This window comes from Diplotaxodon limnothrissa, linkage group LG7, assembly GCF_057381915.1.
Source record: "Diplotaxodon limnothrissa isolate DT_005_m linkage group LG7, D_limnothrissa_male_GT1.1, whole genome shotgun sequence".
Lineage (NCBI taxonomy): Eukaryota > Metazoa > Chordata > Actinopteri > Cichliformes > Cichlidae > Diplotaxodon > Diplotaxodon limnothrissa.
In genome coordinates this window covers 61,662,099-61,806,277 of record NC_140602.1, presented here as the reverse complement: position 1 = coordinate 61,806,277, position 144,179 = coordinate 61,662,099, and the positions used below count along the sequence as shown (strand labels likewise).

General features: G+C 40.4%; 5 protein-coding genes and 1 long non-coding RNA gene across 6 annotated transcripts in view; 3 read left to right on the top strand and 3 right to left on the bottom strand.

Moving 5' to 3' along the window:
* LOC146629461 (uncharacterized) overlaps window positions 1-34,327 on the top strand; it is a 44,079-nt gene extending 9,752 nt beyond the window's left edge. Inside the window, exon 3 of the long non-coding RNA XR_014906353.1 lies at window positions 33,776-34,327. This is a non-coding gene — a long non-coding RNA (uncharacterized LOC146629461). The remainder of the gene's footprint in view (window positions 1-33,775) is intronic.
* Window positions 34,328-35,731: 1,404 nt separating this feature from the next.
* st3gal2 (ST3 beta-galactoside alpha-2,3-sialyltransferase 2) lies at window positions 35,732-48,681 on the top strand. Its single transcript, XM_085358614.1, has 7 exons — window positions 35,732-36,130; window positions 42,500-42,559; window positions 42,995-43,128; window positions 44,794-44,973; window positions 45,287-45,332; window positions 45,811-45,930; window positions 46,017-48,681. The coding sequence occupies exons 1-7, from the start codon at window positions 35,732-35,734 to the stop codon at window positions 46,188-46,190; spliced, it is 1,113 nt and encodes a 370-aa protein (XP_085214740.1). The 3' UTR covers window positions 46,191-48,681.
* A 6,183-nt stretch (window positions 48,682-54,864) lies between these two features.
* Window positions 54,865-78,572, bottom strand: aars1 (alanyl-tRNA synthetase 1). Its single transcript, XM_085358613.1, has 20 exons — window positions 78,508-78,572; window positions 75,983-76,138; window positions 75,621-75,809; window positions 74,846-74,991; window positions 71,321-71,512; window positions 66,596-66,740; window positions 66,175-66,320; window positions 65,936-66,044; window positions 65,217-65,367; window positions 64,370-64,494; window positions 62,780-62,924; window positions 62,517-62,695; window positions 61,712-61,825; window positions 61,369-61,575; window positions 61,081-61,265; window positions 57,462-57,570; window positions 56,899-57,012; window positions 56,590-56,796; window positions 56,068-56,181; window positions 54,865-55,973 (listed from the first exon to the last, which is right to left on the bottom strand). The coding sequence occupies exons 2-20, from the start codon at window positions 76,124-76,126 to the stop codon at window positions 55,794-55,796; spliced, it is 2,901 nt and encodes a 966-aa protein (XP_085214739.1). The 5' UTR covers window positions 76,127-76,138; window positions 78,508-78,572; the 3' UTR covers window positions 54,865-55,793.
* Window positions 78,573-79,105: 533 nt separating this feature from the next.
* exosc6 (exosome component 6) lies at window positions 79,106-81,024 on the top strand. Its single transcript, XM_085358612.1, has 2 exons — window positions 79,106-79,419; window positions 80,403-81,024. Exons 1-2 carry the CDS (start codon window positions 79,142-79,144, stop codon window positions 80,935-80,937), a joined length of 813 nt encoding a protein of 270 aa, XP_085214738.1. The 5' UTR covers window positions 79,106-79,141; the 3' UTR covers window positions 80,938-81,024.
* A 1,226-nt stretch (window positions 81,025-82,250) lies between these two features.
* Window positions 82,251-88,007, bottom strand: psme3ip1 (proteasome activator subunit 3 interacting protein 1). Its single transcript, XM_085358611.1, has 7 exons — window positions 87,949-88,007; window positions 86,077-86,208; window positions 85,887-85,985; window positions 84,741-84,862; window positions 84,273-84,406; window positions 83,505-83,590; window positions 82,251-83,310 (listed from the first exon to the last, which is right to left on the bottom strand). The coding sequence occupies exons 2-7, from the start codon at window positions 86,201-86,203 to the stop codon at window positions 83,063-83,065; spliced, it is 816 nt and encodes a 271-aa protein (XP_085214737.1). The 5' UTR covers window positions 86,204-86,208; window positions 87,949-88,007; the 3' UTR covers window positions 82,251-83,062.
* Window positions 88,008-97,647: 9,640 nt separating this feature from the next.
* On the bottom strand, window positions 97,648-143,929 carry cpne2 (copine II). Its single transcript, XM_085358610.1, has 15 exons — window positions 143,753-143,929; window positions 135,011-135,190; window positions 134,749-134,823; window positions 133,996-134,067; window positions 132,570-132,653; window positions 132,306-132,395; window positions 131,907-132,005; window positions 129,995-130,081; window positions 127,776-127,835; window positions 112,810-112,943; window positions 111,588-111,642; window positions 111,116-111,167; window positions 107,666-107,799; window positions 99,328-99,564; window positions 97,648-97,755 (listed from the first exon to the last, which is right to left on the bottom strand). Exons 1-15 carry the CDS (start codon window positions 143,927-143,929, stop codon window positions 97,648-97,650), a joined length of 1,644 nt encoding a protein of 547 aa, XP_085214736.1.
* Window positions 143,930-144,179: the final 250 nt, after the last annotated feature.

The following is a 144,179-nucleotide window of genomic DNA, read 5'->3' as shown; positions in this document are numbered from 1 at the left end:
GTCCAGGTGTTGAAATGGCCTGTTTGAAGTCCTCACCTCTCACCATTTGAAATTTCAACATTCCTCTCCTAAAAGTCTAGCAGCTGGTCTCCTCCATTGCCAAACTATTGTAAAAAGAAGAGGGGATGTTAAACAGTGGTAAACATAGCTCTCTCCCAACTTCTTTGAGACATGTTGCTACCATCAAATTGACAGCAAAATGTCTCAATTGTCACCAACTATTTATCATTGGAAATAAGCTGTGACTATGTACACATAGAGTAGAGCTACGCCTTTGGCATCATTTTTTTTTTTTTTTGCTGCACTTGTCCTGCACAAATAAAGAATTAATCAAGTTAACAATAATAAAAATGAATCAATAAAGTTGTTAAAAGATTTTTCTGCTACATCTCACAGTATTTACTTGTGCTTAAAGCCACATAGAATATAATTATAAAAATTTAGATAGACGTAGATCACATTACGTGTTCATAATATAAGGGACCAGAGCTGACATCAAACTCTGTGCTTCAAGTAAGTGAAGGTTGACGGCATGTCACACTGTGTGAGACGGGTCTAATAAAATCTAGGTCTCAATCTGTGTCATGCTGTACGCCATTAAGGTATGTCATACTGTGAGAGTGTGTGGTGTATGATGTTGCGACGGTGAAGGGAATAAAGCACATGATGGCAGAGATGCATCATCAGCTTGTGTCATCCTTGCATCTGTTCCACTCTTAGGCTTTAAAAAGTACAGCTTCATAAGATTGGCAGATTCTTACAATCTCTCAAGTGTCCCCTCTCATCCTCTACATCTCTCTCTCATTCTCCCTCTTTCTTGGCTTTTTAAAAGTAGACTGGAGCCAACTGAAATGGTTACCCTCTGATGGATTTTATGAAGGTTTCAAGGAAAGATGTAGACTAAAAGCATCATTATATACCATTAAAATGTGGACAGTTTTCAGCTGCCAAGACCAGACTACGAAAGCACGATGAGGAGAAAACAACGCAAAAAGCATACTGCCGTCTTGATGAAATCACTGCCCAAACAGTAGATTATCTTTCACAGCAGTCAAAAGCTTTGCTTTGCTTTGAGCCGAGGGTACTTTAGAACTTGGGCTCAGCCAAATAATATAATTATAGATCACTCCTCTGCTCACACACCCTATTCTAAGGCTGCAGCCGATGATCTTCATCATATCATTAAAAATCTGCAGTGGCAGGACTCAGAAGCCTTTTCCAATCATGTCTAATTAACTCATCAGGAAAAGCTTCAAATAGGTTAATCTATATACCTAGGGAGCAGACATAGTTTTAACACAGCATCACAAACCTAACTGGGTTCTCTTCTCTTCTCCTCTCTACATCATACCTTTAGCATGAAAACAGTTTATTATTGGATGAAATTCTTTTCTTTTTTCATTTTCTGCATGGGTTCCGTACTCTTCTTAAATCCTATCCACGTATTTTAATGAATCAGTCTCTTGTATCTTGTTTTTTCCACAGGGACTTCGAACTGGGTTAGCACAGAGGTTATGCTGTTGATATAGCCTCAAATAAGGTTACTCTTCGTTCTCATTCTGCCCCTCTCCAAATGCATTACTCACAAACGGGGATTGCTCAATTGCACAAGACACTCACAGGCCGTGTTCACAGAATAAATAAGTAGACACACGGCATTGAGGTGTCAGACTGCTGTTTTGTTTTCCTGGGAGGAAAGCTTTGGTGACAGTCCTGGTAGATAGAGAACAGATGGGATTGGTAACAAATGCACTAGTTTCCAATGAAGAATAATGTGTTCAGAAGCACTATTATACAGCTTAAATATTTGATTTGCAGATGACCAAGGTGTAGCCTACCAAGTGTATGCTTGCCTATGTGAGAGAAAATCTCTTAAATTGGTTCAGTAAAGGAACCAGGTTAAGATTTGATGTACATAATAAAATGGGGTTGGCAAATCATTGGACAGCAATTGGCTTGGAGTGATTTGACTTTTATCTGCATTCATGAACAAATCCTGAAAGATCAAAACAGATTAAAACTGAAATCTTAAAATCTTAACCCAGTATTTGCATTTTGTTGCCAACACAAAACAAAAGAGCATTACAAGTTGAGTTGATGGTAAGTTAGAGGTATTGATCAAATCTCCAGTAAGACTTTTAATTGTGATTAAAGCTTTTTATTTAAACTTTTTATTGGTCAACAAAAGTCATTGCTAGCCTTAATAGTGCATTGCTTATGTTGCAAACAAAGCCATTGCATAGTTTGCTAATAAAAGACTTTTTAATAAGAACCAGCATCAGTAGGAAATGAAGGAAGATGTCATGTAAAACAACCTAGATATGGCTGGAGGAAAGTATTAAAACCCGATTCTTTTATCCCCATGATAGAACAGAGAAAACCCGACTCATAGTGGTCAAAACATTTATATTGTGTGTGTCACGTCGTGACACTCCTCCTTGAATCGCAACCTTATCGTGGTGGAGGGGTTTGTGTGTCCCAGGGATCCCAGGGGCTATGTTGTCTGGGGGCTTTTGCCCCCTGGTAGGGTCTCCCATGGCAAATTGGTCCTGGGTGAGGGACCAGACAAAGAGCGATTCAGAAGACCCTTATGAAAAGAATATCAAGGGAACAGTTTACCCTGCCCGGGATAGGGTTACCGGGGCCCCGCCCTGGAGCCAGGCCCAGGGAGGGTGCCCGAGGGCGAGCGTCTGGTGGCCGGGCCTTAGTCCATGGGGCCCGGCCGGGCACAGCCCGGAGAGGAGACATGGGCTCATCCTCCTGCAGGCCCACCACCCGCAGGAGGCACCATAGGGGTCGGGTGCATTGTGTGCCGGGTGGCAGCCAGGAGCGGAAGCCCTGGCGGACTGACCCCCGGCTGCCAAGACTGGCAGTAGGGACATGGAATGTCACCTCTCTGGTGGGGAAGGAGCCTGAGTTAGTGCGTGAGGTTGAGAGGTACCGGCTAGATATAGTCGGGCTCACCTCTACGCATGGCTTGGGCTCTGGAACCAGTCTCCTGGAGAGGGGCTGGACTCTGTCTCAGTCTGGAGTTGCCCCTGGTGAGAGGTGGCGGGCTGGGGTGGGTATTCTAATATCTCCTCGGCTTGCTGCCAGTACGTTGGGGTTTTTCCCGGTGGACGAGAGGGTTTGTTCCCTGCGCCTTAGGTTCGGGGAACGGGTCCTGACTGTCATCTGCGCTTATGCGCCGAGTGGCAGTTCGGAGTACCCAGCCTTCTTAGAGTCCCTGGGGGAGGGGGGGGGGGTGCTGGAAGGTGCTCCACCTGGAGACTCTGTTGTCCTGCTGGGAGACTTCAATGGTCACGACAGCGAGACCTGGAGGGGCGTGATTGGGAGGAACGGCCTCCCTGATCTGAACCCGAGCGGTGCTTTGTTTTTGGACTTCTGTGCTAATCACAGTTTGGCCATAACGAACACCCTGTTTGAACATAAGAGTGTCCATAAGTGCACGTGGCACCAGGACACTCTAGGCCGTAGGTCGATGATCGATTTTGTAATCGTATCACCAGACCTGCGACCATATGTTCTGGACACTCGGGTAAAGAGAGGGGCTGAGCTGTCAACTGATCACCACGTGGTGGTGAGTTGGATCAGGTGGCGGGGGAGGACGCTGGACAGACCTCGTGCACCTAAACGCGTAGTGAGGGTGTGCTGGGAACGTCTAGCAGAGGCCCCAGTCCGCGAGATCTTCAACGCACGCCTCCGGCAGAGCTTCAACAGCATTCCGAGGGAGACTGGGGACATTGAGTCCGAATGGACCATGTTCAGCGTCTCCATTGCCGAAGCTGCTGCATTGAGCTGCGGCCGCAAGGTGGTTGGTGCCTGCCGTGGTGGTAATCCCCGAACCAAATGGTGGACACCAGAGGTGAAGGGAGCCACCAGGCTGAAGGAGTCCTATCGGGCTTGGTTAGCCTGTGGGACTCCGGAGGCAGCCGACAGGTATCGACAGGCCAAGCGGAATGCGGCTCGGGCAGTGGCTGAAGCAAAAACTCGGGTGTGGGAGGAGTTCGGAGAGGCCATGGAAAAAGACTTTCGGACTGCCTCGAAGAGATTCTGGCAAACCGTCAGGCGTCTCAGGAGGGGAAAGCGGTGCTCTACCTGCACTGTGTATAGTGCCGGCGGAGCGCTGCTGACGTCGACTGAGAAAATTGTCAGGCGGTGGAAGGAATACTTTGAGGACCTCCTTAATCCCACTGACACGTCTTCCGAGGAGGAAGCAGAGTCTGCGGATGAGGGGAATGACCCGCCAATTTCCGGGGGCGAGGTCACTGAGGCAGTTAAACAACTCCATCCATCCATCCATCTTCATCCGCTTTATCCGAGGCCGGGTCGCGGGGGCAGCAGCCTAACCACTTCAGCTAAATACTTCTAATTTATTTTCCCAAACCACCCGGAGCCGCAAAATAAAGACTAAAGAGCCGCGGGTTGCCGACCCCTGGCCTAGGGTATAACATAAGTAATTATGCTAAACAGAACGAAACCTTTCAATTGCCCAACCCTATCTGTCCCCTCAACGGGTTGTATGTTTTCAATGTTTCCTTATTATTTTGTCATAATTACTTCTATCCACAACAAATAAATCAAACTCTAAGACAGCACCTGTGAAATGTACTAAATCTACTTCCTACACCCCCTTTTCACCCAGTTAAATTTTCTTTCAATCCCAGTTTAAAACCTGACTTCCCTCAGTGCTCACTGTAAACTCCAAACAGATACAATTAGCTTTTCTGGTAGAAGGTCCTAGATTATTTTGTCAATCTTTGGAAACATCCTCTATAGAGTTAACCTGTTTCATCTTTAAAACCTAGTCCTGGTTTCTTCGCCCCATATTGGGCATTTTCATAGGCTAGAAATCCTTCAAACTATTGCTAAAGTCCCTCTCATCACACTTAGAATCACCCAAAACATACTTGTGATAGACTATTTTCATCAAACCTGCTGTTTAGAATCAGAAAGAGGCAGTAGACCGCACCCTGTTAAGTGCGCATACGACCTCAAACTGAAAGAAAAACAATTAAAACCTCTAATAAATTTTCACATTACACACCAACAGGTTCAGCGATGTTCACAACAATATATTTATAGAATCACCAATGATTAAAGGATTTCACAACATGCACACTTTCATTTCAACACACACTCTCAGCATTCTTTCAGCCTTTAAATCACTGTTAAATTGCAAAGTTCTTTTAAATGCCAAAAATACTTATTTTATATTACAAAGACGTCTTACAATTTTACAACAAACAGATGGATCCCTGACAAACTCAACACAAGAACCTAACCAATTTTGACAAATTTAATAAGCGTCCAGCCCTAAGGTCCAACCTTTTTGTGATCAGTTAACCAGTATCATTTCCAAACTGTGCCTGGCCCGATTTCTAAACACCGTATTTGAATTTTTAAAAGTGTCCAACGCCCGAGGTCCAACCTCTGCTGCCCAAAAAAGTGCAGATACCATTCCAAATGGCAAAGTGATCCAATCACTGGCGATTTTAAACCAAGGCCCCAAGTCTTGGCAGGTGCCACCTGGAGTAATCCTCCTAGAGGGTCTTTTTACACGTCTGTAAAAAGCAAGAGGTCTCCACCTCTGAGCTTGTGCACTTCTTAGAAGTCCCAGACTTCTGTTCTACAGTAATTTTATTATAATTTGAAACAACCAAAAGTCCACCAGAACTATTTGACCGATGCAGGTCCAACCTTATGATCAATAGGGACTCAAACCCATAAAAATGATCAATTACCTAATATCCTAAACACACATTACTTCTTTTTCTCTTTTACCATGAAATACCATAGTCCTTTTAACTCAGTACTGTCATTCTCAACGTGTCATTATTTCAAAGCTTTACTTTATTCTCAAGAATTTAGTTTTACCACTAATGAGCCAATTTAATAGTTAAGATTGTCAACTCAGCGAACAGATAATTTAGAATTCATCCAATATGCATAGATTTGCTTTTTCTTTGAACAGGTTTGTACCTACCTTTAAATCTTTTTAGACCGGTCTCCTGTTCGCCTCATATCAGATCCAACCTTTGGCCACATTTGTTATCTCTGTTGCAAAGGGAACCGGACAGAAACACCAAATATTAAAACCCAATTCTTTTATCCCCATGATAGAACAGAGAAAACCTGACTCCAAGCTATGACAACAAACTTAGATTAGATCAGATTTAATGCCAGAGAATGTGGTTCAAAATATTAAACATATCAGTTTATCAGCATTTTCCTGCGAACCTGATACGTCGAAGGTTCTGCATTGGTGTCTTTTGAGAATCATCCCTTTAGCTTTACTAGCAGATGTTGGTATACTGTTCAATAAGAAAAAAGAAATCATCAGTTTCAGAAATCCTAGAATTTCCATAGCCGTCAGAGGTAGTGGTCCCAACTTTGGACTCGGTCTTTTTGCTGGTGCCAGATTTTGAGCGTTTGTTTGATGAAACTCAGTGGAACTGGCTCGGCTCTGGCCTTTTTGCTGAAAAAGGAGGAATTCATGAGCATATATCTTGGTTTTTAGTTGATAAAGAACTTGATAAAGACTTGCAAGGCCACAAATCTGTATTGGTTTATGTGTCATGTATTTTCTGTTACTCTATTACCATATTTGTGTAAAGCCATACATCAAAGAAAGAGGAAAACTTCTCTTGTCAGCATGAAGACTGTCTATATCTAGCCACTTAAATCTTGTATTTCCTGCCTTCCCTCCAGGTACCCCCTGAGCAAGAGCAGCTACCAATAGTATAGTAACATCTAGCTTTTTTATTTAATATAGTGCCATATGCCACTGCAATTATATTTAAAAAAAAAAAAAAGCAATTCTAGAGTTAGTCTTGGTGATGAATTATGACAGACACTGTTTAGTCTGTCCAATATAAGAAGCTGTGCCTCAAGTAATTTATGACTGGTTTGGAAAAGTCCTTGTGAAATGCAGCTCATTGATTGCTGTAGTGTATTTCCTTGCTTATCTATATTATGTCTGTGATTGAATGAACTGATAATTTTTCAATTTGCACATCAGTTCATCAGTGGCCTGTTCTATGTGAAATTACATGGCACTCTTGGGATCTACATTTTTTTCAAGTGTGTGTGTGTGTGTGTGCTTGTGTGTAACCAATGAGTCAAGCAGCTTTTGTGTTCATATGTCACACTTACTATGTCTCCAATCCCTACCCCACACCTGTTCCAAATAGGAAGGTAGACAGAACCATCGGTCAAAGCAGCTCATTTGCCATCTGAAGGTTTTGTTCTCTGAGGATTATTGAACCTTCTTTAAATGTCCCGTCTTTACCTGTGAGCCCACGACAGCCTGTGTCTCACCGTGTTAATGATCTCGTTTTGAGCTTTGAAGTTCCTGGATCTTCATCATGGAGTACTAGCTTGTATGCAGGTTAACATTTCCATACTGTTTTGGCGATAGCTCCATATCCATAATAAATACTGGTAAAATTAAACTGATCTTAGTCAGCTTGAACACCACCACCAGAAATGCTCATGTCACAGATTATCACGCCTCCCTCTCCAGCATTTTCCAGTTAATGTGACTTGAAAAGAATAAGCTGCCGGCTGTGTTCCTCAAGTTTAGAGAAAGCAAGTTTCTTTTCTTTCTGCCTGTCTTTCTTTTGTATGGCAGCACAGACGGGAGGAGTTCCCAGGGCTGATGTCTGTCAAGCGTTCACTTCATCTCATCTGTCTCCCAGAAATCTTCTCATCTTCTTTGTCTCTCCTCATCCTCACATCTCTCTATGCAGTGTGAAAGAAGCACCCAAGGGAGAGAGTGAGCAGGAGCAAAGGAATCCCTTCAGCTCTCTTTTCAAGAAATTTGTAGGTCTGTGGCCCAGTTAATCGACTTCCCCCTAAAACTGTAGACTGATCCCTCCAAACTGCTACCTGACTTGAATTTAAGATGTGCATATTATTTCCCTGTGGTTTTGTAAGCAGGACATGAAAGCTGTTGTTATTTAAACAATGTTTTATGTAAGCGGCGTCATATGAGATCAGTCAAACCCCACCTTTGGATTTCAAAAAATTCTTTTAAAGAAATTTTGCAAATCAAGATCAAAACTGTGATTGATTCACATAACTGATTTTAAGATTATTGTCATGGCAACAGATTCTCTCACAGTAAGGTTTTAATGAACTCCAGTATTGTGTCATTAGAGGCCTTAGGGGATATGTGTTTACTATTGTCAGCATTTCCTAGACACAGATTTTTCATGTCCACCCAGGTATATTTATACCTGCCGGCTCTTTTTTGATATTTTTTATTTTTATTCCCTTTAAGAGAATGACACCAACTGCAGTTACATTACTACTGGACAAACCTCTGTCTTATTTTGACAGTTCATTTGCAGCTAAATAGCTCATGTTCCTGTCTTAAGTTTGCTTATAGTTGGTTCTCAATATTATTCAGCTCCTTCTTCTAAGGGTCTTTCACCCAGACTGCTCATTGCTTTGTATCCTGCAATTGGTTGTGTGTTTTGGCTACCCACTCATCCCTTTAAAGTGCGAACCATGAAATAATTGCCAGAAAATCGTAGTTAGTTTTTTTTTTTTGAAGGTGTTTATTGAACCATCTGACCAAAAAAAAGTTTATTTGCATATATTTGTGCATATATTTGTGTTAATTTGAATCATATTTGCTACATCTGACATTTTTCTTTTGTAATTTATTGTTTAAAATGTTCTGTGCAGTTTATTTTACAGAGTCTCAAAAACTCTGAAAAAGTCATGAATCAAACATGAAACACTTGGCTTTAAAGGGTTTTTTGTGTATTCACAACATCATGTCAGTGAATTGTAATCTTTGAGATAAGATGAGTTTAACTAGCTATGGTTATTTCTGTCATTGCTGAGTTTTATTAACATCCCATAGTCTTTGGTCAACACATTGCTCCTAGTCTTTTCTTGTGTGGACATCTGTTGGGAATGATGAGTCTAAGGAGTTTGGCTGCAAAAAAGGAGCAGGTCAAGAGGTGATCATGTGCTGCAGCTGAATATGGAGCATTGGTGCTTACTGGTTTCAAAGATAGCACAGCTGAAGTCTGACCACGGACAAAATATATTGTGGTGTGCGTGTGTGTGTATTTGCTTTTACTTAAACTTTTATCTGATAACATTTAATATTTCGTTAACAAAGTATGTCTCCTTTTGCACAAAGATACCCCTCCTCCCCCAGCCCATCTCCCCAACACTGTTATCTTTTTTAAAGCTTGTTGCTTTCAGTCTTTATCTTTGCAACAGTGACATAAATGGAATGTTTGTTGTGGTGGGTTTTTTTTCCTCTGATGAAGCTTTTGCAAAATGACGCCAGACGCGTGTCTCAGTATTTTACTTCAGTTGTTGCTGAGGCTAAAATTGCTATAGACTAATTCTGTTCCATGGACACGGGCCTTTGAAAACAAAACAAACACTGTTCAGTCTGTTCATCCAAACCACAAATGATTAACTATGCTCTCCAAATTTATGTTGGAATGCATTTTCCCACAGGCTGACACTGCTTCTGGCACAGAGCTCATTCTTTGTAATTACTACTGCTAATCTAAAGCTTCTTTTCTCGTCTCACATCTGTTTAGTTTTGATTGAACTGACATGACACTGTGTTGGTTCAGTTTCTGTTAAAGAATGCAACTTTTACTTTGTGCTTTGTCTAAAGGTGATTAATAAACTATAATTTATGGAAGATCATCCAAGTTACTTAAACATTTTAGGGGGGGGGGTGTCTTTTCAGCCCTTATTGCGAGAAGACAGTGAAGAAAAACAGGGAGAAAGACACTCGGTAAATGGTCCTATGGTGGATTCAAACTTGGGCCTCTGCATTATAGGTCACCTGCTCAACCCAGTGAGCAAAACCAGTTCCCAATTTAGGTCTTTTTAATTAAAGGAAGTCATTGTTTCATTAATGTTTAGTTGTCTCCTTGTTAGTCATAATTATACACCCAGGTTTTTGGTAGTATATGCATCATGATAAACCAGACACAAACAACAGTCAGGCTGCTGTTTATCTTGTCATTGTCATAGATGAATGATAATTGCTGAGGCCTCATTTACTCCTAAAGTTGTGGTTCTCAATATTGTTGGAGCCAGCTCTCCCCACATCTATTCAACATGTCCTAAGCTACCCTGTCTAGTAAAATGCAGACTAATTGACCTCCCTGAATTTTAATGTTAATTTGGGTGAGGTTTTTTATATGTTCATGAGTGTATTTCTTCTTCTTCTTGGTATTATTTTGTATTATTCTTTAAATATTTTTATTTGGCAATTTTAAGAATATTGTATCAGTGGTCAGAAGCAACAGCCAGTCAATGAGAGAAGCCATCCAAGAAAAGAAATCTAAATCTTCTAGAGTGGAAGAAAAGGAGAAGGTTTTTTCTTAACTTTCAAAGATATAAAGTTAAACTGGTTAGTATAAACCTGCACTTGTGCAGAGCTGCTGTCAGGTGTATTGCGCCCAAGGATCAGAAATTCCAAGTGATAGGAGTGCTATAACTTGTCTAACATTTATTTACATTGCTAAAGCATGTATTTTGTCATTTATATTCCACAGAGAATGGGAAAAGAACCTCCTTCTCAGCTGGAATCACTGCATTGTTGCTGTGACTCCAGCAGTATCCCAGGTGGCAGATGCCCAGTTTTAAAGCAGTGCCTAATTTGTAAATCAGCATGGTTCCAAACACAGGGAGGATGCTGTTTTAGCTCCATAACAGAAGTATGAGGATTAAAGTGTGTCTAATAACTTCCCGAGACTATGAAGGTGACAAGGAGCTGCCTCAGAGCACACTTCAAGAGCTGTTGTTTGGAAATCTTTTTTTTTTTTCTTTTTGTACAGTTGCATTCTTCTAGAAGGATGGTGCAGGCCACCGTCTTTTCACCTGAACATCTCAAAGCTTCTATCTCATCCTTCAACTTTCTTTGGCCTCCACTTGCTAAAATCAAGCCAGCACTGGCTGTCTAGAATATTCCTCTACTGTTACACAGCTTGACAATGCTGCTGTCCCACCCATAGCATTGATTGGATATTGTTTGTCTTCCCTGTTGCTCAGTAGATGGGTTATTTAAGTGAGAAACTGTTTATTTCGCTTTGCACGATCAGATAGCTCAATGGAGTGAACATATTAAACTCTATGGACCCAGAAAAAAGTGCTACAGATCTGCCTGCTAGACACTATAAGTGCATTGGTGCAGTGTCCCTTTTATTTGCATATACTTACACTGAAGGGTAACATTGTATTAGGTGCCCACATGTTTTAATCTCCAATGTGTTGTGCTTTACAGGTGGCCTAGATTCATGTCTTGGTTTAACGGACTCTGATACACTAACTTTATGAAGTATACTGCAGGAGAAGTTTAGTGTGCTGAAGTTTTATGTGGTTGAATGTAGCTTTAAATTATTGCCTCTGAAGTTGAAATCTCGGCCTCTCTTACACCATTATCACTTTTTAAGTAACTGTTATGTTTCATCTTATATTGTCGTCGTAATTGTAGTCTACAGTCCATATAGTAATGTGTCATTAAATGGAGGGAAGATAAGAAGACTGCCTGCCATCTGTGTACATACCAGATAAGAGATGGCTATGCTTGTAATGGTAACATTGTTCACAGAGCGTAGGCTTGGGTGACTTTATGTTATCACTACTGGGACAGAGCTTCATATAGCACACAGGCAGCCCAGGGGTCTTCTGAGGCAGCCTTGCCGACAGAGTTTGTATCAAGGGCTGAATTCCAAAACAGTGTCATCCCCGCCTTCCTGTGTTTGGATGGATAGTCTCTGCAGCAGTAGCAGCTGGCACCGGGCCTCGGGACGGAGGACTATCCTCCTCGTCTTCCCTTTATTATTCCTCTCGCCTCTCTGAAGACTCAAGACTAATGGAAAGAAAAGGAAGGCAGGGGAGTGGAGGAAAAGCCCAGAGACACAGAGGTACCAGAGACATGAGAGGGGGAGAGAAAAATGGTGCGTTACATTTAGAGGTGTTTCTAATGTCTCCCTTACATACACAAAGAGAAAAAAGATTACACTAGACTTTTTGCAGTGCACAGTACACTGACCTCAGTATTAAAGCATAAAATATTATTAGGCTATTTCTCAGTACTGAGTATTATAAGCATCAATGTAGACACAAAAAAGGCTCTCCAACAGCCGGGTGAACCGGGTGAAGGGTGTATCTAACAGTTTAGCCACAGCATGTATTTTAAAACGGTGTGTTTTACAGGTAATAGTACAAGTAAACATTCAGCAAATGTAAACTATCTCACCAGGCTTGAATGAGACTTCTGGAGTGTAAGTTGCATAGCTGGGCAAAGACGTGTTCTTGACCTTAAAAGTAAAAGCGGCTACTATACATATACATTTAAAACAAGACTTAAACCTTTTTTCGTTTTTTTTAAGTGGCCTATGACTTCAGCAGCTTCCCCTTTATCTCAATGTTTAACCCTTTATTAAACCATTTTCGTCTTTTTAAACTGATTTGTTTTCATAAAAAGCAATTTTCTATTTTAAATTGTTTTTGCAATTCTAAGGGGTTTTTTCCCCCCCTAATGTCACATGTTTTAATTTATCTTGATAATAATTTTTTTTGTGCCATCTGTTCTTGTTAAGTGGGGTTAGAGTCCTCAGAATTCAATTTTCTTGAATTCTTGGGAGGCTTGATGAGATCGGAACGAGGTTTGTAATGCATTTTTTTTCTTTTCTTTTCTATGCACTCTGAATTGCTTTTTGTCTCAGTAGTGCTAAACAAATAAGCTTGCCTTGTCTTACCTCGGCTGTTGCAGATAATCACATTTTAATCAGTACCTTGAGTTTGGTAAGGCACACCATGTACAACATTCATAATTTAGTTAGAAAGATGACTAACAACTGAATTGGAAAAGAGAAATCTTTGGAACAGCTAAAGATTAATAATAAATAATTTAAAAATTACAGAATTTATTTAAGAATTAAAATGAGTGGGGGATTAGCCAGTGGTTTAAATACAGTAGTATATAGCCAACTGATGTGTTTGGCACAACAAAGAACAGATTCAGATAGCTGCATGTAAGCATAAAGTACATAAAGTCCCCATGTTTTCTAGCTTTACATGATGCCCCGAGCAAAATAATCTTTATTTATCTTATATTGAGCTCCTTAGTTCATCCACTGTCTGAAAAAAGTTGTTTTTTTTCCTTCTTTCTCATTAAAACCAACTTCCCTTTAAACCAGTTTTTTTCTGATTGGCTGTTGCTCGCAAACAGACTATTTTAACAGCAGGGGGTTGGTCCTTTGTGCTCCTGTGCCTGAGATGATCATATTAAGCATATCACCTCACTTTCACACCATACAGCTACAAGGGTAGAAAAAATGTCTGAAACTGAGCATTTAGAGCTGCCTCAAGGAGGAAATTCTGACTCATGTGGATTGATTGTACATAAAGGACAGAAAATAAGAAAAGGCACAGTAGGTTCACTGTAAAGTTGTCCCATAACCTTTCATCTTAAAAAGGGTTTTTTTCAGCTGAGCAGCATATCATCTTGGACTTTAGGGATGTTTACTAGAGATGTTGATGTACCAAATGCTTAACAGTCACCTAATATCACCAGATGGGAGTTCACACAGTGAAGTATAGTCTCTGCCAATATAGCAGAACTTGTCTTTGACAGATGAAAGCTGTGAACAACAGGTGACTTTGAAAGGAAGAGCAGTGCTCAGTGTTGTTGGAAGGTGCATCTAGGTCGAGGAGCACTCACCTAAATGCAAATTACAGAGCAATGCAGCATGGTGCAAAGATTAAAACCACAGAGGCAGTGTTAGAGCATCTCTGCATGGCAGCAGGAGTTTTGATTGATAGAAGACTAAAAAAAAAAGTTTTTCTGATGCAGGGAGAAATTTAGACTTTTATCTGAGGAAGAATGCCAGACATGATTTGAGCTTTTGACTGTGTGTTGGCACAACAAAAAGCATGTGTGACAGGGTGATAGAAGATTGTGAAGTTGAACAGTGTTGTAACAAATAATCAAGATCCAAAGAAACTTGTGACACAGAAGTGAAATTGAAAGCAGCAAGAGGTGAAACCGGAGGTGATAAAAGTTTGAAAGAATGATAGGAGAGGGAAGCTATAGATTTTTAAGAGTCACACTGTTGAATAGGAACTCTGCAGGAAACCGTTTGAAAGAAATTACTCATTTTAAACTTCTGGTGGCATGACTGAATAGAATTTACCTTTTCTTAAAAGAGAATTTAATATCAAACCCTTCCTCGTAGAGTGTCTTCAGAGTAAAAGACAGTAAAAATAGTGGGATTATAAGGAGCCAGAAAGAAATGCAAGGAAAATGGTTTGGTGGGGTCGGGGGGTAGGGGGGTTGAGCTGGGAGATGAAAACAAGAAAAAAAGAGATTCTTTTTAGCGATAGACCTCTTCGCCGCTACCTAGCTATTCAGCTGTCAGAGAAGAATTATTGTTAAGTGCTCTTTAAGTGTGCCTATTTTTTCCAGTGATTGGACAAATGCGATGCTATCCAATACAGAAACAATGTGTAACGACTCATAAATCCGAAAGGAGAAGGTGGAGGGAAAAGGGAAGGCCATGTTCTTTGACTTGAGAGCGATGACTCAGTGGTCAAGTATGTCTGTGCTATCAGATTTAAGATCGTAAAGTAGTAGTTGTCCAATGGAGGGAAAGATAAAAATGAATTATAGGACAAATACAAAATGGAAGGTGGTGGTGGGAAAGAGGAGAAGAGGCAGTCAGACAAATTGCAGTTTTGTGGAAACTTTTAGGACAGAGTGAGGGATTAGTATTGATCACTGGTTACAGGAGAAGCTGACCATTGCATAAGACGGGAAGAGATGGATGTGTATGAAGCAGAAGATGCATAGAAATAAGGTTTGATGTAAAATGAATCAAGCATTTTTAAATCCATTCGTTTAAGCCACATGGCTTTTTCAGATTGCCATGTTTCATTTTGGGGTGTGAAAACAAAGCTATTAATGCTTCTGGATCAAAATCCAAATTCTTTATTACTTCTTTTAGTTATTGATTTCAGAGAAAATTAGATCTAAACAGGTTTTTCTGCATTAACTCATCTGCCCCGAGGACAGTGTTGAAATAGTAAATAAAAGACTTCCATTCATTGTAGTGATGAACACAAAACTATGCCACAACCCCTAGAATGTATATAAAAGATGCGCAATGCCTATCTGGCATCACCTATTGGTTAAAGAAGATCCGATGTGAAGCCTCAAGCTGAGCGTTTTGGCTATCGCCATCAAGTTTAGGTGTTTTAAAACTGAATCTGACAAGCGCGCATGCCTGAGAAACCAAGTGACTGCACATTCACGGGCTAGTGACTTTCATCCATCACAAGCACCTGCTTTAGTATTCTTTTTCACTTTAATGGGAGCCATATTTTACAAAATCAACATCGGATTGTATAAATAACAAAATAAAACTGGCATTTCATTCCATAATCTGACTCAGAAAGGGTTTCAGAAGGCTAGAGAGCATTTTTTTTAAACAAATGCTTTTAAAGTGCTTTTGTTATGGCTTTATGTTTCAGACAGGTGCACATCTGCTACAAAGTACCTTTAAAAGAATTTCTGTTCCTGTAGTTTTGGCAAAAACAATCGTTAGCATGACTGTTTACTAATAGTAGAAAATCAGATTATAATTTTTTGATTGTGTTGAGCAGTTTTCCGAAATTGTTTCCATTCACAGAAATAAAGAACTTGCGACATGCGGTGATACCTTAAATGAACAGTCAGAGGTGGTTTGTTGCAGCATGTTGTGTGTACGTTAAAGAATTCTTTAGAAAACAGTCAAATTAAAGCACAATTAGAACCGTCATGGCATGATTTTGAATATACATCCCTAAATAAAACCTAGGAGTCCACCAAAGAGGATTGCTAGTTAAATATTTGGATTTTTACTTGTACTTGAAATATTTTTGGTTCCAGGGACAAAACCTATTAATACACGCATTTTCAGTGACGTATATAGCAGTTCAGCTGTATATTGTATCCTCAACATGTCGAATAAGCTAGTAACACACTTACAGAATCAGAGGTTGTAAGAAAAGTGATGTATTTAAGTATTACTGAGTCTGGTTTGTTATCTTTTCTGGGTTGAATGAGATGCTCCATTAGTTCTGCTGCTTTTTACCCTAACTCATTATCATTTTAATAACTAATGTAACTCAACTGTACAACATTCTCTTAATAACAGAAACTGATCAATTGCACAACAGGGAAAAGAGCATTAGTTTAACTTATTAAGTAAATTTGTTGTTTGTGTTTTGTTGCATTTGATGAGGCGTGCAGGAGGAGTCATGATGCAGTTGTTTATAAATTCCCAGCAACAATTTATTTGAAAGCATTACTTCACTTAGTAAACTATGAATATTTTAGCATCCTACTTACTTAAATCAGCGGTGTATAATTAGACCTGATTCAGTAAAAATTGCAAAGGGGAGATTGGTACAGTGGGACCTAAGAACCTGCAGTTGTTGTCACATAGACCAACAGATTGAATATCCGTGATAAAATTACCCACACTAGATAATACAAGGGTTTCACAGGATGCTGACAGAAACGGACACATGAAAAGGAAAATTGCCATGCCATTGCCGGTGGAAAAGGGTTCACGTCATGCTGATGGTCAGTGTGAGCTGAAAGAATGTGAGTTTGGCAGAGTCTCAACACAGCTGTGGTGTGACAGGGTCAGCCGGTGGAGTTGCAGCTTTGCAGTATGCTTTGTATCTGGGATAAGAAGTAAAACATTTCCCCTGTTTTAAATGAACATCTTCTCTTGCGAACAAAGGATGTCTTGTCAGGTGCTACCTCGTGATAATAACTCATTTTACAGAGTGGCCATTGTTCTGGCATTAAGTTGTAAATTAGGTCCAGGAAATGGGACGTGTATCTCACAGTTTTGTGGCATAAATGAACAGAGAATTAACATCTTACTGGCCTTTCTGTGGTTGTGTGTCTGCAGTTGTATTACGCATGTTTTGGGAATGCAAATCTATTCATCCAATGTGTGGGTGCTCATTTAGCTTTTGGGTAATCTCACGGCATGGTGGCACATGGTGTGGAGTTTGCATGCTCTCCCCATGTTTGCGTGGGTTCCCCTGGGTACCCCGGCTTCCTTCCACAGTCCAAAGACATCCAGTTAGTGGGGATAGGTTAATTGGAAACACTAAATTGCCCATAGGTGTGAATGCGGGAGTGAATGTGAGTGCCATTGGTTGTCTCTGTCTATGTGTTAGCCCTGCTGCAGACTGGCGACCCCCCCCCCCCCATGGCCCTGAAAAAGGGAAGCGGAAGCTAAAGGATGGACTTTAATTTAGGCTAAGACTTACCCTGTGCATTATTTTAACTCAGGGGTGGTTTAGCAATTGTCCGTTTTTTATGCTACATCTCATTAACTTGAGTCTTCGGAGGTGATAGTAACACAACTGCGATAGTCACAGTTCTAAAACTAAGATGCAATCCAGAAACGTTTATGGTTTTGTGTCAGGGTTCTGGTTTCCAGTTGTCTTTCAGGAGCTGTAGCTGTTAAAACCTGTCATTCTTATTTGTATTAAAATAATATCCAAGACTATATTTCCTGTGCATTAAGAATGATTTTTCATGCATATTTAGGCAGACACCTCACCCATCCCTAACACAACACATTCCTGTTAATAATAAAAAGGCTAACAGAGGTGATTGAACCATCTTTTCTAATGTCTTCTTGGAGTTAAGATGTTTAGCATAGTTCATGAGTTGGTTCAGGAATTAGGCCCTTAGAAGAAAAATATATATTTGTATATTTGTATTTGGCACCCTCTAGCAGAACAGTATTGGAGTGAACATTCATCACTACATCCAGTCACTTCAATCCTTCAATATTTAGATGACACGTTTATTCTCACTTGCCTTGTTTTTTTCTGCCTGTCTCACACAAACAAAATGACACAATATCAGAGTCACACACATTAAGAGTTGAACATTACTCATTTGATTTCCTCCAGCAGCTCTCTCTCTCTCTCCTTCCCTGTGTCGTTTTTTTCTCTCTGTCTCTGTTTCATCCTCCATCCCCACACATCTACATTCCTTTAGCCCCCCTTTGCTGCTGCCTGACAGCTGATTAAACTTGCTGAAAACAATGATTGATAGCCCAGACTCACTAGGACTGTCATGTACAGCGAATCCAAAGAGGCAGAATTATTTTCTGGGGTTATTTTTACATCACACTTTCCTTTTCAAATATTTGACCTTTAATAGTTGTTTTTAGAAAAACTGAAATATTGCATTTGCATTTATTTTCTTTGTTGTGGTCCAAGGTGTAGTCCCGCTGGAACACGTTCTGCTCTAAGTGAAGAAAATTGGTTTTTAGCATTATGCTGCTGAATTTGAATCATCATTAAAGTATATTTCGTGTGAGAAAGCAAGGAAAGGCAAACTCAAAGCTGGTCAAAGCTGCCATAATGAATGAAATAAAATATTTAAATGAAGATAAAACATCAAATTTACTGTGTTTTCTCTAGTTATGTTAATTAGCTAAGATTAAATACTGGTCATAGCTTTGTGATTTGTACTCCTACATTACTAAAAGTTTAAAGTGCCTTTAGGCAGCAGTTGTTTTAGTTCACGGCTATACAAAAGAAATTGATTTGAAATGAATTAAAAAGCATAAATTGTACAGGTGCAATGCACAGACAAATGTCAGCTAATTAAAGGGGTAATTAAACACCAGACTTTTAGTCACCAACACTCAAGCACACATATCTTGGATGGTTTGTACTACACAGCAATCAATACTAGTCACATAAAATTAAAAATACTCCAAAAGGAACTAACAGCAAACACACAGGTAAACCCTTACAAGGAATAAGTCCCGATGAGCAGACACTTTGCAGTGGTAGGGAGGAAAAACTTCCTTTTAACAGGATCTGGGATCGAACCATTGACCTTCTGATTAGTGGCTGACCTGCTCTGCCACCTGAGCTACAGCCACCCCAGAAAGTCCCCTCCTCTGAGTTGTTATGAAGTGGGAAACTATCTCTAGAGCTTTTTGTACCAGGCTATGCTTTTCAAACCTTTAATTTTGTACATTTTATCATGGGGTATGTGCGAATTGTCCTTCTTAGAGACAGCCTCAAGTGGCTTCTAGAAGAACTGCAGTCTTTGCCACGTGCATTTGGCTTCGTTTTTCAGCTCTGGAGGTCACTCCTTGGTGTTTGCTTACCCTTAGAATTGAGCCACAACTCAAAGCCTAATCTACTCAGCACAGGATACACAACACTTCAGCCCTGCCAAGCTGCCTGCCTCTTTGAATAAAGGTCAGGTTTGTTCTTGAGAGATTTTATGCAGCTTTGCTCAACAATGTCTGGGAATTGTACATATAAAACCAACCATGTTCCTGCATGTGAAGGTGTCATGTCCTGTGTGGGAGGATACGCATAATTCACATTTATTATGCTTTTAGCAACAAGGTAATAACAGTAATTAATTAATATCAATGGTTCAGTGGGCAACACAAACAAAAACACATTTTAACCACCCACAGTGAATGTTCTTTTGACCTCTGTTATAAAATGTCGTTGACAGTCTCGTTACCATATGTCCTCAACATCCTTCAGTTTGCCTTCCCTGCTGAATCCGTGAACTTTGTGTTGTTCCTTAGGATGCAAATTCCCATCTGGCGTGATTATCTCTGTGACTCGTTGTCAGGTTCTGAGTCCTCTGGGGAGACTAGAGCTGCTGCATTTATTTCCAGAGCAAAAAACTTTTAGCCTACCTCGTTAACCTCAGTGTCTGTAATTGCACACTCATACTTAGTAGCTCAGCTTAATTGTAAATTGTAATTTAAAGTATCAGCATATGTCTCTGCTTCAATATGTATGTGTAAAATGATACCAGAGATGTCAGAATATTTATGTGAGTCATTAAATTTAGCATTGCTCAAAAAGTAGCATCTATAGTTCATTAATATAAGCAGAAATATATGATGATGTGATACTTAAAGAGTTTTTTGTGACATTGTTGGAAATGTAAAAACCATCCAGTGACAAACATTAGGTTGTAGTTATAGGTGTTTTTGAATTTGACAGCATTATTTTGGCAGCTGCTGGCCATTTTTTATCATCCCTATTTATATGTATGTGATTGGCCAAATTATAGAACCAGCTCTCAGCATAAAACAATCTGTACCACAGCAAAAAGCACAGTTTTATCTGCATCTTCTACCACTTGCTTTATCATAAAAACTGTATCAGAATAGCCGTATTTGTTCACATTACACTATACAGGTTTTTCTAAGGTGATATTGAACATGTAGCAAAACTAACTGTCCAAGGATTGTAAATCCAGTCGCGCTGTCTACATTTTTTACAGGTCAGGAGACTTTATTCTGAAATTATCCTTTGCCACAGGAGCCAGGCTCATCTAATTATAGACATGCTGACAGTACTAAAGCAAGAAATTGCACTCAGCAAAAGCAGAGCTTGGAATTATTCAAAATGTTGCTGGTGTGGTCTTGGCAAAGACAAAAATAAGAATCTACATACTGCACACAGTACTCTATTTGATTTATACTGACTTCTTGTGTCTCCTCGACATTATTCAACATAATTTTCTGTAAAGATTTAAAAAGAATAAGTTCCTTTAAAGTTTTCTGACTGCTAGGGACTTTAGCTCTACTTCTGGTTGTATCACACTTTGAATGCAAAACTTGGAGCGATCTCTCTTTTAGGCATTAAAGTACAAAGTAGAGACTAAGAAAGGTGGTACATGGGGATCATATTGTGTTTATTTATAGATGTCATTTGAGAGGTTCTGTTGGAAAGCACTTTCTTTGAGAAAAAAGAAAAGTGTCAAGTATTGACATCACAAAAAACTTATGATTAAAGGGCGACCATACCCTGTCAGAAACACTCAGATGGTTAGGTGGATTCAGAGCCCCCTATCCCCCACCACTTTACTCATGTCTAAACTAAAAGCACTGCATCAAACATTCCTGTAACTTTTAGAAACCAACAGTCTGATATCATCTTTCTAGTCTGTTTTTTATCATTTGTTCCAACTCTGTTTGTGGCACTTTTCATTTAAAAGATGCCAGCGAAACACTATGAATGTGTTACAGAGGCTGTCAAAGAATTTGTAGTGTGGCCTGTCTAATGTCTGTCATAGCTCTCCTCTTTTTTTAACGCCTGGGTAACTTTAGTTTTAAGGTTTGTGCTTTTTAAACTCAGATATAACCACTTTTGGTACATTTGTCTGCTTCCAAGAGAATGTTACGTTATAGCTCGAACTACTAAAGTACAAAACTGCATTTTCCATAATAAGATAAATAACAGTCAAAAATCATGCCTCCTTGCAAAGTCATCTATGTGCACAGGAAATATACACATTTCAACAAGAACTGTATTACAAAAGTCAGTATGATTGGTGAAAAATAAATCCTGAGTTTCAGTCCTGATAAATTAATGATTTGAGATGGGTCACATCAGTCTGCACTAAATGTTATAGCCAACATGACATTTATAAAAAATACTTTTGCAATTTTAAAATGTACCAACTGCATTTTAAAGAGCAGGTCTTTGGTCATTTTGTGTAATCAGAATGGTTCAGTGACACAATTAACTGAAGGCAGGAGTGAAAAAATAATCTCTTTTCAAAGGATATAGATAGTGGGTTTCCATGGCTACAGCCCAGTTGCAGAGCAGGGCTTTCTGCTTGCATTTATCAAAATGGAGAGAATTTTGAATTTTGCGATAAATAACCCTTTATCTTCTTTTCAGATTAGCCAATCCTTGACTGTGTATGAGATTTTCTTTTCCCATTGTTATTTCAGTTATTCTGTGTTTTCACTTTGTTTCTTTTTGCTTAAGGCTGGTCATGATTTCTTCTATTTCCAGATTGGCAGTGCTGTCGCAGTGTTAGATGTGGAGACACAAAAATAGTCACAAAGATCTAGGTTGTTGCTAAAGGTTTTTTGTGTTCTTTAGGACAAAATATGAAAGGTGTGTATGTTAAGAAGATGGAAAGAGGAGCTCACAAATGAGAGAGAGAGGAGGACATATAGGGGAAAGTTATGAGAATGAATTTTGAAGTTATGAGAATGATTATTACGGAGCAAAGGACAGCTGTGAAGATGATGAAGAGTAGAAATACCTGTGGAAGTATAGAGATGTCTAGGAGAGATGCAGCAGACTGTTTAACCAGATTGCTTAACACGATCCTGGAGAATGAGAGGATGCCTTAAGAATCGAGAAGTATAATAGTACAAGTATGCAAGAACAATGGTGATGTGCAGAGCTATAGCAACTGCAGAGGGATAAAGTTGACTAACCATACCATGAAGCTATAGGAAAGAATTGTTCACGTTAGGGTGAGAAAAGTGGTGATGATCGGCAAGCAGCGTGTTTAACTAACTGAGGTCAACCATGCAAAAGATAAAAGACTGAGCACAAGAGAGTTGAAGCAGTAGTGCAGGGAGGGTAGAGTGGGATAGACAAGATTAGAAATGAGTATGTAAGAGGGACAGCTCAGGCTGAAGACACAAGAGACACAAAAGGTTGAGATGGTTTGGACATGTGCACATAAAAAGGTAGATGATCCACTGTAGCAATCCCTAAAGAGATTAGGTGAAAGAAGAGGAGCATATCCAGGAAGATATTCAATGCAGATGCAAAAACAAAAAATGTGCAAAAGTAAAAGAAAAACAAAAAGAGAATTAAGCGGCACAGCTGTGCAAGTGGATGAAGGATTTTGTAACAGAAGTATGCATTAGGTTCTTCTAAATTTGTCAGCTGAAATCTAAATATAATGAAGAAATGTATTTCTTTTAGATTTTATGTTGATGGTGGCCTCTTGTAATGAAATTGCAGTGAAGCATTATTATTGGAAACAAAGGGGAGAGACAAAAGGTGAGGGAAGGGGGTCATACAGAGAGACAAAAGGGGAAAGAATGGTCCGTGACCATGAGAGGCAGGGGAGGTATATGAGACACCTGTAATAAACAGAATGGCTGATTTTTATTGTTTCTGACTCATGCCATTTGCGGCTGTGATTGAAACCGAAAGACAGAGTGAGGTTGATGGAGGGTAACGGTAAAAAACAATGACAAATGAGACATCCAGCAAGGGTGAGAGAGACAAAAAAGGGAAAAAAAACTGTGATGGAAAATTATTAAAACCTTTTGGACCCCAATCACGTGAACTGCTAATGACAGCTGCCTCCAATGGGAGGATGGAAAGTGGAGTAGAACCATGATGGAGATGAAGATAATGACAGCATCAATCTTTCATTGTCATAAACACAGTCAAACTGCAGACATAATTGCAGAAGATAGAGATGAATGAGCGGGCTGGATAATAATAAGAAACTAATGGTAAAAGATGAGGAGACAGACTAAAAGTGGGTGGTTGGAGAGCCTATTATGAGAAGATGATTGGCAAAGATAATTGAAAATGGTTGGATAACAGCTGCTAATAACATGTTTTTGCTAAGGGATATTTTCCTCTTTTCCTCGCGAGGATTGATTGACCAAGAACAGATATCCAGATAGGTTAATGGCAGGCAGGCAACAACAGTCCTAGTGACAGCACCAGTTAAGGCAAGTAATTAAAGATGGTAATTAAACCTGGAAGGGGACTCATCCAGATGAAGTCGTATAATACACGCTGGCTAACACAGCAAGTTGTTTTGTTGGACACTGAACAGCACCAGACAATTAAAAGCAGCATCGACATAGGCAAGGTGATGTTGTTACTAGATGTGAAGTTAGCTGTAAATGGTTCCTCAGTTCATGCAGCATTATATTTGTCGCGAAATCGATCAATGCAGAGCAGTGTCACAAACCACGGAGGCCCCAGAAAAGTGCAATCAAACGTTGCGTTTATTAACAGCCTGGAGAAAACATCAACATGTGTCTTCTGACCAAAATACATGTTGTGGACACTTATAAAGCAGTGGGGTACACGCCCCCCCATGGCGTCAATGACAGATTAAAATAGGTTCCAGACCTTAGTCACAGTTAATCGTACATCTTGTACATCTTTAATAGCTATAAACAGACATAGAACTTCTCATTTTGATAACACCTTCCATACAAGGTAATAATCTTAAGCCCTCGGGGTCTCTGAGGCTAATTCTTGACTCTGCTCATCTGTTACCAAGTAGAATAAAATGCAACAGGTTTGCAACAAGAAGCTGGAAACATTTGGGCCTCTGCTGAGGCCTATTCCTAGATTATATGTATTATATGTACTATAAGCATGCATTGCAGTTATCCTTCTATGTTCTAGTTTCCCTCAGCATGTATCACCTGGACAGTCATGCCAGTGAAGCTTAAAACCCTTAATGAACTGAACATCAACTCAAAATAGGCACAGATATGCAATATGTATAAAATACTCCTAACCGTACTTGTAATAAAAGTTAACATAATGGAAGGATCCTCAAATGGACATCTTCAATAAACAACTGTAATGCAGTATCAATACTGTGAGAAATATTATTAGATGAAATAATGCTGTAAAGAATGTTATTAATGCAGGTATAATGATGCAGATTATATGGCAGCAATAAAAGAATTTCTGTATCTCCACATATTATATACATGATTTCATCTATGCAGTGTCATGAGGTGAAGAGTCACTAGTTTACATGTCGAAAGCTTCAAGTGGCTGCTGTTATGCTCAGCCAATACTTTATGACATCGGGATGATGATATTTGTGCAAAATGTACAGCTTCAGTTTACTTCAACATTAAATCTCCCACTCTCAGCCGGAGGAATAAATCTATTTCTTGCTAAAGATATCTCCTCATTTGGTCTTTGGATCAAGGTGGTGGAGAGCACTGTCTGACACATCAGTCTAAAATCTCCTATCATTGAACTCTGCTGGAGTACTAATGCATATGATTCACATCATTTCCGTCTTGTCAAACAGTTCAGTGATTCTCGTGCCTTATGAAAAGAGCTCCTCCTATTAGGACAGAAAATGTTTCTATATTATAAAGGTGATTAACCAGAATAACATGCACTGATCAGAAGTAATTTTTCTCTATTAAGGGACCAGTGCACTTAAACAATGCCATGAAAAATGCCCCCACAGCATAACAAAGCCACCAGATCACCTCTCTGCAGGGGTTCATGTTTTGATTTAATGTGTCGCACATCTGTGCCTACCTTTAAATTTTCAAGAGGGAGTGTTCAGCATATCAATTAAAGAATAAAGCTGGGGATATTTAACATTTTCCCATGGCTAATACAAAATTGATAATATTTTAGTCCACACACCAACATTTTCTGATATTCCTAACAGTCTGTGGCCCATTTATTTCCTGTCAAGATGCAAACCTCTGAAAATTGCATCAGAGCTCTGTAATTTCAAACAGGACTAAATAATGAATTTGGTGAGTAGTTGCCATGGATGCACACTTAGTTTGGTATTCATAAAAAATTTGATGAGGCTGAATTTTCATCTCTCGCTGCCAAGTTCTTAAGTTTATAACATTCTTCCCCTTCAGACACAGACATACCTTTAGTGTGAATTAACAATTGTTAACTGTGTGCCGTTTGGCTGCTCCTTCTGTGCCTGCATGCCTTAAGTAGACATGCATGTTAGATTATGGTGGTGATCTAAATGGGCCATAGCTGTGAGATAAAAAGCTTAAAGTGTGTAGAATAAAACTTGTTTTGCATGTGTGGTTCAAGTGCAAATACATTATAGAAGTTTGTGCTTCATTTATGGTGCATGAAATTCTAGTATTGTATTTGTCGGTTACTGAGCACTATTAAGCTGATGTGTGTGTCTATGCATTGCGGTCATACAGTTTATGAATACAGCTTGCTAACAAAACTTGCTAGTATTAGTTGACAAATGAGCCCTCCACAGTCTATAAAAGATAACTTCAACTGCCAAAATCTTGATGTCGAAACTCCAAAACAAAGAGTCCCAAACTAATGTGTCACGTCACAGTGGCTATCCCTGTGTTAAGTATGTAAATTTCATTTGCGCACATAAGCAGCAGTGCTGTGATTGCAGGTTACCTTAAGTCAAAAGGGTCTGCGGGTCAGATTTAAGCCTTCAGGTTCTGTTTTGTTAGATGTAGGGCATACATTACTATTCAAAAGTCTTGAGCTACCTCTCTTCTTTGTACTTTATCTTCAAGAAATGACTTTCTTGAGACTTTATAAAAGTAATAATAGAGACAATAGTTTCCAGGCTTTCTGAAGATCTTTCAAAGTTTGTCTTTGGACATTTGCATTCATTTTCAGTCCCATCCTTGCAATTAATTATTTCTGGAGGAATTATTTGTTTCCTAAACCACTTGGTACTGACAGTCATTCAAACATAAAAAGGCTCTTAAGTGAAAAGATTAATCAGTGTTGCGTCTAGACATAACAGACCAAGTAGCAAATAACCTATTTTAAATTATATCTTTAGGAACCTTTATTACTAGCAGTCTGTTGCAAAAAGAAAGAAAAAAATAAATATTTGTCTGTTTGTTTTCCATGTGAATCTATGAAAATTGCCAAAGACAGTTTGACAGGCATAAAATTCATTTTTTGCTCAAACAAGGTGATTCCCAAAGAGCTATTAGCTACAAATGTGGCATATCTTGTAATTCATTTGAAAGCCTGATGCTTAACCTTGTCCACCCCAGCTGTGAAACTCAGAAACCAGTCTTACTTGTTATCATCTATCGTCCACCTGGGCCTTACACAGAGTTCTGTCTGATTTCTCAGACTTTTTATCTGATTTGGTTCTCAGCTCAGATAAAATAATTATTGTGGGTGATTTTAACATCCATGTAGATGCTAAAAATGACATCCTCAACATGGCATTTAATCTGTTATTAGACTCAATTGGCTTCACTCAAAATATAAAAGAACCCACCCACCACTTTAATCACACTCTAGATCTTGTTTTAACATATGGCATAGAAACTGAACATTTAACAGTGTTTCCTGAAAACCCTCTCCTGTCTGATCATTTCCCGATAACATTTACATTTACAATAATTGATTACACAGCAGTGGAGAGTCGACTTTATCACAGTAGATGTCTTTTTGAAAGCGCTGTAACTAAGTTTCATGAAGAAGGGAAACAGGAAGAAAAGGTTGAGGTACATTAAATTACACAACAGTGTAATTTTAACAGTTCCTTCATTTTCAGCACGACAATGATCCCAAATATGCTGACAGCACAGTAAAAGCACAACTGGATATAAAAAACACACAGTGGAACAGTACCGAGCATGAATCTCATGGTCTTCAGTATTATTGAAGCAGTGTGGGATCATCATGACAGAGAATAGTACAAAAAGGCAGCCGACGTTCAAAGAAGAGCTTTGATTGGTCTTCAAGAAGTCTGGAGAAGTATATCTGAAGACTGCGTAAAAAAAATTACAAGAAAGCTTGACTAAGAGAGTTCAGGCTGTGCTAAAGAATCAAGGACTCAGAACTGACTTTCAAGTTTATTAGAATTGTATAAACTGTGTTTGTGCACCACATACTCTAGTTGCATTATGTTTGCATCAAGAACAATGCAAGAACTATGGTGATGTGCAGAGCTATAGCAACTACAGAGGGATAAATAAAGAATAAAAGAATTGTTGAAGTTAGGGTGATGATCAGCGAGCAGCATGTTTAATTACCTGGGGTCAACCATGCAAAAGATAAAAGACTGAGCACAAGAGAGTTGAAGCAGTAGTGCAGGGAGGGTAGAGTGGGATAGACACGATTAGAAATGAGTATGTAAGAGGGACAGCTCAGGCTGAAGACACAAGAGACACAAAAGGTTGAGATGGTTTGGACATGTGCACATAAAAAGGTAGATGATCCACTGTAGCAATCCCTAAAGAGATTAGGTGAAAGAAGAGGAGCATATCCAGGAAGATATTCAATGCAGATGCAAAAACAAAAAATGTGCAAAAGTAAAAGAAAAACAAAAAGAGAATTAAGCGGCACAGCTGTGCAAGTGGATGAAGGATTTTGTAACAGAAGTATGCATTAGGTTCTTCTAAATTTGTCAGCTGAAATCTAAATATAATGAAGAAATGTATTTCTTTTAGATTTTATGTTGATGGTGGCCTCTTGTAATGAAATTGCAGTGACGCATTATCAAATCAAATCAAAATCAAATCACTTTTATTGTCACATCACATGTGCAGGTACATTGGTACAGCACATGTGAGTGAAATTCTTGTGTGCGAGCTTCACAAGCAACAGAGTTGTGCAAAATACAATAATGTAAACAAGCAAAATACAAGAATGGCTACATCTGAAACTAATAAATATATGTACAATATATAATAGTATATGCATTTCTGGATGTGTATACTAAATATTTTTCTGTGTGTGTGTGTGTGTGTGTGTGTGTGTGTGTGTGTGTGTGTGTGTGTACACATATTTTACAAATTAAATAGAGTAAACAATAAGTAGAATATTTAAAATAAATTAAATAAAATATACAGAGTGAGACATGTGCAAAACAGTGGCATTACTGTACAGTATGGAGTGCATAATGTTAAAGTTCCAGTAGTGAAGCTGAGGTGTCTATGAAGTGTTCAGCAGTCTGATGGCCTGATGGAAAAAGCTGTCTCTCAGTCTGCTGGTACGGGACCGGATGGTGCAGAACCTCCTTCCTGATGGAAGCAGTCTGAACAGTTTATGGCTGGGGTGACTGGAGTCCTTGATGATCCTCCCCACTTTCCTCAGGCACCGCTTCCTGTAGATGTCTTGGAGGGAGGGAAGCTCACCTCCAATTATCCGTTCAGAGCACCGCACTACTTGCTGGAGAGCTTTGCAGTTGTAGGCGGTGCTGTTGCCATACCAGGTGGTGATGCATCCAGTGAGGATGCTCTCAATGGCACAGTGATAGAAGGTCCTGAGGATGCGGGGGCTCATGCCGAATCTTTTCAGTCTCCTGAGAAAGAAGAGGCGCTGCTGCGCCTTCTTCACTGTTTTGTTTATGTGTACTGACCACGTAAGATCCTCAGCCAGGTGTACGCCAAGGAACCGGAAGCTGCTCACTCTCTCCACAGCAGCGCCGCTGATGGTGATGGGGGTGTGTACTTCTCTGCACCTCCGGAAGTCCACTATCAACTCCTTTGTCTTTGCGACGTTGAGGGTGAGATGGTTGTCTTGACACCAGTGGGTCAGGGCGCTGACCTCCTCCCTGTAAGCCGTCTCATCACTGTTGGTGATAAGACCCACCACTGTAGTGTCGTCCGCAAACTTCACAATGATGTTGGTATTTGTTAGTGGCTGTGCAGTCATAGGTGTAGAGTGAGTACAGGAGAGGGCTCAGTACACACCCCTGTGGAGCACCAGTGTTCAGTGTGACGGGGGATGAGGTGATGCTGCCCAGTCTGACCACTTGGCGTCTGTCAGACAGGAAGCTAAGGATCCAGCTGCAGAGGGAGCTGCTCAGTCCTAGATCCTGCAGTTTCCTGTCCAGCTTCGAGGGAACGATGGTATTGAATGCTGAGCTGTAATCTACAAACAGCATTCTCACATACTCTTCTCCAGGTGTGACAGGGCAGTGTGTAGTGTCAGGGCTATGGCATCATCAGTGGACCTGTTGTGGAGGTATGCGAGCTGTAGAGGGTCCAGTGAGTCGGGTAGTGCAGAGCAGATGAAGTCCCTGACCAGCTTCTCGAAGCATTTGCTTACGATGGGGGTCAGGGCTACAGGTCGCCAGTCGTTCAATGAGGAGATGGTGGAGGATTTGGGTACAGGGACGATGGTGGCCATTTTGAAGCAGGCTGGGACTACAGACAGAGAGACTACAGACATTATTATTGGCAAGAAAGGAGAGATGCAAAAGGTGAGGGAAGGGGGTCATACAGAGAGACAAAAGGGGAAAGAATGGTCCGTGACCATGAGAAGCAGGGGAGGTATATGAATTCAATTCAATTTTATTTATATAGTGCCAAATCACAACAACAGCCGTCTCAAGGCACTTTGTGAGATAAGGTAGACCCTACAATAATACATACAGAGAAAAATCCAACAATCAAATGGCCCCCTATGACCAAGCACTTTGGCGACAGTGGGAAGGAAAAAGTCCCTTTTAACAGGAAGAAACCTCCAGCAGAACCAGGCTCAGGGCGGGGCAGGGCCATCTGCTATGACTGGTTGGGGTGACAGAAAGAAGACAGGATAGAAGGCATGCTGTAGAAGAGAGACCGAGATTAATAACAAGTATGATTCACTGAAAATATGAGACACCTGTAATAAACAAAATGGAGAACGGAGAAGTATTTCTGAAGACTACTTAAAAAAATTACAAGAAAGCTTGACTAAGAGAGTTCAGGCTGTGCTGAAGAATCAAGGACTTGGAATTGACTTTCAAGCTTATTAGAATTGTACAAACTCTGTTTTTGCACCGCATACTGTAGTTGCATATATGTTTGCATCAATTTTCCATTTTCCATGATTGGTGATTCAAGACTTTTGCACATCACCATAATCTGCATTAATATATACCTAAAGAATTTGTGAATGAAGCAACTTTTAAAAAAAATTGTCACATTTTCAGTTAATACAGATCTTGAACAGAGCTGTCAGTTTCTTGGGGCACATATTCAGTGTTAATACTAATGATTATGCTCATATTCACTGTTCTTAAGTAGTCCACTGAAATGTGACATGAAGCTGCTGCCAGGACATAGAGAACTGTCTGCCACTTACATGGACTGTGGAGCATCTGTGCTCAGCTTTGAACAATAAATCTCTAAAATCTATTTGCAAGGGCGTAGATTTGTTTTTGTGTTAGTCATTATTTTCTTCAATCTTTGGACAACTTCACCTAGGAAATAAACAAGATTGACTAGACCCAGGGTATCATAGGTTAGCGTGCTGAACAGGAGGCAGTGTAAGAGAAAAACACTGAAATTTTCTGACACCTGTTCACAGCCTTTGCTACAGAAAGAAGGGTGACTGGAGGTATCGGGTGATAATTGCTAGCTGTAAAACTGAGATGGCATCAGACTTGCAGGAATTTGACAGGGAAATTGCTGTGCCAAAAGCAGAAAATAGAGAGAACGAAGGTGGGGGACGTGGGAGAGGTGATTGACAGTTGAAAGTGGTGTGCTCTTATTAAAGCTGGACTGAAATCAATGCAACAGAAGTGTTAGCATTCAGAAAGCAGGGCAGTGTACAAAAACTGGACAGCATACAAATCACAGAAGTCAAGTTCACATCCTGAAAGCTGCTCCTCAGGTGTATAAATGTATTAACACTCAGACAGGTGATGTGTCTGTGCACATAAAAACGTAACATTTGAGCTGCAGCATGAGCAGGACTCTGTGGCATCAATGTTTCATACATTAACCGTGTTGTCTTGCGTAGCGATAAGCAGCGATAACTGAGGAGAAACATGCATTTGTTTAGTGAAAACTGGATGCAGTGAATCATTTAACAGGCGATTTCATTGACAGCTGTGTGGACTCTAAAGGACAGTATAGATAACCGTGGGAAATCCAGTGGAAAATCCTGACAGCTGTTTCACTAACAGCTGCCACGGTGGAGCTCTTTCTGCATTTGTCCTTCCCTCTCTCTCCGAAATGAGTAATAGATACAATAAAGAATGCTCTTGGTTGCATTGGCAGAATTTCCCATTAAAGCCAAAGGGGCAGAGGCGAGCTTCATGCTCAAATTAATTGTTTCCCTTGGCTTTCAGTGACAAATGGAAGGAATTCTAACAAGAATTTATAGGGGAACCTGAAAAATGAATTCGAACAAGTGTGGAAAAGCCGACCAGCTACACCATACTGTAAACGTGCAGCTTGTTGGGATGTTAGAACCTGTGCCAGCTCTATACAGCTGCATATGTGTGTTGTTTATTAATGCACTTTTCCAACAAGTGGGTGTGCAGTTAAAATAAAAAGACCAAGTTATAAAATAAGATGAAAAAGTTCTAGCACAGAAGCATGTGGACGTATACAGCAAATATAGAAATGCAACTTAACAAGAAAGAAAAATTATGTCAACTGGAACCAAAGTCTGCCCTAGTTCTCTTGCACTGATTAGACTGGTCAAGGTTGGGGACTGGTTTGTGTTGCTGTAACAACTCTGCATCACTTGCTGGCTGCCATGGCAATGCATCAAAAATAGAGTAGTGGAAAATGATCGTTGGCTGCTCGGTGGGTGTGTTGGTAGGTTGATGGCACAAAAGAGAAGCAGACACACATCACATCATATAATTACTTCAGTCAGACTGCTCATAACCTCAAATGATTCAGTTATTACAGCAGAAGTAGTCAGATATCGGTGTCTAGGCTCCGAGCTCATCTCTCCTCGCACATGTTACACATAAGATTGGGGAGAGATGAGTAAATGTCCCCCCTGAAGCCGACAAATGGATGCTGGGGCAGTGGAGGGGTTGAAACAGCAGGCAGAGATGAAGGGAGAGGTGGGAAGTGTGCAGCTTAAATAGACAGCCAAATTGGGAGGTTGTGTTTGGTATATTATGTGACTAGAGTGAGCAGGTTAAATGTGTTGCTTACTTCACTCTGGCTAGCAAGCTTTGCTCCATTTATCACATCCTTATAATTAAAGGTGACAAAGAGGAGAGCATTCCACTACACAACTACATATTGGGATATGCAATAAGAATTTGCAGCCCTTCGTTTCCCAAATGATGTCCCTCCTTATTTATAATGAACCGCTATAAGGTTTGGCTTTGAGAAAATGCAAGAGAGGGGCTTCAGCTACCACTTGCCGATTACACTGCTGATTATTTTAGATTTTTTAATCCACTGAAGGCTTAGCGTGTGAAATGGCAGAAAATGAACACGACAACAATACGACAGATGTGATGTGGCTTCCGTTCTGATTTCCTTCTTAAATTGCATTCTTGCCTTAATTTAAAGTACTCATCTGGAAGTCCAGTCCAGTGTCTTTTAATTATCATTTTCAATATTATTATCATTGTTGTTTACAGCAAGAATCAACTCAAGAGTTTAAAAGCTTAACCAAAATCCCCCACAGTGATTATTCAGTTGCTAATCTTTCTGTAGAGCCAATGACGTTAGGCAGTTTAACTCACATTTCCTCATGCAGCCGCCTTCTTACAGGACGAATAAACATTGCAGTTCTAAAAATATTTTTGTTTAACCAATCCGCCAGCAAGAAACACTTTCTATTGTGCTTTTTTTGTGTCATTTCCCAGACACGGGCGAAATGTGTCCAAACACCCCACTGAGTTTAAACCTTAATGAGCAGGACTTAATTAGTCTGTAGCCTCAGTTGTCTCTCTCTCAGTCATCTACACTGAAATATTGCTGTGATGCAAAATTGTGCAACCTGACATTTTATATTGAGCTTAGTAAATGTGCCACAGATGCGCGATCATCCAGTACAGCAGCAATAAACACAGAAGACAGCCGATATGACAGGAGTTTGTTTATATGAGGGGCCTGTTTCTCTGCTTAGTATTCTGCCCCCGCTCTTTCAATCTGTATGCTGTCAGTCTGTTTCAGCATTTCCAGTTCAGCATAGTGACATTTTGAAATGTATTCACTTCCAATCAAGACACTCAGAAACAGGGGACACCAAGTCTTTCGTCCCCCCCTTCCCCAAATGTTCGCCCTTGTCTGTAGTGAGTGAATGTCTGAAAGACAAATTACGAAAGAAGAGCAGAATCAAAGTAAGAATGAAAAGAAAGGGAGAAGAGAAAGCAGAAATAAGGAAGAGGTTAAATGAGATGGCTTGAAGTGAGTGGATCAAAGAGGAAGATTAAAGATATCGATGCGGTTAATGAGACTAATGGCGTTCTTTTATCCCTATTTCTCTGTTTCTCCAGGTCTTCCAGCTGAAGAGGAAGTGAAACTTCTTGTTGGACCTTAGATTACAGTTTAACAGATTAGAGCTAAGCAGCAACCACCTTAAGCTCACCAGCCCCATGAAACTCACGCTTCTAGCCAACAGAGCATGCACAAAAACATCTGCACACAAACACACACTCACTGGCACAGCTGTAGAACACAATTAAATTAGTGCATTTGGCAGACGGTGTGCAAACCTAGCTTTGCACCATACACACATTAAATCACAGGCATAAAGATGTGCACATACACACATAGTCTGGGGTAGAGGACAGATGCTACGCCCTCCCCTCCTCCCGTCATCCTCTCAAAGCCAGCTGGAGAGAAGATGAGATTTGGGGCTGATTGGTTTTGTCTATTTTTCCATCACGCCCTGTGCGCCTCACTCCATCCACCACTTTCGCCTTTCCACGGCGCAGCCTTATCCATGGACAAATAGTCATCATAAAAATCTGACATCTGTACCAGTTTGAAATGAACAGTGACAGGACTTCTTGACTGATTTTTATTTCTGAACTGTGGATGCCAAATTGGTGAAACATCAGTGAGGTGATAGAAGGAAATGCTGTATTCCTTTACAGCGTGTGATGAAAACTATCGCAAAGGGTTCTTTTTTATACACTTCTTTTTCATTACAATTTCATCATAACACACAAAGAACTGAAACTTTCTATACTAACTTTTAAGACGTTGTGTTTGAGGAGAGCGTAAAGAAGAGCCACATCAGAGGAGAGCTTTAATCTTAACGCAGTTGTTCTCAGTCAAGTAGCTCAGCGTTCCTCAGTGGCAGATTCAGACAATGGAGTGAAAAAGGTAAAAGAAAAAAAGGAGAGACCTTGAAAGAGGGTGACACTGGGCGAGGTGAAACTTGATAGAAAGACAAAAGGAAGAAAATAAAGGAAAAACTGGATTTTTTTTTTTTATTGTCAAGGGTGGCTAGAGCAGTGATGGAACACCCTTCAGGGCAGACCACCTCCCTTCTGCTGCTCCTCCTTCCTTCTTCCCTCCCTCTCTCCACCGCTCTCGACTAGTCTGCTGGCTGTCTTTGGCTACGTCGCTTCAGTGCAAACAGAGAGACGGAGGGAGAGAGAAAGCACAGCGCTGCGGCCAAGCTCAACATTCACACAGATGGCAGAGGAAACGAGAAAGACCTGCCGCATCCAGCTGTTGGATTTCACTGACGATGGATACTGCAGTTAATCAAATAAAAAGAGGCAGGGAAAAGTGACAGAGATCCAGACAGAGGAAGCCAGGAAAGGGAAAGTTATAAAGTTCAAAAGAGGAGGGAGTGGACGAAAGATACAAAGGTGCAAATACGCTGGGATTGTACTCGAAGCTGAAAGAGAGATCACCTCACACTGAAAACAAAGGACCTCTGAAGCAGTCTGGCTCCAGTTGTGTGTGATTCAGCGGCGACTCCTGTGTGTGTGTGTGTGTGTGTGTGTGTGTGTGTGTGTTCGTGTCTGTTCAGGCGTTTCAGTGTGTGAGACAAGTGCATGGCTGTGGAGCAGTTAGAGAGAGAATCCAGCGGGAGACATAGAGAAAGCGTAGGAGCTCCGGTGAGCGAACAGCTTGACTGTGAGACAGATCGACTCTGACACTATCCTTTGTATTTTTGTGTGTGTGTTTGTGCGTGTCTTTGACAGACCGATAAAGGGAGTGATTGTGTGGTCCATACTGGCAGCCAGGGGCTCGTCCCAGTCACTGTGACCAGACCGTGGTGGTTGCTTAGTGGAGGCACAGGAGGAAGAGGAGGAGGTAGTTGTGGGCTGGGGACAGTGGCAGGCCCAGGGGTGGGGACATGGCCTTGGGGGGGCCGCATACCGTCCTCCACCCTGCACCGGGACAGACGCTGGGGCTGGGGGTCCTGGAGCGGGGGCGCATCCAGGGGAGCTCCCAGAATCTCAGAGCTCAGGCCTTGGTTAAGTGGAGGGATGGTTACAGGTGGAGGTAGTACTGGGGTAGGAGGTGGAGCAGAGAAAGGAGGCAGAGTGAGATGTTCCCGCAGAATCTGGGTTCTCCTCGGCTCCCTGGTTCTCATCTTTCTCACTTCCCTATTCTTGTCCGTGTCCCTTCGCGGGGGCGTCGGATTCAACTACCTGGAACCACCCGGGTGGGAAGAGTCACGGCGTGTGAAGCTCGTGCCCAGCTACATGGGTGCGCACCGCCTGTCATCACCTGATGCCCCACAGCAGAAGACGTGTGCCTGTCAGCGCTGTGTCGGGGATCCTGGAGTTTCTGATTGGTTCGATGAAAACTACGACCCGGATATCTCTCCTGTTTGGACAAGAGACAACATGCAGTTACCCTCTGATGTCTACTACTGGTGGGTGGTAAGTAACTTTAATCTCTAAAGTTATGTAAGTTAGTAACAGTCTGGAGTGTTTTTCTTTTGTTTTGTTTTTTTCACATCAGCTAAAGCAGTAAATTATTGTAACATATCTCAAAGTCTGGAAAATTAATAACCTCCACAACCAGGGCTCCTACATCTTTGTAAATCTGTACTATATTAGGTGTGGTGACGCATTATTACATGTGCAAGTTTGTTTTGTTCCTGACATCTGTTTGATTTTTTTTTCTCAATATTCGAATAAAGCAAAGAGCCTATGCCCTCAATATACTACAAGTTTAATAGCTTAGCTTCTTTGCATATATACTTATTGCTCCTAATCGGTAAATATTAAGCTCTATCCAAGAGCGTGTCAGCTTAGCACAAAGACTGGAAGGCTGGAGACAGCATGGCATTTCCAAAGTAAACAAAATCTTCTTAGCAGTTCTTCTAAAGCTCACTGATTAACAGGTGTTATCGTGTTAGTTTGTTTGCCCCCTTCTAAGTGACAGCACATAATCCCTTGTAAAACCATTATAGAATAAACATGCAAGATATAAGATTAAGATTAATGAACTTTTAGTTGAATTTTGAACACAGCCTGCGTAGTTGATTCCACTGCTTCCTGTTGTTATGTTAAGTGTCTGGCTTTATAATTAACATACAAACAGAATAGTTTGTCCATACGTGATTGATACAATGTGATGTTAATATTAGCAGGGTTTGTGCCTGCCAGAGCTAAATCTCCCACTGCTCCTAAGCACTAGAACAAATGCTACAGCTGTTAAGTTAGTTAATGTGTCTTATTAGCATACCGTTCTTGTTTTCACACATGTAAAAATACTTTAAATGATTGTTTTTTAAAAACGTAGTCATAAGGAACCAGAAAGAAATGTTATGAAGTCATACTTTGTCCATTCTTGAGCTATTCGTTCACTTGTGTTCATTAAAATGCCGACTTATCCCTCCACGAGTTACAGCAGCCACAGTTTTCCTGGCAGAAACCCTCAGTGTCATACAGTCTTTAAAACAACTTCATTAGGTAAACTTATAATGTTTACAATGGTTTCATTTGATTGTTGGTATATTTACATGTGAGCAATTAAATAATTTAAAGCCAGGATCTGAATTCACTTTCATAATTATTCATGGAAAAATCCAGCAATAGTAAGGGCAATAAGTTCTCCACCGCCTGTCTGAGCTCTTAGCCCTTTATCTCAGTGTTCCAGGGTCAGATGTCCCTGACTGGAAGGGAAATTGGTATCCAGTGCATGCTACCACAAGTTCATGCAAATTGTAGAAGTTTCCAAATCAGAAATTTAAAGTTCTACTTATAAATGCTATGCTGCGTTTTTTGTATATGTGGTTTAGTTACTTGTTTTGGAGTAAAACACCTGGTTTGCATACTTCACACTAAATCTGCAGACTGCGTTTGGGTGATTTAATGTTTCTAACTTCATAAAGCGAAACACAATAATAAGATCATGTATTATACTACAGCATATAGCATCATTCTCCTCTGAACCACAGTAAACAAAAATAACTTTGTGCCACTGTCTGGAGCACTATCAAGCACTTTCTATTTATGTATATAGAGAGCGTGGGGAGCTGCAAGTTACATGGAAGACATAAGTTTATAGAACACTAACACAGGGGGAGTAACACATAATAATCTTGTCCTCCTCATCCTGCCTCATCTCTGAGCCAACCAATCCCCCTCTTACAAGTCCTACATGCTTCTCAAGTATCCCTGCCAGTCATATGTGATGGTATTTGTGGAAAAGTGGAACAAATAAACAAGGTTGGCCTCTGGGTTTTCCTTAAAATGTTTTATAGTAATGTGTAAAAAACAAACAAACAAACCCCAGAATGAGGTTTTTTTTTTAGTCAAGTGTGAGACACAGGAAGCACTTAAAGGATCATTATGTAAATGCCTCCTTTTAGTTTGATTTGTAACTATTTACGTACATGCGTTGTCTCTCTATGTCCACTCAAATCTAAGTGCAAATGTGTTTGTGTGCATCTGCAGTAAGTGTCATCCAGTTTAGTGTCCTTCAGTGGCCGGGTTAGACTCTTATTTCAAAGCCGAATCCTCAGCTACGCTCTGAAATGGCAAAAAACTGCAAACACAGGCCAACAGCTGCCAAGTCATTAGGTCACACAGGGTAACAGGGTGGTGATGAACTGGCGTGGGGGGGGGGAGTGGATAGGAAAGGAATGGGCAGATCTAAAATACATTTATATTAAATTATATTAATTTAATTATATCAAATGTGGTTTCTGAATTTAATTAGTCCAGAAATGTAATCATCTGCTTTTAATGGACTTCCAATAAGTCACATTGCTTGACCACTGTAGGCAGTCATTTTAATGAACGACTTGTGTTGGTTACACCACGTATGTAATGTTGTTATTGCTTGATTTCTAATATATAGCATATACCTTGTGTGTTTGTTTGGCACCATGAACTCCTGACCTTGAAGACCCCTTAACTTGAGGTCTGGAGTGTAGTTTTGGCAGATATGTTAAAATCATTGCTAATGCTAATGGGGAGGACTCTACCTATCTTAAAATACCTTAACATTTAAATTTGGAAACTTCATAGAGAGTTTCCATATTTTTCTCTAAATTTAGAATGTTCCTTAAAATATTGTAAGAATGAACATAATGTAAATTATATTTATTAGCCTCCTATGAAGGCAAAGACAACTCACCAGGCTTTGGAGAGATAAGTGTTGTAGACAGGCAGCTGTCCTTGTTTCTGAATTACTGCAGACACAGTGAAAAGTGCCAGTTTACGTGTTGTCTGCATAAATTTAGAGTAGAAAAATGTCACAGCACCCTGAATGAAGCTTAACAATTTGCCCAGAGTGATCACAAGGCATGTAAATAATTACATTCAAATTCATGCGGCCTCTCCTGCAGAGGGTACTGCGGAGAATAAAAACTTGACTAGAACTTAATTAGAATATTATATCTGTTTGAAAAGAGAAACCCTGCATATCACAGTCAAGAATTGTTGGACTGCTGGAATTAGTTGTGCGGAAATTTGCTGAGAATTACAATCGCAGACATACTCCAGAGTCTTTAATTGAGTCATGCGTGAATTCTGACTTTTTCAAAAGAATTGACATCAAACCTAAAAGGCAAGCCTTATTTAGCAACTACACAATATTTATTCTCTCACACTGCAGTCAGCAGATTTCCACTCTCTAATCAATACATCCATTTTAACTTAACAGGAATTAATGGATGGCTGGGTGGAGAATGGAGAGAGGAATGGCCACAGACCTCAAGAGTAATAATGGCTTGCTGTCTAGTGTCTTGCCTGCTGTTTATATGGTTGTGTTTCGAGCTAGTATTATCTTTGAGCGCTGTAATGTAAAGTAAGGATGACTTACAGTCCTTGCATTTGGGAATCAGAAAACAGAAAAAGACATTGTTTCCTGGTAAAGACTTTTATGAGGCAGACTTCAGCAATTCACAGTAGGGATCATCTGTGTAGCTGCTCCCTAGTCAGTTACCTCCTTTTATTTCTTCTGAGAGAACCTCTTCAGTCCAAAAGTGATTTGTTATGGGAAGTCTATGCACCCGATGCAACCAGTGAAAAAAAACACTTCTCCTTTGTTATTTGATTTGTTTGTTTTTAGTATTGGTCGACTTTCTTTTATTCCCAAATCCAATAGCAGCGCTATAAAGAAATGAAAACAAGCGATTAATGCGTATTCGTGATTGGACCTCTTCAATCAAACCTAATGTGCAAATGTGTACTCCTGCCTCAGGAGAGGCACAATGCAAGCACGCAGTGAAAGAAACATTTTAAGCATTTCAGTCTGTTGCTGTAGACACAAACTCTCCAATGTTATAATTGTACTTTTTAAGGTAATTTTACAATTTCTTTTAAAATTTTCACACTGGGCATCTGTCTCTAATTTTATAACAGGGCTAATTTTGAATATCTAATGTGGCTTCTGGAAACAGCAGTGAAATCTTGTTTCAATGGAAAAAGAAAAATTAGAGTTCCTTGGATGCAGTTGCCAGGAAACTTTGGGAGTCAGAAGACGGCTGACATGAAGGAAGCTCGACAGCATCCAGCTATGCTGCCAGAAAACAAACGCCAAAAATTAGTAGCCCCTGAACAACAGCGGTATCGAATGCCAAGCTGGCTCTGGCATCGTGTATGCAGTCAGAGACCGAGGAAGGCAAAGGGATGGATGGATCAAGGAGGATTGAAAAAACAGAGACAAAGACACAATAGCAGAGAGGCAACAGCAAGAGAAACAAAGTCAGAAGGTGTGAAAGAAAGATTAGTGGACTCTGATCAGGGCTTATGATCTGCCTCGTGCACAAGCAACCCAGAGAGAAAAGGAGATGAAGATAGACAAGAGGAGCAGCAGTAAGGCAGAGCGGAAAGGGGAAGTTAAAGAGCAGGAGTTAGACATGCGGGCAAAAAGGCTGATAGAGAAGATGCATGAATGAAAATCTTGAAGACTGAGATCTGTGTTGGAAGAAGCGAATTAAGGGCACTGGTGGGTGCAAAGGAAGGGGTGACAAAGGAGTGTGAAAATGAAGATTGCTGTGTGTGGGAGAGACAGAGAAAAGATGGTTATGGATAGGAGGAGCCATGCTTCAGCTGCCAATACCCCGATGGATATCCATAGGATGCCATAAACTGCATTCTTTGTTTATAGGTTGTTGTTTTGTTTTGTTTTTTTACATTTGTGCAGGTGCTTGTTTTATCTTTTCACGCATGATTGCACATTTGCCTGTGTGGTTTGGCAGATGCTCAAATGAGCCAGGATTTATTTTTTGCCTCTTAATTGGACAACTTCTGTTTGTTAGTTGGTAAGCATCATCATACCACAAAAGGGCACTCAAACCGTGATCCAGAGAAATGAAAAACACTCTTACTGACAAAGTAAAGCAAACAATTTTTTTTTCTTAACTGTAAACATGTGGCTTCAATATACTTCATGCCCTTTAAGATCACTTGTCGATGTAAAGCGACTGGTGCCTGCCCAAGAAAGCTTTGAAGTTAAAGGATAAGTTAAAAAACGGGCATTTCGTGAGTTAAAGCTTTAAAAATGAAGGGTGCCTCCATGCTAGCAACACTGAGAGGCTATAATTAGGCACAGCAATGCTTTGAGCTAAATGCTAATGTCACGATGCTAACATGCTGGAAGCGATTAACATTTTAAAATTACCATTAAACCAAAGCAGAGCTGAGGTTGATGAAAATCTGGTTAGTGTTTGGAGGGGCGTTTTTTGTTTTTAAGTATTTGATTAAGTGAAATTTACCAAATCATTTACCAAGAAATTAATATTTTCACATGTGGCAGGTGACACCCAGATTGTTCTGCTGGTGCTGCTGTCACTTTTTTCGCCTATAGATGAAACTAGTTTGCACGCTCAAGGACTCAAGAAGTAGTCACGCCCATGGTCTCTTACCATAGTCTCATGTGTTGAAATGCCATAATTTATTATGAGGACAAACATGCCAAGACGGTTTAAGCGCTTTTTAAAGTTCACCGGTTTAAAAGCTATTAAGGCTTCACATTAAAACGGCTTCAAAAGTCAGCAGCCACAGGTCAGAGGGTAGACTGATACTTCTGTGCTCATTTCAAATGTGCCCTGTAAAATGGTGGAGCTTTTAAGTATGGTAATTTTGTGAGGTGCCGTGCTTTATTTTTTTTCTAAGTGACCTTCCTCATTAAAATTATAATGGACTCTGTTTAAGCTAAAGCGCTTAGATTATTATTCATGTTTTCTGACAAGCTGATGAACAATGCATTAAACCCATTTTCACAGTAGCCAAAGGCAGGAACTTAATCTGAGGGTGTTTTTTTTTCAATGTAAAACACCAGTAGCTTCACATTTATGGTGTTATTTATCCATTAATCCTCTGACAGACAGCTAGCTTAAGAGCGACCTATTGTATCACTCTCCTCCTCTCTTCATCTTTCTCTGAGCTATGTTTAGATCTTATTTTTCCTCTTCTGTGCACCTTTACATTTACCAAATCTTTTTTTTAAATAATTTACTCTGAAACAACCTTTGCTTTCTTTTCTTTTTTAAAAAGATTTTCTCACTCCGCTTGTTTTTGACATGTGGACGGCAATGCCTCAGCTCCTTTGACCACAGTCTGACTGCATCCTGTCAGTCTGACACGTAGCTGTTACCTAAACACACACACACACACTTAGGCACAAGCATCTGCTTATTTTCTCTTGAATGCAGGCGAGTGCATGCATACACATGCACACGGGCACACAGAATGTAACTAAATTTAAAGTCTCTTGTCAGATATGATTTGTCTGCAGAGGAGAAACTACACATCCTAACTATCTCTCTCTCTCTCTTGTTCTCTCTCTAGATGTTACAGCCCCAGTTTAAACCCCACAGCATCCAGCAGGTGCTGCTGAGGTTGTTCCAGGTATTTTATATTATTAATTCATCTTTCCTTTGCCGTAGTGCTTTCATATCAGCCAAGTCATTCATTCAGACTTCCGTCCAAAGACTGAGTGGAGGGGGAGCAGATTGTCTTTATTTGACATTTGGTTTATCTCAAACCTGGCTCATTCCTCTCCAGCGCGTCCGTATGACTTTTTTATATTCAGACTCTCAAAGCACTTAAAGTGCTTTCCCATAAGGATGTAGGTTTAGTCTGGCTCCCTTAGGGCTGAAGTGGTTCATGTATTTTTCATGGAGATTCTCATAAAGAATTCACCCCAATATTGAGAGCTGCATGTATTTTCACAGTCAGGTCTGAGCTGCAGTTTAGGTCGTTTTATGTGTATTTGTGATGTATTTAATTTCCTCCGTAGCTTCGGTCCAGTCTGCTTGATTTAATCATGGTTGTTTATCACAGGTGATTCCCGGAAGGTCGCCGTACGGCTCGTGGGATCCGGGACGCTGCCTGCGCTGCGCTGTGGTGGGGAACTCCGGGAACCTTCGCGGGGCCAGATATGGCGCAACCATTGATGATCACAACTACATTATGAGGTGAGAGAGACGGCTGCAACGGATAGATGAGCAGAGCAAGACAAAACAGAGTGGATGCAGGGCACTATTAGATAAAAGCACGACTCAAAGAAGTAAAATTATGCTGTAAGACCAAAGCTTGGAGGTGAAGGAGGGAGAGGAGAGGAGGGAGACAGCTGGAGGGAAGAAGAAAAAAGAGTTTATGTGGGGATTACACTGTATTCTCACTCCGCTCAGTATGTGCCATTAAAGTTCCATCATCATAGCCATCTAGATTGTGTGTGCATGTGTGTACAGGATGGGGAGGTGTACTTACAAAGAAGCAAACAGCAGATATGTGTGCGATAGCAAAAGTAATCCCAGCGTTTGTGTCCCGAGACATTTGAACTTATAGGCTGCGTCTCTGTCTCACACACACGCCCATGCACAGAGGCACATAAATCCTTTTGTGTCAGTCTGCTCCCCAGCTGTTTCCGAGCCGCATTGACGGATCACAAAGCCTGATTGTTCTTAAACAATCCAGCTCATGAGCACAGCTATATGTAGTTTCCTGCACTGCGCGCGAGTTAGTGTCGAGGACACATGCCGGTGCCATGAAACACTCAGCAGGAGTGACTGATATAATGTGTTTTTGCCTGCTATAGGCAATGGAATCCATTAGAGCTGCATTCTCAATAGACCCGTGTGGGCAGCCTGCAACTTCCATCTCCTGCTACGATTTCTTAATGCTGTGCTTTGATTTTCATTTGTTTTTCAACCAGCTTGACCCACAAAAGTCCCCCTCACTATCACCACCCACCGCCTGTCTGCGTGCTTTTTAACTCCTGCTGTGTGAACAACATCTGTTTTGTTCACTGGCAAATGGTAAGGTGAAGTCAGTAGCCACCTTTTTAATTCCAAGTGCAACCAACTGTTTACATAAACGGATCACTCCTCCAGACAGTGAGTCACAGCTACTGTAAATACAATGAATGGCTCAAACGCAGCTGAGCGATTAGTTACTGTCTGACTGATTTTCCTGCATATAATATACATTACTGTATACTCTGCATATGTGTACTTGATACAGTGTGACTGTGATAAACGTAAAGTGTTTTCACTGCTATGGGAGCTGTGCTATGATGTAGAGAACAAGTAAACAAACAGTCGCTGAGAACAGCGCTCTATAGGTGAAGAACTTGTTTGTGTGACCTTGAATCAAACTGCATTCAGCAGCAAAACACTGAAACACTGAAATCACCTCAGCTGTAAAGTGTGACAAACTGAGCCCATTTTCTTTTATGACATGCTTTATTTTTACTTTATTTAAGTTAAGCACATTTTAAACAACTGTATTGTTTGCTCTCAAACTTATTTTATCAGTTACAAAATTGCTGAATAACACGCAAGCTGATATCTGTATACCAATATATCTGCCATAGACCCATAATAGCCTAAATTAGTATCTATATTGAGCTCTATGAGGTCATGAAGTCATTCTTCAAGAAATTGATTCCAGCAACATGAGCAGGAATTGCATCAGGAATTTGGCAAGTCAGTGTGAAATTAAATCCATGTGAAGGTACTCTGGCACCAGTTTGAGTCCAGCTGGAGGTAAAACCCAAGGCCTCACACACCAATTTCTAACAGCCTGTGACCTGATGATGTTCATCTCTCACGCTGTTCTCCCGTCACACTCTCTCCTAGGATAAATCTGGCACCCACAGTGGGCTACGAGGAAGACGCGGGCAGCCACACCACTCACCACTTCATGTACCCAGAGAGTGCCAAAAACCTGGCAGCCAACGTCAGCTTCGTGCTCGTTCCCTTCAAAACACTGGATCTGGTCTGGATCACCAGCGCTCTGTCCACGGGCCAGATTCGATTGTAAGACGAGACACGTGCACGCAGATATGCATAAGCATGGATTAAGACATGTCAAATACTGCTTGCAGCACAGGGATGTTGAAACTTGCCATTTGACTTCAGGGCACACAGACACACAGAAGAGTATCTTTGGGGAATAAATAAAATTTTCTTAACACACATGCACTGACACGTGGAGTGGAGATGTGAGAAGCCAGAGAGTTTTTGGGGTGGAACAATCTGCCAGCTGTCAATCATCCAGAATTCATAGCTCCAGCAATCACATAAAGTGCTGATTGAATGTAGTCAATCAATTTCTCTCTCTCCCTCTCAGTACTTACGCTCCAGTGAAGCAGTTCCTCCGAGTAGATAAAGACAAGGTATGTATTTTCATTGAGTGCAATTAATTTTGGCCATTTTCTCACACACACACACACACACACACACACACACACACACACACACACACACACACACACACACACACACACACACACACACACACACAAAGAGGGAACCTGGTCTGCTACAACTGTTTCGCCCCATTCCCATTGTTGATGAAGGATTACAGTTGGATTATAAACCCTTCCTTTGTTTTCACTAATCTGCTCGTTTTTGGGTATTTTTAATCCGTGAAAATAAATAAACTCAGACTAATCCCTGTCATGTGAAGACTTGGCAAATATCTTCGCCTGGTCAGAGACTCAGTTTTAATTTATTTAAAAAAATTTTTTTACAGCATCTTTGTGGCCGACCCAAAATTATAGATTTAAAAGACTTACTTGCTTTGATTTCACAGTGAATAAGACTTTATCTTATGGTATCTTCCCTTTCTCTACATGTCCCTCCATGACCCAGGTCCAGATCTTCAACCCAGCATTCTTTAAATACATCCACGACCGCTGGACTAGACATCATGGCCGCTACCCCTCCACTGGGATGCTAGTGCTGTTCTTTGCTCTGCACGTCTGTGATGAGGTCTGTTCTTCTTCTTTCTCTCTCTGCATTTGCATCAACGTGGCACTTGTGTCCTATGTCTTGTTTTAACTTCTGCTCTCCTCTAGGTGAACGTGTTTGGTTTCGGTGCAGACAGCCGTGGAAACTGGCACCACTACTGGGAACAGAACCGCTACTCCGGAGAATTCAGGAAGACCGGCGTCCACGACGCAGACTACGAAGCCCAGATCATTGAGCGGCTGGCCAAAGCCGGCAAAATCACAGTCTTTCCTGGAAAATAACCAGCAAACCAGCCTGCATATATCTAAAGTTTAGTGTTAGAGGGCTGGTTCAGCAAACAGACACTATACAGGCTGCTTACATCATGTTTTTGCTTTCACTTACCTGCACAAGTTTAGGTTCTCAGCTGAAATAAAACCAAATGGCTACGGAAGACGAGACAAAGTGATCACAGTTGGTACTCAACACTTTACTCCGTTCACTTTCCCCTCATATTAAATGAATGCCCTCTGTTGAGCTGCAGGTCGCATCTGTTAAGTAGCTACGAACAACTATTGTGTAGATCCAACGTGACTCTTTTCGCTGCTCTAAAAGTGGGAGTTGAGACTCAAATTAGAAGCAAAAGGCTCAGGATTTCACGTGGGCTGCGTTTGGACTGAAAGTCAAGGCAAAGGACAGTACAAACACAGGTATGAGGGCCCATGGAGGAAAACCTAACCAATGACAATAAATACTGACTTTGTTTGCAGCGTGGAGGATGCTGGAGAAGGAAACGGAGGAAAAACATGTCCCACTTTTGGACTAAATCCAGAGGAAATATTCACCTTGGATGACAACCTAATCCTCAATAAATAACAGAGACACGCCATCATATGTACTGAAAAGACGACAGTAGCTGAACGGTCAGCGTCTAGAGAAATGTTGTTCTACATCGTTTGTTGTTCCCCTTGTTAGGTACAGACCTTCAGAAAAGGCTGAGGTTGCAGACGCAAAAGTGTAATGTTGGACATTTAAAGGACGCCAGAACTTAAAAGGCCACTTCATAAACAGTTGTTCTTCTCAAATCTTGACAATTTTCACTGTAAACTCATATTTATGTGGTTTCTACTGGAGAAGACAGTGTTATAAGGACTTTGTCTGACAGTGATGGGTTGTAAAATGGTTCCTTAAAAGACAGTGTGTGATTGCTCTGGGTTTATAGCATATGACTGTCCTCTAAAGTCCCCAGAGTCCTTACAGTCTCAGCAAGGCATTAGCACCATGCAGCTGACCCACAGAAGCACAATGGAGACTTTTGCCTTTCAGCCATTCTGACTCAGAAAGATTACTGCAGCACTAGCACCGCATCCTGCTTTTAAATGCCACAACAACCACAGGCCCCTGCTACAGCCTTTATTCACATTCAGACTCGGAGAGGAAATGTTCTGGGAGAATGACGCTTTGACTGTGGTGAGGCCAAAAGCCCATCTCCGGGGATTTTATGTTTGGATGGAGGCATGCTGGTGTCTGGGCCCCGAGTTTAATCCTCATGTGGTCTGTCCAGGTCTAATTTGGGAGAAGAGGACTAAAAACAAAGAGCTGGGGCTTGTAGAAACAGACTGACAAAGCCGGCATGAGAAGCAGAAAACGAAGAAGGCGTCGCGTCGCTGCTGTTTATGTGCAGCCGCTTGCACAGTGCTACTCAAACTCACCACTCTGGTTTGGAAAAGATGGAGAAGCTAAGACTTCTGGCAACCTCCCACACCTCAGTGGAGTTAGAAACTGTTCGGAGCACTTCATCCCAAATTAAGGCCCATTTAATGGAGTGAAAGAAACCTCCACCAGATATTAGAGTTATTAACTCATAAGTAGCTCAGCATCATTAACCACTAGCTCCAGTCCCTCTTCAACCAATTAAAACTTTCAGCTGTGTCTGGAGGGGGCGGAGCTACCAGTCGCCTTACACTTGACCTCTCTGCCATAAAACTGCACATCCTGTCCCGTTGTTTTCATCGTGATGACATCCCACCCCCCCGCAGAACGCAGAGTTCATGCTTAGCTTTGTTTGATTTGAGGGATTTACAGGATCACCTTAGAAAAAAAATGTGTTTCTGTCACCATCAAGTAGTAGTGATTTACTTGTGATATTCGCCATTGTTAGTTGATATGTCTTTAACAAGAAAACAAGCAAATGATAGTTTAGGATGTGCTGCTAGACCATTTCTAGAGGAGAGGTAGATGGGCGAAAGTATTTGGTTTAAGCTGAGGTTGTAAATTCATCCTTGGAGATGTGGTCATAAAGAGGTGGAGGCTGAAAATGAAAGGTACTCAGGGTTCCTACGCAGGTCTGTAAAACATGAAGAAAAACTGGCAGAGTGAACTCAACTCGCTCTTCACTCGCACCTAATGCAGTTATACTGATTTGAATCATTATCGTAAACGCAGCATTTGTACTGAGAGCTGTGGCTTTGAAACTTTATGTGCTTTTCTTTGTTTTCTTTCATATATATAATGTTACAAATATGGATGCCCATATTAAATATTGCCAAATTTTCAAGTAATAAGGTAAGCTTCTATAAAAGTAACTGCTGTGAGCTCTAATCCCAGATGTTACACAGTTCTAAAGGCTTAGTTTAATGTTTTTTTCTGCTCTTGTGTCTATCTGATGTCAGCTTGGTGCATATTTCCTTATATGGTCAGCCACAGCTCTGGCTTTCCTACAATCCGGATGTTCAGTCTGAGGTCACTAGCCGTGTCTGGGCCTAAACTCCGCTGCAGGTCCATATATCAAATGATCACTATGGCATTACTGAGAGTTGAAAAACTGTCTAAAGTCTTTCATCTTTAATAAAATGATCAGCGTTCTGCTCTACCAGGTGTAACAATTGAGTTTAACATCCAGGCATCCATGAAAACGGAATTTATGACATTTAACGGAGTTAGAAGTTAGCAGGGAGTTAGCTCGCTAGCTTCTATCTAAATACAATATAGCATGTCCTGACTGCGGGGTTTTGGAAACAAATTAAAACGTACAGCTCTGCTATCACTTCCAGCATAAATGAAGACAGAAAACTAGACAGCAGTGACGTTTGTAGGGTTACTGAAGTTTGGCTAGCTGGTATATAATGATGTGCTATGTGACCGCTAGCGACACAGCTATGTTAGCATAATATAAACAAGCTAACTTTTTTCCCACTCGATAAAAGTTAACGTGAGTGTTCTCGGTGGTCAGGAACAAATGTAATCGCATGGCAGGATGCTGTAAAAGGACCAAACTTCAGCCAGGAGAACAACTGAGATAATCCATCCACAATACGAAGTTAGTCATTCATATACTGCTGCATGGGCTGGGCTGTAGTTACATCCTAAGGTTTTAAAAACTGAGCTTAAATAAATGATTAGTGGTAATAAAAGCCGAGGGAGGTCAACAGTGGTCGCTGACTGTTTTAGGAGCTTTTTGAGATCAAATAGAAGAAAATACATAACATTAAACATGTTAACAACACAAAAGCCATATTAAACGCAGACTACTTTAGACCCGGAAGTAGGATTCGTCGCGTCATCACTGAACAACCAGATAAGAAGGCAAGGGTGCAAGACAGCCAATCACAACAAAGAGGCCAGAATGTTTCATTTAGATGATGCGCTGGGTGGCTATTTAAGATAAGATAAGATAGAACTTTATTAATCCCTCGGGTGGGTTCCTCTGGGAAATTCGAAATATTTAAAGGGCCAGTATAAGGTAAATTATTGAAAACATTTTTTAAACTGCTAATCAAGCAGAAACCACAACAGAAAATGAGCATTAATGGCCCCTTTTAACATTTTCTTTAAATTTCTTTGATAATATTTCTGTCAGTCACAGGCTCGATTCAGTGGTGAGTTGTCAAACTGTAAGTCATAAATTACTTAAAGGGTCTAAACACTTAGTTTCAAATTTACATATTTCAAAAATAGTATTAAATATTTATGAGGAAACCAACAACATTCAGAGTTAAAGGCATCCTGTGGAGTTTTTGACCACTGGCAACATTATGGAGCAGCGTGTCCTGTTTTCATACATCTAAAATTAGAAAATGTAGTAATATAATGGTTTTCCCTGCTGATGGCTTTTAGTTTTTTTGTTTTGTTTTGTGTTTAAATCAGCTTTGTTAATGTTTTACGAATAGGAAAAAGCATTGAGCTGGGCTGTTAGATCTGCAGGATATGCTTACAGAGAAACAAAACCTCTGCAGGCCCTGTCGCCGCTGTTGCTCTATGAGGTTCCCAAAATTCACCAGCAGTGTTTTTATGTTTTTTGTTTTGTTTCATCTCACATTTTTCCACATCCGGCCTTCCTATTTTAACCCAGGGCAAACAGCACAGACAGACTCATAGAGCATGCTGCTCTGTGAGAAAAGTGCTAGGTACAGCTTGAATATTTTTCTTTATGAGTCAGCGTGTATTTAGTGACTCATAATGTGGCATGCGCTGAGTTAAAATACCAAATCTGACACCCCCCTAAAAATGGTTATGAAGATTTGTCAATAGAAGCTGCGTAGGAACTGTGAGCGCCAACTTCTGCAGCACCTGCTTCATCCATGTGAAATAAGACCTGTGTGAGAGAACAATCACATCTCTCCGAGATTGTTGTTATAACTTCGGGGATATCATCCCCTGACATTATTACTGAGGTATGTTCTTATTAGCTGTTTTACATTTTACATGTACTTTAACCAACATTCTTACTGAGAACGATTAAAGAGTATCCATTATGCTTTACCTAATTTTCTGTCATATATATATATATATATATATATACTGTTACAGAAGTGGATGCTCATATCAAACATGGCCAAAATTTCAAGCACTGAGGTGAAAAAGGCTTCAGCCTGCTCTAATCACCCAGTTTCAGACAGTTATGGGGGGGTCTGTGCCTAATTTGTTCGTCTCAGCTAATCAGAAGAAAGCTGGCTTAAAGGGAAAAGAGCCAACACTGGTTGTTTTCAGTGGCAAGCTGAAGACCCAGTATATGATAAATAAAGATTACTTTGAGCTATAAATCATTAAAGGCTATTGTGAGAGCCCAAGAATAAAAACACAACAAACATGGAGCTGGAAATGAGCATAAGAAGTCCACTTTAAGCTGTGCCTGTGCTTCTGATATGAGCTCCGTTGGTGTATTACTGTATTGTCATTGTACTTGATTTCAGTGTTTTTCTTCTTTGCACATAACAGATTTTACAGGATGTTTTGGTGTTGCTGTGGCTGATTCTGGACACTCTTTATCTCTCTCTCTCACACACACACACACACACACACACACGTGTACACTCATGCTTTCGTGCCTTGTCCTGCTGCTGGACATCCTCTCGCCTACAGCTGCTCCATCGGCAACACACACCTGCTACCATTTGCCATTTTTTCCCACAAACACGTGCACACAAAAGCACACACATGCACATCTTCTGGCTGAGAACTGTGCCTTCTGAGCTGTACATGCACACACCTTCATGAAACACGCTCTTCTGCCTTCTGGTCACGGTACAAAAGTCCCCTGGTGTTCACTCCTTACTGTCATTGTTTTCTAAAGATGGCTGAGGGAGAGATGTAAACTCGTGATGCAGCGTGACTCACGGTGAATTCATATTGGGCCCTTTGCTTCTTTTTGGGACACAAGGTAGATACTCGTGAGGCAAGATAGACGGCAGACGGAGAGAGCTTGAATCTGCTTTATTCAAGTCCGCGACTGCGGGTACCTGTCCTGTTCTTGTCTGTTTTGAAGCACGCCGCGAGTGTAAAACAGCAGATGCAGATGATAACAAAGCAGCTAAAATCGTAGACGTATCACTGTACTGCTTCTGTGGTGAACTTGAGCCTGGTTCGGTGTTTTCTTAAAATCATCAGCTGCCACATTCAGAATGAATGTGTAAATTGTTTTGGAGATAATGTGGCTTTTATGCAGACATTATTTATGTTGCTCTCCGGTAGCAGTGTAACACATTCCTATCAAAAGCCGTAACTGTAACCCCCCCCCCCCCCCCCCACAAACAGACCAGATCTTGTTCTGACATTGAAACAGTTTTCAGCTTCCTGGCTCACAGCTGTAGACCTGAACATCGTGATAGAAAGAGATAAGTGGCAGGGCGATCCCTTTCGGGTGTACCAGCCTAGATTAGTGTGGAGTTTTTCCCTCCACCTACATGACACAGATCTAAAGTAGGTCTTTTCTCTGACCCAATACACTCATTTTTCTTTTCTCCTGGAGAACCAGTTTTCTGGTTAGGTTCTGTGTTGTAACTTTGTAGGAAACAACTGACAGCATTTCAGTTAAATTTGTGCTTGTGTGCTTGTGCTAGGCTGTGAAATTTGATTGCGTGGCTCACTGAGGCTGACTTACAGAAAATGCTGAGTTTAAACTGGACTGATTTAATACAATTATACAATAATTTTAGATCGGACTACCCCGACCATCCCTGTGCTAAAAGCTGATTTGTTCGTGCTGTCAGTGGAATCCAGGTCCCCGATACATCCAGGACTATTTTTACTCAGTTTTGTCTCACGTGTCATGTGCTGCTGCTCAGTGAAGCCACAAACATCATCCAATTACTGATCGCCTGAAACTATGTTATCGAGCTTTGTGACGCTGCACGGGGAGTTTACCACACTTTCCATTTTCGTGGATAGAAACAGAGGCACATTAAACGAATTGGCTGCATTGTTTATGGGGTAATCAAAAAGAATGAGTGAAGGGAACTAAGACCATTTCAAAACACCAGATCAGCGAAAAAAAGGAAGCTGGACAATAATGTTTATAGCGTCACATACAGAAATTTTAAAGGGAAAATCAGAAAACTCTACCAAAACCTACCAAACTGTAGGTTAATGTTTGAGTTATAATGATTTTAATTGTGGACTGACCTGCTTTCACCAACATGGATTAGGAGATTTGGCTCCCATGCAGCAATACGGCAAATTGTTGCCGGGCACTGAACCGAAAACTAATGAAGCTAACATAATGCAGACTGGTGCTTTTGAGTGCTTTGTTTTAGTGTTACACATTTAGTAAGAAAACTGTTTTTCCCTGAAAGATGGAATCTGAACCCCTTTGTGCTCCACGTATTTTCTACCCATTAATATGAACAGACAGTTTGGAAGCGGGACCAGTGGAGGAAATTCAGGTGGGGTGGAACCCAAAGACTGTTTATAGAAGAAAGAAGTAGCCACTGTGACATCACTCATTTGTTAGTGAATGAGATGAGCGTTTTTGAAACCAGCAGTTTTAAGAGCAGGCCATATCTGGTGGACACTGCTCGTTGGTTCACCACGTGTCCGTTGCACAGGAGATAAACACCGCTTCATCATTATTCTGGAAACTAATTTGAACCATAATTTGCAAAATGAACATTATGTTTTCAGCTAACAGTTAAGACCATTGACTCACAATAAAGGTACTTAAAAATGTGATAAATTTAACATATTTATCCATTGGCGCGCTCTTTAAACCTGAAGCTATGCCCATCTTTTATATACAGTCTATGTTCCCATAGACAGGTTTTAGTCTTTAATGATAAACAAACAAGATGCAGCATGTTAATAAATGAGCTTTAGAGGCACTGGTATGAGGACAGATGAGGCATTTTGAGTTTTTGTCAAAAAAAAAAAAATCTTAAATCATTACTTAATTTGACAGGAACAAATAAAATTGGATCAATTTGTGGTTGTCTAGCAGAGGTAAATGATAGATAACCTGTGCCGGATTAATAGTTTAATTCATTCGCCTCGTTCTGTTTCTTTCCATTTGCTGTGGTTGAATCTCTGTGTCACTCTGAAGTAATGGAGAATAGCTTTGTGCAGTAGGGACAGACATTGCACTGGCTGTTTGAAAAAGAGTTTGTAGGAACAAATACATCATGATCAAAACACTGCCAGTGCTGGCTGTTGGCATAGTTACATCGCCGGCTCCTCCTGCCAGCCTGCTGAGGTGGGAACAGCCACAAGCTGCTCCTTCCTCATCAGTTCACTGGTCTGCACTGAACAGAAACGGCTCTTTAGCAGCAGCAGCAGCAGCAACAGTCAGTGAGCTGCAGACAGCCCATGTCAGACTGTCTCTGTGGATTGTAACGCCAACACTCATACATACCTCCGTTAGCTGTTGTCCCAGTACTCTACAGTGAGCTAGACAAAACACCAGTCTTATAAAGTAGGCTTAAAGGCTGCTTAGTGAATGCATCTGTCGCAACAACAAAACGAGTAGTCAGATATTTAAACACTAACGTTTGGAGGGTTAAGACCTCTCCATGTGGACGGTTTCCCGTTATTGCTGTATGGATTTGTCATTGTCTAGTCCGGCTTTAATGTCTCATTCCTTGGTAGGAATACCTTTTGGACAACATGTATTTACTGCACTCAAACATCTGTATGATATGTGAACAGACTCTTTGTATCTTATGGCATTGTACAAATAAAAGCTTCATGAAAGATGAGGTTAAGGCCTGATGCTGTGTTTGTGATGCCAAATGGTCAAAGGATTTGTAATGATAATAAATCAGTGCTGATATAGTGTAAACAACAAAAGCTTGTACAAGGTATGCAACTCTCACTTCTTTTAACAGGTCATATTGGGTCACATTTTTGTTTAGTAGCTGATTGTGTCAGTATCAATAGACTATAAGAGATAACCTCAATTTGAGTTTTGGCTGTCACACTCTTATCTTTTTTAATCCAGTGAGAGCTGGATTTGAATGTGAAGCTCATACATTAGCAACTGTTCAATCATAAAGGGCCGTTTTCCTGCAGATTTCTACACAACCACAGGAGTCGCCCCCTGCTGGTCATTAGACACTGAGACGTGGAAGCTACAGCCATCTTTTACGTACAGTTTATGAACAGTGCTTGGAGTTTAGATCAATCTCAAATCCATAACAGTCCATCTGAAATGAATAACCCAAAGTTCATCACAGATCTACCAGGAATGACACAGACATGTGGCATTTGTCAGCTGTATTTATTCCATCCCATAGCGTGACATTTCAGTGACAGGAAGCAGATACAATAACAAAACTTTCTGCATTTAATTAATCAATATTAAATGTCAGCAGCATGAAATTGCAAAGATTAGTTACTAGACATGTTCGTGATCATTTTACAGTTAGTGAATTCTTAATTTACTAAATTAAACCCATTATTTTATTACATGTCAGAAAATGGCTTGTTATTTGAAGACTATAATACAGCTACTGCATGTACTGTACAACTTAAGTCCAGCTAATCACAGGAGAGCACACAGGCTTTTGTCATACACATGGACGGAGCCAAACTGCTTTCTGCCAATAAAGGATAAACATTATTTATACTGTGTCCAAGCTGGGTCAACTTTACTGTTATTCCTGAGCCCAAGTGGTACAGGAAGCCAAAAGAAGGACAAAGTGCCTTGGGGGCTTGTTTCTAAACAAACAGGACTACAGTGAGATGAAACTAAACATGGAGGCAGGATGGTGGTATGTCGAAAGCCCACTTTGTGCTCCAAGGTGGGAATTTTTTGTCAATTTATCTGAGCTGCACAGTACTTGTAGGAGGCTACATCAAATGTATGTCCCTTTTCTTTTCCTCTGCATGCAAAAATGAGTTGGAAACAGGAAAGTAGAAATCATCTGCCATCCTCCAGTTATGAGTGGATCTTATGTGTTCAAGTTATTCCCAGAGAGACGAGTTTTAACAGGGCAAAGCAGAAAGTAAAGACGAGTGGCTCATTTATTGCTGGCTGAGCATCAGTGGTTGAGTTTTGCTAGTTTTCCAGCCTTTCTAAGTCTAAAAGAGGAGAGGAAAACGAAGACAGGATGTTTGAAGATTTCAGACTAATTTCCACTTCACTCCCCGATATGTTTGTAACCGCACCTCCCACACAGACCCCACCCTCGCGCCTCTTAGTTCTCCCCCAGTTTGAGCCGTGCAAACTCGTTGGCCATCTGGAGCGCCTCCTGCAGGCACTGTGTGTTCCTGCCCGTGGCCTGTGCAGACATGTCTTTGCCGCCTCCCTTGCCGTCCAGCAGGGGACACAGCTCCTGAACCCATTGGCTGGCCTTCAGGCCACGGTTAGCCACATCCTGCAGAGAAGAAAGGTGGAGGGTGGAAAGCAGAGGGTTAAATTCATGGAAAATGCTCAGAGCAAGGCTTCTAGCATATGTCACTGAACGATACCTGTGGGACTTGACACAAACAGGTGATCTTGCCAGCATCTGGGTCTACAGTGAAGAGCATCGCAGCTGTCTGAGGGGACTGCGACTTCAGCAGCTTCAGTGACTCATTCAGAGCCTGAGAGAGGAAGAAGGAAAGAGGGATGTAAAGAGGGGTAAAAGGAAGTGGGAAGAGAAGAATAAAAAACATCTCCTAATCAGCACTATTGATGTCTCAAGGTCACAACTAATGGGCCACAGAGCTGATTTAGTCCCGTGGCAATAACACAGTGAGATAAGCTAAGTGAGCCTGAGAAAATGTGCAGAGATAAAGTGAATTTTAATACTGTTTGCACTCCTAATTTATTTCTGTACAGGATGCTGATGAAGTCTCGGGGATTGGATTATAAATTTGCTCTCTCTTTATGCTCTGTATATCCAACAAGGACATGGTTCTTTTATGGAATAACACGTAAAGAGATTTATAAGAATTCTGCTACTGATTTTTAGACTTGCCTTCCCAAAAATATTCTGTCTTGACTCTCACCTTTGCTGAGGCTCCAGTCTCCATCTCCATGATGAGCAGCGGCTGGTTTGGGTTGCTTTCAATCACCTCCTTCGTCTTCTCCAGAACCCTCTTCTGGATGTCAGCCTTGTAGTTGCGGTCCAAGTCATCCATGGTCTTTTTCAGGCCCTTCAGGGTTTCCCTCATCTCATCCTTTTGCCACTGAGAGATTACAGCGGTGCCTATCGACTGCAGAGGAGACGGAAATGTTACCACAGCGCAATTTGCAATTTTTTCACAATTTTTTTTATTTGCCTCAGAACGTCTCTCTAAACCAAACATCCCATTTACCTCAGTCATGTCAGCAATCTCTTTCTGTATGTCCTTGTTTGGGCTTGTCTGCTGCTTCACCTTGTCTCCAAGGTCAGACAGAGACTGGCGCAGGGCATCGGCTTTCCTTTGAGCCTGATGGATATGCGACACAGCAGAGTGAGGCAGGGGCAAAGATAAAAAAGGGCAAAGAAACACGAGGAGGAAGAATGAGAAGAGAAGACGTCTGGTGGAAAAGATGAAAGACTAATTGTCTAAAAATAGTAAATTTGTCCTGTGGGCCTGAAGAGAGAGGGGTGCTACATTCTTCTTTCTACTACAGTGTTCACCCCAACATTCATTCAAGTTTCATCACAGAAACCCAAAGGTCGCTTTGTCTGGGACAAATTTTCCTTTAATCAGTCGTGTTTGTAGTTACCAGTGTGAACATTTCACCATCAAGACACCCCCGCCCCTCTGTGGGGCTACCGTCTTTAAAATGTTGTCTAAACCCTTCTCTGTATGTGGGGGTGGAAGTGAGTACATGAGTGTAACGCTTTGAGCGAGTACATCAGTAAGTGTAAGCTGTGTGTGTGTGTCCTGACCTTCTGGGCCTCTGTTCCTGTCACTGCAACGATGCGGCGGATGCCCTTAGCGATGGCCTCCTCTGAGACGATGACGAACGGCGCGGCGTGACCCGAGTTCTGCAGATGGCTGTGGATAACAGAAAACAAAAACGTTACACAACTGCGGGAGGCAGATGAGAAGTAGGAGAGGGGCGAGCAGGAGCAAAGGATGAGGAGCAGAGGAAGAGGAAAACATTACCAAACAACAGCAGCAGGAATGAGAGGCTCTTTGAAGTGGCTGCAGATTAAAACAACATCAAAGACAGCATCAAGAAGCACACCAACAGTTTACTGAAACCTGAAGCAGCTTGAGATGGAAGGATGTGCAATTAAAACCAAAAAAAGAAGATAGAATGGGCTTAATGCAAATGTCTTTTGCGGTGCTTAAAATCTGAACCGACCCTCGCAGCCTTTGCATCAAATGTAGCTCGGAATATTGGCTCCTGCAGCACAAAATGGCATAAAAAGCCAGGCTATAACACAACGTGTGAAAGAGCGGAGATGTCTGGGCATTCAGGTGAATTTTACAGCCAGGAGCAGACACTGTACGAGTCAGTGGAGCAAGTCTAATCAGTGGATTGAGCTTGACGAAATGTTCCAGGCCTCTGTCTGCACAGGGACACGCTCGTCTCACCATAAAGATGCACAAATCCAATTAATGCTTTCCACTTTACACACCGCCCCTGGGCTGGTCTGAAAACTATCGGCCCAATGCAAATGCGCGTATTTGGACTTTTGTACACTGATGTGTTCACGCTGCACACTTGATTCCACTCAGGGCGCACACACAGTAATGGCACGGCATACACACTTGAATCAATGCAGCATATCAAATTAAGAAAAATGTTAGCATGCTTGGATTTTTCATCCTGCCACATGTTGTCGTTCTGCTCATTTTCCCCCCCGTGCATTTTCCCAAACATCACTAACATCTGTGAAATACACTGTTAAACAAATAGGCATTGTCACCATTCATTATCACAACATGATAATGAATGAAGCAGCTCTCCAAACTAAAGGAGTGAAGCTGAGAAAAACTGGTTTGAGGTTTTTAGGCAAACACTAACAGAAGGCCATTTTCTCTGTTTGAGAAACTGTTGAGAAACTGACAATTAGAGTCCATTATTCATGGGGAACGGCTGCAACTGATTTAAATCACAGACAAGAAACCCATCAATAACATAGTTAGCGATAGAACCTGAGATCCAGCACCAAACTGTACAATCTGAGGTTGAAGGGTCCAAGCCATAAACCGTATATTAAACACAGCTATACAGTGGGGCAAAAAAGTATTTAGTCAGCCACCGATTGTGCAAGTTCCCCCACTTAAAATGATGACAGAGGTCAGTAATTTGCACCAGAGGTACACTTCAACTGTGAGAGACAGGATGTGAAAAAAAAATCCATGAATCCACATGGTAGGATTTGTAAAGAATTTATTCGTAAATTAGGGTGGAAAATAAGTATTTGGTCACCTCAAACAAGGAAAATCTCTGGCTCTCACAGACCTGTAACGTCTTCTGTAAGAAGCTTTTCTGTCCCCCACTCGTTACCTGTATGAATGGCACCTGTTTGAACTCATCATCTGTATAAAAGACACCTGTCCACAGCCTCAAACAGTCAGACTCCAAACTCCGCCATGGCCAAGACTAAAGAGCTTTCGAAGGACACCAGGAAAAGTATTGTAGACCTGCACCAGACTGGGAAGAGTGAATCTACAATAGGCAAGCAGCTTGGTGTGAAAAAAATCAACTGTGGGAGCAATCATCAGAAAATGGAAGACATACAAGACCACTGATAATCTCCCTCGATCTGGGGCTCCACGCAAGATCTCATCCCGTGGGGTCAAAATGATCATGAGAACGGTGAGCAAAGATCCCAGAACCACACGGGGGGACCTGGTGAATGACCTGCAGAGAGCTGGGACCAAAGTAACAAAGGTCACCATCAGTAACACACTACAACGGCAGGGAATCAAATCCCGCAGTGCCAGACGTGTTCCGCTGCTGAAGCCAGTGCATGTCCAGGCCCGTCTGAAGTTTGCCAGAGAGCACATGGATGATACAGCAGAGGATTGGGAGAATGTCATGTGGTCAGATGAAACCAAAGTAGAACTTTTTGGTATAAACTCAACTCGTCGTGTTTGGAGGAAGAAGAATACTGAGTTGCATCCCAAGAACACCATACCTACTGTGAAGCATGGGGGTGGAAACATCATGCTATGGGGCTGTTTTTCTGCCAAGGGGACAGGACGACTGATCCGTGTTAAGGACAGAATGAATGGGGCCATGTATCGTGAGATTTTGAGCCAAAACCTCCTTCCATCAGTGAGAACTTTGAAGATGAAACGAGGCTGGGTCTTCCAACATGACAATGATCCAAAACACACCGCCCGGGCAACAAAGGAGTGGCTCCGTAAGAAGCATTTGAAAGTCCTGGAGTGGCCTAGCCAGTCTCCAGACCTCAACCCCATAGAAAATCTGTGGCGGGAGTTGGAAGTCCGTGTTGCTCGGCGACAGCCCCAAAACATCACTGCTCTCGAGAAGATCTGCATGGAGGAATGGGCCAAAATACCAGCTACTGTGTGTGCAAACCTGGTAAAGACCTATAGTAAACGTTTGACCTCTGTTATTGCCAACAAAGGTTATGTTACAAAGTATTGAGTTGTATTTTTGTTATTGACCAAATACTTATTTTCCACCCTGATTTACGAATAAATTCTTTACAAATCCTACCATGTGGATTCATGGATTTTTTTTTTTTCACATTCTGTCTCTCACAGTTGAAGTGTACCTCTGGTGCAAATTACTGACCTCTGTCATCATTTTAGGTGGGGGAACTTGCACAATCGGTGGCTGACTAAATACTTTTTTGCCCCACTGTAGCTATTACTCTATCTACCACTGGAGTTCACATTTTAAAGTCTAAACATTAGTGTGTTGGTCCCTACCATAGCAAGCTTAGCGAGCTTCTTTTTCTTTTTTTTAAAGAATGGGGGACAACGCACAGATACAGATACCCTGCTAATAACAGGCATAAAAAATAATACTATAATTATAACTTGTTGGAAGACTGTACCACAAAAAACAGCCATATTATTTTTCATATAGATCCATTATCAGAAACGTAGTCTTCAGTTCAGCTCAGGCTGAAGCCTAGTAGGTACAGCTGTCTCTGCTGACACAGTTGCCCCTAAATGTAAGACTTAAAATCCAAATGGTTGAATAATAAAAGAAAAACAAAATAATACTGAAAAAAAATCTGATGAATTTAAACAATTGGCTCAAATTAAGCACTTTAATACATAAGTCTAAAGGGTGTTTGACATATCCACACCGCTAACTCGAAATTTCAAGTTACTTTTCTCGAAACGTATTAACTCGAAATTTTGAGAAAATAATTCAAAATTTCGAGAAAGAGTTACTTTTTTTTAGTGGTGGAAACGGGCTTCCTTAGACCCATCACATATAAAAACTTTTTGTTAAGAGGAAACCACGCTGAGTTGACCCAACAACGTTAACAGCCATGTGGTTGATTTGCATTCCCCGTCAAGTGTGAGCAGAAATGCACAAAGACTGAAAACAAGTGTCATACTCACGTTCCACCACAAAACTCGATGGAGGTGAGGGAGCCAGCAGCACTGTTGGGGTCGGCCAGCAGTTCTGGGACAGGAATGCCAACAGACACGACACGGACCGGGTCGGGGTATGTCTCATCGAATACAGCGCGCAGACCCTGAATCGCTTTGGCTTCTGCGAGGGTTGCTTCCATTGCGTACACAGGCTGGAAAGTTCAAATCCAATATTAATATTAAATAAAAGTCTGTGAGGATCAACATTTTTTTCTCTTCAAAAAACTGGCTGGTGATTTCACTCCATCCACTGACCTTAGCATCTTTTATCATGGTACAAGCGATCTCCTCAGTCCGGTGGATCTCATCCGTGCTGAGAGCACCTTTAGCAGTGAAGTCAAAGCGCAGGCGATCGGGGGCAACCAGGGAGCCCCTCTGGTCTGCCTCCCCTAGCACCCCACGCAGGGCAAAGTTCAAGATGTGTGTGGCAGTGTGGTTGCTCATGATGGGTCTACGGCGAGCCTGGAAAGTGTGTGTGGATAGATAAAGCTCTACATAAAGCTCAACCTACCTAGAATCTCTTTTACTTAGCTGGCTTTTTTTTGTTTGTTTGTTTGTTTTTAAAAAATAGGGTCAATATCCCGGTTTCAATTCTCACCTCATCTACGTGTAAGGTGACACGGTCTCCAACTTTCAGTGTGCCATAGACTGTACCCACATGGAGAACGTAACCTCCTCGAACCTGCGTATTCTTCACCGAGAACTCCATGCGCTGCAAAAAGCAGAAGAGTACATTCAAACAAAAGTTTTCATAGGCAAAAAGAAAAACTGAAGGCAGTCTGATGGTTTGTGTGTCTATGAGATTAAATATTTTGGAGAACATGATGACTTAATAAGTTAAAAGCTCTTTATAGAAAGTTCCCACATTCTCAGCAAATATGAGAATTACGAGAAGAATACATAAAGACATACAAAAGAAATGAAGTGCTGGCACAGATGTTCTGCTAAAACTGATATGAATGTTTTCATGCCATTCAAGTTCTCAGTTATGGACGAGAGACAAGAACAATTTATTATCTTTTGTCCATTCTTCTGTAAGAACTATGATAATTCATTTCGCAGGCTTTTTCGCCAAGCAGATGGGCTGTTTGCTCACGGCCATGATTTCCAGCAGCTATCAGATCCAGAAGTGCTATTTGAACAAATGTGTTAGCTCTGAAGATAGACTGTGCAATTCTCATCCGCCCAGTTAAAAGTTGACAAAAGGTAAAGCTCGATTTCTCTGTACCTGCAATGTGTTCGGGAGGAAAAACAAACTCCAACTGTGACAATTACCCTAATGAAGGGAAACTATCAAAGCTCTTTTTTACAACGCAAACAGGATTAACAGAGCTCATTACAGAAGTGTAAAAAGCACATGAACCTAGGTGTTGTTTCCCTCAATTTATTTTTATTGCACTTACATCCTCTGTACTGTCATCCTCTCTGAGCATGTAGCCTTCATCAAACGTCTGTCCACCCTGCTCTGCGTAGAAGGACGTCTGGTCCAGCACCACGCCGCACTCCTGACCTGTGGTCACCTCATCGCAGAAGGCGCGGTCGTGACGGAGGGCAAGCACTGTAGCTGAGGTTTGCTGGAACTCTGGGTACAATAATAGGATACAGATCAGTTGACTTTAAAAGGTAAATGGACTTGTTATATAGTGCTTTTCTATGCATCACTTACGGTAGTTGCCGTTTTCATCTGAGGTATAATTGTATTTGGGAGAGTCATCTGTGGCGGGTATCTGCTTGTTTCTCAGCTCTTCGATGGCGTAGATGTCCAACATGATGTGGTCCTCATCTCCCGCGCCCTTACCCTGGGACTTCAACTACACACACACAAACACAGACTTATGCTCAGTCATAACCCCCAAAATACAGAAACATTTACAATTAAAATGTTACATAATTACAGAATGACTGATAGCAAAGACAATCACAATTTGCCTGGTATAATCATTCAATAAAGATTAGACATTTGTTAAATAATGACTGTGCAAGATTGTGCATAATTCATGCATTCAATCAGTTCCCAGAACTGTAGCAGATATGAGTTAAATTCCTGTACATTTACATCAATATCTAATAATTTTAAGCGTTCTACATTTATATCAGTGTGGAAGATGGAGTGACTTTGCGGGAGTGCTACAGAGATGGCACAAAATCAGACCCAAGCAGCACTTTCAGAGTTCTCTTTCCTTTTCTTTACAAGATTATAAGCTCTCTCACTTTCTTACAGACAGGTTTCAAAGATGCATATGTTGATTTCTAGCCAACATAAATGTTAATCAACTCAGAAAAACAAAAGGAAACAGCAACAAGTGAGGGGACAGCCACAAGACAAATTTCAGGTAAACTGGCTCAGACTGCATCCATTGCTTAAGCACATAACAGTTAAATGAGCAATTGGATTTGTAAAACATGTAGTGCTTTAGTGCAGAATGGATGCAGCTCAGTAAGATGTGGGGAAAAGAATAAAGGGAGAAGAAATTACAGCCATGACGAAGCAAAATCTGGGGGAAAGAGAGGACAATGCAGTATAGTTGTAGAAACCCAGAAGTGTAGAAATCCCACTTATGAGATATTTTGCAAGTTTCTTTTTCTGTATATTTATTCAATTCAGTTTTATTTATTTAGCACCAATTCACAACAACAGTTGCCTCAAGGCACTTTATATTGCAATGTAATGAGATATTTTCTGGATAATGCAAGTTTCACATGTTAAAGACCACTGAGAACATTTGAAGTTTGCAATGTTCCTAAATTTGTTCTCCTTCTTCAAGACACACTTGAATAATAAATAAGTACTTATGTGATACTATTTCTTTAAAACGCTGAGAAAAACTGGTTTGAGGCTTCACATGTGTATCTAATAAACTGGTAACTCTATATAAGGTTAAGGAGATATTGTAGAGTGATTGTGTTCTGTGTGAAACTCTCCCAAGTGGGAATGAGGAGAATTGCAGTATTGGTATGAGACTCGTACAAAATCGATGAAATGTGTGGGATAGAAATCAGAGGTTGCAGTTTTACGGAAAGCAAATCAATCTTTTGGCTTAATCAAACAACAAGGGGTTCACACCGGGCTGTAAAGTAAATGTAGGCTTATTTAAACAGCAGGTGCATGACTCCTGATTCTGACTTACAGTGCAGTACTGGAGAATGCTGACACAAAGCAAAACAGTGCATCCATAGGAGTGGCACAGTAGGGTAGTTAGCGAGACTCAGTAGAGTCAGGACGGTCAAGGCCATTTTCAAACAATCATCTGCTCACCTGTGCAGCCTTCTTCTCCTCCTCGAAGCCAGCCAGGTCAACCTCCATGCCTTTCTCCTCAGCAATAAGGGAGGTGAGGTCCAGAGGGAAACCGTATGTGTCATACAGCAACCATGCTGTGTCACCTGTGTGCACGGAGAGAGGGAGAAAAGATAGAAGTGTGAGTGTCTGAAACAACACTGCTTAAACACTTATGTCCTTGAGTCAGACAATAAAAAAAAAATATTGATGGACTGGAGGCATTGTTTGGATAAGTAAAAGCATGAAAAGAACAAATAAACTGCTTGGTAGCAGCTTATGTTTGCAGGGTGCAGTAATGATTTGGACACACTTTGTGACAATGAAGAAATATTAGTTTGCCTGAGGTATACAACTTTTGAAAAAATCCATTACAGTGTACACCAACAACCCTGGAGGGTTACGTTTATAAGCAAAGCTGAATGTGCATCAATTTTTATGTCGCTTGAATTTATAGTGTGAAACATCAACTGATGAATTTTTAGCTTTTCAAACTAATTCCTTCCCTTTAGTGAGTATTTTTGTACTGATCTGAGAAGCTCTGAGGCATTGAGAATGACAATCAGACAAAAAGATGAAGGGAGAGACTGAACCATAATGCCAACAAATTCTGATGGGATTAAAAGCGGGAAAACAAAGCAACTGAAGGAGGGAAGAAATGACAGAAAAATTAGCCAAGAAAAGAAGAAGTCATGTGGGTGGTGAAGACAGATGAAAGGTGAAGAAAGGATAAAATGACGAGGATAATTCAGGGAGGATGTAACAAAAACAGAGCAGTGAACTTCTCAAAAGAAAGTTACACACATTACACTAAACACCGCACTCTCACCTGGGATTGTCTTTGTGTCAGCCAGACTCATTATCTTCCTATCCAGGATACGGCGCCCTCTGCTGAGGGTTTTAAGGAACTGCGCCTCTTCCTCGTTAATAATATCCTTCACCATTTCTGGGTCTTTCTTCAACTCTGGGAATGCTTCACCCTGGAAAATGCAGTCAAAGTAGACAGATGGAGATGTAGACAGAGAGGGGGGAAGAAAGAAAGAAACGGAAAAGGAGGAGTAAAAAAAAAAAAAAAAGAGACACATCATTTAGAGTTTATTAAGTGTTATATATTAACTAATACTAAACACCAAGATTTTTTGAAACAGTCATGTTTTTTCACAACACTGAAAAATACAAAATACACACCTCACAATTAAGAATATATAAAACAAAATCTCATGTGAAATCTAATATTAATAATAAGGATGCTTCCTGCAGTGAATTCTATTCACTGCTGTAATCCAGTAAATGCAATTAAGCATTAAAAGAAAAATGGAATTAAACTAGTTTTGGTAGAAAAGAACAAATGTTTTTTTGGCTTCTAAAGTAGGAAATGCTTTTTAAAAACGCAAGAGGAAAACTGTCTTCAACATTAACCCAGTCACACTACAAGATCAGAGAATAAAACAGCTAAAAATTAACGTAACCCTCATGACAATAACCCAAACAACAGCAAGTTGTGTGTCTGTAATGCCTACTTGGACTACAAAGGAAAGAAAATCTCACCAGGGAATCGACCACTACATCCACGAGAGAGGCAAAGAAGCCTCTCTGAGCGCCCAGCTTCTCATGAGAATATCTGACCGCACGGCGCAGGATCCTCCTTAACACGTAGCTAAATATGGTGGAAACAACAAAATATTTTAATGATGTGTAAAAAAGGCTCCACAAAACTTTTCATTTGCAGCAATCATGTTACTTACTGTTAAGTCTGTTGAGTATTTAAACAATTAACAATGTCTTACCCTCTTCCTGTGTTGTCAGGCCGACCGCCATCTGATAAGGCGATGGTGATGGTGCGGGCGTGGTCAGCAAGCACACGGTAAGCCATGTCGATACCATCAGCGTCCTCAGCACCTACTTTTCCTGTGTAAGGTCGAGCACCCGTACCCTGAAATAGATCATATTCTTAATGTTAGATATGTGGGCCCCAAACGTCTTCCTCTAATGTAAATAAACACGTTGATAAATGCTGCTGTTAAGGCAACTTTGTGTGGATTCATACTACCAGATTAATTTATAGGAATAAGTTTTGATATTTTGATTCAGTAGCTATTACTATTTACTGGATCTTGCCCAATCTAATCATAATTTCTCTTTCATTGAACTGTCAAGTAAAGGATAGATCGTCTCTCTCTTTCGCACAAATCCTTGACACTTCTGTACCTTCTGAATGGCTTCAAAGTACGGTATGAAAAGGTCAGTGTCATAGTTGGACATCTTGTTCTGCAGTACAGACACAAGGCGCTCCAGACCCATCCCTGTGTCAATGCTCTTCTTAGGCAGCGGCTTCAGCTCCGTCTCGGACTCTCTGGAAACAACAGTTAAAAAACACAGATTCACTGATCAGTAAAAAGATTTAAGACCTCTTGGCAGTGCTGTTTTGTTATAGAGGTGCACACATGTTATTCTTAAAACATACATGTATATGTAATTTATATGCAACTATTGATCTTCTTATTTACCATTGTAGTTTGCAGTTTATAAAAAAATAAAAAAAGACTACTGCTACCCTGTATTTAATTTACGCTCTTCCATAAAAATAGGCCCACTGGTGAGAATTACTTTTATAAGAGAAAATAAATAAATTTTAAAAAATCCGCGACAGTAAATTTCTTGGAATGCGTAAACAAAAGATTTAGTTTTAAGTGGTGTGGAAAGTGGGAGTGTGCATCTGATTTACTAGCTTGAACATTCTGTCCAAAACAGATAGAGGTGTGTCCAAATTCCAGCCCGTGTTCCTTGTATAGATTCATGTAAGGGTGTGCTGCTGCCACAAAGGTTAATTTTAGTTTATTTTTGTCACCTGCTGAACAAGTAACAAGGCTCAGGTGAATCTGAAACCCATTTAAGCACACGGCTGCTGTTGTGTTGATAATTACTGTCAGTGATAACTTTTCACTGTTGTTTGGTTCAAATATGGTGGGAAATTAGAGGTGGGGGAAAAAATCGATACAGCGTAGTATCGCGATATTTTGTTTGCTAATAATGTATCGATACAGGGACAGCAGATATCGATATTTTGTTCCAAAAACTTCCAGTCCACCAGATGGTACGGTTGAGCTTTTTCTCTAGTGAGGTCAGCAGAGGTTAGGTCAGCACATGGGAAAATAGATCAAACAAAGATGGAGGAAGAAAAAGAGATCAGGAAAGCGCCATCTGCGTTTAAATCAAATGTCTGGACGTACTTTGGATTTTTTAACAAGGATGGAACAAATGAGATGGATATGACACACGGGATTTGCAAGGTGTGTCGTATGAAAATAAAGTACTCTGGGAATACTACGAACATGAGGGCCCATCTTACACGGCACCATCCAAAAATAGCATTAACCGCGGACGGGAAAGCTAGCTCTGAATCAGCTCCACTGAAAAATCAACCAACGCTGGACACTCTTAGCTTAGCAAAGCTATCTCCCAATTCAGAGCGAGCTAAGAAAATAACACAATCTATCACGTACTTCATCTGCAAAGACCTGCGTCCTTACAACATTGTGGAAAACGAGGGCTTTTCTTACATGATCAAGACGCTGGAACCCAGGTATGTGATACCATCACGACGTTTTTTCGCGGACACAGCCGTACCCAATCTCTACATAGATGTGAAGCGTAAAGTTGAGGAAAGTTTGAGCACAGCAGAAAGGGTTGCATTAACTTGCGACGCATGGACCTCGCGGGCTGTGGATTCATATGTGACTATAACAGCGCATTATCTCACAGCGGACTGGCAACTGCTGTCTTACGTTCTCCAAACTCGAACATTACATGAAAGTCACACTGGAGCGAACATTGCAAATCTCCTGCAAAATGCAGCACAGGAATGGGGGATTGCCGACAAAAATCTGGTGGTTGTCACCGACAATGCTTCTAATATGACAATTGCCACTCAGCTAGCGGGATACCTGCATGTGAAGTGTTTCGCCCATACGCTCAATCTGGCATCACAACGAGCCTTAAACCTGCCTGCAGTAGCCAGGGTCTTGGGAAGAGTGCGGCGCATAACTGGGTTTTTCAATAGAAGCACAGTGGCAAACCACACTCTGGAGCAAAAACAGAAAATGTTACAGCTCCTGACTCACAAACTCAAGACCGACGTCTGCACGAGATGGAACAGTGCTTATGACATGCTCCAGCGTTTCCTTGAACAACAACCTGCGATTTGTGCAGCGCTGCTGTCTCCCGAAGTCAGAAAGAGTAGCACAGATATCTTTACTCTAAACGAGACGGATATTGGGAACACTGAAGAAATTGTCCGGGCCTTGAAGTCAATGCAAGTCGCGACTACTGTGATGTCTGAGGAAAAGAATCCTACTCTGTCTCTCGTAGCACCGCTGCTAGCACAGCTGTTGCACGACACCCAAGACAACATTGGTGACACAGCGCTGGTCAGAAACATCAAGCAAAGTATCAGTCAAGATCTTAAGAAGAGATATGCCAGCACAGTCGAGAGGAACACCCTCTACACAGCATCAGCTCTCGACCCACGCTTTAAAACCCTGCCGTTCCTGTCACTGGAGGAAAGACAGGAAACCTATGCCAGAGTGGTTGCTGAGGCTATAACCCTTCAGGTAAGCAAACATTCTGGTGTTATAATTTAAATAACTTACTTACAATATTAGTAGATCGGTGATATTTGTGTCATATTGGTAATATTCTATTTAACAATTAAATACATTAATTATAATTTGCTAACATATTACTGCATACTAAAAGATATGAAATATTTATTTTCTTCCTACAGGAAGTTTTCTACAGGAAGAAAAGAGGTAGCAGCCCATCTGTGAGCCAGAAGCCCATGAACATCATGAGAAACCTGACGAGACTGAACAAAATCTCAGACCCCCTCTCATACCAGCCAAGATGAGGAAGTCTTGTGGGTTAACAGACTTGCTTGGTCAGACTTATGGTGATGTTGGAGCCCCACCAAAATCATTATCTGCCACAGCTGAGGAGGAGGTGAAAAGATACCAGGAGGTCACGTCACTGGCACTCACAGAAGACCCACTAAGCTGGTGGAAATCCCATGAGGAAGTCTATCCTTTCCTGGCCACACTGGCAAAAAGATACCTTTGTATCCCAGGTACTAGTGTCTCGGCTGAAAGAGTCTTCTCAACCGCTGGAGACATCGTCACAGCAAAACGGAGCACTCTGACTTCAGAGCATGTTGATCAGCTCCTTTTTCTGAGCAAGAATGCTGACATTGCTTCACTGTCCAAATGTGTTTAACTTTAGGGCAGCAACAAACAGGACAGTTTACTTATTTTAATTTAAGAAATGTTTTATTTTATTTAAATTTAAAACTTTTTTATTTAATGTAAAATTATATTTTGTTTTAAGCTATAATTGTACCGGATAGTTACGTTCAGTTAAGTTGGTTACTAGACTGTTATACAAACCGTTCACTTTGTCAGCTGTGATGGCTGCACTTACAGCCACACAGTGGTAATATCACCATGTTAGTGTAGAGGCTTATAAGTAATATTGCATTCACATTTCTTTCTTTAAATATAGGAATTTATTTACAGAACAATAAATAACTGGTTTTGGTTTAGAATTCATTCACATATCCACATAACACTGCATTCTAAAATAAGTGCGCACATTTTAGTTTACACTGTTATGTATGATTAATCTTTTGTTTTCTGAGTTACCTTAGTTGCAGCTGTTCCAGTCCCTTGATTAAGGAGCCAAGAGGTGGAAAAGGGGCGGAGCGAGCTTTAAAGGAAGGCTACAAATTGGTTCACGCCATAACTCGGGACCATGGGGGGGAATTGGAGTTCATTATGTTTGGTTTAGTTAGGTTTTGTGTGTTTTACCCCTTTTCCTGTTTTTGTGGGCTGATCAGCCACTATTTAAGTTTCCCCTTTGTCTCGTTAAGTTAGGTCAGTTTGTTTGAGTTACCAGTTGTGTTGTCAACTTTGAGTAGAGTTTTGTTAGTTTGACCTCTTTTATGGGCCCAAGATTTTGATTCTTTTTGCATGAGTTAACCAATTATGTTTTTTGGGTTAAATAAAAAATCATTTTTTGGACTTTAACCTGTGCCTAAGTTTCCTTCACTGCTCGGTCCATCACATCAGCAATAAAACTGACTGACATGAGAGAAAGACTGAGTGTGAGACTTTATTATTAGATAAAATGAATATTGAAATGAAATGAATGAAAATGCCTACATACCACATGTACATGTGAATACAGTCTTTCCCTGTTTGTTCAGAACATGGAAATATATTAAGTTAATATAAGGTGCACCGAGCTTTTACAGGTCCCTGTATTCCAGCAGTTCCTCCAGTGCATTTCATTCTGCTTATACCTGTTATCAGTATTTCTAAAAACCCCCCCCCAAAAAATGAGCTTTTATACACAGCAGAAGACATAAACGCATAACAAACATTACATTGTTGCAACAGGATCTAATTTCACTACTGGATCGATGTTGAGTGCAAGTTCAAAAGGCTGGGTGCTTAAGTTTTGTGAACACAGACTAGAAAAAGAACTTAACAACATATCATTTTTTTCTTTAGCTCACACCAAACGAGCACAACTATGGATGTGAAAGCAAACCCGAGCCCTGCTGGAACTGAGGACAAAGCAACACTATGGATTAGTGTAGCCCAGCAGCCTTGACAGGACTAATCCTGGAAGTCATTTTCAAAACACCACAAGGTGTAAACGAATGCAATGAACCAAGAAGATTTTACACTGCCTCATAAGGCATGAGAATAAATTACTCTTTTAACACAGCATGTGATGGTGTGTGAAAAAAAATGTGTGAATTTAATGCAAAAGCATTATTCCTTCAATAAATTATTTTGCTTCATGGATGCAATCATCGATTCATAAAGTCCTCTTAGTAAGATCATTTTTCACTGTGTGTGTGTGTGAGTGTGTTACCTGTTGAACTGGATAAACACCAGGTTCCAGATCTCCAACACATCGGGATCATCCATGTTCACCAAGTGAGAGGCGTCTCGCCCTCCAATGCGGTCGTAGTGGATCTCACTGCAAGGGCCACAGGGGCCGGTATCTCCCATCTCCCAGAAGTTATCCTTCATACTGCCCGGCAGGATGCGAGCCTCATCCACGCTAAACCAAACAAAGAAACAGAGAGAGGCAGAAGTTGAATCAACTCCCTTAAGATGAGAAAGACTTTCATCATTAATTTAACATTCACATTAGGGCTGGGCCATATTATACCGTTCACGGTAATACCGGTATAATGTTAGGCAACGATAGGAAAATGAAATATCGCGATAGAATGGGAGTAAAACGCGCATGCGCAGTGCCTTTGTTTTCATACGCACATGGCCGATTGTTGAGTGAAACAGATGAACCAGAATTGGTTTGTAAAAATGGTGCAACTTCAGTGATGTGGAACTGATTTGGTGTTTGTCCGTCAGATACACGACAAAGCACATTTTTTTGCAGAACATGCAAGCGGCCGTCGTTATTGTCGTATTTGTCGGACTAAGATGCTCTTAAATCTGGGAGTAATCTGGGTCCTAAACTCTGTATGCTTCAGGTCAAACAACACTGCAGCATCACTGAGAGTTAAAAACTGTCTCAATTCTTTCATCTTTAATAAAACGATCAGCATTGCTGCTTTACCAGGTGTAACTATAAAGTTTAACTTCCAGGCATCCATGAAAACAAAAGTTATTACATTTAACGGAGTTAGAAGTTAGCAGGAAGCTAGCGGAAGTTAGCTCGCTAGTTTTGCTAGTTACCTAAGCATGATATTGCATGTTCTGACTGAGAGATTTCTGAAAAAAATCAAACGTACAGCTCTGCTATCACTTCCAACATAAATGAAGACAGGAAACTAAACAGCAGTGACGTTTGTAGGGTTACTGAAGTTGGGCTAGCTGGTATATAATGATGTGCTACGTGATCGCTAGCGACACAGCTATGTTAGCATAACATAAACAGTGAAGCTGGAGGACGAACACTAACACTTTTCCACTTATAAAAGTTAACGTTAAGGTTCTTCATGGTTAGAGACAAATGCAATCGCATGGCAGGATGCTGTAAACGGACCAAACTTCAGTCAGGAGAACAACTGAGATAATCCATCCACAATACGAGGTTAGTCATTAATATACTGCAACATGGGAATAGAGCAGCTGCCAGAGAATTCAACATTAATGAATCAATGGTACAGAAGTGGAGGAAGCAAGAAGAATGAGTTTAATCAAGTTTGATTTATCTGACTGCTTTGTTTCGCTTAATGTGCCTTATAATCCTGTGCACCTTATGGTCCGAAAAATGCGTACTGCACACTGCAGTTTAATGTTGCAAAGCACCTCTTTTTAACTTCAGTGGATATTATACATGGTTATGCTCAGGATATGTCAGCCCATTTCTACTGGAAATGCCTTTTGGTTAAACTTTCAGCAAGGAATTTGCATTTGCACTGTTACATTTTTATAAAGCTTTAATGTACATAAAAACCAGCTTCTTGTTTAAGTGAAAATAAATGGAAGGTTGTCTTTTTGCGCTAGTAATGTTGTGGAGTTGTATTTTGTCTCGCATCAATTATATCGTCGGTTATATCGTTATCGCAAATTTTCAAATATATATCGTGATAAATATTTTTGGCCATATCGCCCTGCTCTAATTCACATCATGCAAAAATGTTTTTCCTACAGACAAAATTCTGTCCTCTGATGAGGTTTTGGAATTTGACCAAAGGGAGATCACCAGGATTGTAATGCATACTTTTGAACTACTGTTTTGTTTTTTTATTTTAAGGTGTAGTATTAGGGCTGTGCGATATGACTAAAATCTCATATCTCGATATAAGACATCTATCATCCCGATAACGATATAAAATCACAAAAATTTAACATTTTCTGTGAATCTCGGGCAGCTCGACTTGCGTGAAGTGTTTCCAGCTGGGTGTATGTATGTATGTATGTATGTATTAGGGGTGCAACAATACTCGTATCGATATTGAACCGTTCGATACAGTGCTTTCGGTTCGGTACGCATATGTATCGAACAATACAACATTTTTAATTTATTTTATCAACTTTTCTTCTGATGATGCTGTCTGTGTTGAGCGCTCAGTGGATCTGCGCTCGACAGTGCAGCCTAGGCGGAGTAGTCGAGCGCAGATTCACTGAGCGCAGGGAAAACTAGCGAGACAGAAGTTAAGCTCTCCTTGCAACATGGCAAATTGAACCTCTCCCACCCTCATTCAGATCTGGCGTTTGGAACTATTTTGGTTTTCATGTGACGCATGACCCTGAAGGTAAGCGGACAAGAGTAAAACAGTATGTTGGATGTGCCACGCAATGCTCAATTACATTGGTGGGAACTAGTGTGTTAGCGCAGTTTGCTCTTTAACATGTTGACGCTGTCCAGCCCCATGCACGGGGAGATCCGCGGTAGCTCGTTAACGGAGATTTGCCATGTTATGGCGTTAACATCATTTCAATGAGATTAACGCTGACAGCACTAGTGGGAACACAATGAATATGACTGCACATTTACGCCGACATCATCCGAGTGCAAAGACAAGTGGAAGCAGACAAAAACAACAAGCACGCATGCTACAAACTTTACCCGAGTCATTTAGACAGCCGTTAGCACATGATTCTCCTTATGGGGACCTGATATGTTTAATATGCTGCTGAGAATATAGCCCAGAAGAAGCGTATAGTATAGCTTTTATTTTGGAAAGAGCCATTTCTCTGTAATAAACTCTCTTTTCCAAAGATGAGCGATTTCTCGATCAGATAGATTAATTTTTTTATTACTTTGTTGTTTCAGCAACATTCAATTTAAAAACTGTACTTTTGAGTTAAAATATATATTTATAATTTTAATAAATGACAAATTAAAAAAGCATGAAAATTTTTTTTGTATCAAAAAAGTATCGAACCGAACCGTGAATTTTGTGTATCGTTGCACCCCTAGTGTGTGTGTGTGTGTGTATGTATATATATATATATATATATATATATATATATATATATATATATATATATATATATATATATATATATATATATATATATATATATATATATATATAGGGCTCGCAAAATCGCTAGCCCGACGACCCGGAGCTAGCAATATCTCCGGTCGGGCGACCAAAATCTATCTCAGCCCCGCCCGTCAGGCTATATAATAACCCAACGGGCAGGGCTGAGATAGATTTTGGTCGCCCGACCGGAGATATCGCTAGCTCCGGGACGTCGGGCTAGTGATTTTGCGAGCCCTGATATATATATATATATATATATATATATATATATCAGATTATAGCTCATTTTGATTGTACAGAAATGTCGCTGCCTCTTTCTTGCCATTAAAAAGATTGGAAGTGCCTTAAACCTGCAAACTCGTTTCACTTTTTGTATCACAAGCTTTATCTATTTTTACATACAGTCAATGCTCCCAAGGCTCACTCACCCCAAGTCCATCCAGATCTGTTTGCACTCCAGGTCAGGCTCCAGGCCTGCATCCTCATTACCTCCAAAGTAGGTGACATACAGGCGCTCTAAAGCAATACCAAACTCCTGAGTCAGCAGCTCCAAGGCCATCTTACAGGCTAATTCCTGGAGAGCAAAAATGATGCAATAACAATTTAGAGCTGTTTAGGCAATGTCTTATCCATTAATAATGATAATGAATATGTCATTGTAATATAACAAGCAACATTGACAAAAAGGAGAGAACAGCCAGATTCTCACATAGATCAACTTTAACCACTTCAACCGAAAATATAAAAAGAATTAGATGAGCCCCAGGCTCATATGTTCAAGCATTTTTGTATTAGAATTATCTCCTTTTCTCTACTTACCTAAGATAATGACACTATGTATGTTTTTACTAGTGGACAATCCCCTCACTCTTATTTTGAAAGTGCCTTTTTCCTGTGCCTTTACAATGAGCTCACCAATGCTACAGAGCTGAACAGCTACTGCTAGCTGCTGTCCAAGGCAAAGAAGTTGGTAGAGTCACTTGAGAGGGAGCAGATTATATTGCCTAGTTATACATTTATCACAAAGTACTTGGCAAACAAAATGTTTGCAGAGGAGAAATTTATAAATGGTGAAAGGTCCTACAGCAATATGTGTGTGTGTGTACTCGAGCACTGTTCAACAAACAGGATTTAAATCTGTGGGACTAAAAATACAAGTAACAAAAAAGTGAAACTGATGTGAAGGATGAGAAAATGTAATACCTTAAAGTAGTCCCCAAAGGACCAGGAGCCCAGCATCTCAAAGAAGGTGTGGTGGTAGACATCTTTACCCACATCGTCCAGATCATTGTGTTTGCCTCCTGCACGAATACACTTCTGGGTGTTGGCAGCACGACGCAGCCTGGCCATGGGATGTGATGGATCAATAGTGTTGAGGAAGATGGGCTTGAACTAAAGAAATGAGGTGCAAAAAAAAGAAAAATCTTGAGAAAAAAAAATGTTTTTTTTTTCAAGAAAGTTTGCTAGATCTGATTTCCGAGCTTATTCTAAAAGTTGTGAATCAGTGGGAACATAAAGAAGAGCCATGGTGTAGGAAGCAGTGTTGGGAAAGACATTGTGTGTACCTGGTTCATGCCGGCATTGGCAAAAAGCAGCGTGGGGTCATCCAGGGGGATGGTAGATGAAGAGTGAACGTACGGGTGCTCATAGCGACAGAAAAAGTCAATGAACTTCTGGCGAATTTGAGCTGCATTCAAGGAGGAGTCCATTCTGAAGAAGCTCTGTGAACAAAATTACACACAGAGAAAATAAACACTTTAGCTATCAAGCACATTTAGAATCAGAATCAGAATCAGAATGGGGTTTATTGCCAAATGTTGAGCAGGTTTACAACATTAGGAAATTGCTGCGGTGCTTCAGTGCAAACATGCTGTCATAAATAGCACTTAAATAGACATGGAAAAAAATAAAAGTAGGGATAAGAATTAAAAGTGCTACGTGGAAAGATATGTGCATGAGATATACATGAGATATATACATGAGAATAAGAATTAAGAGTGCTACGTTGAAAGATATATACATGAGTGCAGGTGGTGATCAGTGCCAAACATAGAATGATGCAGTGACACAGCGTAGGGTCATGTGTTAGTGGCGGGTACAGTCATATGGTTATTGTTCATGTGTCCAACAGCAGAGGGGAAGAAACTGTTCTTATGGCGAGAGGTTCTGGTGCGAATGGACCGGAGCCTCCTGCATGAGGGGAGCAGGTCAAACAGACTGTATCCAGGGTGAGAAGGGTCAGCTGAGATCCGAGCTGCACGCCGCAGTGTCCTGGAGGTGTACAGGTCCTGCAAAGATGGGAGTCTGCAGCCAATCACCTTCTCAGCAGAGCGCACAACACGCTGCAGTCTCTGTTTGTCCCTGATAGTGGCTCCAGCGTACCACACGGTGATGGAGGAGGTGAGGATGAACTTAAAGAGGTCTTGTATGCAGCCAGTGATTTTTTTAAGTTAATTCTTGGTCCAATTAAATTTTTCCAGGTCACAGAAAGACGAATAATTTAACTCACAGAAACTGGTCCCATTTAGAGAGGTGGATGATTATTTGGTCTGAGTAACAGCAACTTTACTACCGAGTTATTAGAACACAATTAAGGCCTGCTCTTCCCTTTCAGGCAGTAGTCCCCTTAAGGGTACACTCTCAGTGCTCGTGCCCAAATACTAATTTAGCAAGTACAGAAGAGGTGTGTGTGTGTGTGTGTGTGTGTGTGTGTGTGTGTGTGTGTGTGTGTGTGTGTCACATCTTGGGTAAAGCTTTTTAAACAGCTGTTTAAAACACTGGCTTACCATCAATTAACAGCATCAGCAATTTCCCATGGGTTTCTCTTCCTGTCATGACTGCGCAACTAGCGAGAGCTCTGGCAAGGCTGGTGCATAAGGGGTTGTACAAACCACCTTGTTGTTTTCACCGTAAGAAGCAACAATTTTCTTTCATATTTTATATGCAAGTGCTGTACTTTGTTGGAAGCTGTTGGAGTAGCTCCTTTTTATGTACTAAAATGTCATTCAAGGCAATCCCATTTAATTAAAAAAAAAAAAGAATTATACATTTGTCAGTGCTTTTAAAGGCCGGTTAAAGAACTGTCCAGTGTTGGTCCGAAAATACATTTTTTTGTCCATAAAGTATCAAAACATTATGAAATTGTTTATCGGTCATTATAGTAATTGTGCATGTTTTGATTTTACCACTCCACACCAAAAGCTTAAAGTTAAGTCTGTTTGTAGGGTGTGGATGTTAACCTAGCTGCAGCTAATTGGCCTGACGCTCTTCTCATAAACAACAGCAGCTCAGAAATCCAGTGAGACAGGTGAGGCACACAATGCTGCGATCTTAAATATGAAGTCAGATGCAATTTTAGATAAGAATGGAAACAAAAGCAACTTACAATTGATTTGTAAGCACTTTGTGGATTTTTGGAGTACACATATTTCATTAAAATGTGATACCATATATAATTAAAAGGCAGCAGAGCTCAATTCCCAATGGTGAAAACTGACTGCCAAAGCAAACCTCAGCTGGTGTTTTCAGCTTTCTGGGTAACAAATAGCCCATGTCCCCGTCCTGACAACAAAGCATTTAGCGGGCAGACAGAGAAAGAAGAGACGTGGGAAGTATTAGCCCAGTGGTTTTGAGAAATAAATAATGGTCCATTTTCAAGACAAAATAAGGACATTTATAATCATAGAACAGGTAGACGGAGACCAGGTTGATGATAAATATTGGACCCATCTTTCAGGTTAGTTCTCTGTCTCCATGGCACAAAATCAGTGAACTTAATCTCGCAAGCCTAACATAAACTTCCAGACCACACAAATTTGTGACAGTCATGTGATACAACATATTTCCTCTTAAAGTTCTACCAAAAACCGACAGTCTTCAATATAAGCTAGTCAGCTGACTATAATTGTTATTGTAGGCAGAGGCACTAGCTTGATCTGACGTTAGCAGGCTAATGTGTTAGCTAGTTAACTCAAGCTACCTCCCTGCGCTCATCCTGAGATAGACAGTTCGGCACACTGCTCTAATTGAAAGGCTATTCTGCTGAACAGTACAATAAAGATAACTTATTTAAACACATGAAAATACTCACAGAAGCCGCTATTCCCGCAGAATGAATCAGGTACTTCTCCTTCACTCCACGCTGCTCAAACTGAAGGAAAGCACAAGCAGCGGGCACGCCTACGACAGCCTCCAACTGGTCCGGCTACACAGAAAAGTCAAGAATTCTGGATTCTTATTGGACAAATCTACTGTCCTTCTTAACCGAGCCCGCCACGGCAGCGACACGAACCTCTGTGCTTTGGCTGATGCAACTTAAACGGTGTCAGCTCAGATTTTTGTTGTCGTTTTTAAATATGTTAGTTGATGTAGAGAAATGTGAGAAAAGTCCGCAAGCCCAATGTATGCCAGCTTTTGTTTTAAGTACTCTAACTTTTTAAACTAATGTTGTTATTTATCTATTTACATTTTTTTTAAAAGAAATGATTTTATTCTGTCCTTGATTAATAACATGTATCACTTTTTTGTGACTGTTATTTTATGGCATACGAACTGACTAGTAATAATGATGAAATAATGATGCATCCGTACGTACTCGATATTTCGCATTTCTGATGTAATATCCTTCAGTGTACGTATATTAGCGGAAGAATTTCTCCAGCATGCTATGTTTCTAGGGGAAGAGATTTCGTGCGGGACCGGTTGCTTGGTTCATTTACTTCAACATGCCGACTGACACCAAACGTGTTCGTGGTCCAGAAGTGTCTCAGAGCCCGTCTCTCTTTTCGTGCGATCCGGCGGCGGTTCTGCCCTCGAAGGGGCCCAGAGCGGACGGTCGGCGACGGGATCAGGTCGACGTGCGGCCCGTTTTCGTCCGCTGTGGCCTGGTGAGCCAAGCTAAAGGCTCCGCGTACTTGGAGGCTGGAAACACCAAGCTGATGTGCTGCGTTTACGGCCCCAGAGAAACAGACCGGAAGGATGAGACGAATATGAAATGTGGAAGGTATGGAGTTTGTTTGTTTAAATCTTTAAGCATATTGACTGTTCTAACAACACAACAAACAAAGAAATCGTTTTCTGCTGATTAAACTGTGAAGTCATAATAAAAATACAGCCTGCTGTGTCTTACATGGATAGCAGAATTTTTGGATTTTTTTATTATTTCCCCCACTGTTCTGAACTACACATGCGTGAAAACTAGTCTAAACTTTAATAAACCACATAAACAATTGAAATGCAACAGAATTTTAACTTTTGCCCAAAACAATTGCTGGAGACATTATTGACTTAATCCAAATGCAGCACTTTTTTGTTGTTGTTGGGGGGTTTTTTTTGGGTTTTTTTTAAAGGGATTAAAACGCTTTTTGACATATCCATCCATCCATTCGCTTCCGCTTATTCTTTTCAGGGTCGCGGGGGGCGCTGGAGCCTATCCCAGCTGTCATAGGGCGAGAGGCGGGGTACACCCTGGACAGGTCGCCAGTCTGTCGCAGGGCTAACACATAGGGACAGACAACCATTCGCGCTCACATTCACTCGCACATTCACACCTAATGGCAATTTGGATTTTCCAATTAACCTATCCCCTCAAGCTGCATGTCTTTGGACGGTGGGAGGAAGCCGGAGTACCCGGAGGGAACCCACGCAAACACGGGGAGAACATGCAAACTCCACACAGAAAGACCCCGGCCTGATGTTGGAATTGAACTCAGGACCTTCTTGCTGTGCGGCAACAGTGCTAACCACCGTGCTGCCTTTTTGACATATCCATAAGTCATAAATGTGCACAAAGAGGCAACTCCTTGTGTTTGAAAAGAGTTTTTGTATTACTTCTCACTGTGAACTATTATTTAGTACCATAGTTAGTTTGAAAACTGAGCTTATGTGGGTATACCAATAAAGCATTCAGTTTGAAGTGGACACTGATATCTGTGACAGTTTAGAAAAAAAAAAGACTCAACCACAACTGTTTTTCTCTGTGTCCAGATTGACTACCGACATGCGCTTTGCTCCATTTTCCTGCCCGGAGAGGGGCTCCTGGATTCAGGGGAGTCAGGACAAGGACTTTTCCCTGATGTTACATGAGAGCCTGCAGCCTGCCATATGTCTCCACAAATACCCTCGCTCTCAGATCGAGGTCAACGTGATGGTTCTTGAGAACAGCGGTTCAGTTCTGGCCCATGCCGTCACATGCGCCTCTCTTGCGCTTGCAGATGCGGGGATCGAAATGTATGATCTGGTCCTCGGTTGCTCCATGCGCCAGGATGGCACCTCCTATGTGGTTGACCCCTCCTACATGGAGGAAAACTGCTGGAACTCGGTAAGCTGTGAGAACCAGGGTGGTCTGACTGTCGCATTCCTCCCAAGCCTGAACCAGATTTCTGGACTACAGTCTGATGGAGAAATGACTGAAGAGACTCTAACCGCTGGAGTGAGGACCTGCATTGAGGGATGCTATAAACTGTACCCAGTTATCCAGCATGCCCTGACAAAGGCTGTGCGCAAAGCTGCGCCATCATAATCAGAGAGCTGAGTGAACCACGAACTCCTCCGTTTATAGTCTTTCCTGTAGATCATTTCCAATCGTTACTAAAGAACTTGATCTATTTTTCCATGTGTGGTATTAGTTCATATATTAAAAGAAAAAATGAACTGAGACTCGCCTCTTTGCATTTCCTCATTAAATTATTTAACGGACTATATTTAATGTATATTCTTCCCAGGATTTGAAACTAAATGCTTCCCACAACACTGGAGAGAAATTGTTCAACTGGTATATTTTTAGTAGGTGCACTCTGGCAGTGCAAATAGCCTCATAAAAGCAATATATGCAATATAATTACAGATGGATTTGGTCACAAAAAGTTTGTAAACACCTTCTGTCACAAACAGAATTACACAACCATTAATTACACAATTATACAACCCTCTTTTATTTTGGTTTTCATTGATGAACCCTAAATCATGTCCACGGGTCATACCCAGGGCCACAATCCCGAGTACCAAACTTTGTGTTATTTTTTTGGCACCAAGAGAGCGTTTGCCAAAAAGAGCTTAGTTATTGCAGGGCATCATAGAGACCTATCTCTGCCTTCTACATGCAGAAGTTGTCACATGTTGCTGGCTTAAAATGTAAGAAGTTACGTTTGGTGACACAGATATGGTAATCATCTACAATACAGAATAAAAATAGAAAACACTTTATTGAAAAAGCTAGAGCCTCATAGATTTACATTAGATTATTCCCTGCCTGTCAAACTGTAATCAATTGTTAAATATGCATGTTATTTTAGACCACCTCTTTCATGCACTGTATTGCCAAAAGTATTAGCTTGTCTGCCTTCACATGCATGAACTTTGGTGACATCCCATTCATAACAGACTGAAACAATGTAAAGCATGTTTCTCCTTTCTCCTCGCAAAATTCTTACTTTAACTTTGGAAAATTCTGGTCAACATTATCGACCCTTTGATTCATATTTGATAACTAGTGTCCACCCTTAAACTGGTGTGTTATATTCATTATTTATTCAGAATTATTCTTAGTCACTGTAACAGGTCATTCCACTAGTTAAGCTGCTTTGGAAGTTTAAATTGTTATGTGTACCCAACTGTTAAATGTGAAGAGAGTTGCTTACCATTAATATTAATATTATGCATGATATTGTGACTGGGGCTGAGGCCCCCAAAACATCAAATCTAGATGAATCCCTGTCTCTTTTCCTATAACCTCTCAGAAAAACAGACATTTACACTCTTTAGAGGCACCAAATTAAAAGGAATAATCATGCCCATTTCCTAAACGTGAGCCATTTTTTAAAACTTCCTGTAAATATAATGTTTCTGTTGTACTCTCAGAAACTCCAAAGTAAAACACGGCACAACACAGGGAAATCTCTTTATTTATTTCTTCTCAGACGCCCCAAAGTCTGAGACAGCAATAAACAGTCCAGTATCTTCCCAGAATAACGCAACTTTTAAACAAACATACATTACTTCACACAAATAAAAACAGAATTTTTCAATCCAAACAGACTCGGCATTCAACCCAAACGCAGTCCTGCTCTCACTCCTCTGCTGCAGATAGCTAAAAGGTGTGAGTCATGTGACAGTCTAAAGCAGTCTCTTCCTTGCTCCACAGCTGTCAATCACTGTTCCCTCAGCCAATAGCACAGCTTGCAGCCGTTGCGGCTTGGGTTGGGAAGGGAGTGTAGGGGGGGCAGGATGTCATCAGGGTAGGCAGTGCGGGATTGGTTGCTCGGCTTAAACTGCGTGACATGCAATTGAGGGAAGGAAGGGTGGAGGCGTCATGTTTGGGTGCCACAATTGCAAAACAACACAAATAGATACACAGATTTAGCTCATAATAGAGTTTAAAGTTGGTTTATTAGGGTTGTATCACTGGGCTGAACTTTGATGACGAAGAGCAACAGTTAAACTCACAGCTGTGAAAACAACAGGAATTCATAAAATGTTTGCTTGCTGTGTGTTGCAGGTGTACGACTTACTTGACAATAACTCCTGTTACCTGCAGATACGCCTCTATAAATGACTTTAATCAGTTTGTGTGTGCATGTGTTATGTGAGGTCACCTTTTCTAATTGCTGCCAACATGCGTCAGTTTGTGTGTGGATGCTGCTGTATGTCTATCTGTAGGCCCTGTTGTGCCGTGGGTACGGCGACATAATTGCGTCCACGCTACCTTCGCTGTCCGAGCTGCTGTCAGAGTCGCTGCTGCCGGAATAAACGCAGAGTCCTGGTAAAACACCGACACACACGGCCGCCGACGGCAAGTGTAGTACGCCTTGGCCGGAGCTCAAGGCGGCTGAGGGCGGCTTTGCAGTGACGCCAGGGACGGTCTGTTGATCTTTGGCTCCTGCTCCGCCCCCCTCTTCTGGAAAGCATAACTTAAGTGTAAGACCTTGTGCCAACATACAACAGTCACAGTGATTTGAACTGTAGGAAAGAGAGTAAGAGTGGTCCACTGAATCTGCATCCATTTCCACTTTTTAACAGGCTCACAGGGAACAAACTCCACTGTATATTATATGAGCTGCATATTAATGTGTTTTTCTGGCTGCTGCCCACCTGTGTGTTTTTCTCCATTTCCTGTCGTTGCTGTTGTTGCCGTGATTTCCACTTTCTGTTTCTTACTGCTGTCTGATTGTGAGGAACTTGGAGAGAGAACAAAGAGATTAGAAAAACAAGACTTAAAGCTGATCCAATTAATATTTTTATATCAGCAATTTTGTGAAATTCCTGAGTGTGGCAATTATCAACAAACTCTGTCGGTGCTGTTGAAACTGTTAGTCTCTTTGAGCTCTGTACTTTGAACAAAAACAAGTCTGAGCCAGACAATAAAGAAAAGGAGACAAAGTTAGGGCCTAGATGGTGAAAACACTGGAGTATTTAAAAAACTAATTTTCCTTTATTTAACGAGAAAGCTGAAGTCATTTTCAATAGTGTGTCCTGAGCAAAGATAGCATTAAGTCAGCATGTTTATAAAGAATCTCCACTTTGAGACCCAAGAGCCTCTGGCTACAAAGTAATATTAAAGGAGAGTCAAATTTGGATTTTGGCAGGTGGAGGGCAGAGGCTAATGGCAGCTAAAAAACAAGGCAAGGCAAGTTTATTTATATAGCACAATTCAACAGCAAGGTGATTCAAAGTGCTTTACAGAGACAATAAAAAACAGAAACAAATAAAAAGCATGATTTAAAATGGAAAAAAAGAGTAAGTTTTAAAATTTAAGCTTAAAAGTAAAACGGTGGATTTGGCGTTTTATTCAAATGCAGCTGAGAACAGGTGAAAACAACAAGAACACGTTTTAAGGATGGTGCATGTTCATGTGCATACTTGCGTCTCTTTACAGCTCCAACTAATAAATGGGCCTGTGACAGGTGGCTGGTCCTGTGCTCCACCCCTTTAGGTGCCACCTTCTTTTCAGGCTCTTTGCGGCTCTCTGCAGATGCTTGCTTCACTAGAGCGCTGTGAAGCTACACAGTTAAGGTGAAAAAAAAAAAAAAAAAACTCCTTATGGGGTCCTAGCGTGGAAAAGTGGGGGATTAAAAACTGAAGGGAGACACCAGAGAGCAGACTGGAAAGCTTTACTCAAACTAGTAAGAATATGAATGTAAAACTCAACCTCAGAAGTAGAAATCTTGCTGTGGAGGCAGTTCGTATTTGAATGAGAGTTCGAATTGCTATTGATTTTAATATAACGCAAACTTAAATGCAACTCTCATTCTGGTTTTATGTTTGCATGCTGGCTTCTACGACTCCAATCTCAACCGTGCAAGTGCCCTGTTTGAATATGAAGGATATTCTGTATTCCAACAGCTCCTTTTTCTCCTCGTCCCTGCGTTGTTTCTCCACCAGACACTGTTGCCGGGAGACCTCGTCCAAGAAACTGCTCTCATCCTCATCCAATCCCCTCACCATGTTCTCTGTTACCATAGAAACATACTCTCAAACACATGACAAGAGAGTGACTGCATTTCCCCGAAAACAAACCAGAGACAATCTGCCATAAAAACTGCACAAACACACAAAGTAGCGTCATCTGAGGAAGCACTGAAAACAAAAATCTAACATCACTTGCAAAAATGTTGAATATGGAATTATAAATGAAAAAACTGAAGAGAGCTTTTCCAAATAAGCTCTACGTAAAAACTGGGGGTAAGTTGTCTGATACTCGAAGCAGGAGAATAAATTTCAATGTTTCCCTTAATATAATCATTGCTTCCAAGTTGTGAAGACATTTTTGAAATCTTGAATTTCATCAGAATTAAAAGCACCAAATTATGGGAGTAGTTATTCCCATTATTTTGTTGGGAGAAGAACCTCAATTCCCAACCTGACATACAGTGGTGTGAAAGAGTTTTCCTGAATTTCCTTGGATCACAGTGTGATGTCTGGCTTTTAAGGATCCTTTGATCTACTCCACTTTAATCTCCTTTTCCACACAGGTCAATGTAGGTTTGGATTTTTGCCCCCCTAATAATAAACACCTTCATTTAAAAACTGCATTTTGTGTTTACTTGTGTTATCTTTGTCTAATATTTCAATTTGTTTAATGATCTGAAACATTTACGAGTGACAAACGTACAAGAAAATCAGGAAGGGGCACAAAGTTTCACACCACTGGAACTCTGATAAACTCTTCAAGATTAAATCTACAGACTTTACAAAGTTTCCTCAAGAGCCAAAGACAATTTTAAGGCTGATTCGGACTTGGATTAATAAGTGGACCTTAATGATGTCTAAAAATGGTGGCTTGTGCTCTAAAAAGCTTAAGTTACATTTGCTATGAAGCTGTTCAAAAACAACCTTTAGAAACTGAATATTAAAGTGTACTGACACATACTGCTGATAATACATTATTCATTATCTCTTACATCACAGAATTACAGAAGAAAAGTGTTCATTCAAACCCTAATGAAAAGTGGAGCAACACCCACAAAGACCTACTGAATTTAAACTGCTCCTCATATTCTTCTTGTTTCTTGTCTTTCTGTTCCTGCAGCCGCTCAAAGAGGGAGCGTGGGTCATACTCCTCCTCTGGGACCTCTGAGAAGTACAAAGGACAAATATAAAGGGGTTACATGCACAGTGGGACATCCTTTAGAGGTTTTGTATAGTTTTGGATATGTGTTCTTACCCTCTGGGTCGTCAGGTTTTCTGATTTTCTCCCATTCCTCCTGTCTCTTTTTCCTCCTCTCATCAAGCTCTGCTTCAGACACAAACTTCCTGCTGAGGTCGACACCTGTTCCTTCTGCTCCTTCCATTACAACTGCGCAACATAAAACACAGAAATTGGCCGACTCTTATATTGCGCTTTTCTACTCTGAGCACTCAAAGTGCTTTCTGTGTAACATTCACACTCCAATGGACGCATTGGAGAGCAATTCTCGGTTAGTGTCTTGCCCTAGAATTTTGGTATGCAGACTGGAGCAGTCGGGGATCGAACCACCAACCTTCAGATTAGACTACCTGCTCTACAGCCACACAGAAGCTCTGAATACCATTCTAAAATGTGTTGTCCCATCTCCGCACTGGACACAGACCATTTACAAGTGACTGCTCAATCAGTACCTCTGGGTTTTCCTCAAAGAACACAGAATATTAATTGATTCTTGACATAGCTCAGCAAAAAATAAGTCTATTCCATTAAAATAAGCAAAACCCTTAAAAGACTTTGTAGCTGACTACTGCGTATTCCCAATACTTACAAGTGTTAATTGTTTACAACCACCTGAGGTTACAGTCTGCTGAATAAATGTGACATGGTACTGTACAACACAATGGCATCACTAGAACAGGTTTCTGATGAAATGTCCATCTCTGCATTAAAAAAATAAAACAAAAACAATTACTACTTGTTCCAGCTGTGCCCTTTAGGGGTCGCCACATCAGATCATATGCCTCCCACTCACCCCACGCTTTGCAACCTCTTCTGTCACACTAACCCTGTGCATGTTCTCCTTCATGAAATCCATGAATCTTCTCTGTGCCCTTCCTCTTTCCCTCCTGCCTGGCAGCTCTATCGTCAACATCTTTTGAAAATATGCACTTTCCCTCCTCTGCATATGTAAAAACCATCCAAGTCTTGTTTGCCCAGCTAACTTAGTCTCCAAACCGCTCAGCCTGATCGATCCCTCGGACATACTCATTTCTAATCCTGTCCCTCATGGTCACTCCCAGTAAAAATATTAACATCTTCAACTCTGCCACATCCAGCACTGCCTCCTGTGTTTTTGTTGTCGACATCTCCAAACCACGTGTCATAACAGGTCTCACGATAGTTTATTTTGCCACGTTTCCTGACAAATCAATTTACTGGCTTGCACACTTCCTGCAAAATATTTTGGTGACTTTAAAAATAAGGTACAAAAGATGAAAACGGCCATCACGTGACAGCTTTCATTGGTTGGCATTACAGCAGATAGTATTAAGCCTGTTATTTTTATCAGTTCATCACATACAAAGCAATAATAACAAGTGCAACAGCTGGACAACACCACTGCACAATATTTCGACTAAGCTGTACCGATCTGCGTGGTTTTATTTAGCCCTCTGATGAATATGAAGATTGAAGCCATTTTAAAACTTTAACTGACGTGAAATAAGGTGACGAGTGAATTAAGTGAGAGATCTGCTTAACTGACCGAAGCATTTGGTTTATAATGGGCCCTGATGATTCACTCACTGTTACACACAACAGCGAGAACAACGCCAGCCGCTACACAAAGTTAGTCCCTTAAAGCTGTGGACACACAAAGATGAAAGGAAACACTCACACACCTGACCTCTTGCCTATATAGCAGAGCAGCAAACTCTGAACTCGCAGATGCCTTGTGCGTTGCAAAGCCGCGGCTAACGTTAGCTTCGTTAGCGTTAAAAATAATCTTTAAGAGCAACAGAACATCATGTCAAGTCTGAAAAGAAACATTTTCAGATGCATGACCAAGAAGTCTTTAGTTTAGGACTGCCTCGTATCAAGATTAAAGACCTGTATGTGGATAAACCTTACCAAGATCCAGGCTTCTCGCTAAATTAGCGCTCCAGTTTAATGATCTTTGTGTCACGCTGAAGACGGCTCGTCGCGAAATACGGCGTTCGAATTAAGTTCCGACTCACTTTTTTGTTGTTAAACGCACGCTGCTCTGTTTTCAATATATGTTAATAGATTATTTCTATTTATTTTTTAACAGAAAAGGCCTACCGAATATTACCGATGACCTAGATTTATTAGTAGACACAGTTGTTGTCAATTATTAATTATATCTACCTCGTGTGCTTCTTGCGCGTATAATTAAAGAGTCCCTTAATTATACGCACCATTTGTAGTTCCATTTTCCAGAAAAAATAAACAAACCAAAACCTCAAATAAATAGAGGTCTAAACAAACAATACTCAAAACAAGACGGAATAAACATGAAAATAACAAAAGACTAAAGCTTTTCAAATAAATTACATTTGCAGATAAAACCGTGAATATACAGTACAAAGTTGTATATATTCGACCTTCCCTGTAAGTTTGCCTTCTCAGATTAACTAATGAGTATAAGTAAACCCATAAAAATAAGATTGTAAGCAGTTACTAAATTGATCACAAGATGGCGCCTAAGGTCCAAAGGTATCTCTGGAGGACTGTTCAGCTACATTTTAAGGGTAGATGGTAATTTATTTTACTCGTTCGTCTTGTTCACGATGACCTCTTGAAGTGCCTTTTCGATTTAAGTGACAGATTCCAGATGATGGAATGTGTACGTTTAGCAAGCGGCGCCCACAGGCTACAGCCTCCTGTGTTGCTAAAGCAAAGTCCAGTTTAAAGAAAAATGATCCTCCACTCACTTAATTCTTTCCCTCTGCAAACACTTTCTTGGCTAGTTTAAAGTTTCACGGATAGTTTCAAGTGTTGCTGGACAAATGTAGGAAACATGTAGTTTCATTTGTAATAAATGGTTCCCATTTTTGTCCAGAAGCATGTTATGCTTTACGGATTGGCAAGTTGCTATCACATGACTGTACAGTGCCATGAAGTAACCTTCAGTTTCACAGTCAGATCCAACCCGTTCTTGTGACATCTGCTTTCAAAAAGCAAAAAGGATGATAAGTATAACACGAGGTTTGCAGCTTCTTACACGTGACTTCAAAAGCCAGTGGATGACATCACTGGCCTCACATCATGCAAACACAATTTTTCAAGCATAACTTATTTTTAGAATCACTTTTTTTTTTTTGAAAATTTGTTCCGGTTTAATAGTCCAACCTCTGACAGCCTAACCTGCTGCAGTAAGTGTTTGCCCGTCGCTGAGCCTGGTTTTCCTAGAAGTCAGTTGCTTTTAAAAGGAAGTTCTTCCTTCCAGCCATATCAAGTGCTTAATCAGGGGGATCATGCGATTGTTGGAGTTTTATCTCTAATAAAGTAGGGCATTTACTTTAAGATCTCTAAGCTCCTTAAGGGCACTGATGTTGTATATTGGTGCTATATAAATAAAACCTAAAGAAAGAAAAGAAAACCATTCCAATGGTTTTATTCAGCTGAGGGTTACATTATATCGAAGTTAAGTCAGATATTATAAATGATTCCTCATTTAATGATGCACTACGACCAAAATAGTAACTATTGATGATTGCTAAGCTGAAAAACTGAAATTACAAGACAATATATTCTGTCCCAGTCCAATGAAAGTAATGGCCTCAGCCATAGTGTCTCTAAAATAACTGTTGTTTGTTCAAAACGCATGCACATAACTGAAACCCAAATGTTCTTGTGGGTTGATTAGTCAGTCTGATGTGCTGTTTTTACCAATCAGCTGGGGAGTGAGCCTTTCAGCGCCTTTTAGTAATTATACATGCTTCCACAAATGCAGCGAGGTTATTATTTATTTATATTATCAACATGTTGTCAGGTCCTGTGATAAAATGCATTGCACCATGGAGATTAATGCTAAAAGCTCAGTCATATTTTAAAGGAACAGTTCACCACTTATGGGTGTTGGGATTTGTATCAGTTTTGATGTTTCGACTGCAACGATAAGGCAGCAGCTAGTAAACGTATGCAAGCATGAAAAAAAAGAAAAAGATTTTGTACAGGCTAAATAAAAGTAGGGCTGCCCAATTATTTGTATTTTAATTTGGCCTTCCGCTATTTAACGAGCATCGCTCCGACTGTTAAAACTCAAAACAACAGGAAATCAGACGCTCCCTAAAATCAATGTAGCACCACGTGTGTACATGTACCGATCGCCGCTGTTCCCTGCAGCACGCAGCTTCAAGTTTCTTAGATGCAGTCTGGACACAAATATACAACGAAATTTAAATGCCACTACAGAAAGTCACTGCAGAGGATGAAGAGCTTGCCCCTCAAAGCGGATCAACATCTAAATTACGGAAAGTAATAAAGAAGAAATCAAATGCAACGAGTGCCGTGTGTTTGCAACACAAAGCAACACAATGTATTCAAACTGCACAAATTACAGCAGAATTAATTCATGAATGCGAAGAAAAACAATGAAATGCTAACGTGAATCATCCAGCATCAACTCAGGCGTCCATAATAGCGAGCCTGTAGGCTACAGCGCGCGTCTGTGTATCCGTCCACATCACAAAGACGCACTGAAATCACCAATGCAATTGCATTTCATTCGGTGTCCAGTGAGCACGGCGAGTAACGAATCTTTTGAGAAAATGGTCCGCCTGATAGACAACAGATATGTTATCATTCCACCAAAGTGGCAATACCTGTGTGTATTTTCCCAGCTGGAGCAAAAGACTTTATGTTATTTATCTGCCACTTTTAATTTATTAAATGTATTGAAAGATTTTTACAGATGTAAAAGTAAAATTCTGTTTACATTACAGTAGATTTGGCATCAGATCAATATTGATATTAATACTTGTATGCATAATAATCTGTGTAGGCTTTAAAAAAATCCAGTAGTTCTAAATACAGTAAAAGGAATTAAAGGAAAAAGAAGAACATCTGACCCCTGCAGTGAGGGCATGTGGTGGCCCTGTTATGCTGTGGTTTGGATCCACTTGTGTTTGGGAAGGGTCACTGCAGGTCAATACACAGCTGTAGGGAGAGATAACCTTTTCCCTAAGATGAAACATTCATATCTTGTTGAGAGTGGTTTGATGAGTATCCAAATGATGTGAATCACACGCTGTGGTCTTGATAGTCACCTGAATCCAACCCAACAAAATATCTGTATTTTGAAGTCTCCATCACCAGGTGAAAGAATATGTGTTGCATGATTGTTGTTTATCTCTCCAGTAGAGTTCTAGAGAATGCCAAATTCCAGTGAAGCCACCAACAGCTATGACACTTTCTGTTGTTTTCTTTTACTCATTCCCCATCTGCATCTGTGAATAATTTCATTTTTTATTTTACATAAACAAATAACATAATACAAACTTGACTCTGATCCTTCAGATTTGCAGAGACAACAACATAACCACGCTGTTTCCCATCCACATCCAGGGCCAATCAGTTACTGATCAGCCTGACTTTCAAATAAATAAATAAATGAATAAATAAATAAATAAATAAAATACAAACACACTCACTGGGAGAACATGCAGACTCCGAACAGAAAGGCCCCAGCTGACCAGATGCAACAGTGCCAATCTCTGCATCATGCCCTTGTTGGCTGTCTGTTTCTGTACAAATGTTAGACATTAGTTTAGATTTATAACTCAAGAGCCAGATCCTACGCCACCAGAGCTCGGCGGTGTGCGTACACCTGAAATAGCTTTAGAAATGTTTACTTTCCCGATGTGGCTGGTCTCTGAGCATTGCAGCCTCACTGTCACCCTCTCTCTTCGTCTTTGGAGACACACATGTTTCTAACCGAAAGGTTCTCTGCAGATGAAGAAGAGGATGGGTTGTCGTGGAAACTGAATCATAGGCTGGTAGCTACGGTGACAATTGCATACAGTCATTTGCTGCTGTGAACACAAAGTGCACACAGAAACAGAGGTGCAGACCTAAACTAATGCTGTGGAAAATCAGGAAGATTCTATAGTTTGCATATACACACTGGCCAACTGTGTGTCCACTGCTCAACCTTTGTGCACCTCTGTCTCCATGTTCTTCTGTCTCTGCATCGTGACCCTATTTCACGTCTCCTGAGCTCTGTCCATCTCCTGTTCTTGTTTTAGTCTCTTTATCTATGTCACCCTCTCTCCCTCGCTCTGCCTCTCTGCCTGAGTGCTTTTCTTAGCCCATCAGAATTGTGTCACTTTCTCCAGCACGGTAATGTAGAGATGTAATGGCTGCCCCTAAAGGGAGCACAGAACCTGTTGAATATTCTGCCTTTCTACCTGCACCTGAGCCCTGCTCTTTGCTCCCTCTCCAGGGCTCCATTATGGATTATTCACCTTAAAATTGGATTTTTGCCATTGCAGCTAACATTCTCAGAAAGTGTTGCTGAAAGCTGGAGCTTCATGGAAAAGGAAAACCTGTAATTACACTTTTTGTTCATATTGTACCCACTGGAGGAGCAATACAGTTTTCTCCACACTGGTAACCCGAAAGGCTGAAAATTAAGCAGAAAAAGTGGAAAAGTCAGAAACTGAAGTTCATCTGATGAACATATTTAGAGCCTTGTACAAAAAAGGGTTTAAGTATTTTTACTTAAGGTTAATAACAACCGTCTTGGGGTGAATCTTACTTATAACTCACTTATTTGGATTGTATTAAAGTTTTTTGGAATGGTTCCTGTAGCCTTCAGTTGTCTTCTGGGACTCGTTTTGTGGTGTTCTTACCTTTTAGTGCATTTATAATGGAGGTATTTAAAAAATAATATGGCCTGCTGTGAAGTACAAATGGTCCAAGAAGTCTAGTATTTTTTAAAATCTGTTGCTTAACAATAATTAGCTCTCTGTGTGTGTTGGAAAGGTTGGAAATTGAAAACAACAATCCTGGTTCTGTCCAGAAGTAACAAAATCTACCTAGCAGTGATTGTAAAATGTAAAAGTACATGCAGAATTCTTGTGACTCTCTTGTCAAGCGCACAGAAGACAAAGAAAATGCCTTTGCATTTCATCAGCAAATCTCACTCTTCAAGACGTTTCAGTTAAAGGGTCAGATAAAAGTCATTAAAAAAGGAAGTAGTGTAGGCTTCCACTCTCAGGTGCTCAGATGGGCAAGAAAATATGTAAGCGTGCACAAGAAACAATAATAACAGGTAGACTACAGATTGTAGTCATCTGATTTTACCCCTCCCAGTTCAAGCGCATAATCCAACAGCTCTGGCTCCCATTAATCGATATTGACTGTATACATCACTCGAGCCTAACAATAAGTAATTTTACATGTTTTTTTTTGTTTGTTTTAAAGCCCCGTATTCATTCAGGTAGATGAGGCTTGAAGTGAGGAGGATGAGGGTTCATTTGTGTTTTCACGTCTTTGTTGAAGGTAACCCTTATAAAATGGTACGATCCTTCACATCTCAAGTCAGTAAGTGCAGACAAAAGTTAAAATTTGCCTCCATGACACATGAACATACGAGTTCTCTACTCATTCATCTTTGTCCTACCACAGATTAAGTGGCTGGTCTCTACCCACACACATTAAATATGATTTGGCAGAATGACAATATCCATCTCAGCCACTGTATTCAAGATAGTGGGATAACATGGTAGCTTCCACAAACTCTCACCCACTCCTGTCTATTTTAAATTGATTAATTCCAAGTTTGTTTGTTTTTTGAGAAAATCAGTTTGTTGGAAGATGTAATTACACTCTCAATGTACCTTTAAGGGTACTTCAAGTTAACAAGTGATGGTTAAGAAGAAAATTAATTACAAAATGAAGATCTAGAACTAAACTAGAGAAATCATTTTCACTACACACCTTCTGTTATATTTCTAACAATGCAGTTTGGTGACAGTTCCGACAGCTTTGAGATGTTTTGTGTTACCACTCTGACTTAAAAAAAAAAAGCGAAAAAGTCCCTGTTGTTCTAGGTAGACTTTGTGCACAGTTTTCCAAGAATCTTAGCAGGTTGCTTCTTCCAAGTATCTTGTCGCACGAGTCTTTTGTGGATTCAAGCTGTTTCCGTGTCTTCAGTATCTTCCTTGAAATCCGGACTGACTTCAGGAAGTTGACATCAGTGCTCTGTGGGGATCAAACCCTCTGTTGTCGGACTTCTTGTTCTTCTTGTCACCGCAGGTGGTTCTTTATGACTGTATATGAAAGGGCCTGTTATCTGTCTGCACAATACTGTGGCTCAGAATCAGACTAACATGGGCGTTGAATTTAATGCGCAAAATTGGACTAGATCAAAATTAATTTGGTTAATTGGATTGTGGGATGTGTATTCAGTTCTCATTAAGATCTTGGCAGGAGAACTGTACATCTGGAGCTGAGCTCAGCTGGCTGACTTGAGATTGAAAAACAGGGTGACAGTCAAGGTGTGAAGATAACATTTAAATTCTCCCAGTGTGTTAATAAGCTAAACATTTAACATAGAATTTTTCAATTCTCTTTAATGGATTAAATCTTTGCTGCTCAAATAAGAGACTCAATCTCAAAGCCTTTAGAAACATAGTTTGTCAAATGGGACTAGAAGGTGATTTGATCTTGTGATGATGGTCAGAAACAAGTGTTTCAGTCCATCTGAGCTCAGTTCACTGGCATCATTAAGGATGGCATGGGTGTCTTAGTTTAGTGTGGTGCCGCTGTAAAAAGCGTTGCTATGACAACCTGACAGACAAATAATATACGAAAATGTCAATAAGTAATTTGCATTTTGAGGCAAACCACACACACCTGGGAGCAACATTGTTTTTTAATCTGGCAATTATTACATACAGTGTGTCCAAGGTAGTTTGTCAGAGGTGTTAAACCACAGGACTATAAAATCCACAGTCTGTCCACAGAGGTTCAAGAAGTTTCTTTTCCTCTCTGTAGTATTTCATGTTTCTAAGCTGCCAAATTTTATGTAAGCTGAAATTAGTCTCCTTAGTCTGTTTAATAGCGGCAAGCTGTAATTCATGATCTCTTGAGTCTAAGCAAAACCAATGGGAAAAATCAGAGGTGAGTCATGTGGAGTTAAAGTATATAAGTGTCCACCACCCACATCTCTGTGTCTGTAAAATTTGCTCTTATGTATAGAGGCAGGTGTAGAAGCTTGGGGTGAGTGAACATCTATTTGTATTTATTTGTTTCTATGTGGTTGCTTTAAAGGTTGCATTTCCTCTTCTGTAGTAATTTTGTAACTCTTCATAGTCACCCTGCATCACTGGTGTTAAACGTCTTATTGTGGTCCCTTTACATTGCGTTGTAGCTGTTTCTATGTTGCATAGCTTCAGATAATTTTGTATCTCTTTGTGGGTGTTTGTTTTTAGTTTTGTTGCATCATTTTGTGGCTACTTTTTTGTGGTTATTTTGAGAATATTCATACAGCGTTATTTCCAAAAGCTGTAGATAAAAACACAATGCCATCCAGCTTTCCTCTTATCCAGTCATGTGGGTCATGTGAGTTTATCTCTGCTGTTATTGGGCAAGAAGCAGGGTACACCCTGGAAAAGTTGCCAAACTGCTGCAGGGCTAACACATGGAGACAGACAACCCAGGACCTTTGCTGTGAGCCAAACGTGCTAATCAATGCACCACCTGCAAAAACGACTACCACTGCTGCCCCAAAATTTACTGTGATTTTTGCACATTAAAGTTGATGAAATTTTATTACTAAAAAAAACCATTTCAACAACACTGGAAACAAGGCCCTGCGACAAACTGGCGACCTGTCCAGGGTGTACCCTAGCTCTCGCCCTATAACAGCTGGGATAGGCTCCAGCGCCCCCCGCGACCCTGAAAAGGATAAGCGGAAGTGAATGGATGGATGGATACAATTCTGAAAAACACACCGGATCGAGCATTTTACATCTAATTTGGTTAACGGACAAAAGTCAGCAACATGAGTATAAAAAGAGCAACTCCGAGAGGCAGGGGTATCAGTGGGCAGGGTTCACTTCTCTGTTAAAACCACATTGTTAAAGACCACAGGTCACATTTGCATTCAGAGAATCTGGAGAATTTTCAATATATAAGTCAGAAGGATCCAGATAAATGCTGAATGGCTGTGATCTTTAGGTTCTTAGATGGTAGTGCTTTAAAAAAAAAATTCAGAGACTTATAAGTGCACAGCCTAGACTAGTGCACAGATCTTTGGTAACTTGCAATGTTTGAAGACATCGTTAATTCTGTACCAAGTGTTATAGCAACATGTGCTGCTGTCCCGACATCATTTTCAGGGAAGTCAATGTTCTCCACATTATCAGAGTGTGGCTCGGTCCTACAGTTCAGAGCCGCCATTCAATGAAAAATTTAATGGACTATAAAACAAAGAGAATGCAACTAAAATCATAGATCAACCAGGATAACACGTGGTTTCAAAGTTACAGCATCATACTGCTAGTCTCATAAGTACTCAATGGAAGTTGTGCAATAGGCATTGCACAGAGGCCAAGAGACTTTTCCTTTACTTTATTATCCTGAGTGTGGACATAGACACAACTTTATAAAATTAATAGCAACACATTTAGTACAAAGATGCACAGCAATACACATTTCAGTTTAATTACACGATTCAGCACTGCATAAAAAGTACATTAAAAACATGGCATAAACATTGGCTTCTTATAACATAAACAGTGTCATAGAAATATACATTCGATATATGCATATCAGAACCTTCTCTGCTCTCTCTGCCCTCTCCAGTTGTTAAGGCTGTGACAGCTGCAGCCTCTGTCTTTATCACGTAATACTTTCTTTGCAACAGAATTTCATAAAATATTTACAAAATCTGGTAAGTACATAATTTGAGGAAAAAAACCCATCATGCATTTGTGATCATCAGTTTGTAAACAGTGAGTAGATACTGGCAACATGCAGGATGAACTTAAGTCATAAGTAAAATACACGGATTTTTTAAAAGCTAGCAAAACGGCCTACTGAATACACTCAGTGTCCAACATCTGTCCTGTGGTAGTGCTACAGCTGCCAGTATGCCTCATTCTTCTCTGGTTATGTCCTCTTTACTTCACCAAGGATAGTGGAGCATTAAATCTGCCTCCCAGATAACTGCTGATCAAAACTTTTAAACAGAACCCTTCCCCCTGGAGGGTTAAATAAATGCTGCTCTGTTGAGACTCAGTGTATGAGTCCATCACACATGAGCACAAAAGCAAACAGCTTTCATCTGATATGCTACCTGAAAAGGTACAAGAATAAAGAGGAATCAACCACTGATACAGTTCAGCTTAAAGAGGACTTCACACAAAGGAGTTGTATGTATCACATGGTATCAATCACAAGACACATACACATGCAAAAAGCAAAAGAAAAAAAAAATACATCCTGATAAGTTAATTTATTTTCCCCTAAACAGGCCAGTGTTTCACCTGCATTTTATCTGCACATTTTGGACATGCAAGGTACTCTACACATTATCATCACTGATCTGTGTGCTGGAAAGACTGAAGAAAGAAAGAGTATCACTTCAGATGGGTTTACACTGAAAACTGACCAAACATTCTTTAATCAGTGAAAACTTAGAGATGTCTTCAACGTTGGATTTTTTTTTCCACAACTAATTTTTGTCTACTGCTGACATATACTGTACAGTTTCGTTCTGTTTTGTTTGCCATTAACAAAAAGGAGGGGTTTCGTCAAGCTCTTGTATCTCATGTGGGCTCTCGTCTTCGGGGCGTCTCACTCTGGTGCTGGGTTAATGGGCGGTAGATTCCGCTGTTTAAAGTACTGGGTGACCTGCTGAGGCAGCTCAGCCAGAACTGACTTTGCAAGGGTTTCCTTGGGCGCCTGAGAGGAAGAGAAAAAAACAACACATTGCGTTTTAGATTGAATAAAGTGAAAGATTTAAAATGAGACATTTTCACTCTCGTACAGAAACCTTGGCCTTTTTAATACACTCACTGTGAAATTGTGTGTGGAGTGTGTTCAAAACAGTCGGCTTGTGCATTAGCCATTTACCCTGTCACTTACCAAGTGCAATATGTGTACAGCGTCCATATGAGTGAAGACAGAATTCTTAAATTAACCATAAATGCATAATAACTACTCTTACGTTTTATACTACTAAGTGTTGAGGTATTGTAGACAAGTTACCACTAAGCACATTAACTTGTTCACCAGTGTGTGACAATCGTGATGACAATGTAGGATCAAGTGAATAATGCCCCAGTCTCAAAGGCTTAGAGACCAGTCTATGACCATCTGACGACCACTGGTTGTGAGAGGATAAATGAATATTCCCTGAGTGACTGCAAGTGGTCGCTAGAGGTTGATGGCATTCGCTGGGAAAAATAACAATTTGATAAATAAAACTGAGCTAAACTGAATTCAGTGTGTCAATGATGTCATGTGGTAAAGCTCAGTATTTTAAAGCTAATGCTTTGACTGCTTTCACCTGACTTATAAATGTTTAATCCTTTTCCTTATTTCCTGTCATCTCTAAACAGGTACAGTGACAGATGCTCTTAAGTAAAAAGGTTGCTAAGTAATATCTTTATACCAAAAGCTGTACAGCAGCCTTCATAAAGCTCTAAACACTCTGTTTCATAGATTTTCTACTGTTAATATGGTCATCTCTGCCCAAACCCCTGAGGTACAGCTAATCAAACTGGGAAACAACACTACCTTAGTGGAGCCCAGGACCCATCATACTTAGCTTGAACCGAGCATCAAGTCCCATTTTAACTTGTTAAAAAAAACTGTTAACTTTCAAAGTAGCACTATACAACCCTAATGATAATAATTAGTAAAAAAGAATCTACCCTCCCAGCACAGCTTATCAATCAGGTCACTCTAATTTCCACATTTCCTCTCTGTCTTAGGCTTCATTTCTCTCTCTTCCTCTCTGTTCAGTCAGTTGCTGTCTCTTAACCTCCCACCAACAATCTGGAATGAAGCCAGTAAACACTGTCTGTTCCTCCCACTACAGAGGAAATCAACTCGCCCACCATCAGCACACACACACACACACACACACACACACACACACACACACACACACACACACACACACACACACACACACAGACAAAAAATAAACACATAAAAAGACGATGACAAAACCCAAAATGCCCTAATGAGCCCTCCTGTGCACAGCCTGAAAATGTGCACACACTAATTAACCAGTGTGCTGACCTGCAGCAAGCATGTATGAAGCCTCATTAAAATGAACACATTTCAGCCTTGTGTATTATGTGAAATCTGCAACATTATGAGAAGAAACTGAATTCTTTTTATGTAAACAGAAAGAATTTCGTGTTACATGTATTCGAGGGCAGCATCAGCCAATTTGGAGAATAAGAACATATCAGACTGGGTGTTTATACATATTTGTGTGTATCTACTGAAACCAATACTTACGTTGCGGAAATCCCTGAAAGGGACAAACTGCACAATATCCCGAACAGCCTCCTCTCCTGTGCTGGACCTCAAAACGCTGGCGTCCCCATCCAGGAACTCCATGGCGGCAAAGTCGGCATTGCCCACGCCAATGATGATGATGGACATGGGTAGCTTCGATGCCTGCACAATAGCGTCGCGCGTCTCATCCATATCGCTGATGACACCGTCTGTTATAATGAGCAGTGTAAAGTACTGCTGCAGAGGGGAAGAAGGATGGTGCGAGAAAAAATGAGAAGAATTAGCAAACAACAAAAAGTTATTTTTAGTTGAGCTCTTGAAGATGAATCTACAACTACAAAAAGACTTGAAACACAAATTCAGTAATGATCATTATGCTGTGAATAATGGTAAACAGAGTCGCATATTGCGGATGAAGAGGAAAAAGAGTGCTAGAAAAACAAAACAAAACAGATATTATTACGAGTGATGGTGAAGAAGAGTCAAATACAATGCAGAAATAAAGCCTTTCTGCATTTCATCAAGCTGAACTCCATCTGAACTCCATTTGTGCCAATGAAAAGAAAAAATCATGACAAAATAATGGAAGTGAAAGATAAATGGCTGGATTTATTGTAACTTAGTTTCGGCGTTAAAGTAAATTCAGATCACTTCAAGATTATTTCTATAGCATCACAAACACAGTTGCCTTAAGGCACTCCAAGATAAAGACTACCGTATTATTGAGACCCCAATAAGCAAACACCTGGCAACAGTGAAAAGAAAAAACTGAGTTCTAAAAGAGTAAGAAAACTACAAAACAAGAAAAAAGTAGTCAAACAGATGAGAACAAGACTTGTGGATGAGCATAAAATTATTTGCATTGTAGTTGCCTCCCAGGATGCTCCCAGGAGACCTTCATGCTAACTTCTAGTCAACTTTAACAAAATTCATAATTCAAATGTTCACCCTCTATCAAAATATAGATATGAATGTAGCTGAGGACCCCTGGCTGACCAAAGCACCTTTGAAAAATGGTGGGGGGTGGTGTTACGAGTCCAGCATGTATGGGTGCAAATGTGTCTTTGCTGACAGAAGAAAAACAATAAGGATGCAGCAAAACTCAGTGGACGACGTTTCCTCACTGAGCAGGATGCAGAATGTGTTTAAAAAGCTACATCTCCAATAGTTCTTTCTGTGTTCTGATGCAAATGTATTTAAAAAGAAGAAGAAGCTAAGACTACATGCTTTAATGTGGGATTATTTTATAACAAAAAACCCAAATAAAACTGTCCAAATACATAACTGCTGGACTATATCTCTCTCTGGCACAAAATAGCATGCATCAATTCTGCATAATGAAATGCAAATGGTTGTCCTACGATAAGAACAGACAAAGTGACGATGCACACTGACTTTTCTTGGAAGAAAATCGCACTTCCACGTGACACGCAAACAGTCACACACGCGAGGACGACTCTGAAGCCTGTCTCTTTAATGTGCTAACAGCAGCGCTCATTAGAGAATCATTATCACACAGACAGACAGGGTCGCTCACACACTGAGGCATGCACAGACTGCGCTGGCCTGCAGCCTGGGTGTGTACGCGTGTCACTGGCAGGAGCGTGATCATACACACTCGCACAGTCTGCAGTCGCAGGTTCTCTCATTATCTGAGAAACAGAAACGCCAAGGCTGAGGAGTAGCTGATTTGTGAAGCCTACCCACTGACTTTCTCCAACACACACCAGTCTAACCAGTAACTCAGCGTGTAGCCTGTGCGCACGCACGCGCATTTGTGCTGCAGCTGTTACATCCTCATTGTCTGTTATTCCTTCCTAATTTCAACCCGTGTTTGAACTCGCTGTAATATAAGACAAGAAAAGGGTCTGCAATCATTTCCTTACAGAAACAAAAGGATTCTGGCGCACAACACACAGACGAGTACAAGCCTTTGTGTATTCTGCTCATGTATTTTTTCTCCACAGGGTGACAGGGTACAATTAGGGACAAAAAGCACCGTGGGAGCATAATGATACCCAGCCACTACACTCTCGTCACATATAGGCAGTAGAAATGCCAGTGGATATGTACAGGAGAAGGACATGTATATGTTTAAAGTTTGTAGATCCCAAACTTCAGCGAGTGCTGCACATCTATATACTCATACCAATGACAACATCACGTGGAGCCTTATGCATGAGAACACTGTCTCTGCTCCGGTGCTTTTTGTTTGTTTTTGTACACTCTATAGTGTTTATAAAGCAGCAGAAGAGCAACGTGGCATAATTCTGTTTTTGACACAAAGATAAATATCATAAAAGGAAGTTACGATAAATCATAAGAATGTGTCGGCCCCGGTGTTCGAGGAACACTACCAAGAAACGCTGCCAAAATAGAACGTCTTTTTTGGATGTGTCATAGAGCCTTAGGGTTGCTCTTATTTTGGGTTTTAGGTGTTAGCTTCACTGACATATAATAAGCCACTGGAAGTACAGCATGTTGCAGTTCAGTCGTTTTTTTGCATGAAAGCCAATTCAGATCAGGCAAGCTCAGCTGAAATATGCTATTCATGACTTTTTCTGCTGCTAAAGGTGTTTGGGATGTATATGTGTCTCGAAAGTACCCAGCATTACAGTAGAACTGCTGCAAGCACAACTGCGCTTATGATAAGATCGCTCAGGCTATCTAAAATGAACTAAAAATAAAAGATAAATAAAATAAATAATAAATAAAATTTTATTTATATAGCACCTTTCTAGACAGAAATCACAAAGTGCTGCACATAGGATAACAAATAATAAAAGGGTAAAACAGACAATATAAAACAGGCAGAAATTGAACCAAAAACAGTTTTAAAAAGGTGAGTTTTGAGTTGTTTTTTGAAAACAACTACCGAGTCCGGAAATGTAGGGAGGTGCCAGTCCATGCAAGGCTCTAAATGTCAAGACCAGGATCTTAAAATGTACTCTAAATTCAACAGGAAGCCAGTATAGCTGAAATAGCAATGGTGTCACATGTGACTACTTGGAGGATTTTGTCAACAGTCTACCTGCAGCGTTTTGCACAACCTGCAGACGATCCAGAGAACCTTTGCTTAGACACATAAACAAAGAGCTACAATAGTCCAAGCGTGAGGAAATAAATGCATGTATAGCAATCTCCAGTTCAGGGCGAGATAAAATAGGGCTTAACTTAGCCACATTTCTTAAATGATAAAAACAAGACTGAACCAGAGATTTCACATGCCCATCCAATGTAAGAGTCGAGTCAAAAGTGACACCTAAATTCCTGATAGAGGATTTAACATACACAGAAAGAGGACCAAGGGCTTTCACTATCTGGGATACAAATCTGTCCGGAGCACATATGAGGACTTCAGTTTTCCCCTCGTTGAGTTGGAGGAAATTTACAGCCATCCAATGTTTGATACAATCTAAGCAGTCATTTAAAAGCTGAAGCTTAGATAAATCCTGGGGCTTAAAAGAGATGTACAACTGAATATCATCAGAATAACAGTGATAAGAGATGTCCTCAAAAGAGCCCATTAAATGCTGGAATGGGAGAAGATATATTAAGAACATTAAAGGCCCCAAAACCGAACCCTGAGGGACATCACAAGTAAGGGAGGTAGAAGATGACCTAAAATCGGGGACCACCACAGAAAAAGATCGGTTATGTAGATATGAGGAGAACCACTCCAAGGCAGTACCCGATACACCAACCCAATGTTTAAGCCTTTCGAGGAGGATGTGGTGGTCAACAGTGTCAAAAGCCGATGATCACAGACAAACTTTAAACAAGTCCATCCAGCAGCGACTGATTGAGTCCTACCCAGAACCGAGCCACTGGCACGAGAATGAAAAAACAAGAAGCCTCCCTGGTCAGTGTCTCAGCTGCAATGAGGTGTAAGATAGAAGAAGCTAGGACAGACGTCGTCACTCCAGTCTGCCACCTTCCTTCCTGACACGCTGATCTACATACCAGGAGACCGAGCCAACAGATGCACACACTTGTTAGCTCCGTCAGCCATCAGTGTAGATAAATTGTGAGTATCAACTTCCCTGACAGGCATTCCCTGTCGACTATTACTGGTTAGTAAATAAATATTAGTGTAATGTTTGCATTTCTCTGGTGTGAGATATGACATATGTATACATATGGCTACTAAATTGAATGAAGGGAAACTTACTAACTGCACGCCATAAAGGGCAGAGCACCATCGAACAGCAAAAGCAGAAAAATGACAAAAACTGAGATTGAATCAAAAAAGAGCCTAAATACCTGTGACACAGAATCACAATAAAACATAAGGTGAAAGAAGGCATCAGTCAGTCAACGCCCACAGACTCCCATGTTTGGCCTATATAGATAGTTTACAGACTTTCTAAGGTGAATGTTTATTTTTTTTATAACTCAGTGTGTCCTTAAAAAATGTGAGGAAACTGGGTAAATGGAGGCCCAAATAAGAAGTGGCAGGCCTACAAACTATCTATGGCAGATTAACTGTATTTAAAAGTCATGTACAAGAAACAGGAAAAATCCAGTAAGCCAGATCTGACACAGTACCTGAGAGATTCATCTGGCCCTTCGACTAATCCGTCTACTGCTCATTAGGTTTAGAGGGCGATTAATAGGACCAGGTAGATTTGGGTTTTTTAACTCTCAAGATATTTCAGTGCAAACCAAATGAGTTTGTAATCACTAAAAGTAAATAAATAAATTCAACTTTTCCATAAAGTATGAAGCTATAAAATATCAAAGTGAATGAGCGCCTTCCAGCACAGTCCTAATTTGATTCTTGGCATCCAATCAGAAATGTCTCTTTTTTTACATTTACTTTTAAAAACTATCAAAATTAACTTTGATTTAACTTTAATTTCATCGGTGTCTTGGGCATAAAAACCTGCATATAAAGAATCGCTGATCAAATCTAAATTGTAAAATGAAGTTTTAAGAAGTTTTTGCTTTTTTTTGTCTGTTTCCAGGAATATACAGTAACATAACGTGCTTCATCCTATGGTTCTGCTTACACTTTAGCTTTTATGTTTTAATCCACAACTACTACTAATCAGACTGCAATGGACTTGAATGGGAATAAAGAAAATACTCAAACAATTGATCAAAGAAATCACAACACATATACATATAACATGCAATCTGTTGGGTATATGGTCTCTCTGGATTAGCAGAGAATCACACAAGCAAAAATAATTTCCATCCCAAGTCAAAGGATTACCTAATACCTGGATCCTCTATTATAATCTTTCAAAATATGAATTAATTCACAGGTAGAGAGGGGACCTTTTGACACTCATGAATAATACAGACCTGATGTATTTTGTACTTTGCATGAACAACAACTGAAACTGACATTCTAATTTCAAGCATACAAATGCAAAACATGAACAAAAACCCACAAACATCACGCTAACATGAGATTCAAAATAATTCATTGAATAATTTCACATTAAATCAAAGTTTTATTTTATATTTTGATAATCCCTTGCAACGTTATCATAGGTTTGGAGACAAATGACTGGAGGGAGCTCTTTAGAGTGCTTGGGAAACGTTCAGTTTTAAAGAGAAAGAAAATTATTTAAATGGAATGTCACAAAAATTGCATTTATAAGTTTTTAAAATGGAAATGACAAGATTGAAATTTATACAATATTACATTTCATTATAATTAAAGACAAAAAAGGCAACCAGCCCCCTCAAAAAAAAGGTACAAACTCAAGCTAAAATAAGACTTCTAATGTCCTTAATCAAAATCAATTAAATTAGGTACCACTTCCATTAGAGGGAACCCTGCTTGACCTTTGCCTTCATTAAAAAAGTTTAACAATCAGAAAGAAATCCAATTAGGTTTCCGAGTAGCCTGAAATTTTCAGTCAGTGTTTAATTTCCCCAGACGACGACATGTATTGATTTAACTGTTTATGTGACCTTTCCTCTCTTTGTTCCTTAATTTCCTTTATAAACTAAACTGGGTAGCATCACAGAGAGTACATGTGTATTTCTGCAGCTGTTAAGGGCAGCACAGGTGTAGACATTCCCTCTGTGCTTTGGGCAATGTCAGCTCTAAGCTGTGCTAGCTGCACTAACTCAGGGTTCGTTCACATTTGAAGGAAAATTAAAACCTTTAATTGTCACACCTGAGCTGATTTTAACAGATTTGATCTCCTTCTGGTGTAGTTACACAACGCTATAAACACGACAGTGTTGGAATTTCCACGTTCTTGAGAATGCAAGGGTCTGCTTAGATCCAAGGGAAGTAAGGGCTCTGCGTGCCTGCCCATGTGGCAGCAATTTTTTCATGACAGGCACTACACGGGAACTGACTAACTGAATAGCCCCCAAGAAAAAGTAAAAAGTATAATAGAGCAGCAGCAGCGTCTGCGTCCACGTCCGCAAGCAAGTATAATCCTGGCCTCAGAAAATCATTGTCAACACTTCCTATTTCTTTTTCTGTCGTGAGCTGTCCTATGTTGTTGTCACTCTGTGCAGCCACAGCTGTAGCGAAGTCGCTGTCCATCACTACAGATGCTCCCCTCTCAAGGTCGAGGCACATCGGTCCTTGTTGGATGACGTAAAACATCACTACCTGTGGTCCTGCATAGAAATGTCACTCCAGATCCCTAATGTAAAACTCTGGTATACCGTGAAATAGGGACAATACCTGGGACTAGCGGGCTAATTCAGCACTGTATGCGGTCCTTCATAAAGGGCTTGAATGATTCAATGTAGGAATCCAGTTTAGGAATTTATCTGCTGTGTGTGGTGGCTGAAAATTCAAATATAGAAAAGAGTAGTTTTTTTTTTTTAGAATGATTTCTTTGTTTCCTTAGGTTGTGAGAGATACCATCCATCCAACCACTGTCTTCCACTTATCCCATTCAGGGTTGCAGGGGGGCTGGAGCCTATCTCAGCTACTATAGGTAACATAGATAACAACAGAAAAAAAACAGCTGCAAGATATTGAGATATTCTAAAGCTAAATCTTTCAACATTTTTACTTTAGATTTTTAATGTAACACTCATACACTCCAGCTTTAAAATGTGCTGTCTTTACTTAAAGTAGAATTGGTAATAATAACGGATTGCATTTATATAGCGCTTTACAATTCCACTATTCTTTCACACACTGATGGAGGCGAGCTACAGTTGTAGCCACAGCTGCCCTGGCTACAACAGAAGCGAGGCTACCATATCGCGCCATCGTCCCTCTGGCCAACACCGGTAAGTGGCACGGTCACCCGTGGTTCAGGGGGGAGAGGCTATATACAACAAAATTGACATAAATGGTACTTCTGTTTTATAACTGTTGTATATAATGACAGCTGGGATAGGTGAAAGCATGCCTCTACCCCCCTCCCCTGTATAGAAAAAGGCCAGAAAAATAGACAACAGTGAGCAGCAGTTCTCTGGGCAAAAATGGCTTGTTTATGCCAGAGGTCTTTGAATGGCCAGACTATTAAGAGCTGATAGGAAGGCAGCGGGAACTTAAATAACCACGTGTTACAATGAAGTGCAGAAGAGCATCTCTGAATGCACAACACTGGAGACCAAAACAAGTGTCCCTCCTGTCAGCTAAGAGCAGGAAACTGAGGCTCACCAGAACTGAACAGACTCAGAATCCTGCATAAGCATTCGCTCCTCATGACGAAGGGGATATTTCCTTGGCACATTACGCAGAACCTCAGTATCAACTGTATGATAAACACCGCAGCATACCTCCATTCCTCGTCTTAATACAATGAGTTCACTGTAATCAGATGCCCTCCACCAGATCTCAACCCATTAGAGCCCCTCTGGGATGCTGAACAGGAGATTCAGATCATCAATGTGCAGCAGCTGCAAATTCAATCATGTCAATATGGACCAAAAGCTCTGAGGAATGTTTCCAGCACATTGTTAAATCTATGACTAGGAGAACTAAGGCCGTTCTGAAGGTAAAAGAGGATCCTGCCCGGTATAATAAGATGTAACTAAGTGAGCAGTGATATATATAAAGTTACCAAACTCAGTATGTATATGTAACCTACAGCCTTGATGGACAGGTGCGCCAAAAGAAGAGAGCGTTCTGACAGATTGCAGTGAAAGTCTGGTTGTGTTTAAGCTTGGATTTGCAGTGGTTACAGTTAGAATCAGCATCTGCGTTTGGGAATACACAAACTCCTCTCTGGCAACACAGTCAACCTCTCAAACAAGATAGAAAAGTCAAGCTGATTGTGGACTACAGCCTGCTTTTATATATAAATAGTTTTATCTGTGGAGTACAGTGTCTTGAGAGGTTTAACTAAAGAACAACTAAGAGTGTAAAAAGCAGGTAAATAGGTAAGTTGTAGCCACCCACCGCTGCTTTCTCCTGTTGAAGGGCCTGAGAAGCAAAACGTGCTACATGGTTGATGATTGGAGCAAAGTTTGTCGGACCGTAGAAACGAATGTGAGGGAGACACGCAGAGTAGGCCTGGGCAATGCCCTCCACACCTAAAGATGCAGAAAGGCAGAGAGAAACAATTTAGACTCAAATACACTTTAAATGTGAAGATGAGCTGGAAATAGTGAGGGCAGGAAAGAAACAGAGAGAAAAGCAAGAGGGAGAGAGGTTTGTAAAGTCCTGGGAGAGATGGGAAAAAGTTTATATAGAGTATTTCAAGGTCAAAATTGAAAACTAGACATAAGTCTAGACACAAGTCCTACATCATTAGTGCTTATTCATATATATATATATATATATATATATATATATATATATATATATATATATATATATATATATATATATATATATATATATATATATATACACCCAGCACGCCCCTGCGGGCGGTTTATCCTTCAAGCTCGGGTCCTCTACCAGAGGCCTGGGAGCTTGAGGGTCCTGCGCAGTATCTTAGCTGTTCCCAGGACTGCGCTCTTCTGGACAGAGATCTCCGATGTTATTCCCGGGATCTGCTGGAGCCACTCGCCTAGCTTGGGAGTCACCGCACCTAGTGCTCCGATTACCACGGGGACCACCGTTACCTTCACCTTCCACATCCTCTCGAGCTCTTCTCTGAGCCCTTGGTATTTCTCCAGCTTCTCGTGTTCCTTCTTCCTGATATTGCTGTCATTCGGAACCGCTACATCGATCACTACGGCCGTCTTCTTCTGTTTGTCTACCACCACTATGTCCGGTTGGTTAGCCACCACCATTTTGTCCGTCTGTATCTGGAAGTCCCACAGGATCTTAGCTCGGTCATTCTCCACCACCCTTGGGGGCATCTCCCATTTTGACCTCGGGACTTCCAGGTTATACTCGGCACAGATGTTCCTGTACACTATGCCGGCCACTTGGTTATGGCGTTCCATGTATGCCTTGCCTGCTAGCATCTTGCACCCTGCTGTTATGTGCTGGATTGTCTCTGGGGCATCTTTACACAGCCTGCACCTGGGGTCTTGCCTGGTGTGATAGACCCCAGCCTCTATGGATCTTGTACTCAGAGCTTGTTCTTGTGCTGCCATGATTAGTGCCTCTGTGCTGTCTTTCAGTCCAGCTTTGTCCAGCCACTGGTAGGATTTCTGGATATCAGCCACCTCCTCTATCTGCCGGTGGTACATACCGTGCAGGGGCCTGTCCTTCCATGATGGTTCCTCGTCTCCCTCCTCTTTCTTGGGTTTCTGCTGCCTGAGGTATTCACTGAGCACTCGGTCAGTTGGGGCCATCTTCCCAATGTATTCTTGGATGTTCGTTGTCTCATCCTGGACTGTGGTGCTGACACTCACCAGTCCCCGGCCCCCTTCCTTCCGCTTAGCGTACAGCCTCAGGGTGCTGGACTTGGGGTGAAACCCTCCATGCATAGTAAGGAGCTTTCTTGTCTTTATGTCAGTGGCTTCTATCTCCTCCTTTGGCCAGCCTATTACCCCAGCAGGGTACCTGATCACGGGCAGGGCGTACGTGTTGATGGCCCGGATCTTGTTCTTACCATTCAGCTGACTCCTCAGGACTTGCCTGACCCTCTGCAGGTACTTGGTGGTTGCAGCCTTTCTAGCGGCCTCTTCATGGTTCCCATTTGCCTGCGGGATCCCCAGGTACAAAATGGGAACCATGAAGAGGCCGCTAGAAAGAAGAGAAGAGCTCTCTGTGTATATATATATGTATGTGTATACACATATATATACATATATATATGTATGTATATATATATATATATATATATGTATGTGTATATATACACACACACACATATATATATATATATATATATATGTATGTATGTATGTATAATTCATATATTCATATATATATATATATGAATATATGAATTATACATACATATAAAAACTTGTGTTCCCTTCACTCGCATCTTCATAAAGATATACACATTCAGAGAAAAACATGCCGCACAAATGTGCACTTATTCAAAACATTGCACACCGATAGTTGAGAACATAAAACCATTCTGTTATCAGGACAGCTGCATATTGCAGTTTCAAGAATAAAGTTTTGCATAACAGCTGAAGTCTTTTTTTCCCTTTGGCCTAGAATTTTTCATTTCAGAGTGCACTGGAGGCTGTATTGGCCCAGAAAATAAGCTAACCCTAAAAAGAAAAGGGCATTTGCAGAGGCAGTTTTTTTTTTAAAATAAACACAAGCTGAACTTCATGTTCTGACGCGGGCCTTTTTCAGCACAGGGGTGAGTATAAATGGAGTTATTTAACATAACCTCTTTGCCTCAGTCAGGCTAAAACGTGTGTTACACAATCACAATTTTTTTTTCTGGGTCTCACAGATGTGCTTTTAGCAGTTGACACTCAATTGATTTGCAATTGTCAATAAATACGTTTGCATCCTACACATTTCAAACGTGTTAGCAGATGCAAGCTCAGTGTAGTAAAAGGAGAGCTTACTATGAGGTTATTACAGCGAGGTGCTGACAATTTATGAATCTTTTCAAGTCATCTTTGTGCGATGAAGGTGAGGGTATGCACTTACTCTTACTCAGAAACAAGGATCTGCAGCCATGCAAGCAGCTCTGTAAGGCTTTGCTCGGGTATGGTGCTTTATACTCAATAAACACACTCAAGTTGAAGTCCAGTGTTTAAAGCGTAAGTGTAGCCACGGCTAATAGTAAAAACTACTCTTTTTTATGTTATTTTTTTTGTTCAGAAGCCTGAGTGTTGTAACATTTAATCAATCTGTGTAAAGATTCCCAGAGTCAGAGTTGTTAGACACTGTTACTTTAATATTTAAATGTGAAGGAATGGACTGTTTTCACTGCTCTGAACTGTTTGGTGTCATAATGTGCATTAGCGTTCATACTTCTAATTTAGACGAGCATCCAAAGTAGCAAGTGTAGGTGATGTGTTAAGGAGTTATTTACTCAGCAAGGCACTTAGAGAGGAGTGCACCACCTGCTGCGGTCACATGATCTGGAGTTGGCATGTTTTTTTTTATTAGTGGTTTCTTTTAATCACACAGTGTTTTTTCTGCCATAACCTTAATTATATAGCTATCTGTAAATGACAGGTTTTACACCTATTAACTAGTTAGTGGCTTTATTTTTTGCATCCAAAAACATGACAACATCCTATAAGTGTAAACATATCAAAGTATGTTTTTATGGTATGGGTTTATGTTGAAAAATAACTAATATCATGTATGAAAGGCCAAAAATGTAAATGGGCTATCTAGACTTCTAGACTAGACAGAACTCAGATGGGGTAAATAAAAAAATGAATGAAAATGAGAACTATTTGTAAATACTTATAAGGTTGCCGCAAAGGTCTAGATGACATCATAACCTCCTGTGTGGTAACTCACCTGAACAGAAAGGGTTTGTTGGGTTAAAGTTGATGGCAAATTCATGTGACACCTGAGGAGAAAAGAAATGAATGAATCGAATGATAATCCTTCACTACGCTGTACAATATTGTTAAGAAATTGCGTCCATTTCTCCCACCTTCTCCCTCCCACCCTCTCTCCATCCCTCTGTGTGCTGCTCTCTCTTCTTTGTCCTTTTCATCAGCTCAGTGCCATGGCAACACAGATGGGTTGACAGTTGCGTAATCATGTGAATATGCATCTATAATGCTTATAGTTTTATTTGTGTGTCTCCCTGTGTGTCTGTGTGTAAAATAATACATCTCGGCTTTAACTGTAAGTCTGCTGATGACAACCCACCCTCCTCTCTCTTTGCCACATGCATATACATGTATCACCTACGTTTGTGTTTGGAACACACACACATACGCGCACAACAACAACAACAACAACACCATCAACACACACATACCTTCCAGTCTGGTGGGAGTTGGGCTCCAAATCCCAGAGCTGGAAACATTTTGTCACTGAGGAGGAAACCATGACAACAGATTGGAACATTAGTTAAACCTTCTTTTTTTTTTTTTCTTTTTTTTTTGCATACAAATTCAAAAAGCTGGATTTAGATAGCAGGAAAAATCCTGTTACCTTGTTCACATAGAAACACATTCAAAGACATTTACAGAAAAGCAAGAAGAGAACTGGTGGTAAAATGATGCAGTGAGGAAAAATGTCTTCTCACAAAGAAAAACATTAAAGACAGGACAGGACAGAAAATCAGACATACTGATGTACAATTATTTACTGAAAGAGGAGGAATAGCAGTCGATAGATGCTATTGGTGTTTATACTGTCTTATTTTTAACACAAAATGTAAAAGAACAAATAGATGTTTGTGTGTTTAAAGTCCAAAAGCGATGCCCCTGCTACAGCTCTGTGCAGTGGCGCTTGTGTAGATGATGGGATTAAGATGGGTATTAGGGAACTGATAAACCTGTTTAGTTCTTTCCACAAAGCCTCAACTGCTCGAAGCTCAAACTTCAAAACTGGAATATGTAAATGTCTTCGTCAAAATGCTCTGAAACCAATGCATCATTGTTGTTCTTTTAAGGACCCCAGTCACTCTCTTTGTGGTTCACAAGTTAATATGATTAGCATAGTCTGTATATAAACATGGCATAGTCTGAAAAGTCAATGCGCAGCTACTCTAAACTCTTATTTTTTTGATGAACCGCTGGGAGCAGAGTTTGAATGCTCCATGATAAAATGACATCACTGCTTACTTTAATTTTGACTTCGTAATGAGTTTGTGGTCTTAATCAGCAGTTTCAAGTTTTTCTTCAGTGCAACATGATAATTAGTTTATAAATTCTGGGGCTGTTTAGAGTAAAATATATGATAAAGCAGGGTATAATTTTGGGTAGGCCTGCCTTTTTATTGAGAGATTCCTATAAAGGCTCAACGCTTCAGCAAGGCAGTAAAAATATATAAAAATGAGGATACAGAGACTAAGTCCATCTTATCTGTACAGTTTATGGATCTCAGCAGTGAAACGATAAACCTTTACATCAACTAGCCTCACTCATCTCTTACTGCGACCTTTCTTTGCAAGAAACGTATGCAAAATGTAAATGTTTGCACTAAACTGACTAAAAACATTGCACCACCCCACAGGATTTGATTTAAATACTCACGTATCATAGTCCTGTATGATTTGTCCAACAGCTAAAATGGCAGCGAGGTACTCGTTGCTGCCCAGTGGGTTGATGTAGTGGAGGGAGGACGGTTCTCGGGGGTTCCCATTGGATGCCGTGAAGTCTATACCGACCTATTAAAATACAAAGAGGTGACAGATCAGTAGTTATCACATTGCATTCGTTTCCAAATCATGTGCAGGGAGGAGGACAATGGTGGAGGGTCTGAAACTTCTGAGGAATGGCGATTACTTTGGCATTACTTTTATTTTTCTTTCATTAACGAACAAGAAGGAAATAGTGAAATGCAACATGTGTCCAGGACAGAATTACCTGCATCATACTGCTAACATAACATCAGCTCTTTGCAAGCACCTGCAGACAGCATGCACGCACACAGCTAGCCAGAGTGATGTTTTAGCTGTGTGAATGGCGAATCCCAACCCTGCAACCACTGGACAAAACCAGTGAACAGCAGCTAGGCTTGTAGCATTGTAGCCTTCATTTCCACCTGTACATGTTCCTAAAGTAAAATCACTGTGGTGTTCGTTTCGAAGTCTCTCTGGGCTGGATTTTAACTTTACTTTGTGTTGTTGGATTTGTGTTCAAACTTAAACACTAAAAGAAACATTGTGCGTGTTTCCTTATTAGACAGGAATTTGTGTTAGCGTGTGAGACTGTAACCCCAGGTTTATACAGCTAACTGATATTTATGTAATTTGTAATAGAGACGTGAAAGTACATTTGGAGCCTCGAGGATATGTACAGTGAATTCTAGTCAGTAAAACTGAAGGTAAATGCAGTTCCACAGTATATGTTTTGGGGTAAATAGAGACAAATAAAAATCATGCGATGACCCCGAAATCATATGGAGATTTTTTTTCTTTTAACACAGATTACCACAGGGTGACGTACAGGAGACACATATATGAGCACACACAGACACTTTCCACATGCAGCAAACACACACACACTGGAAAACACAAACGCAGGGAAGTGCAGCCAAACCCAATATGAGATTAAGAGTGACAGGCTTTTCCTCAGGCAGTGAATAGTGGTTTGTGTGCTGACAAGAACCCGACCCACAATCTCCGCCTCCCTCCTATCAGCTTAAACATAGTCTAAAACGATCTTCTTCTTCTGTCTTTCGTTTGGTGTATTATAAGACAACAATGTTCTAGTTCAGTAAGGACAAGGACCGAGAAAAGATATAACGGAGAAGGGAGCAAAGGTGGGGGGTGAGTGAGTACAAGGGAGAAAATTGGGAAAATGAGGTAAGGAGTGGTAGGGCAAGGAGAGGAAAGAGTTTAAAGAGCAACAGGAGAAGCAGGAGTGACGGGTACAGAAATGCAGGGTGACAGAATTAGGGTGCTGCTGTGTTTTGTATTGTGGGCATGTGACAACAACATACAGAATTGTGCAGAAGTTTTAGGCACAGATTTTTTCGTTCTTATCCATCGCACTCAAATCAGTGAGGCCTCTGATCATATTGGTTTCGTTCTGCAGCAGAAAAACAAGCCTAAACACCCACAAGCATTTGGTCTACTATCCATTTACGTTGTTTCTTTTCATTACTTTTTCTCAATTAGATGAAATCCACTAATTCAACTGTTTTTGAAAGCATCCTTCCTTTACTTTTAGCTGTTAAAATTGTTCCTCGGCACTCTGTGTAAAAACCGCACTTCAGGGTGTTAAGCGAACAAATACGTTTTATGAGGCCATTATCTGTAAACCCATAGCTAACACGGAAACCAAGCAACAGGACACAAGAACATCCATTCATCTTTTGGCTCAGAAACACACTTTTGCATCAGCAACATTACCGAGTGAAGGAGTTTCATTTCAGCAGAGTTGAGTCAGTCATTGGATTTGCTTCCAGAGGGAAAGTAAAATTTACCTGAAGCGTTATTATCTTCCAATTCTGACCGCTACACCTGAATTTTCACAGCTTACTAAATCCTCGTAGAGATTGCCCTGATTAAGCCTGAATTTAGCCTTGAACTGTTGCCCCTGGTTAATTTTAGAATAATTTCTTCCAGATGACACATATACTTTCAGATCAACCAATCGATGCCTCACCATACAAAAATCTGCCCCCAAAAGCTGGTGCCAGCTGGAATTTTAGCAGGTCAAATTTATTATTGAGATTTATTATTTATTATTGAAGCTGCAATATAAAACTGACTGTCACCGGAGAACAGTCAGACGAGAGCAGTCTCCACATAATACTGGCTTTCTCCTTCGTCTCCGAGAAGGAAAAAAAAAGATATTTTTTCTACTTCTTGCAAAATCATTATTAGAATTCTAAATAGGCAATTCAGCCTGGAGATCTGTTCATTATGAGTTACTCATTACAGCCATTCGAGTTATCTGCACTGTGTACAAATCTAAATAGTGCAGGTCCAGGCCATTACAAAAGACAGATTAAAACAAAGTGACAACCTCTGGGTCTGAAAATGAAGAGTGAACGGTGCCAAAAGCTGCAGTTCCTCTGAAGGCCACTTGAGGCTGCCCCCAGAACAGCACGTCCAAAAAGTGTGTGCTTCAGTTTTAGTAAGTGAAAGCTGAGTATTTTATTTTTCTGTGACTTGATGCTAAATAGGTGTCTGAGCATTGCAAACAGAGAGTATATATATGGATGCAGCTTGGCATTCATCTTTACATGTGATGTGTCTAAAATGTAGAAAAGAGAAGACAGTTGATCAGGTTAACGAAAAAATAAAAAAGAACGTGCTGGTGTCTCTTTCCCAGTCTCTCGTGTGTCTCGACAGTCAAACTCAGTAGGAGCTCTGAAGTCTCCCAGCAGGACTTCCAAGAAGCCTCATCTTCACTTCTCCCACATTCTCCTATAGGCCTCTAAACTGACACAATGTGTTGGTTTTTCACTCCTTTCATCAACACAATACACATATGGAAAAAGGAAAAGAATATTATATATTCTTTTGTCTTTAACAGTACATGTTTATTTTTTCATGCAAGTCTCACAAGACTACGATTTACTCATCATCAAAGTGGACTCTTTTGCATTCTTCTCAAATATATAATGTTTACTTGAGTCACACTTAATCCTTATAATTATGTTGCATGAGGGGCAGCATGGTGGTATAGTGATTAGCACTGTTGACTCACAGCAAAAGGAGTTGGCCGGGGCCTTTTTGTGTGAAGTAATGGTTTGCATAGGATTCCGCTCTAGCTTCCTCCCACAGTCTAAAGACATGCATGTTAGGTTAATTGGGGAGTGTAAATCGGCTGTGTGTGTGGATGTGAAAGCGTGTGGTTGTCTGTCTTACTAGATGTGAAAGTGGCAAGTTTCATGAATAATCTATGAGACATACAGCACGTGCAAAAATAAAGTTCTGCTTCTTTTTCATATGGATATAGCTGAGAATACAGGGAGTGCAGAATTATTAGGCAAATGAGTATTTTGTCCACATCATCCTCTTCATGCATGTTGTCTTACTCCAAGCTGTATAGGCTCGAAAGCCTACTACCAATTAAGCATATTAGGTGATGTGCATCTCTGTAATGAGAATGGGTGTGGTCTAATGACATCAACACCCTATATCAGGTGTGCATAATTGTTAGGCAACGTCCTTTCCTTTGGCAAAATGGGTCAAAAGAAGGACTTGACAGGCTCAGAAAAGTCAAAAATAGTGAGATATCTTGCAGAGGGATGCAGCAGTCTCAACATTGCAAAGCTTCTGAAGCGTGATCATCGAACAATCAAGCGTTTCATTCAAAATAGTCAACAGGGTCGCAAGAAGCGTGTGGAAAAACCAAGGCGCAAAATAACTGCCCATGAACTGAGAAAAGTCAAGCGTGCAGCTGCCAAGATGCCACTTGCCACCAGTTTGGCCATATTTCAGAGCTGCAACATCACTGGAGTGCCCAAAAGCACAAGGTGTGCAATACTCAGAGACATGGCCAAGGTAAGAAAGGCTGAAAGACGACCACCACTGAACAAGACACACAAGCTGAAACGTCAAGACTGGGCCAAGAAATATCTCAAGACTGGTGTTTCTAAGGTTTTATGGACTGATGAAATGAGAGTGAGTCTTGATGGGCCAGATGGATGGGCCCGTGGCTGGATTGGTAAAGGGCAGAGAGCTCCAGTCCGACTCAGACGCCAGCAAGGTGGAGGTGGAGTACTGGTTTGGGCTGGTATCATCAAAGATGAGCTTGTGGGGCCTTTTCGGGTTGAGGATGGAGTCAAGCTCAACTCCCAGTCCTACTGCCAGTTTCTGGAAGACACCTTCTTCAAGCAGTGGTACAGGAAGAAGTCTGCGTCCTTCAAGAAAAACATGATTTTCATGCAGGACAATGCTCCATCACACGCGTCCAAGTACTCCACAGCGTGGCTGGCAAGAAAGGGTATAAAAGAAGAAAAACTAATGACATGGCCTCCTTGTTCACCTGATCTGAACCCCATTGAGAACCTGTGGTCCATCATCAAATGTGAGATTTACAAGGAGGGAAAACAGTACACCTCTCTGAACAGTGTCTGGGAGGCTGTGGTTGCTGCTGCACACAATGTTGATGGTGAACAGATCAAAACACTGACAGAACCCATGGATGGCAGGCTTTTGAGTGTCCTTGCAAAGAAAGGTGGCTATATTGGTCGCTGATTTGTTTTTGTTTTTGAATGTCAGAAATGTATATTTGTGAATGTGGAGATGTTATATTGGTTTTACTGGTAAAAATAAATAATTGAAATGGGTATATATTTGTTTTTTGTTAAGTTGCCTAATAATTATGCACAGTAATAGTCACCTGCACACACAGATATCCCCCTAAAATAGCTAAAACTAAAAACAAACTAAAAACTACTTCCAAAAACATTCAGCTTTGATATTAATGAGTTTTTTGGGTTCATTGAGAACATGGTTGTTGTTCAAGAATAAAATTATTCCTCAAAAATACAACTTGCCTAATAATTCTGCACTCCCTGTATGTTCCTGAAGGTCTCGCAGCTTCAAAAAGCCTGGCTCAGGGCTGCCCAGGTCAAGTGTTTTAGAATCTCTCACTGCTGGTATCATAGCCAAGATCAGATTTCTGCTAACATATTAGTTTTTCTATTTGGTCTGCTTACGATTTGTGATAGCACGGATGACTGCATCACTGTGCAAAGCCTCTCCACATTTCTTAATGTTTTGCTAGGAAGATGGAAAACAGGTGGAGTACTTTATTGAAACATAAATTCATGTAAGTACATTATATAAGGGAAAATAGAGTTTGTACAATTCCAATGAGGTTCAAAGTCAACATTTTTTATGACCACCTTCATACTTCAACAAAGCCTGAACTCTTTCAAGCAAGCTTTCCTTTGGAATTTCTTTAAGTAGTTATCAGGAATAGTTCTCCAGGTTTCTTTAAGACATTCAAACCTCTTCTTTGGATCCTGGCTGCCTTTTGTTCAGTTCTCTGTTACTATGAACCCTCAAGGCTTCAGCAATGTTGTTTTGCCTGGGAGGCCAATCCATGACTGACCATTGTGTGTTTTTCTATCCAAGTATGCTTTTACTGAATTATCAGAGTATTTGGGATCATTGTCATGCTAAAGAATGAAGCTGTTCCCATTCAGATGCCATCTCAATGCTATTGCATGGCAGATCAAAATATGACGGTACTTTTCTGCACTCATAATTCCACTGATTTTCAGTTCAGTTCATGTGTAATTTGGCGTACATCAGCCTTTTGTCCACTTTCCCCTTCATTAAGAATGACTTCAACAAAAAGAAGACGTACCAATTGAAGGGCCAGATGGATCTTAAGTCTTGTGGGACTTTTTTATTCATATTTCTTAAGGACATGACTTAAATACACTGTTGATCTGCTGTAGATATTTTCTTTTTCCAAGATACACCAAGGTTTCAGCTAATAGCTCAGGGAATCACCTTGTTGGTGGAAAACGACTATTTTATGCCTATGAAACTGTTATTTTTGGCATTTTTGTAAGTAAAGAAATGGGAGAAAAGTGCTAGTAACAAAACATTTTCTGTTATGTGAGTTACGTACTTTGAAAGACCTTCAGAAAATCTATTAAATAAATTACAGAATAGCTCATTGGAAGCAAAGAAATAACAAAATTAGAGGCAGCCTAAGACTTAAGCACAGTACTGCAGGTACACCACTAAGCAGAAAAAGAAAAGGTTTATTGTATAGTAGGCTTTTTGTTTCCCTCATGTAGTACATATTTTCCCCCTCTGGTGTCATTTATTTTGTCTTACTATGAAGCTGAAAATATGTACGCCAAATTGATGGCATAAGATCATCCCTAAACTGTTACAGCATCTTTCCTCCAGTGGCCTCTCCCGTGACAGATGCTATTAGTTTGATGGCTGTGTATTTGATGACAGTAGGAGATGACACCATTCTGTTTCCAACTTATTCCTCGCCTCAAGCTATTGGTAATTGCGAACACACAAGCAGACTAAACACACCATGACAAACACACAGTTTTAACAAGCAAGTACAAGAATTAAAATGATCATGGGGTGACGGAGGAGCATTTCATTACTGGATATTTTAGCGCAGCAATGTGGCAGAAAACGTCTGTGACCGCATTACATAGATGGATTCGACTACTGCCAAATTACTGTCAAATAACAGACATGCTGACAATCACGCTGGAGTTTTCTCAGCTGCACCCTGTCGAGTACTGATGAGCCAGTTCTCGTGCCAGAACCTCTCAGGCTCATTTGCAGTTAAACAGTCACATAGATGGATGGAGGGATGGATGAATGTGTTAGAGCCTGTGTGAACATCTTCTGGAGTTGTTCTCTGTCTCACTCTGAGGTGATAAAGAGACAGTGACAAGCAGAAGCTGCAGCCCACTGTGGGAAAGCCTGCTCTTGGTTCATATTTGTCTTGTTGGTTGTGGTTGTATATTTTTGCTTTTGTGAGGTACACAGGAGCCACTGGATGCTTTTTAAAGAAAACAATAAAAATCACAGCAGTGCCAAGTATCTAATGATGAATGACTCAGTGCTTGTAGGCAAACTGCTATGATATGTACAACAATGTGGGGGTTTTTAAAACTACTTTTTGTGTCTTTAGTGGAGTGAATCAATTACAATCAATTACCACTTGCCCGTAACTTGGTAGCTGACACATAGACAGCATATAAAAGAAAGGTTTAACCACTGTGATGTCACACATTGGTTTGTGAAGACTGTGAATTAAGCATTTTGGCCATCACCATTATCACAGTCAGTTTATGAGCAAAGGTTGTAACTGAATGAGAAGTTAAGGAATCCTGCACGCTCATACGGCAGTGACTTGGCCACAAAGTAGGTCTGCCTGAAGCACAACTTGTGTTATCTATTTCGCTTTATTTTTCCTTTATTTTAGAATAATTTTGAAAATAAATATCAAATTGCATTCAACAAGAAAGTGATTTCTATACAATCTGACTTTCTTCTACCAGGAGTCATCTTGTGCTGACAAGATGGCAACAAGAAGCGCAGCTAGAAGTGGCAGAGTTGAAAATGTTAAGATTTTCTCTGAGAGTGACCAGGATGGACAGGATTAGGAATGAGTATATCAGAGGGACAGCTCGGGTTGAGCGATTTGGAGTCAAAGCAGGAGAGGCAAGGCTGAAATGCTTTGGACATGTGCCGAGGAGGGATAGTGGATGTACTGGACAAAGGATGATGAAGCCGAAGCTGCCAGGCAGGAAGAAAAGATAAAGACCAAAGAAGATTCATGGATGTGTGAAGGAGCACATGCAGATGGCTTGAGTAACACAAAAGGATGCAAGGCACCGTGGCAACCTCTAAATGTGTGTGTGTGTGTGTGGTGGTGGGGGGGGAGAAACGACGACACCCCTGCAGCACAGCACAAAGACCCAAAAGCTATGTCAGTCTTTTATAAACAGTATTTTCGAGTTATCTTTCCTATCAAGCTGCCGACTTTACTGACATTTTAGTGTCCACATTGCTGCTAGTCACACACACTGTTTGTGTTTCTTATATGTCATGATTTGTTCACCAGTTCTGTTCTATTTTGTTTTTATCAACACACTAATTATTCCACCTCGGCAGAGACTAAAAACTTTGAAATAAAATTACATGCTATCCACGCTGATGCTTTTTTAGATAAACAAAATAAAAGCATGGATAAAAAAAGAGGAGAGGGAAAAAAATGACTAGCTCTAAAGACATAATCGCCCTTTTACATGTGAAATGTGATGCAACTGCAGGAAATCACTTTCACCGACTTTGGACTAGCCCAAAAAAGGTATAGTAGAACAGATTGTAGCATCCGACTTTCTCTTTGATTCGGTGTCATTCTGCAGCAGCACAGCAGCTGTTATTAACATGACATTCTGTTCATTTTTTCAGCCGAGGTAGTCACGATAAGAAAATGATGAAAATATATTTGTGAGAATAACTATGTTGTAAATTCTGTAAATTCTGAAAGGCAGAATGTGTAACTGAATGGAGGTTGACTCCTTCCATCGTCTACGTCTCTCTATCATTTTTTTTTTAAATTTTGAAATGTTTGATCAAAAGGGGTTATGAGTCACCTGTCAAAATAAAATGAGTTTAAATGAATTCACGAGACAATTTCAGCTTAAGAGATGTGAACCAGTTAAAAATAATCAAAAATAGATCCACTGCAAAAAGATAACCGTGATAAGAGGATTTAAATTTGGGAGCCTACTTACTTGAGTCGAGTAATCATCGTTATTATTGCTGGCAATCTGAATATCAGCAGGGAAAGGAAAGTGGCGATCGATCATCTTTATTTTAATCATCACAGTAGATTTGATTGCTACACTTGCATTTAACAACATAAAGCTGACAAAATCTTGAAAAGAGAAGCTGCGTAAGATGCTGTTGGCATTAGGATTTGTGAAAAGTTTGAATCCAAAAGAAAAATGAGTAAACTGTATTTTTTAAATTACGTTTACTAAGAGTAATTCCACTAATGCTGCTTTAGTTAGTTTAGTGGGGCGACTAAACTAACTAAGTGGTTGGGAAGCGTATCTGTAACCGGAAGGTCACTGGTTCGATCCCTGGGCTCTCTGTCCTGGTCGTTGTGTCCTTGGGCAAGACACTTTACCCTACTGGTGTTGGCCAGAGGGGCCGATGGCACGATATGGCAGCCTCGCTTCTGTCAGTCTGCCCCAGGGCAGCTGTGGCTACAATCGTAGCTTGCCTCCACCAGTGTATGAATGTGAGAGTGAATGAATAGTGGCATTGTAAAGCGCTTTGGGTGCCTTGAAAAGCGCTATATAAATCCAATCCATTATTATTAGTTCCGATGAACATTAATGTCTCAATCGTGTTTTTCCCTTCTAAGAAAAAAAAGACAAGTGATTGACCAGAACAAACAATCAGATCTCCATAAAAGGTAAAGAAACAACAAGCAAAACCTACTACCATCCTTGAAAGCTCTTCACTTCCTTACAGATGCAAAACAGGCCGGCGTGGCATTAGATCCCTAATGCTGCTAGTGGCTGCAATGCATTTGCACTCTGAATCGCTATGATTAAGATGAAGAGTGCAAATGTTTAAGACCACCTGCTTGATCATGTTCAAAGCGAGTATCAGAATGGGGGGAAAAGGCGACTGAACGTGGTGTGCTTGTTGGTGCTAGACAGGCTGGTCTGAGTATTTCAGAAACTGCTGATCTACTGAGATCTTCCCACACAAGCATCTCTAGGGTTTACAGAGAATGGTCTGAAAAAGAGAAAACAGCCAGCGAGCGGCAGTTCTCTGGCCAGATTAGCTCTGAGAAGAACGGCCAGACTGCTGGTAACAGGAACTCAAATAAGCCAAGCCATGTCGATGCACAACGTGCCAACCCTTGAAGCAGATGAGCTACAGCAGTAGAGGACCACACTGGGTGCCACCACTCTCAACTAAAAACAGCAAACTGAGGCTACGATTTGCACTAGCTCAGTCACGATTTCTGCTGTTTGGTGTAAACAACATGAAAGCATTGATCCATTGTATCATTGGTTCGGGCTGCTGGTGTAATAGTGTGGGTGATGTTTTTTTGGCACACTTTTTTTAAAACGATGGTGAATCCACTATACCCAGATGGCCTCCACAGTCACCAGATCTCAATCCAATAGGTGGAACGGGACATGATGCATGACGGATGTGCAGTGGACAAATCTGCTGCAACTATGCGATGGTGTCATATGGACCAAACTCCCTGAGGAATGTTTCCATCACCTTGTTGAATCTATGCCACAAATCATCATAAATAAAGGCAGTTCTGAAAGCAAAGGGGAGTTCAACCTACTACTGGCAATAGATACCTAATAAAATGGTCTTTAAGGTAGAAAAGAACACATTGAAATGAACTGGAATTTTCCTTAACACGGAAGCTAAGCAATGACTCTCCTCATGAACACTAATGGATTTGACCATTACAGCGGTTACTAATATGAGTTTCAGCTTATACTGCAGGAAGTGGTTTCTTTCACTGTGGTATAATATACACACAATATACACAAGCTACAGATACTCTCTAAGAGTCTGCTTTTGATTCTTGAAAATCCATTAGGTTAATTGTTCTCTATATGGCCCCTGAATGATATCAAACATATGATATTAATAATATCTTAATTTAGTAAAAATGTTTCATAAACAGCCTATCAGCAGTAGCAGGCTGTCTCTTTGTGTTGGAGTGTGTAACCGAAATGCGGCTCTCTCCTCAACCTCCTGCAGCCCAGAGGAGAGACTTCCCCTTCGCGGAGATTAGGATTATAGCCATACTAAGTCTGATTGAACACCGGAGAACAGCTCTTTCTGCATGTGTGTGTGACTGTGAGGATGGGCTTTTTTGTACACGACCGCTTCCCCGCGTACGTGAGAACACAGAAAGAGAGCGAGGTCCTAAAATCCGAGCATATAAATGCCAGTGTGTACGTGAGGAGAACTCTTTGGTAATTGAGAATCTGCGCGAGATTATACATGTCTGAATCAGTCAGCGTGCATAAAAAGGTGAGGTGTAATGTTTGTGTACGTGTGCATGTACACCTACGCCACGGTTGTTCAGAGCGCAGTAGGAAAACGTCTGTATGAACACAGATAGTGAGTTTTGAACTTGTGCTTTGTGTGTGTGTGTCATGACTTACCCATGGAATCTGCATTTAAAATCAATTTTAGTGTTTAGTGTGAAGTATGGAGTGTGGAGGATATACGTTTGTGCTCACGTGTGTGAAGTAAATGCGCCTGTAAGCAGGAGAAGGTAAAATATCTCTGCGTATGTGTGTGTGTAACTCAGTGAAAGAGCTGCAGGTTTGTGACAAACGCCAAAAGATTAGGAGGGAGCAGGGAGGATTTAAGTTACCAACCACTATTGCAGGAAAATGTTCCCATTGCACTGAAATTCAACACATTCCAGAAGAGCAGAGCCTTGAGTGAGGAACTGATTAAAAAGTATTTAAGCAATTCTGTGAGTCAGAACCTGTTTGCAAATTCCAGTAATTATTATATTTCAACACATTGTGTTGGATGTTTGCATTTTCAGTAACGCTGAAACATTGCCATGGCTGAGAGCTGTCCAACCTTTTGTTGGGGCACTTGACTGCTGGCTGATTACCTGGGGATGAGTGTTTCACCTTCACGGTAGCCATTGAAAAGAGAGAAGGCTGGACATAGAGCGTCCTAATGGCCCTAAACCTCAAGGCCTATCACAGCTGGACGACTCAGAAATCCAACTTCTAGTTTTAACAGGTTGTCAATTGCCGAGTAGAGTATATACAAGAGGAATTATGTGCTACTGAGGCCCATTTAGCATTCAATAAATACTAGAATTATCAAAAATTCAGCAATGAAATAGGATCTGCATTGCATCCTTTGGAGGCTACAGCATGATTATATAATGCCTCTGTTTTAACGGCTTCATCGGCTGTAATTTTTGTTCAGTGATTACAAACAAAGTGGGTAAAATCAGCTTCTCTTTCTACAGTAAGTAGCTACTTATGTAACCACTTGTTCCATTATACTCTAGTTAGCTGGACAAACTAAAATCTAGCAAGTCTAAAAACATCTTAGTTACTGAGAAAAATTAAAAACAAAATTCTTTAAAATCTGTGTTTTGCTCTCATCACAGCACCACATACTGTTGAGCATGTAGCAGCATGTAATGGACACTGTTTGAAAAGTTGGACATTTTAGACCAAAAATAATGACAAATTAAATGAAACTGAGAAACATATGTTCACTTAAATTGTACATCATATTGTAAATATGTAGTCAAGTGTCTAACTATTTGTTTTTCTTTTAAAGCCTCATTTCCACCAATAAGCTCAGGTGTAAATAGCAGGTTGACACTGGAGGTTATCATTGTTATTAGCAGCTTTAGCAGCTAACTGCTTCAGACAAAATGTAGTCCTCAACAGCTCAGTGCACAACAACAGCTTTCTTGAGACCAGAAAAATAGTCAACACTGCCTTCTATCACAGAAGGAAGCTACTCTGAAACTCCGAAACTACTCTGCAGTGTCAACATGTTGCAAATAATGAAAACAGATTCCTGGGTGGATAATGATGACATTTCCATATCTATTTAACATTTAAGTAGTAATTTACAGGTATTCACGCATCACATTGTTCCGATGGTTTATTACTGTGTGTGTATGTAGCTTGTGAAAGTGCATTATTGTGAGGGGCTATGCAGATATTTTGTGCTGTGAGCTTTGGGTGCTCTAATTGTATGAACTTTCGTACGATCCCTTGCACCATGCACACACATGCCTTCTTGCTAAATAGATACTAGGTATAGTAGATAAAACAGGATACTTCTATGTATGTGTCCACTTGGGAAACATTAGAGCCTTGAGGCAAAACTGCTTCTTGTCCTCCTAAATACACAGAGTTTATGTCAAAAAGGTAATCAGCATATATATAAACTCGTTGACTGAGCACAAACTCCTACGCATTTCAATTTCGACTGATAAATTCAGCATACTGCCCATTCCCACAACACTAATTTTCTCACAACATGTGTTCACATGTGGGTTTTCCCTGAAAGATGTTAGGATTTCATTAATTTGGTTATGAATAGCACTAACCTCCAGTGACTGCAAATGAAAATTAGCCTATATGGCTAAATCTAGCAAATTTACATGATGGACCTAAGTGCACGTGTTAATATTTAAACCTTTTCCTTCTTAAATAGAATAAACATAATGGAAATCAACTGTTATGCCAGATGCTTTTCATTAAAAATGTAATATCGCCTTTCCTGTCTTGGCTGGTTTAATATGTAGAGCTACATCGATTTAATTAAATACTTCTTTTCCTGACTTCACATTGTATGAGTTATTGTTGTGAGTACAGGTTATATCTCTCCAGCACTAGTGGTTATGTATTTTCTCTCTGCCGTTTTTTTGAATACCAACATTTGCAATCATGTAACAGCGACTTTTTCAAAAACTCATCCACCCCATGATTCAGTAGGTTGTAGAGCCACTTTCAGTAATAACTTGGAGAAACTGTTTTCTGATTTTCTGTATCAGTCTCTCAGATCATTGTGGAGGAATTGTAGCCCCCTCTTATTTACAGTGTTGCTTCAGTTCATTAAGGTTTGCAGGCGTTGATTTTAACGCACAGCTATCTTAAGGTCCGACCACAGCACTTCATGCTGAAGCCTGGGTCAATGAAACACCATGATTTTTTTCTTTATCAGACATTCTGCTGTAGTGTTGCTGGGATCATCGTCCTGTGGCATCAACTAATCTGAGTCAAATTTTAGATATCGGCCTCACATTTGACTCTGCAATACTTTGTTGTTCAAAGGAGTTCACGGTTTACTTAGTGGCTAAACATCTCCACTTTGGTCTTGTCTGTCCATTGTTGTCAGATACAACTTTGCAAACTTAACCCATGCTGACATGTGGGTGGGGGTTTTTGGGATTATTGTGTTTTCTTTCTTCCAGGCAACCCTTCCAAACAAGTCATTCTTATTCAGTGTCTTTTCTAATTGTACCATCATAAACTTTAACATTTACTGAGATTTTTTTGCAGATTTTCTGAGCATCGCACAACACGAGATTAAAGTGAATTTGGCTGGCATTGTGTTAACATACACATGAATGCTCCAGGCTAGCAAAATGACAAAACATATACTTTTACAGAGGTGCTCAGACTGTAAGGGTGTACTTTTTTTTTTTTTTACATTACTCTGTATGAGTACTCAAAGTATTTTTTTCCAGCATTAGAGAATAAAACCAAAGTGCATGGAGGATATTTAAACTATCCATTATATTTTATATAATCAGAAACGATCAACTCTCCTGCAGTACATCTGTAGAGAAAACATGAATCTTGACAAATATAGCTGTACAATGTGGAGCACAGATGTCCAATCTGAGAACACACTTTACAAGAAATACCACAAAATGTAAGGAACTATGTTATCTTCATTCTGCTACATCTGGAGCCTGGTTCTAGCTCACAAAGCTGGAAAATTGTTGGAGAGATAGAGAAGGAGGGGGAAAGGGTTATTGTGTACATGCAGTGAAGTGCATGTGTGTATATGTGTGTACTCTCTCATTGCATGAGTGCTATAGGAAATATATTAATAAAACAACTCAATGTGTGGCAGCGATTGCGCCTGGCTACTATAAAAGAGGACTCTTTCTCTCTCATTCACTGAGTTGCACAAAAAGGTGTGACATCATCGGGGACACACAAGAGTTTCTACTAACAAGAGACTAAAATAGACCATGACGCCTCTCTGTCTCTCCCCCTCCCTCTGGTAAAATATCTTCTTGTTGTTTATCTTTCTCCCTTTCTTTCCTCATTTGTCTCATTCATTTTCCATTTCAACCATTTCAACATTTCACGATACCCAATTTCTCCTCTTTACAACAATCAGTACCACCTTTCTGTTTTTAACCCTTTTTCTTTTGGTTTATAAAAGACAGGGTTAGAGTTGGATCGATATCCCATTATAACATTACTGCAGAGATATAAACATGCAAGCTAATATTGTACTTACTGTAAACATGAGCTGGCATCCTCCCAGTATGTAATCCAGAAAAGTGTAGTCCCTTGTAATCTAGAGACACGGGAAAAAAGCAAGAAATCAGGAAAATAAGTGTGCAAGTGAGAACTGATCTGCTGAAGATCAGATCTATAGATGAAATTATATTTTTTATCATTCACCATTAAGTTTGCTGCAAACATAAACACAGACATTATTCTTTTTAAATTTTTTAAACAAACCTGACATATGTTTTTCGTGACATAATGTGCAACCAGAAGAGCACCACTTATCTTGTTTGAGCACTCCAATTACAATGAATATTTAGCATGGATTTTACCGTCATTAGTCTAATCCCTGCTGCCAGCCAACAAATATAATTACTATATTAGCCATTTTCTTCATGCGCTGTGCCCTATGTGTGTCTCTGTACAAAGGCTTGTTCATGATTGTGTGTAAGAAAAAAAAAGATGGAAAGAAGGAAAGGAATCAATTATGAAAGCTTGTCATTGCACGCACACAGCTTTAATGTTATTCCAACAGGCATCTAAAGACTCCATGGTTCAGCTTAATGTGTCCTCTGTGGGGCTCTGAGCCATCGTACTAATTAGCTATTCAAGTGGAGTTATGAACGCCCAGTTAGAAGTGCGTCAGTTGATCAAAACTGAAATTCACTGAGTCGAGTGTTAAGATGGATCATTAAGACGTGATGAGAGGCCGGATAATTTATTTGATTTGCTACTGTAGGTGAGTTATTTTTGTTGCTCCTGCTTAGACTGCTAATGGATCAAACTTCTTGAGCTAATATTTAACCCTTGTGTGGTGTTCGTATTTTTGTTACTCAGCCAGTGTTCATGGGTCTGGTGGACCCGCTAGAGTTTTGGCTTTCCAAATTAACACTATCAAACAATTTTATGTTAAATTACTCAACAGATGTTTACTTCATCCCAATTACAAGACATATGAACAGCAAACATGGTTAATTTTTTCCCTTTACCTTTGTTAGATCACATTTATGAATTAATGTGCTTCTCGTTTTTCTTTTATATAAAATGTTATAAATAAATCAGTTATAATCAAGTGGAGTGAGTGGAAAGACACAACACATTTACACGTGAAAAAATAATTAATTGTTTAATTTTTCTTTTGAAAAAAACTGAACACGGGTCTCACAGACCCGAACACCATACAAGGGTTAAAACAAAAGTTTGATATACCAGTGGTATTATCAAACTTTACTCAATTGTGCTGCTGAATTCATTGTGAAATATCTGTGTTGCTCTGTGTGGACGGGTTTAGTTCATTACTGCAGGAATTACTGCAGAACTTTCCGGTGAAGCCTCATGGTTCACTTATAAATCCTGGCGCAAAGATATGCAAGGTGGTTCGCACAAAATATCAGAAAGTTAAAGTATACAAGCGGCTGGTAAAGATGTAGCAGCTAAATGGAGAGCATTTCCTTCCGAAGCTGGAGCAACTAAAACACAAATAAGTGGAACTGTAGAAAAACATCACTGCTCTGTTTCTTCTGCCCCCTTCCTAAAAACTTTTCAGTGGACTTTAACTGTTTGTTAACACAAATTTCAATCATCAACACGGTAGCGATCTAGTGCATGTGGCCATGCAGAAGTTCAAAGTGAGCATCGATGTGCAGCTGACAAAGATTCAGCAGCTGTGTGAAGCCATCATGTCACCATGGACCAGCATCTCTGAGCAATGTTCCCAGCAGCTTGTATGCTATGAAGAATTAAGGCAGTTATAAAGGCAACAAGGGGCTCCGAACCACGACTAGCAAAATTTACTTAATAACAGTAACAATCACAGTGTTTTATTTTATTAAAGTTTTTTTTTATCTACTATAAACTTAGCACCTGTATAAGAGCTATAAGCTTTCAGTTAAAACCAACATTAAACCATATGGAAACATCAGAACATGACAACTAATAATGATGAATGCTTGAGCATGTAAAACCAAAACATTGCTTTCATTCTTTTAAAATATCACTCAATTTCCTGACTGAGTACAGATTCCCCAGTTTACAACAAAGCTGTATATGCCAGGTAATCTAAAAATATTGATCTGATTTTAGATTTGGAAACACGTTTGATATGTGAAGCCACAAGTTGAATGTGTCGGTGACAGCAGTAAGAAAAAGAATACATCTACTGCAATTCTACTAAATTTATATGCAACCGAAGATTAAGATTGCTAAGAAACCTCCATCCGTCCTCACCTTGCAGGACTTGACAATGATAACTCCAGAATTTTTATAATTCTTCTTCTTTTTCTGTTTCTTGGGATTAATGCAGTCAAACTCCACCTGCAGATACAGGAACGGGTAAGAGGAAATGAAAGGAATTAAAATGAATCTGTCACTATCAGTAACAGAGGAGTGGGTTTAGCAGGGACAATACAAGGAGAGGAAAAGCTGAGATGACAGCAGAGTTGAAAAGAGTTGGTGTGAAATGGGAAAATGATCAGAGAGGCAGACGATCGAAAGACTGCGACTTGGATTCACAGCTTCCCCATAATGATGAGAGCAGGTTCACCTTGACTGTCAAACTATAGTGATATAGTACCATTAATACAGTGAAAATGAAAACAATACAGTGTTAAAAAACAGAAAGATTTAATTTTATGTGATGCTGTTGAAAGAAAAGTGAAGGACAGGATGGCTGCTAATACTGTAAGTCACACAGACACACTCTTAGGTGGCAATGTCTGATCAAAACAGACATTTTAGTCAGTCAGCGATTCATATGACAGGTAACTCTAAATGCCTTGTCATGTTACTAAGGCTCGGCTAAGGGATATTTTACATCTCAAAAGCACTTCTCTTTTTATCCATTCCATTCTCGCTCTCGCTCTGCTTACACCCCCCCACCTCTCCATCCTGCCTCTTATCTTTATTTCCTTGCTATTTCCCCCACCCAACATCATTACCACACATGATGAGACTCAGTGGGAGAACAAGTCATGAGGCCGCTTTGGCACATGCATGCATGCAGTTTCACTAGCAACACACACGCGCGCGCACACACAGACCTGCTAATGAATGACCTACGTTCTTATCAGTGCATCATACATCTTTGACAGATCAGGAACTCACATGCGAAAAGAATAAATCTCAATAAAATTAGAAACAATACCAATGTATAAATGAATGCTTCTAAACTATAAATCAAGCCACAACAGGCAGAAATACAGACATGTGGTAAGAAATGAATTATAGCACTTCACATTACAAGTTAACACTTGGGCTCATAAGTTGATATCAGTTGATAAATATCATGAAATTACCAAAGTAAAACCCAATCACAAGTTTGTTACCGTGTCGCATAAGACAAAGTCTAACCTAAGATATACCCATGTGTACTCTTACTACCAAGCAATTGCACAGTTATAAGTCTAGTAATTACATTGTATTTACTTAAATAATGTCTCTTTATTATTATCTAATTACCCTACTACTAAACTCTGTACACACTGGAAACGATTCACTAGTTGCACACTGCTGTACGATGCCTGGTTGCTTGTAGACATTCCAAGTTCTGGTTGCTTAGATGACCCTCTAATGTGTTCACATCCAGGTCATATGTCATATATACAGGTCCTGTCTAGAAATTGCATCAAGTTTATCTTGGGCCCTGCCCACTTTTGATCACCAGCTTTTATTTCGCCCGTATTGGCTCAAAGTCGCTGAATGTGATTCACTTTCTTTAGTTTCTTGTTGCAATGTTGGCCCAATTGCTTCCAGTGTGTACACAGCTTGACACTGCATTACAAAAGGATTCAAATGCTTAAACTCATTAGCTTTAATTTTATGTATGCTGCACGTACTGCCTTCCTGGCTTGCACACCTATTTGTTAGCATTTCTGCGGCCCACCCTGCATCCCCTTACTCTCGCCTCTTTCATATGTGTAACAGCGATATCCTAAACCTGGGAGGCACCACTTATCCTGAATAAGCTCTTTCTCGAGCCGCAACCTCTGACCTAGATCATTTTCTTCTCATGAGCCTGTCACCTTTATTATCAATAAACAGTGTTAAATCATGTTTGAGTTGTGTTATCTGCTAGCGAATAGCATGCTAACATGCCACCTGCTAAAATGGAGCCACAAGCACAATCATGTCAGTGTTTTACCTCCACTGAGTTCTGGGCTTCACTCATCTTTGCAACTGTGGTCTGAAACTCTCCAATGAAGTCATGTCCTCCATCATTATCGTAGTCATAACACAGCACCTGTAATTGTGCAGAATGCATCACATCATGCTAGTCTTTTCTTTCACATGGGCAGCTTATAAATAAAAGTGGAAACTCAAGCGGTTATGTGGTTTCTGGTATCTGTGTCCTACTTTCACTTCTGTACTGACTCTTCACTTCCTTTTTAATTTTTTTCAAGTTTGACATTCTAGCCAAAGGACACGATAAAATTATTTTTTATTTTTTTCACAGTGGATCTCACCTGTTAGATTCAGTGAAGATTACATTAGATACTAAACATGTCTTCTAATAGAGAAAGTAAAAATTCTTACTACTAACCTTGATGCTTCTGTCCACGTCTCCATTGCACAAAGAAATGAGAGGCACGGTAAAAGGTTTCCACACTGGATCTAAAGTGTTCTTTATGACCTGAAGTCACAGACACAAAAATAGGCAGCGGAGCAGATGTATGATGCAATTACCTGAACTTATGTCTGTAATTAAAGTTGTACCACTTTGTGTGAGGCCAAGTTTAGCTGAAAATGACAGTGAACGATAATAACAGTCAGATGAAGGTAAGTTTAACCTCTGCCAATGACTCACCTCTGTCCTGTGCACAAGCATCCATTTACCATCTTCTCCCTGTTTGTGAAACTCCAGGTAAGGGTCTGACTTCCCAAAGAAGTCCTGCACAAACAAACACATGGTGAATTTGCCCTCATGTCTTTTTTTGTCTGTTTACATCTCTTATCTCTTTCACAAAACTGCAACCACTAACCACTGTATGACAACTGCAAAACTACAGGTGATTTCTAAAAAAAAAAGTTTCTTCGAACACTTAAAAGATCAGATTGATTAATTAATTCACTGGAGTTTTAACTACAGCATACAGCAGGTACACAGCTTGAGCTTGAATCCTACTCACAGTTATGATGTTTCTGAGTTGCAGTATATCAAAGCTGCTTAAACGGCGATATTTAATATGTAACAATTTTATAATATCAACAATTTTTAAAATTGTCCTTCAATCGGAAATAACACCACATGATAGTGTTTAAAAGGTACATATGTGTACTGTAGTACACAGTGCATTGTACCATAGGCCAAAACACCTTGTAATGTTACATAAAGGTAGCACCTATTATGGCAGCTGAGTCATTGTGCGCACTTACTTTTTAATATTTCAGGGTTTAGAAACATGTTGCTGTTACAAACCCACCGGATACTTCAAACCCCTTTCCATACCTGTTTTAACATCCCAGAATCACTAGCATCATACACAATACACACAATACACTTTCAGTTCAATCATGCCCGCAGTACATATGGCCCAAATGTGCGTTTCCTGTAAATGTTGTTTGTCCTGGTTCCTGGTTTCACCCAGTGATTTTAGTCTGATATAAACAGGCTTTGGGAATGTAATTTTTCCTTAATGTGGTTTCAAACAAAGTGTTGTTAGGGACAATTTTATTGAATAAATTTCTTTGAAAAATTATTTTTGTTATAGTCTTTGTTATCAGCGACCTTATGCAGTAAGGTTTAATTGACACTGGGAGATTATACAGTGGTTTTTTTGTTTTTTATTTTACTATAATCTTATGATATTTATACTCAACTAAAACTAAACTGAAATCAAAAGAATTTAAATGTCGAAATTATGACTGAAGCCATTTTATGCTTTAGTCAAAAGGCTACGACTAGAACTAAATCAAAATTATCTGCCAATACTAAATGCTGCAGGAATGACTGTTGGAGGTTGCAGTTGTTTCAGCAAACATCCCAAAATACATATTTAATGTGTCAAAACAACAGTTTTAATTCCAGCTACCCCAGCACCTGATAGCCTGTTGTTTGGCAGACAAAGGTGAAGACTATGAAAGCATTTAAATCTCGTCTGTGTGGGCTGTATTTGTGTGACCTAAAGTGGTATGCATGCTCAAATATATCTGAGTGTGTGTGTATGTGTGTGTTTGGATTTGCACCCTGAGTGTGTGTACGTGTGTGAGCATGCGGGGGTCTAACTGCCTACCTTCTTATCCAGTTTACGCCCACTCAGGGTCAAAGTGATGATTCTGTTGTCAGACAACTCCTGCGCTGTTATCTAAAATAAGAGCACCGCACAACATTAGCGGCAGCAGAAGCACTCACAAATATTAACATTTACATCAACAACAGCAACAGGAACCGTTGGCAAACACGGTAACGGCAGCAGCCTCGATGACATCAAGATCAGCGACTGTAGCCATACCGTTCACGTAAACATCACAGACAACAGCAAGTTTAGGTGACACAGCACAGTGTGCATTTTTTACATTTGTCTTGTAACTCATTAAGTGCATTGAGACATTGACACCTTTCAATCAGGTGCATGGCCAGGTCACCAGGTTAGTGACTTCCATATATTCCTTATACAGCACTATTAGATTGCTGACTACCCTTTAAACAGATCCTCAGAGGGTCTGAGGGCTGTTTATGATGGCGGTCATGCTCTGAGTCTCTTACTTCTAATTAGATCTGGGGGCAACATGGCGACCCGTCACACCCCAGTTTAAGGAAAATACTAACGCTAATAAGCTTGGGGTGTCTTTACTTAATTTATTTAAACCAACATAACTGACGATCCAACGGGAACTTACCCTTAAATAATCTGGTCTCTTCTCGGGACCATTCCTATTTTATTTTTGTAAATAAAGTTTTTAAAAAACAAATAAGTTCATAATATTCATAATATTCAGTTCATAGTTCATAATATTTTCTTTTAAGAGACAGTAGACATTCTTACTGTAATGGATCCTTTGCCAGCTTGCTTCCCATTGGCTAAGATCAGGGGTCTGTGAAGTTTCTTATTGGACACAATCTATTGGATCAGGACAACAATTATTTATTTTTGAAATTGAGCAAAAATCCACTTTAAAATACAGTCTGCATCTAATTGTAAGAATAAATTCCATCTAGTTCAGTTTATCCTATCCCTTCTTCTCTAGACTATACCTGTAGTTATAAAGAATATACTTCAAACCAAAGAAGAAGAAATCATTCAGTACCACTCCCAGTGTGCAAACAAATGCTCCCAGGAAGTCGTGCTCGTCGAGCTGTGTGGCACACTTGTCTTCATCGAACATGGCAAAGCGAAGTTTCTGGATTTCTTCAAAGTGGTAGTCCACCTGGAACTTCACCCCAAACACTGGATTCAAGTTGTTCACAGCTGTTTCAGTGCGTCCCAGCTAAAGGTCAAGAAACAAGGAGAGAAAAATGCTGTAAAAATTAAATAATTCCACTATTGTCCCTTTTAACGATTCACAAGCGTGTCATAGTCCTGGTCCTGAACTATCGAGCTCTGTCCAGCGCTTGTTTTTAATTGATCATGACCTAGGTTATTCCTTCCTCAACAGAATGCTCTTGTGTCCTGTTGTCAGGTCTTCATCTCTCTGCTAAGTTGGTTTCTATTTTATTTTGGCAGTCCTCTGTGTTTTATCCTTAGTTTTACTTCCTTTGTTTTGTTATACCTCATTAGCCTCACCTCTTGTACCCAGTTGTTCCCTGTTATCCTGATTAGTCTTAGTGTGTCAGTTTGTAGAAAGAGCTTTGGTTGTCCTTTGTTGTGATATCTGTTATGATTTCCTGTGTGTCCTCTACCAGTTCGAGTCTTGAGTTTGGACCTTTTTTCCTTGTTCCTGTGTTTTGGATTGCTTTCTACCACCATTAACAAAGAGCTTTTTTTAATCCTGCCTGTAGAGTCTGGTTTTGTGTAGACACTACATTACCAAAATAGCTGCTCACCTGCATCTAACAGTCTCAAAGTCACCACAAAATCTAAGCTCCGTCCCTTCCAGCAAAACACAAGTGGCTAGTTTTTCCCTTGGTTTTCTGTCCATGTTCCTTAAACAAGACTTGAATGCCAAAATAATAGGTTAAAGTAACTGTGACTCTTCTGTTGTGGAAAACTGCAAGACTGGGTAGAATCTGCAATCTTGCAACATGTGGCAATTTATACGGAAGGTTTGTAAATTCTTAATGAAAGCTTAAAAGACTAAAAATAAATGACTAGAAACATAATAATGAATTGAATTATTAGTATGAATACATGTAAATACTATCATACATAATCATCAATTTAACTTTTGAGTATTTAGTTGCAAAAGTTTAAATTATTAAAATTAAAATTAAAATTGGATTTTATTTTGGAATTTTACAAAGCTGCAAAAAACAAACAAGTTTTTATATAGTATAAAAATATTACTGTTTGTGTTTACAAAAAGCAAAGCATGTACATGCATACAGTATGCAATTTAATAAAGTGATACTGATATGTATCTGGCAACTGTAACGCACCAAACGACTGTAAAATAGTTTGAGTCGCTACATATGCGTGTCTGTGTTTCTCCAATCTTTTTTACTCTAGAAATTCCAAGAGAATGATGTGTAGTCTTAACATTAGTTTTGACACACACTTCTCTAAAAACATTTAATACTGAATGCATTAAACAAGAATCAGCCTCGGGCAACTCTTCAGCATCCCTGATTGTGACACCAGCATGTCGTAAAGTCTGTGGCGCCCACTCGAAGCCAGGATTCCCCCCGATAACAAGATGCAGCTAAAAAAACAAAACAAACTTGGCCAGTGATGATCAAATCTGTGGGAGTGTGTTAGACAGAGACCCAACAATGTGCCTCCTACCTGCCATCCCCAGAATTACTATAGATTCCTATAAATATTATACCTTTGTCTGACGTTGGGTTGATAAAGAACAGCAGATTTATCTGAACTTTTAAAGTAGCCTGCTGCGGTGGTTTGTAGTAAATGTATCCTTAAACCAAAACAAAGTCCTAAAAAGCTGCAGCCGTCTGACAGCACTTTATCCAATTTAAGGGCCCTTTCCCCTAAAGCCATTGTTTTTGATGTTTCTCAATGCGCTGTGTTCTCATGGCCCCAGAGAGCAGTCCAGACAGCAGACAGATAAGAGGGTGTGGGTGCCTGAAAAGAGTGCTGTGAGAGTCATGTTCTTTGCTCTGACTCTTCTAAACCAGGTAGTTGACTGGCTCATCCCACTACTCTCCAGCCTGACTCACCCACGACACGTACAATCATTAAACGAGGTCACATATACTCAGCCTGTCACCACTGAATATAAAAGGCCTTAAAAAAGTTCAGCTCATTCCTATAACGGAGACGGGAGGGATGAAATGCAAACCACTGGATGTCTAGAATTTCAATCTGGAGAATTTAAATTAAACTAACTGAACTTTGATACACACCAAAAAAGTGAAATTCTTTTTGAAAGGAAAACTCTTATTGATGATCGCCAAACCTATGGGACCTTTGGTGTCAAACACAAAGCCCAGGGGCCAAAATCAGCCTCCAATAACTCCAATCTGTCTCACTGAACGGATTTTGAAAATGTGAAGGAGGGCGTAAATTTTACACTTGTACAGTAGACGTATTTTCATAGGCTAATCTGTTCAATAATTGTATGCTGTTGTAATGCTGCTCCTTTGACATAAAGAGTCAGATACCATCACATATTTGATTTGGCAGTTTTAAACCAGATACCCCTCCTGATACAACCCAAAAGGGGATTTGTGTCTCTAGCTGGAACTCAAACAGTGACCTTTAGTTTGCCAAGCAAATATGTCAACCATCAAACTATGGAGCCATCACTATTGCCCTATAGTGTCTAAGACCAGCCAAACATCGAACAGTTTTTTTCTTGAGCCCATTTCCCAACATCTAACACTTTTATTCATAGTAACATTTACTGAAGGCACATCTAGACAGTTTATTAACCTCAAACGAATCTCCAATTCTGCAGAATCCTGGTATATTTTCTATTCACCAGTCTTTACTCAAAAACCCCTGCAGCAAACAGCAGTACCGCCATCTATTACTTAGCTGTTCTTATGCAATTACACCTTCTTCTTTCATCTTTATTTCCTGCAACAGTTGTAGAGAAATGAATTCCTTGATCCTGATGGGTCCCAGTGGTTGCATACGATCTTCCAATGTTCATATATATTGTATATACTCCTTTCACTATTCTTGTTTGCTATTTATTCCTGATGTCTTTACTATTTACATTTTATTTATATTTATATTTTATTTTAATTCTGTCCAGTACATGTACAATAACAATAAAGGGCTATTCTATTCTATTCTATTCTATTCTATTCTATTCTATTCTATAAAATGTACCTTTCTCGTGCCTCTGTGAATGCTTTTATCTAAGATACATTTCTCTCTGACTGTAGGTAATGATATTAGTACAGAACTGAGATACTCCAGCAGGAAAAAGGTTTTAACTTCACCCTGCTACCGGTGCTTGCAGCACTTATCCATCTGTCTGACTCATGGGAAGGGAGCAGTGGAGAATGGCTGCACTTCGTAGCTTAAAAACTCAAATTATTGGGACATCACAGCACGCCAGCAGGCTAAAATCTCATAGCAGTGCCTCTGTGGATTTGATCCTGGTTCACTGAGCTTTAGAAATGAATCAGATCCCTCTGGCGCTTCATGCCTCCTTTCGTTTCTTATCTGTTTATGTTTACTACTAGATAAAAAAGAAAAACAACAATACAGGTCACTGAGATTACTTCAGATAGAGGCACTGCCCGCTGCAGGAAAAATTAAGCTGTAGAACTGCAGCTGGAGGAAACAGGTACAGGAAGAAAAGTACAGGTACTGATAGGGTTATGATAGATAAATAAATAGACTTTTAACAAAACAAATGCAATGGATGTGCATCCCGCAGCTTAATTTATAGTGAGTTAAAGGAATTTAGAAGCAATCTGTTATAAGTGTTCGTGCCTTAGATTTGAGCGGACACTTTTATTTTTTTTCATTCAGCAGACAGGGAGAACCTCCCCCAACAACCCGCACCCCATAACATAACAAGGACACTTCAGCCCAACAGCTCAATACCAAGATGTTGAATCAATGAAACAAACCAAAGCGGCTCTAAAGACATTGGTGATGATGTTGCTAATAAATAATCACTAGGACCAGCCTACAGCACCAAAACAATCTCTGCTAAACACTGACAACTGGCAGGTGCAAAAATGTACCAGTGAAAGTGTGCTTTGGCTTTACAGTTTAAATTTAATGTGTTATAACCATAAAAAATGCAACACAGTGGCTGTCAGCAAAAGTTACTTATTTAGTCATCAGCTACAACAATTTTAATATAATTTGTGTCTTCTTTGTGTCCCGAATCATGTCCAAAGTTCACTTTCCTTTAAGCTTCAGTCTATTTACCACCATTTACTGAGGCTTCTAAATATCCCGTGTTTATTGTGCACTCACTAACTTTGTTGTATGTTATGGGTTACTGAGCTGAAAGTCTGAGTTTTCAGTGTCTCTTTGAACATGGATTGATCACCATGGTAACTTGTGCTTACTGCATAACCCGATCTGGAGCAGATTATGTTCAGCTTCAGTTTAAAATAGTCTGGCGCACAACATTTTCAGTCATTCAGTCTATTTACAGATGATACGAAGGAGCCTTTACCGCCACTGAAATAATATTCTAGCAATGAGTGTTTTCATGTTATGCAAAAGAGAAAAAAAAAGAAAAAAAATCTAATTTTCTGCTCTTACTTTTGATATGTGTAATTACATATCAAATATTCTGGGGAGTCCTTAATCATTTACGAGTGGAAAATTCAAAACAATACTCTGGTGTGGAAAGTTTTAAACCTAATATTAATCATACACTTGTATGAACTGACTGTCCGTGTGCTGAATTTCTATTCTTTTGATCGAACAGCTAAATTTAATAACGTAGGAATTTAAATTACTGGAAACTTGGAACTCTGGGGACTAATCGTAGAGCTTTGAACTTGTGATAAATGTAGAGGTGTGTTTATTTTTTAAGACACATTTTTTAATATTCTTATAACGTATTTAAAGATGAAAATTACTACAAAATGTCAGTTATATGGGGCTTAATGTGAACCATGCATAGGCCAGTTTACATTGGAATGAATTATAACAAAACTTACTGTTGAGTATCATTTAGTATCACAAATGTAGATCTAATAAATAAGGCTGCATTTACTGCAGAGGACTGTTAGATTTTTAAACCCTCTGGTTTGAATATGCCACTGCCTGTGAGTTCTCACTTACAGTGTTACAGGCTTATATCTCGGTTTATAACACGTGTTGAGATTAGTATTGGGATTTGGAGTTGGAAGCTCGGAGAAAAAAAATCCTTGGATTTAGAAAATAGCCTCGGTAGTGTGATACTTGGGTGCCACATCATTTACATAGCTGAGATCCATATTTCTGTAGACCTATCACATTCTTCAAAGACTTTCTAACACTAACTTTGGCTGCTATCTCCCATTTATGGCTACAGTCATTCACTTTCTTTTGCCTTCTTCTTGTTCTGTCGCTCATTCATGTCATCACCTCGCTGTCTTTCTCTCCTCCTCCTCCTCATCCTCCTGTCTTTCTCTGGATAATTTCCCCCTCGCCTTCTGCTGCACCCTTTTCTCATCTCCCTCTCTCGCACCTCCTCGTTCTCACACTCTTACCCTTTCGTACCCACTTTTTCTCTCTTTCCCCTCCCCGATGGACCCAGCTGCTTCTCACACCTCTAGCTCACAAGACAGACGAAGATAGACAAGAGACTGAGACACGGAGACCTAGAGAGGGGAAGGCTGGCGACAGGAACGAGAAAGACAATCAGAGAAAAAAACTGAAAGGAACAGGAGGAGATCAGAGAAGTGAGAAAGCTGAGCGTGAGTAAAACAGCGAGCTGTGGATAATATCTGCGAAAAGGTTCGGGCCTCATTTCGCCTCCTCCATCGTTGCCTCACTCTAGGAGCACTAAGCTTTTGTTTCCCTTCCCGTTGCTATGGTAACTGTTGGCAATTTCACATCGGAGCCACATGCCCTGCTGACCGACAGCTAGCTGCAACCCGAGGCACTCGCCTACACACACACACACACACACACACACACACACACACACACACACACACACACACACACACACACACACACACACAAAAAAAAAAACCCCAGATTGCTCTGTTGACCAGCTGTTAGCTGCAGAAGATTCGAAGGAGGAGCCTGCACACACCAAAGCTTCATTACCGTCTTCCTCTTGAGCATCTTCAACTTGTTTCCTCAGTGGGTCTACATGGATAGACCATGTATGATCAGGACACATGACAGCCACTTCCTAGCAGTGAATGCACAAAATATTAACAGTGCTGTTCCGACATAATATGGACTTTGAGCAAGTGGGCTGGTAGTTTAAACGTCATCAAATGTCCGTTCCAACTGCGACGGTCAGTCGTCTCCATCACATGCACCACGTTTCTGGAAATCTTCAAAACAGATGTTTGCTAAGCTGCTCTGTTTAGAAATATAGTAGCTGGCAATGATTCTGCCTATTGATTTTCGTGAGCAGTGTGCTGGAGTCTTGAAAATGGCCTCATGATTATTACCATCTTCTCATGTTGGACCTCTGCACCGACGCTTCAAACCTGACTCAAGCTCACAGCAACAGTCGACGTGCACTGTGTACTTTTACTGCGCCTCAAGTGCGCTTAAAGTGAATTAGTAATGGCAAAAAGATGACTTCACAAAGCTGGATGAAGCGTTTGAAGACCTGTTAATATAAACTAACCCAAGAAAAATACATAATTACTGTGAACTGAGAACTATATAAAAATAGCTAACAAACAGCAAAACCAACTGACCAAGATCTGATACAAACTGGAATTTAGCAACAGAGTTGCTGCACTTCAACCTATTACCCCAGTTGTTGCTATTTGCAGGAAACAACCCAAACGAGCCAGGCTTGCCCTAATCACAATCATACTACTGTTCTAATAATGCTCTCCTAGCATTTTGTTTGCCTTAGCAAACCATCTCAATGAGCTTTTGGGAAAACGTATTTACACATATTTGTACCATTAACTCCTTCCCCTCATTCAGCGGGTACTGCGGCAGATAAATTAAAGGTGCATCAAAGCTACTGAGCTAAGATCTGTTTCTTCTGCTTTGGACTCTCCAGCTGTCCATAAAGCCGAAGCAGAGAAGAAGAATTAGCAGCTGATTTCAAACCAGTAACTTTCTGCTTTGAGTCATGAGCACACATCAGTGAGAGCCTCTACTGACCAGAAAGGATTTCAGTACAGCTGTTGTTTACTTCTCTGTTAGTTTTCTTGTCAACGGTAAAAACCAACAACAACAAAAACGAAGGTATAATCACTTCTTTATGCTGTCTGGACCTGTGCTCTGGTTTAAAGAGAATAAAGTGACGTTTTATGCCATTCAACTAGACTTCAGTGCCATCTTGTAATGGATACAAGGAACAGGTGAGTGAATGAGAGTCAACACAGTCAAAATGATTAAAACCACCTGAGTGGCTTTATCCCCGATGGGCATTTCTCATCACTGGTATGGACCACCAAGCCACTATACACATAGTTACCAGTTTCTGACTTATAAATGTCAAAAAAATAACACTAAAGGCCTTAAAATCCAATGAACAGCTAATGCAGCAGCCAAAGGCATTCGTTTTCCACTGCCTGTTCAATAAAGATACACGTAGCCACCATGATACCACGCGCTGGTTGGTAAAGGTCACAGTAAAGTCTCAACCTAAGCATTTTCAAAATCAATACCTCAGCTTTATGAAATCTGACTATGAAACTTAGGGCAGTGACTGACAAGTAGTTAGCCTGGCAAGGAGCAAAGGAGCTGATGGATGTTTTCCTGTAAATTTCTACACAACTGGATGTCATTAGAAAGAATGCGTCACTTTTTTACAGCTAAATGCTTTTCTAGTTAATTTTTGATTATCTCAAAGCATTTTTAATCCTCAACTTCCCAGTTATTGAGTGTTAAAGTGAAGTAAGCTTGTCAAATTGTAAAAATTTCTCTTATATTCTGTGAACACATTCCTTTTCCATTCCAGGCAATTCAAATGCAGCAACAGAAAGCCACACTTCTAATTGGAAATATGGCTTTCACTTCAGTTTAACCCTGCACCTTTAAGAGAAATGTCATCAGTAGCAGCTTTTGGTGTTTCCCCTTATTTGGTGCTTTTCCAAAGTTTAAATCAGAAAAAAAATTTTGTTTAACATGATGATGCATCCTCGTGAAACCTGAGATTTTATGGCAATGATTTAAAAATGTCAAACATGTATTACTGACTCTCTTTCCGGTTTTTGTGCCTTTGCCCGAGTCTACACTACTTGTCTTAGATTGGAATGCCGCTCATAAATCTTGCAACATCCTATTGGGCTCAGCATGCCATGGCTGATGCCAGATGGTCAAGACATCATGACTTTGGATCTGACTCACAACCTATAGGCTCTTCCTGCAGAGTATCATAGACTACAAACAAAACCTTCTGGTTCCCTTTCCTCGAGGAGCCAGCATGGTGGATGTAACCTTAAAAGCACTTCTTAGAATTATTCAAATTTTCCATCCTCCCCTCAATCTTTTTATTTCTGCACTTTAATCTTCTCTCTCCACCTCCCAGGAGTCGCTATACACAGTGTGAAGAAGCGCCAACATGGGTTTGACTACTTATGATCTTAACAGTAATATATCAACTCTCTGTTCGGCCTTTCCTCTTCAGTCTGCCATTCCATTCTCCATTGATTCTGCACCATTAAAACAAAACAATCCTCTCATTTCTCGTGTCATTTTCTGTAGTCTTTCTCATCACTTGTTCATAAAGGTGTGGGAAACAAATTTCCCACACGTGGGACTAATAAAGGTTATCTTATCTTATAAAGGATGTATGTCTCTCCATCCTTTACTGTACCTCCACCCAGTTTCCATCCACTTCGTGGAAGAGAACGCAGAATGGATCCGACTTGGAGGCTACATCTCGATCGAGCAGGCTGGACGCAGTGACCGACAACTCCACCCGTGTGACACAGTGCTGAGGTCCGACACTGCGCTTCTGGCCATCAGTGGCCAAGCCCAGTGTGTAGGCCATGGTCACACCTGATCACCCTGAAGGAAAGCAAACAGGCAGAAGTAGGCAGAAAGACTTTTAGTTTCATACTTCTTGACACTTAACCAAATATGTCATCCTGTCGATTGACAAAAATAAGATAAAACAGAGCTGCTGTGATTATTAATAACAAATCTCAGCACATTCTCAGCTTGTGCAATGAGAATATGTGCAGTGATATCATGACAGTGAACTAAAACTCTCTGCATTACGTGCAGTTAGCTGGTGGAAA

Bases quoted from the DNA above. Each gene is read 5' to 3' on its own strand.
- st3gal2 (XM_085358614.1), top strand. From the start codon at position 35,732: ATGGTTACAGGTGGAGGTAGTACTGGGGTAGGAGGTGGAGCAGAGAAA. The intron at 43,129-44,793 runs GTGAGAGAGACG...ACTCTCTCCTAG, and splicing joins GATCACAACTACATTATGAG to GATAAATCTGGCACCCACAG. The intron at 45,931-46,016 runs GTCTGTTCTTCT...GCTCTCCTCTAG, and splicing joins CTCTGCACGTCTGTGATGAG to GTGAACGTGTTTGGTTTCGG.
- aars1 (XM_085358613.1), bottom strand. From the start codon at position 76,126: ATGGACTCCTCCTTGAATGCAGCTCAAATTCGCCAGAAGTTCATTGAC. The intron at 65,368-65,935 runs GTGAGATTTTCT...TGCATTTTCCAG, and splicing joins ATGTAGTGGTCGATTCCCTG to GGTGAAGCATTCCCAGAGTT. The intron at 61,826-62,516 runs GTAAGTGCAATA...TGCTTTTTGCAG, and splicing joins AGGATGACAGTACAGAGGAT to CGCATGGAGTTCTCGGTGAA.
- exosc6 (XM_085358612.1), top strand. From the start codon at position 79,142: ATGCCGACTGACACCAAACGTGTTCGTGGTCCAGAAGTGTCTCAGAGC. The intron at 79,420-80,402 runs GTATGGAGTTTG...CTCTGTGTCCAG, and splicing joins ACGAATATGAAATGTGGAAG to ATTGACTACCGACATGCGCT.
- psme3ip1 (XM_085358611.1), bottom strand. From the start codon at position 86,203: ATGGAAGGAGCAGAAGGAACAGGTGTCGACCTCAGCAGGAAGTTTGTG. The intron at 85,986-86,076 runs GTAAGAACACAT...TGTACTTCTCAG, and splicing joins AAAACCTGACGACCCAGAGG to AGGTCCCAGAGGAGGAGTAT. The intron at 84,863-85,886 runs GTAGGTCTTTGT...CTATGGTAACAG, and splicing joins TGAGGAGCAGTTTAAATTCA to AGAACATGGTGAGGGGATTG.
- cpne2 (XM_085358610.1), bottom strand. From the start codon at position 143,929: ATGGCCTACACACTGGGCTTGGCCACTGATGGCCAGAAGCGCAGTGTC. The intron at 99,565-107,665 runs GTGGGTGGCTAC...TCCCCTCTGCAG, and splicing joins TTCAACAGGAGAAAGCAGCG to CAGTACTTTACACTGCTCAT. The intron at 97,756-99,327 runs GTAAGTATTGGT...TCTTCCTCTCAG, and splicing joins CTTTCAGGGATTTCCGCAAC to GCGCCCAAGGAAACCCTTGC.